Source organism: Bos javanicus, chromosome 2, assembly GCF_032452875.1.
Source record: "Bos javanicus breed banteng chromosome 2, ARS-OSU_banteng_1.0, whole genome shotgun sequence".
Lineage (NCBI taxonomy): Eukaryota > Metazoa > Chordata > Mammalia > Artiodactyla > Bovidae > Bos > Bos javanicus.
In genome coordinates this window covers 132922378-133062811 of record NC_083869.1, presented here as the reverse complement: position 1 = coordinate 133062811, position 140434 = coordinate 132922378, and the positions used below count along the sequence as shown (strand labels likewise).

The window sequence follows — 140434 nt, the reverse complement described above, 5'->3', positions numbered from 1 at the left end:
GCCTGCCCCCGCCTTCTGCCTGCCCCCCGGGGCCGGGCTGGGGGTCGTCCCCCTGGAATTGAGTCAGGGGCAGGGGAGTCGGCGTTCCCGGGGGCTCAGTTTCCTTGAGTTCCACCCCCGCGAGGCGGCCTGGACAACTGGGCCGTGCTGCCGGCCACCTGCCCGCCCCGCTGCCTGGGCGGGGCGGTTCGGATCTTTTACAAGACGCAGCAGAGGGGGCAGCTGGCCGCCTCGGCGTGGCCTGGGGCGCCGGGCGGAGGGCGGAGGGCGGGGTGTGGGGGTGGTGGTGGCCGGTACCCGGGGACAAGGGCACATTTTCAGCGTTTCCGAGGTCCTCACCCAGCTGGAGGACAGCAGCCTGTAACTCCGGGAACCCCAGGAAAACAGAGGTCAGGGCCGGAGGCCAAAGGCTGGGCTGCTGGCCGGGGGAGTGGGGGTGGGGAAGCAATTTGTCAACAAGGAGCCCCTCACCCTTTGTTACTGTGGCAACCACCGGCCTCCTGAAACTCCTCCAGATGCTGGGGCTGCTGCTTGGGTGTGGTTTGCCGGTAGTTGGGGCCAAAGGAAAGGCGAGGCTGGAGCATCGGTGACCCCCCCCCCCCCCGCGGCACCCCCTAAACTGGACCTCCTTCTGCTGGGCCTGTGTGCTGCAGGAGGGGGCCGGGAGGATGTGCGTTTGCCCGCGGAGCTATCTTCATCCTTTTAAAGTGAAATTTCCAAGTGAGTTAGCGCCTTCTCCCCACCCCCAGCCCCTGGGGTCGCAGGCGGTGGGGCGGGCGGGGACGCCGGTACCCGCTGCAGTGGGACTTCTGCCGAGCAGATGTCTAGGCGGGCCCTGCAGCCGCTCATTAGCATCGATTTGTTTTGGAGACAGTTTGTGGCCAGGAGGGTCTGCGGGCAGGAGGGCCGTGGTCTGGGTTGGGGTGGGGGCGTATCCAGGGAGGTGGAGCTGCCCGGCGGCAGGCAGGACTCCTGGGCCTGGGCCTGGCCCTTCGTGCCCCGCTCCTCGCCGGAGGAGGGGTTTCGAATGTGCTCTGCCAGCGCTGACGGTAGGAAGGAAGCCCCGCTGCGCTGCCGGGGGTCATGGAGTCACAGTGGCTCTAAGCAGCGTGCTGGAGCTGGACTCCTCTTGAGACGATCTGCTAAGATAGGCTCTGCCAGGCCCTGCTTCCCATTTCACGGGACCAAATGGGAGGCTGGGGCAGGTGAAACCAGCGACCGTGGTCTGGTCCCTAACCGCGGTCCTGTCCTGCCCCCAGGCACCCACAGTGAGGCAGAGGATGAGCTTGGGCCCGATTCTCTCCAGAGAGGGCCTGCTGAGCAGATCAGGGCGGGGGGGTCTGAGCCCTTCAGTGGCCCCATTCGAGGAAGTCCTGGCAGGCACTCCTTCCAGGACCTGCGGTGGTTACCTCGCCCTTGCTGGTCACCCAGCCTAGGGCCGCGGCCGGGAACGCCACGCCCTCCGCACCCGCAGCGTGCGCGGCCTGGCAGCCGGGCCCCGCCTGTTTTCACCGAGTTGCTGGTCTCTCGGGGACCCCGGCCCTTCAGCCAAGGGCGCAAGGATTAGAGTCTGAGCGGGATCTTGCTCTCAGCTCCCACCCTGGCAAGCAGAAAACCCTCGCCCAGCCGTCGTCTCCTCTGCTTGAGTTTCTTCCCCTAAATTCAGTTCCTTCAAGGCAGACACAGCCCTGGATTTAGATATTCTGGGACCCGCTAGGAATCTACTAGGAGGGACGGGTGGTGGGGAGGGAGGCAGAAGGGCGTGGGCAGGGTTCAGAGAGGGTGAGCAGCCCAGAGTGACTCCAGGCCCGTGCTCCCAGGGACATCTGCTGAGCACCGCCTGTGACGGGCGCCCTCTCCCGAAATTTCCGTGCACTCTGCCGATTAACTCTCACAGCTGCCCTAAGAGGTGCCCCCATCTTGCAGATGAGGAAACTGAGGCACAGAAAGGTCCAAGTGAGGGAATTCCCTGGTGGTCCAGCCGTTAGGGGTTGGTGCTTTGATTGCCAGGGGCCTGGGTTCCATCCCAGTTCAGGGAACCGAGGTCCCACAAGCTGCAGTGACCAAGACAAAAAAATAAAAAAGGTTCAAGTGGGTGAGCCAGGGGTTGAACCAGGGTCTGTCACAGCCTCAGCTGTGAACGGAGGAGACCAGACCCTGTTCGTGTGCGTTGAGGGGGGCACAGGGGGAGGAGGAAACGGGGAGGGGTAGAGAGACTGGGGGCATCCGGTTTGATCCATTGGAGAAACAAGTCCCCACAAACCCCACCTGCCTTCTGTGCGAATCCAGTGTCACCTGAGCCCACAGGGAGGAACTTCCAGCCTTAAGTGGGAGAGATTTCCAGAGGAGGTTCCAGAAAGCAGAAGTTGGAGCTGGGGAAAGGCTTGCCTTCTAAGGAAGGCTTTGCTGGCCCTGCGTGTGTGTGTCTGTCTGGGGGTGAGTGGACCATCGGACCAGTACAGTGTTGGATTACCTGGCCGTAAGGACCCTGAATGTTCAGATTTATCCAAGAGAGGAGACGGAGAGGGTGATGGCTCACTTGTTTTGTGAAGCTGACTCTGCTCTGCACTGGGTGCTCTACATTGAAGGGGCAGGCCAGGGGTCTTCCTTGAAACCTGAGTCCCTCTGGGGAATTTAAGGGTTGATTGCAGGCACCAGCCCAGGCAGGGGGGTGGGTGGCTGCTGTCAGCCGTGCTGTTCTGGGGACCCTTCCCTGGGGAGCTGGGGGCTCCTGACCTGACCGGGCCTCGGCTCCATGTGCGACCGGGCTCATGTGCCTGGTCTGGACTGTGGGGTCAGCGTATCCAGGGCTGGGCCCTGGATGCCTGAGTTGCTGGTAAGCATCTTGGGGAAGATGCTGGGTTCTGGAGGGTGTGAGGACCAGCAGGCCTGACTTGGAAGCCGGCGTCCTTGCTGCCCCAACCCCATCTTCCCCAGGAAGCTGCCAAGGCAGGCGCCGTGTGTCTCTTCACTGCCCTTGTCCCCGAGTGGGAGACACAGGCTGTCACTTCCTTGCTCCGTGCCTCAGTTGCCATGCTCCTGGGGCAGCCTGTGCCCCCTCCCCTCCCCCAGGGAACCTCTCCCTGTGTTTCTGGTAGCCTCAGATGTATCAGAGGTTGGCATGAGGCCTCTGGGGATCCTGAGGGCTTGCATCTGGGAGTGGACGGTGGGGTGGTGAGAGGGGACGCCCTAACTGTGGCCCCCCAACAGCTCCGAGGAAGGCTGGAAGCTCCAGGGAGCCGGGGTCTACCGTGGCCACACGCTCGTCTGCAGGGGGTCCGGAGTGGGATTTGAACTCTGCCCTATGGGGCAGCCCAGCTTCCAGCCCTGGCCGTGGCTGAACCCCAGAGAGCCACTCGGCCTAAGAGACACAGCCTCAGCTGCTGGGGCGGGCGGGGGGCCCTGGCTTCTTGCGTGTTGCAGACCGTTCCTCGTCTTCCTCTTTTGTGAACCTTTCCGGGTTATCCTGCTGTCTGCTTCATACCTCAGCTTTAGTCAACACTGGTTGTGTCAGTCAGCTTGAGCGACTCGTAATCTCCTAGTGCCTGGGTTTCTTCATCTGTAAAATGGGGAAAACACAGTATCTATTTCCTAGAACCGAATAAATGAATATGTGTATATATATGTACATATATATGTGTATATATAAGCCTTAGAGGGCTTCCCTGGTGGCTCAGATGGTAAAGCCTCTGGTTGCAATGCAGGAGACCTGGGTTTGACCCCTGGGTTGGGAAGATCCCCCGGAGAAGGAAATGGTAACCCACTCCAGTACTCTTGTCTGGAAAATTCCATGGATGGAGGAGCCTGGTAGGCTACAGTCCATGGTGTCTCAAAGAGTCGGACACAACTGAGTGGCTTCTCTCACTGTAAGCCTTAGAACAGAGCCTGGCCCACAGTCAGGAGCAGCTCTAACTACAAGAAGGGGTGTGCTGGGCTAATACCCACAAACCCCTCCTGGCCTTACTGTGCTGGTAACTATACTCCCGAGTTCAGTTCAGAATTGAGACTCTCTGTCCCCCCACCCCCCAGCTGTCTGACTGCTGCTCTCAACAGCTGCTTCCTCATCACCCACCTCCCTCAATCTCCCCTCCAGGCTCTGAACCCCTGGGGGCCCCCAACCTCAGTGCCCTCTCTGCCCTCCTAGACGGTGCTTGGGAAACCAGCGTCCAACTGCAGAGAACTGCATGGTCTAGAGGAAGGACACTCCTCGGCCTGACTACTGGGGGCCCTGGGACCACCCCTCTGCAAAGCACGGGGGTCGGCTTGGGGGACCCCCTTCCCACTCTGACATTCTGGGCGACCCATGACTTGTTGTGTGAGCCTCGGGGCAGGAGGAAGGGATGAGACCCTGGGGGAGGTTCTTAAGTCTTCAGGAAGGAAGGTCCGACGGTTGTATCAAAAAAAAAAAAACAAAAAAAACCAAACAACTGAGCTGCTGCTTAAAAAAACAAAACACAAGCCAAGGAAAAAGCTGCTAGCCAAGAGCTGACCCCAGCGCGAAGTGGGGGGGGGGGGCAGCAGGCGTTCTTGGGGGCTGGGTGGGAGGGCAGGCTCCCTGTCTCCTGGCCCAGCCCAGCCCAGCCCAGCCCAGCCTCCTTGTCAGCCCCCGGAGGAAGGGCACTATCCTGAGTGGGGTGCCTGCTGGCTGCTCTCATCGCATCCTGGCCGTGGTTTTCAAGGACCGGGCTCCGCTCCTGTCGTGGGGCTGAGGGCGCTGGGCAGAGAGGTGAACTGTAGCCCTGGACCTGCGCGGCTCCTGGTGGGGGGCCCTGGGGCTGGAGCTTAGGAGGCTCCCGGGCCGGGCTTCTGCTGGAGCTTAGGGCTGCTGGCTCAGGGAGGCCGAGCGTGGCCGGGCCGGGGCTTGGGGAGAGGCCGGGCCGGGTGGACTGGGTTGGAGCGCCCCTTTGTGGGCCCAGCTGTGCCCGAGATGGGGTGGGGAGCTAAGGGAGGCGGCTTCTTCCTCAGCGTTTCTCCTGCCTTCTGGGCATCTGCTCCAACCTGACCCAAGGGACCAGTCCTCACCCTCCAGGGTGGCGGGTCTCCTGAAGCATCGTTATCCCACTTTCGCTGTACCTTGTTATGAACCTCATGCCCATCTCAATCCCTTAGTGGGGTCCTGGCCCCCAGCCCCAGTTCCAGCATCTCCCCATCCCAGCCCCAAACCAGCCCCGTGCTCACCTCCGCACGGCTTCTGTTCTCAGGCTTCACTCCTATCTAAGGGAGCCTACCATCATTCCCTGCCCGCCTGACCTGGCCTTGCTGAGGAGCCCTGCAGGGCTCAGGCATTGGACAAAAGTCCCTGGACCTCTCTGAGGTCTCGCCGGGGAGCCTCAGGGATCCCCTTAGGTAGGCCTCCGCCGGCGTGCTAGGCTCAGGCCCTGACTCAGAGCCTAGGTCCCTGGGGATGGAAAGGGAGTTGGTGGGGGTGACGGAGCCTCCTGGGTGCTAAGCGTGCTGGGAAATTGGGTCACCAGTTAGGAACACGTCCATTCTATTTTCTCAGGTTGTGGTTGCCCTGAAAACACGGGCTTTGCTGTCGGTCTAGGGAGTGAGACCGGAAATGTGTGGGCGAGGGCCTGGGTCAGGACGCAGACTCCCCGGGATGGGGCAGACTGTCTGGACTCGCCTCCCACCGCTCTGCCCGCTGCACCCCTCCCTGCTGGGCTGGGAGCAGGGGTCCCCCGGGCACTGGGATCCAGCGAGATGGGACTTGTCTCTGCTTCCGGGGACCACGTGCAGGGATAGGGGGCAGGATCTGAGCTGAACTTGCTCAGAGCCCTGTGGAGGTGGTCGCAGCCCTGCAGGGGCCCTCCCTGGAAGCTCCGTGGAGCCCGCCCAGAGGGTCAGCCTGCAGGAGCCAGCAAGATCCTCGAGCACCTCTCACTTCCCGGCTTTTCACCAAGTACCTGCCCCTTTCAGCAGAAAGTGGGCCAAGGGTAACGGTGGTTCTGAAGGAGGCGTCTAGCCCTTGGCTAGCCTGACTAGTACCGGGCGTCCATGGGGCCGAAGGGACCGTACTTGGCCCTTGCTCCCAGTTCAGCCCCACCCAGGCCCCTCTGGGGACTGTCCCGAGGCACAGAACCCCAGTTTGACTGAGCCAGACCACTTCTTAAGCCCACCCTGCGTATCAGAACCACCATGGAAGCTTGTTGAAAAAAAAAAAAAAAAGGCACACCCCACCCAGGAACTTCCACTCCACGAGTCCCCAGGGAATTCTGATGCACTACCAGGTTTGAAAATCGGCAGTCCAGAGCACCTCACTCGTTTTACAGGTGGGGACCTTGAGGCTGGAGTGTCCAGGGTCTCACGGCACACGTGCCCTTTCCCCAGTGTCCTGCCCCCCAGAGGACCGCCTTGTAAGCATTGCCCTCATTTCCGAATGTCTCTGAAGCTTCGCTCCTCCACGGTTTTTGCAGTGGGGGTGTGGGTGAAACCTGCAGAAGATGAAGCTGGGGGACACTGGGAAAACCCCCCTGAGCCCGCCCTTCGGACACACGCGCTGCCCTGCAGCGCCCTCTGCTGGCAGATTCTATTATCGCCTTGGTGCCTCGCTCCAGGCAATTCAGAGGGTCAGGCCCTTGGCTTGGATTGTCTCTTGCTTGCCTCAGAGGGTAGAATGATGTGTGTGTCGACTCTGGACTTGGAGCATCCAGAAGAGAAATACAGTCTAGTTCGGGTTTTTTTTTTTTTTTTTTTTTTTTACCCGAGGTTCAGCCAGCCAAAGCGGCCCAAGATTTCACAGTGACGCGGAGACGCTTAGTTTTCCTGATGCCGGAAAGCTGACAGCCACGGTGACAGGAGATGTGGCCCTGGACGACCCACAGCAGCGCAGTGAGGAGGGAGCCAGGCACTGCTCAGGGCTCAGCCAGGGGCTTGCAAGCAGCCGGGTCTCGTACGAGCCACAGTCCACTGTCACACGGCAGCACCACCACCTTTCAGCCCCCTTTTTAGTCGAAGAAAGTGAGGTCCAGAGTTAGAAAGTAACCTGCTCGGGACTTCCCTCACGGCCCAGTGGCTGGGCCTCTGCACTCCTAATGCAGTGGGCAGGGTTAGATCCCACGTGCTGCTGCAATGACCGAAGATCCTGCATGCCCCAACTCAGCCCGGTGCAGCAGATAAATACATGAAGGTGTAAAGTAGCTCTTGAGAGCCCCTTGGACTGCAAGGAGATCCAGCCAGTCCATCCTAAAGGATAGCAGTCCTGGGTGCTCATCGGAAGGACTGACGCTGAAGCTGAAACTTCAATACTTTGGCCTCATGATTGTGAAAATCTGACTGATTTGAAAAGACCCTGATGCTGGGAAAGATTGAGGGCAGGAGGAGAAGGGGACGACAAAGGATGAGATGGTTGGATGGCATCATCGACTCAATGGACACAAGTTTGAGTAAACTCTGGGAGTTGGCGATGGACAGGGAGGCCTGGCGTGCTGTGGTCCATGGGGTTGCAAAGAGTTGGACACGACTGAGCGACTGAACCGAATTGACTGAAAAGTAACTTACTTTAAAGATACAAAGCAAGTTATAAAGATGACTAACACGTATGCAGTGCGTATTATCCGCTGGTCTCTCCGCTCAGAGCTTTCCATAAAATGCCTTATTTAATCTCCACGATACGTATCTGATGCTCGCAGTGTTAGCAGCCCCAGGTCTGAGGTTCCTACAGGAGAAATAACTTGTCCAAGGTCGTGCTTGGCTAGGAAGCGGTAGCGATAGGGCTTGAACCCAGGGAGTCGGGGTCGGCGGGCACACTTGTACCACCACTGCTGCCACCCTCTGCCCAGCCTCCTGGGCCCTGCCGGCCTCACCTGCGGTCTGTGCTCAGTCCTAGGGCTCCAGAGGCCACGGGCATGATGCTGCGGGTCCTGGTGGGGGCTGTCCTGCCCGTCATGGTCCTGGCTGCGCCTCCGCCCATCAATAAGCTGGCCCTGTTCCCAGATAAGAGCGCGTGGTGTGAGGCGAAGAACATCACCCAGATCGTGGGCCACAGCGGCTGTGAGGCGAAGTCCATCCAGAACAGGTGGGATCCTGGGGTGGGGGCAGCGGCTAGGCGGGGTCCACATAGGGGCCCAGAGGGGAGGAAGGGACGGGCTGCCCACGCCTGATGCCGCTGCAGCGACACGGACAGCGGTCTCCTCTCGCAGGGCCTGCCTGGGACAGTGCTTCAGCTACAGCGTCCCCAACACCTTCCCGCAGTCGACCGAGGCCCTGGTGCACTGTGACTCCTGCATGCCGGCCCAGTCCATGTGGGAGATCGTGAGTACAGCCCGGCCGGCCTGGCCTCCCCCAAGCCCGGGCCCCGCGGGTTCGGGGCTCGGGGCTGCTGCTGGGGGCACTCACATGGTCCTTGCCGCCTGGGGGTTCACACGTCTGATGACAGCACCTGCAGGAGAGGAGCTCTTTCTGAAGCTTGCTTCTGACATCAGCCGCTTCTTGACATCCTCTCGGGGGCGTCCTGCTGTTAGAGAATGAGACCCAGATCTCCGCGTGCCCCTAAGGCCCGTCCACAAGCCGTGCTCTGGCTCACCAGTCCTCCAAGCTTCCTCCTGGCTCTCTCGCCTCTGTACCAGCTTGAGCCTGACACCAACCCACCGCCTTCGGTCTCTCATACCTACTTGGCTTGCGGTCGCCGCAGGGCTTTTGCACCTGCCCTTTGCGTCCAGGAAACAGTATCTGGGCTTAGACCAGAGGTTCAGGGGAAGTTAAGTGGGGAAAGTCTGGGGCAGCGGAGAGCAGGGTGGGTGGCTGAGGCCCTCCCAGGCAGAGGGAACGGCATCTGCAAAATCTCAGGCAGATGAGGCAGCAGGGAGCTGGCAGGAGGAGGCAAGGTCCAGGGCGGGGGCGGGAGGTCTGCGGCAGGCGGCCTGTGAGGAGTCAGGGGCTCTGGGCGAGGGCAGTGGGAGCCCTGGGGGCCAGTTTCAGGCAGGGCGGGCCGTTCAGGGGTCTCCTGGCTGCCTGGGGCTGGGGAGGAAGGTGGCAGGATGTGGGAAGACAGGCCAGGAGGCTCCTGCAGGGACTCACCCCCTCGTTTCCCCCGACTGTGCCCAGGTGCCCTGGGGGGCTCAGGCTTCCGGGATCTCGGGTGATTCTCGGTCCTGTGATGCGGGTTGCCCTCGGGGCCTCCCTGCCTGGCCCCGGCCCTTGGAAACGCCGCTCCTCTTCCGTCTGCCCTGCCCAGGTGACCTTGGAGTGCCCCGGCCACGAGGAGGTGCCCCGGGTGGACAAGCTGGTGGAGAAGATTCTGCACTGCAGCTGCCAGGCGTGCGGCAAGGAGCCCAGCCACGAGGGGCTGAGCGTCTATGTGCAGGGCGAGGACGCGCAGGGGGCCCAGCCCGGTGCCCACCCCCACCCCCATCCCGGTGGGCAGACCCCTGAGCCCGAGGACCCCCCTGGGGCCCCCCACGCCGAGGAAGAGGGGGCTGAGGACTGAGGCCCCCGAGTCTTCCTCCCCTCCCGCTCCCTGTGGAATGTGGGGGTCTCGCCCTCCTGGGGAAGAGTTGGGGAGAGAGGCTGAAGCCCCCCTTTGGCACTGGATGGACTTGGATTCAGACTTGGACTTGGAACGCTTCCCGGTTGCCACGGAGATCTGAAGGGGGTGGGGCTGGGGCCAAGCTGCACAATTTAATATATTCCAGAGTTGGGGGCAGGGGCGGAGATCTTCAGGGCTCTTGTTCAGGGCGAGAGGTGCTCTCTTCCTGACTGCCTCTGAGATGTGTGCCCTTGTTTGTGGGGGGGAGAGGGGTCTCTGGCTAGGCTGCTGAGTTGGCGAGGCATTCCAAACTGTGCCAAGGCCCACCGCCCCCCGTCCCCAGAGCAGCATTTCCTGGTGGCACTGAGGTGGCCCTCCCATGGTTGGGAGTCAGGCCTGGGCAGGCCCCTGCTGACTCCTGGCCCTGGAGCGGGGAGCCAGGCTCACTGGTTTCCTCGGCTTCCCTGGGGGTGGTGGGACCTTCTGGGCGGGGGGAGGGGATGACCCTCTCCATCAGACAGCGCCCCTTCCTCCCCACTGCCTCCCTCCCGCCCGCCCAGATCTCAGTGTCCCCCACATGCTCCAGGCCCCTCAAAGTTGATGGAGCCAGCCTCACCCTCTTGGGGAACCCTGTCTACACATCTGATGCTGGGGAGGGGTCTCCCTTACCTAGGGGGTTCCCAGAAGGGATGTGGTGGGGCGTGGACTCGGGGTGAGCCTCAAGAAGCGAGGGAGAGGAGCCACGAGGGCTCATGGGGCGTCCCGTGACCCCGAGGTGCTCCAGCAGCCCGGCCCTGCCCCCACCTCCCAGCTGCACTTTAGCCCCAGAGGGGGCCGGGGTCCCCGGGGGCGGTGCGGGCAGGCGGGAAGGGAGGAGCCCCCCCTCAGCACCCACAGCTGCCTGCATCCGCTCTTCTGTCCCAGGGCCTCTGCCGGCCCCCCAGCCCCCTGCCAGGTGGAGCCCCGGCCCTCACGGCTGACCCGACAAGAGCTTCTGGAGCTTGTAACCAGTAGACTGTCTCCCTGAGGGACCCTGAGTTTTCTCGTGAATAAATTCCTTCAATGCCCGTGTTCTCGTCCTCGCTGGGAGGCTCTGCTGTCTCAGGGTGCCCCGAGGGGCCTCAGGCTGCGCATCGAGCCCTGGGAGGACCCCCAAGGCAAGCGTGGTCTGCAGCACCCCCCACATCCTAGGGGTCCCCACTTCCTTGCAGCCCCTCCCGGCTCCTGGATCCCCACCTCCTTCCTGCGGAGGGTTTCTGGCCTCACATGTAACTTGGGTGGGCCTCAAGAACCCCACTTCTGAATCTAACCTTTGACCCCCTGGGCCCATGACATCTCTCCCTGGAGTGACCCAGTGCAGCCCTTCCTGGCGCCCCAGCCTGGCTTGGCCTCAGGAGAAGGGGAAACAGACGGAAGCAGTGGTTACAGACTGATATGCAAAGTGGGGTGCTTTGCTAAGTACTTTATGTGAATTGACTCACTGCACCCTCGCCACTCCCTAGCGATGCAATAACTGCCGTCATTTCATAGAATAGGCCTCAGAAGTGCAGAGGAATTAAGTAACTTGCCTAGGGGTTGAGAAAAGTCTCCAACAGGACTTGAACCCAGGCAGTCTGTCTGAATCACTCTCGGTATAATCTTAGGAACTGCTGTTGGTTCAGTTCAGTTCAGTTGCTCACTCGTGTCTGACTCTTTGTGACCCCGTGGACTGCAGCACGCCAGGCCTCCCTGTCCATCACCAACGCCCGGAGTTTACTCAAACTCATGTCCATTGAGTCAGTGATGCCATCCAACCATCTCATCCTCTGTCGTCCCCTTCTCCTCCTGCCTTCAGTCTTTCCATTTGTTGATCACCTACTATGTGCCGGGCTGCATGCTGGACAATGCTTGGCGGCCTTTTCCTCTCAAAATGACCCTATGGGCTTGGCATCATTACCTGCCTGTGGCTGAAGTTGGGGCTCCCAGACTCTCCACTGAGACCAGGCAGGCGGTGGGAGAACTCTCCGATCCTTTCTTCCGCACATGCATTGCTGTAACCACCAATACTAGGCAGCCTGTAGACGCCTGCTAAGTTGCTTCAGTCGTGGCCGACTCTTTGTGGCCCTATAGACTGTGGCCCGCCAGACTCCTCCGTCCATGGGCTTCTCTAGGCAAGAACACTGGAGCGGCTTGCCATTTCCTTCTCCAGGGGATCTTCCCAACCCAGGGATCGAATCCCTGGTTCTTATGTCTCCTGCATTGGCAGGCAAATTCTTTACCATTAGCGCCACCCAGGAGGCTATATCATTTCTCATCCGTGGAGGATCTTCATTTTGCAAATGTGAAATGAGCGCCTTTTTGCTCTGGGAGTGCTTTCCCCAGGCTGGCAGACAGTGGCGCCCAGATTCCAATCTAGCGCCTTCTGGCCATGGCAGTTGTGTGTGCACACCCGGTTTCTCCCGGATGCCGAGCTTTCCCTGCATGGCTGCTCATGACTGCTGTGCAGGTTGTGGACTTCCCAACTACAGAACGGCGCTCCTTGCAATTGTGCAGGACACAACGATCCTGGGCGGTCCTTTGTCCCTTGTCATGGAATTGGCTTGGAGAAAAGTATGTATCTGCATGTGCACGCAGCCTCAGTGACCCCAGTCAGGCAGGGACAATCTCTGGCCATATTAGTAAGTCCTTTGCTTCCCTGGTGGCTCAGATGGTAAAGCGTCTGCCTGCAATGTGGGAGATGCGGGTTTGATGCCTGAGTCGGGAAGATCCCCTGGAGAAGGAAATGGCAACCCACTCCAGCGCTCTTCCCTGGAAAATTCCATGGACGGAGGAGCCTGGTAGGCTACAGTCCAGGGGGTCGCAAAGAGTCGGACACGACTGAGGACGTCAGTTTACACAGCTGGAGGTGGGGGTGGGCTGGAGGGCACAGAGGAAGCGCTGAGGGACCGGGCGCAAATGGAGGGCTTCCTGGGGTGGCTTCCTTGGCACTGGGCTCTGAGACTCCAGCATCCTCTTGGCAGAATGAGTCTTGATCAGCGGCCGGCTTCATCCCGTGCTTGAAACAAGGCGGGGCATAAACGGATAGCTACATAAAGAGATTGAGAAGAGGCTGGTTGGAAAGGCGGCAGGAAGCCGGGCTGCGATGCCAAGGAGTGGCCTGCAGGTGGCAGGCCTGGAGCAGCCGCGGGGCTCAGGCTTCGCTCTCTGCAGGAAGAGTGTCTGCACAGAACTGGGTTTCAGCGAGATGAAAAGCAGCCTCGTGGGAGGATGAGGTTTGCTGGGGAGGAGGGTGGTGGGGACCAGCTGGGAACTGCAGGAGTCCAAGCAGGAGGTGGTGGAGGCCAGAACTGAGTGGGGGTGGACGAGGGCTAGGGAAGCGGGGCCACACAGGAGAGGCGCTGCTGACGGGCCCTGCGAGCAGCCAGCGGAGAGAGCCAGACTTCGAGGGCAGAGACACGTCGCTGGCTGTGCCCGTCTGCCGGTGGGAGTGAGATGCGAATTACTACCTGCTGACGTTTTCCTTGGCCAACCTCAAACTGAACCACTAAGAGGACTCAGAAGAAAAATTGCAGGTCCCCCCGCCACCGTTCACCCCCAAACCCCCAAAGGTGGAGGAATTGGAAATCTTGACAAGGGATAAGCCTTAACGCAGCACTGCCACGCTGGCCTTTCTCCAGATGGGCGTGTGATGAGCACCGGCTCCCTGCCTCGGTTTTACCTGTACAGAGCCAGTAACTCCCGTCTAGTTTTCTTCCCTGCTCTGAGCCTCTGGGAAAATCCAGAATTCCCAGATTCAAATCCTGGCTGGGCTGTTTCTTGAGCCACTCACTGAAGATCTGAGTTTTCCCTTAGCAAGTTGGGGAATGTTGATCGCACCCACTTCCCTCCCAGGGTCGTGGTGAGGTTTGTATGAATCACTGTGCCTGTAGAGCTTGGAGCAGTGCCTGACATAGAGTGGGGCCTCCACGAATGTCAGTCATTATAATAATTCTTCTTCATGGGGCTTCCCTGGGGATCCAGTGGTTAGGACTTCACCTTCCAGTTGACGGGGTGCAGGTTTGATCCCTGCTTAGGGAGCCAACACCCCACATGCCTCACAGCCAAAAAAACCAAAACCTAAAACAAGCAGTATTGTCATAAATTCAATAAAGACTTTAAAAAGGGTCCACGTCGAAAATCTTTAAAAAACATAATTATTGAGAATAAGTGACTGCTGATGGTTGGGCTGAGAGTTTTGTTCATTCGTTCACTGAATGTATTTACGGCAATCTAGTACATGCTGAGGACACAGCAGTGAAGCAAAGGCGGCTCCTGGTAAAGAATCCTCCTGCCAGTGCAGGAGGTGCAGGCTTGATGCCTGGGTGGGGAAGATCCCCTGGAGGAGGAAATGGCAACCCACTCCAGTACTCTTGCCTGGGAAATCCCATGGACAAAGGAGCCTGGCGGGCTGCAGTCCATGGGGTTGCAAAGAGTCTGAGCGATTCAACAGGAGCAACAATATGTGCTGAGGATGCAACAGTGAACAAAAGAGACAAATCCCCGCTCTCAGTTAACCAGTTGGTTAATGGCTCCTGTGAGAGCAGCTCTGAGCAGGCCTCCCAGTCCCCCTGGAGCCTGGTTTCTCCATCTCTGCCATGAAATGCTCTTCTTGGAACATTCAGGCATGGAGGCTTGGGACAGAAGACTCCCTAAGACTCGGCCCCATTATGGCACAAGCCTTCTCTCTCGAGGGAGGGAGCACCCTGTGGCTAGAAGTAATCAAGAAAAACAGCGTCCTCGACGGTCCCTCTCTACCCTGAAATGTTAAGGACGCCTAAGATTCCATGACCGAAATGACAAATTTAAGTGCACAAACTTCTGAAAAGGTCCTAAATTCAAGATAACTGTGGCCACAGGGTGGCACCACTACCCAGGCCCAGTCTTGAAAAATTGTTTTTTTGAGTATAGCAAAGTACAGTTTATAATGTGACAAGCATCTGTGAATCTATCACCCAGAACAAACAAATGCTAACATTTTTGGTCATGTTTTCATATTATTTTTTTTCCAGCCACACCATGAGGCTTGCTGGAATCTTAGTTCCCTAAGCAGGGATGGAACTCAGCTGCAGAAGTGAAATCTCAAGTTCTAACCACTGGACAGCCAGGGAATTCCCTAGATTTTAAAAATATTTTATTTTTTAAAAGAAGTACAGTTGATTTACAATGTTGTGCCAATCTCTTCTGTACAGCAAAGCGACTCAATTTATACATGTATACATTCTTTTTTTAAAAAGTATTTTCCATTGTGGCATTACAGAATATTGAAGAGAGTTCCTTGTGCATTAGGACCTGGTTGCTTATCCATTCTAAATGTAATAGTTGGCATCTACCAAACCCAAACTCCCAGTCCATCCCTCCCTTTTCCCCCCAGATTTTCTTAATTTTAATAAAGGAATCAAACTGAAAGAGTTAAAGCAGAGGGTGCCTGCATGCTAAGTCGCTACAGTCGTGTCTGACTCTGCAACCCCATGGACTGTAGCCCACCATGCTCCTCCGTCCATGGGATTCTCCAAGCAAGAATACTGCAGTGAGTTGCCATTTCCTCCTCCAGGGAATCTTCCCCACCCAGGGATCGAACCGGAGGCTCTTATGTCTCCTACACTGGCAGGCAGGTTCTTTACCACTGGCACCACCTGGGAAGGCCAAAGCAGAGGGAATAATAATATTCAATTTCACTATATACTTAAACATCTTAAAATGTATTTAATTGATTTAGTTTTGGCTGCATTGGGTCTTTGTTGCCGCCCGTGGGCTTTCTCTATCGTCTGAGTCTCCTCGTTGATGCAGAGCACGGCCTCGCATTGCGGTGGCTCCTCTTGCCGTGGAGCACGGATTTTAGAGTTTGAGGCTTCAGCAGCTGGCACGTGGGCTCTGGAGCGTGGGCTCTGGAGCATGGGCTCAGTAGTTGCGGTGCACGGGCTCAGTTGCCCCACATGTGGAATCCTCCTGGACAAGGGATCGAACATGTGTCCCCTACACTGGCAGGCAGATTCTTAACCACTGGACCACCGGGGAAGTCTTCACCATATACTTCTAATTTTCTCAAAGCTAAAATGTACCAAGCACATTCTCCATGCCAAATGGTTTCAAGGCTCAACCCAGGTGTATGTCCAGTACCCCAGTTTCATAGCTGCAGAGACACAAAAACGCTTGGCCAAGGTCACAGAGCAAGTAACCGAATCGGGATTATGAACCCAGGAAGCATCAGACTCAGTGGCCATGAACTGGAGCAAACTCCTGGAGACAGTGGAGGACAGGGGATCCTGTCGTGATGCAGCCCATTGGGTCACAAAGGGTCAGGTACGACTGAGTGACTGAACCACACCAACACTTGGCTCCAAAGTGTATTCTACACAGGACTTCTCAGCTTTGCTGTTGCTCACATCAGAAATCCCTGGGCCGGGGAGCTCTGCTCAATGTTATGGGGCAGCCTGGATGGGAGGGGAGTTAGGGGGAGAATGGATACATGTATGTGTATGGCTGAGTCCCTTTGCTGTCCACCTGAAACCATCACAACATTGTTAACTGGCTATATTCCAATATAAAATAAAAAATTAAAAAAAATCCCTGGGCTGAAGAAGTTACTGCAGAGCTGAATGCATTCCCATTTTACAGATGGGAACACTGAGGCTAGTAGCTAACACTGACACAGCACCATAAAGTTTACTGATGATACCAACAACCCTGAGAGGTGGGTGCTGTATTGTTCTGCTAGTTACTGCACAGGAGTAAACAGTGGCCCAAGGACATAGAGTCACTGGTTCTGAGTCCACAGAGCTGGTTAGCAGTGGAGCTGGGATTCCAAGTCTCCTCTTTCTGTCTCTCTGCCCAGAGCTTGGTATCCTGTTCCCTGAGGCAGGACAGAAATTGTCATGATGCTGCAGGTGGTGTTGGGAGGGAAGGCAAGCCTCCCTTGGCCACATGGACCTGGCTGTGGGCAGGGATGGGACTCTGGGTGCCACACAGCAAGTTGGGACAGGGTATGCAGGGTCTTGAAGTTTCTCTGGGTGTTGGGCAGACCTGAGTTTCAGTTCCACTTGATCTCTTGTGGATGGTGACTTGAGAGAGGCCTTTGGCCTTTCCTAGCCCAGTTTAATAGTTACCTCTTAGCATTGGTCTGCGGGTAGGAATAATAAAATAAAGCCCCTGGCACAGCATTATTTTCCTGTTTCTGTGGAAGGAAAAAGACCCCAGCCACCTGAGATTTTCTTTACATTCTTCCCCATTTCCTTTTTTTCTATAGCAATTATCATTCTGGGTTTCCTAGGTGGCTCAGTGGTAAAGAATCCACCTTATACTGTGGGAGATGCAGGAGACATGGGTTTGATCCTAGTTGTGAAGATCCCCTGGAGGAGGACATGGCAACCCAGTCCAATATTCTTCCCTGGAGAATCCCATGGACAGAGGAGCCTGGCGGGCTACAACGCATAGGGTCACAAAGAATCGGACATGACTGACCACACACACAATTATTGCCCTATGACCACTTTAAATGTTTCTTTATGCTTAGTAAACTCTATGAAGTTGGATCTTTGCTTTGGTTTCTGCAGTGTCCCAATTGGATGGAACAGTGTCTGACACCTAGTGGGTGCTCCTTATAAATGTTTGTTGAATCCATGATCAAGACCATCCCCAAGAAAAAGAGATGCAAAAAGGCAAAATGGTTGTTTAAGGAGCCTTACAAATAGCTGAGAAAAGAAGAGAAGCTAAAGGCAAGGGAGAAAGGGAAAGATATACTCATCTGAATGCAGAGTTCCAAAGAATGGCAAGGAGAGATAAGAAAGCCTTCCTCAGTGATCAATGCAAAGAAATAGAGGAAAACAATACAAAACAATAAAAAGCAGAGATGTTACTTTGCCAACAAAGGTCTGTCTAGTCAAGGCTATGGTTTTTCCGGTGGTCATGTATGGATGTGAGCGTTGGACTATAAAGAAGTCTGAGCGCCGAAGAATTGATGCTTTTGAACTGTGGTGTTGGAGAAGACTCTTGAGAGTCCCTTGGACTGCAAGGAGATCCAACCAGTCCGTGCTAAAGGAGATCAGTCCTGGGTGTTCATTGGAAGAAATGATGCTGAAGCTGAAACTCCAACACTTTGGCCACCTGATGCGAAAAGCTGACTCATTGGAAAAGACTCCGATGCTGGGAGGGATTGGGGGCAGGAGGAGAAGGGGACGACAGAGGATGAGATGGCTGGATGGCATCATCAACTCGATGGACAGGAGTTTGAGTGAACTCTGGGAGATGGTGATGGACAGGGAGGCCTGGCGTGCTGCAGTCCATGGGGTCGTAAAGAGTCGGACACGACAGAGCGACTGAACTGACTGACTGAATCCATGATATTAACCTGTGACGTGTCCAGTAGAGACTCTTAGCTCCGGTTGTGAGGGGCGGGAGGAGGCAAGGATACATGGAGCAGCCTTACACAGGGTGTGCCAGCCTATCTACCTGCAGTGACTCCACCCCACCTGGCCTGGGGATTCCCTGTTCCCACTCTTCAGTAGACTGAGAGTGCCGACAGCTTGGTCCTTCACCCTTAGTGCCGGGAAGGACTTCCAGGAGGAGGTTGCCATCTATTTAAATTAAAGGTTTGAAGGAAGCGCAACAAATTATATATTATATAGGGTTCCCCAGGTGGCTCAGTGGTAAAGAATCTGCCTATCAATGCAGGAGATGCAGGTTCCATCCCTGGGTGGGGAAGACCCCTTGGAGAAGGAAATGACAACCCACTCCAGTATTCTTGCCTAGGAAATCCTATGGACAGAGGAGGCTGGCGGGCTAGAGTCCACGCGGTTGCAAGAGTCGGGAAATGACTTAGCGACTAAACAACAACATATTGTAACATATATGTACACATATGTCAAGCGATCTGCCCAATATCTCCCAGCCGGCTCACCCTGGTAGCGGGTGGGCAGCCCCCTATTGGAAGCAGTCCTGGATGAAGGTGGCCCACAACCCCCTTCTCCGAGTTCCTCCTGCGCCAAGTGTGAGTGGGGAGGGGCAGGCCTGGGGGGCGCGGGTAGAGGCCGCTAGAGCTGGGAGGCGACCTGGCACGGCCCGGCTCTCGGATCATCCCTCCGCAGGCCCAGGGGTGCCGGGGACCCCGCCCGCCTGCTGGGCCAGGGCTCGGCTCTGCCCGCCCACCGCGGGGCGGGACGCAGGCTCCGCGGCGCGGGGACCGCGCGCTCCTGGAAGCAGCCACCGCGCCTCCGCGCGCGCCGGGCCCTCGCGGCGTCTCCCGGGTCCCTGGGCGCCGGCCCGGCCCGCGGCCGCCGCTGCCTCTCCCGGGCCCACGGCTCCTGCCGCAGTCGCCGGCCGCGGAGCAGCGCTCCAGGTACCGAGCCCGGGCGGGAGCGGGGCCGGAGACCCGCGGCCGGGTCGGGAGGGGGTCTTTCTCTCCCGGCGGGCCGGCCGGTATCCTCCAGCTCGCCGCGGGGACCGCGTCCGCCCGAGCCCGGGGTGCCTCTGCGCTGGGTCCGAGACCTGCGCTCCCTTCCGGGGGCCCCCACCCTGAGACTCCCAGCACCCCGGGTCCTTCTTGGCACCTCTCTATGTCCAGTCGCCGAGAGGGGCTTGCCCCGGCCTGGAGAGCGCCCAGTGGCCCCGGGCTCTCACCTCCCCGGGTCTCTGCCCTCGACCCATCTTACCGCCCGCCCCTTCCAGGGGCTCTGCGTTCCTGTCCTGACTTGCCACTCGCTCCTGCTAGAGGACCCTGCTCCTCAGGTGCCCCCTCCCAAACTTCCAACCCAGCTGTTTGCTCCAGGTGTTTCTGCATCCCACCCACGGACGCCCCCAGACCCCCTCTCCATCCCCTTCGGGGTGCTTGACCCAGAGGGCCGCCCTCCCCCGCCCATCCCCGCCCATCCCCGCCTTCCCACCAGCCAGCCTCCACGCCCACCCTGCCTCGTCCTCCGGACCCCAGAGCCCCCATGGTCCCAGAGCAAGGCCCCGCCAATCACAGCACCCCGGACTGGGGCTCGGGGCCGCCGTGGGCACCCGGGGGCAGCGGCTGGGTGGCCGCCGCGCTGTGTGTGGTCATCGCGCTGACGGCCGCGGCCAACTCGCTGCTCATCGCGCTCATATGCGCGCAGCCCGCGCTGCGCAACACGTCCAATTTCTTCCTCGTGTCGCTCTTCACGTCGGACCTGATGGTGGGGCTGGTGGTGATGCCGCCGGCCATGCTGAACGTGCTGTACGGCCGCTGGGTGCTGGCGCGGGGCCTCTGCCTGCTCTGGGCCGCCTTCGACGTGATGTGCTGCAGCGCCTCCATCCTCAACCTCTGCCTGATCAGCCTGGACCGCTACCTGCTCATCCTCTCGCCGCTGCGCTACAAGCTGCGCATGACGCCCGCGCGCGCCCTGGCGCTGGTCCTCGGCGCCTGGAGCCTGGCCGCGCTCGCCTCCTTCCTGCCCCTGCTGCTGGGCTGGCACGAGCCGGGCCGCGCGCGGGCACCCGCGCGGGGTCAGTGCCGCTTGCTGGCCAGCCTGCCCTTTGTCCTCGTGGCGTCGGGCCTCACCTTCTTCCTCCCCTCGGGCGCCATCTGCTTCACCTACAGCAGGATCTTGCTGGCTGCCCGCAAGCAGGCCATCCAGGTGGCGTCCCTCACCACCGGCACTGCCGGCCAGGCCTTGGAGACGCTGCAGGTATGGGGCGGGGCGTGCAGGGAGACCCGGGCGTGGGGGACAGAGAGGAATGAGCAGTCATTGGGTGCCCACTGGGCATCCACGGCTCAGTATACAACTGCTGGCACTTCCAAGTGGTCATTCCCAGCACCCATCTCCCTTCTGAACTCCAGACTCACTGCCCAACTGTCCACAGGACCTGCCAGCATGTGGGCAGGTTTCTCAAGGGTAACAAGTGCAACAGGGCATTCAGGGGGTCCCAACTCTCTGCACTTGCTCCTCGCCCGTCTTCCCCATCACGGCCAATGGTGCCATCATGGCATCATGGCCCAGAAGCTTGGGAATAATTTCCCTCTCGTACTCACGGGCTGCATTTGCAAGCCCCCTCTGTGCCTGTGTCATCCCCGAGGACACCTTCCTGATCTCCTGATCCAAGCCACCATTGCTTCTTACTTTGGAGCCTTTTTCTTTCCTTCCCCTGCTGGGTCTTCAGTGAGGTGCTCAGGAGCACTGGGGCTTAGTTGCCCCACAGCACATGAGATCTTCTTTCCCCAACCAGCGACTGAACCTGTGTCCTCTGCATTGGAAGACGGATTCTTAGCCTCCGGACCACCAGGGAAGGCCCTTACCCGGGAGCCTTTGATAGTCTCCCGCTGCCTTCACCCCAGACCCGCCCTGTCCATTTTCTGCACAAAGAGAAACAAAAGGCAGTCCCCTCACTCCTTGGCTCCAAGCCCTTCAGCGGCTCTCTGTGGCTCTCAAGATGCAGAGGAGACCCGGGCCAGGCTCTGGCCTGGGACCTGGTCCTGCCAGCCTCTCCAGCTGCACTCCCTCCCCTCCCCACTCCCCGCTTCTCTGCCCCAGCCCCGTGTGTCCTTCTGACGCTCCCAGAAGGCGCCAGACTGTGTGCCTAGGTCTTTGCGCTGGCTGTGCCCTCTGGAATTTTCTTCCCCTGGGGCTGTCCTTGCCTGAGTCTTTAGTTCACAGGTTACTCCTTCCCAGGGGCCCACCCTGCCCACCCTGTCTGCAGACCGTCCCACCGCCCGCCACCCTGTTATTCTCCATCTCGACTGCCAGTTTGTTGGCTGTTTGTTCATTGTCTGTGTCCCTCACTGGCGTGTAAGCTCCCACGAGGGCTGGGCTCATCTGGGTGGGTTTCGATCTCCACTGCCCCTAGTAGGTGTCCCTGAATCCTTGTGAATGGGGCGGGTGCTCTTAGGTGCAGGCCCTGCGGTGTCTAGAGTGGAGCGGGTAGTAAGTGTCCCTGATTCCTTTGAATGGGGCGGGTGCTCTTAGGTGCAGGCCCTGCGGTGTCTAGAGTGGAGCGGGTTGCGTAGCATCTGAGTCCTAGCACTCTACTGCCCAGGGATGGGTGTTCAGACTGCCGGGCCTGAGCCCCAGAGAATTAGACCACAGGCCCCCAGGAAGGTCCCAGCGGGGCTCTCCAGCGTCCTCTAGGTGTGGCCTCAGGTGTGGGAGGTGTCTGCAGGATGGCAGGTCCCTTGCGGGGTGGGGGTTACTGGATAGACGGAGCTGAGAGGCTGACATCCTGGTTGGCAGCCCCCAAGTGGCTCATCCATGTCACCCCTGCAGTGAGGCCCATCAGCTAGGATGATGGTGTCCTGGGTGGACAGGAGGCCTTGGCTGCAGCCAGCTCTCTCCTGATCTATACTCACTGGAGAAACTTCTCCAGTCTCTGCAGGTGGCTGTGACCCTGACTTGGTTCTCGAACTTCAGGGTGGCTGCCATGGGCTATCCACACCCTCTCCCTGGGTTCTTGTAAAGCAGCGTTTCCCAAACTTCAGGCTTTGGGGAACTGCCTCGTGGCATCTGCCTTGCTACCCTGCCTCCCAGCTTCACACAGTCTGCGAGTCTCTGCAGCCATATGTACTTAGCGATTTCTTGGAGTCATCTCATCTTTTTACTTCCATGAATTTATTTAGCAAGAAAACTTCTTATCTCCTTCAGTAACGGAAGATCAGTATCCTTGCCAGAAATAGAAGGTGATCAGAACCATAACTTCACTGGGGCCGCAGAAGCCCCAGCAGTGTTGCTGAAGTCCAGCTTGGATGGCTGGAGATGCTTGAGCCCAAGGCCTGCTTTCTCCTTGTTAGATGTTGGAGGGACGTTAAAGATACAGTAGCATCAGCATGAGACTTTCTCTTGACATAACCAGAGGAGCTGGGAGGGTGCTCTAAAGGCCTCTGTTCTTACTCTGTGACTCAGTTATTTTGTTGGGTGTTCATTCACCATCCAAGGTCATCTCCTCGTCTCACTCTGCCCTAATGACTAAGGAGGTGTGGAGTTGGCTGGTCTTGGTGGGGTTGGAGTGGAGAGGTCTAGATTCTTGGTTACAGCAGAGCCTGTGACACACAGATTTTCTTTCCGTGAAGCTAACCAGCTGGCACTTGGGTTTTTTAAAAAATGATTTTATTTATTTATTTTTGGCGGTGCTGGGTCTTCCTTGCTGTGCAAGCTTTTCTCTAGTTGTGGCTCACGGGCTTAGTTGCTCCGTGGCTTGTGGGATCTTCCTGGGTCAGGGATCGAACCCGTGTCTTCTGCATTGTCAGGCGGATTCTTTACCACTGAGCTACTGGGGTAGTCCCCGGACACCCAAAGGGGCCAATAATCCCCGTCCCTGTTGGACAGCTGGAGGACTAAGGGTCGATGAGGGGAGGCGACTTGCCCACGGTTGCATGTCTAGTCAGGGAGTTTCAAGCGCAGAGCCCGGGTCTGAGCCTCGTGCTGCCAGCCGGCGGTGACGTGCCCTCGAAACCTGGCTCCAGGGTCACCACCCTGGGTCCCGTGCTCTGCTGCACTGGCTGTGCCTCTCAGTCGCCTCTGCCGGGCCCTCCTGCTCTGCCACCATCCGAGGCACTCCCCGGCCTCGGTCCTTGTACCTTCTTGCTTTTTTCCACGTTCACTTCCTTAGTGAGCTCATCTCATCCTGTGGCCGGAAGTACCACGTACATACTGATGACTTCCAGCCTGGATCACTCACTTACCTCGTCCCCAACAGAATCTGGGATTTTTTTTCCGGGCTCCAGATGTAGTCCTTGACTTGTGTTCCTTACGTTGACTAATTGACGCGAGTGGCTCAGGCCAGGAACCTTGGAGGCAGCCTCTTTCCCTCTTGCTGCACACCCTGCGTGCTTTCTATGTTCAAAGCGCATGTAGGCCCTGACCACGTCTCATATGTAAACTGCTGCCCCCCTCAATGGCTGAGCCCTTCATCTGGTGCCCAGGTTATCGCATTGATCTCCCACTGGCTTCCTGAGCCCATTCTTGCTTCCTTTCGACGTACACTGCAGCCATAGCGATCCCTGGGAATTCCCTGGTGGTCCACTGGCTAGGACTTGGCACTTTCCCTGCTGTGAGCCTGAGTTCGATCCCTGGTCAGGGAATTAAGGTCCCACAAGCCGGGAGGTGTAGCCAAAAAAAAAAGAAAAGTGCAGGCCCTGTCGTGTTATTCCTTGCCTCTTGTCTGGTCTCCTTTGCTCCCTCCATCCCCTCACGCTTTCTGATTCAGCCGCACTGGGCTCCTTGTTGTTCCTTGAGTGCCAGGCACGCTCCTGCCTCAGGACCCTTGCACCTGCTGGTGCCTCTGCCTGGGGAACCTCACGTCACCACACAGACCTGCCCCGAACTTCTGTCCCTTTCCTCTGGCCTTTGCTTGGCTGTCTTACTAACCGCTTGGTTAGTAACGAGGTCACACTTGCGCAGATCCCCTCCAGCCCTCATTTCCTAAGTTGTTCTCAGCAGCAAATGGCACAAATTGCATACTTTCCATTTATCATTGGCGTGTTTGCTTCCTCCTACTAGAATGTAAGTTCTGTGAGGCTGCGGACCCGTCTTGACCGCTGGATTCTCAGCATCTGAAGGAGTGTCGTGAGTGTTCATTGCACAATGATGGAAGGAACGAAATGGACACAGTGCCCCACAGAGCCCAGGATTCAACCCCAGCTCACGCTTCTCCCTTCTCTTCCACTTGTAGAAGCAGTTCTTGTAGCTGACGAATCCTGCGCTTTTCAGTACATTCATTCACTTCCTCGGTGCTGTGTTGAGTACTTCTTTTATTTATTTATTTACTGCTCTGGGTCTTGAAAGTGAAAGTCATTCAGTCGTGTCTGACTCTGCGATCCCATGGACTATACAGTCCATGGAATTCTCCAGGCCAGAATACTGGAGTGGGCAGCCTTTCCCTTCTCCAGGGGATCTTCCCAAACCAAGGATCGAACCCAGGTCTCCCGCATGGCAGGTGGATTCTGTACCAGCTGACCTACCAGGGAAGTCCTGGGCCTTAGTTGCAGCATATGGGATCTCCAGTCTTCATTGTGGCATGTGGGATACAGTTCCCTGACCAGGGATGGAACCTGGGCCCCCTACATTGTGATCACAGGGTCTTAGCCACAGGACCACCAGGGAACTCCGTTGAGGACCTGTCTTGTGCAGGAGCTGTCCTGGGCTGTGAGTGCGGGCATGAGTGGGTCTGATAAGGTCTTGCCCTCTTGAAATCTACGTTCTAGTTGGAGAGAGAGATGGTAGTCACAAAACCCTATCATGATGAGGGTTCTGGAGCTCATAAGAAGGGTGTCTCTTCTAGCAAACGTCAAAAATCTATCACTCCCTGTGCGTATGTTTGCAAAATCAAGGAAGTCACAAAACGGAAGGCTGAGAGGTGTCTTCATGGGTCATTTAGTCTCGGGGCTTCCCAGGTGGAGCTAGCAGTAAAGAATCTGCCTACCAGTGCAGGAGACATAAGAGATGTGGGTTCGATCTCTGGGTTTGGACCATCCCCTGGAGGAGGGCATGGCAACCCACTCCAGTATTCTTGCCTGGAGAATGACATGGACAGAGGAGCCCGGCGGGCTACGGTCCATAGGGTCACAAAGAGTTGGACACGACTGAGCGACTTAGCCCACACATGCACTGCCTCTGAGGCAGAATGACTCTCGGCCTCTCAGGCCTGAAATATGTCTGTGCGAATATCTCCCGCTTTCTGGAATGCCTTTTCTCTTGATTTGAGTAAGGACGTGTCAGACTCCACCATCCAGCAAGTGCCTAGCTTGAAGTCACTCGGCTTGCTTCCCAAACCTCCCAGATCCTAAGCAAGCTTTGTGCTGGCTAGTTTCCGTACCACCTGGAGAAGTGCCTGTGTTTGGGGACGTGGCTTCTGGGAGGCCGCCTTACTCTGGCCTCCTGGGTTGTGACCCTCTTTCATCACCTGAGGTGGCGCATCCGGCCTGGGGGTGGAGGCGTTTTCATTGCCTGGACCCAGCGGAACTGATGAGAAGGAACAGAACTTGGGGGAGTGTTAGGCCCCCTTCCTCCCCGTCCCGGCTCCACTGAACCGTTGGCTGCTCCCTCGATCCAGTCTCTTGCTTTCCCACAGAGGGACAGGGGCTGGTTCCCAGTCCCTGAAGTCCTGGCCTTTCTGGAGTTTTGGACGTGGTTGCCGAGCTGGCTGGAGTGGCTTCCTCTGCCTCTGTCTGCCTGTTGATGTGAATGAGCTCTTAGAAAGCTTCCGGTTGGCTCAGTGGTTTCAGCCCCAGGGGCTCTGGGAAAGGAGTCCTGCCTAGAGGTCAGGCAGGGGCTGTGTCTGGGGGTGCAGGAGGGGTGTGAGAGGTGGTGAGGGTGCCCATGAGATGCAGCCAGGGCAAGTGTGTGCTTGCGTGTGTGTGAAAGGTGGGCGCCCCTGTGGTGATGGTGCTCACCCCTGGGGGTTCCAGAGGGACTCCTGTGGGACCGCTGTGGGCGCTCAGCCTCCTGGGGAGCAGCAGGCAGCCCGGCTGGGCGTCCCTGTGTCCTGCGCCCTTTTTTCTCTCTTGTGTCTCTGGCCACACGCTCTCCCTACCGCCCTCCTCTCCGCCCCATCGTCCCCCTTCCTCCTCCCGCTCGGCTCAGTCTCAGCCCCTCTCCCGTGCACCCTGTATCCTCCTCTTCCTTCCCTCCCTCCGATTCTCCTCCTGGTCCTCCTCCCCCAGCTCTCTTCACCCTCCAGCACCCAGCTATGCATCATTCTGTCCCAGCAATCCATCTTCCCTTCCATCTCTGCCTCCTCCCCCTCAGAGGAGGCTGTGATCCCAGAAATATCTCAGAGGGGGAGGAGGGGGAGAGCAGGAGTGGAGCTGAGCGTGACAGGCTGGGCCGCCGCTCTGAATGAGGCAGCCTGCTGCAGCCAGGACGGGGCGGGGGGCTTGTCCGTCTGTCTGGGCCCAGGTTCAAATCCTGCCTCTCTCTCACTGCAGCGGGATGACTCTGGGTGAGTTGCTCACCTCCCTCTCTCCCAGTTATCATCTGAGGCTGTTTGAAGCATCAGTGAGGTGATTTAAATATGCCTGGTGCACAGCAGTTGCTTGTTGCTTGACAAATGTTAGCTCTGTCCTTTCCTCTTGATGGTGAAATGCATGGTGCTGGGAAGTTCACCCCTTTGAGTCTTCCTAGGGGCAAAAATAACTATGGCTGCTACCAGCAGCCTCATCATCATTATCAAGGAGCTGAGGTGAATACAAATAACAATAAACACCAACCATGATCACTAACTTAGTAACTAACAGTACTCACACAGTACTTTGTACCAGGCACTGTTCAAGTAACTTTCTATTATCCTATTTAATCCTATTTAATCCTTACTACAATCCTACAAGGTGGATGTCATGAGAATTGTCATTTTACAGATGAGAAAGCTGAGGCTCAGAGAGGTAAAGTACATTGCTTAAGGTTGCTCAGCTGGTTAGTAACAGAGTCACAATTTGAGCCGGGCAGTCTGGCTCCAAGGTTTATCTTATCACCCTCACACTGTGATTAGATGGCTGGGCTTCCCAGGGGCACAGTGGTAAAGATTCCTCTTGCCAGTGCAGGAGATGCAAGAGATGTGGGTTGGAACTCTGGGTCAGGAAGATCCCCTGGAGGAGGAAATGGCAATCTGTTCCAGTATTCTTGCCTGGAAAATCCCATGGACAGAGGAGCCTGGTGGGCCACAGTCTGTGGGGTCTCAAAAGAGTTGGACACGAGGTGACTGAGCACACACATGGTTAGCTGGTCATACAAATTTGAAATTACATGAGGGAATATGTAAGTCCACTTTAAAATGAAAATTCATAGGTAGTGATAAAGTAAAAGGCCCCCCTGACCTCATCAGTCACCTCCCACTCCTGTCTCTCCACGTCTTTCCAGCTCCTTTTCTCTGTGTTTGTGAATTTGTTTATGTGCCTAAAGAAGCTTATGCCTTGCATCTTTTTTTAAACAAAGGTAATCATGCGTCTCTCTTGTTTTGAAACTTCTTGTTAGCACTTGATCATGTGTCGTGGAGATCTTTCCGTGTGATTGACTTATCCTTTTAAACATCTGTATAGTATTCTAAGGCTTCCCTGGTGGCTCAGCGGGTAAAGAATCCGCCTGCAATGTGGGAGACCTGGGTTTGATCCTTGGGTTGGGAAGACCCCCTGGAGAAGGGAATGGCAACCCACTCCAGTATTCTGGCCTGGAGAATCCCATGGACTGTGTACAGTCCATGGGGTCACAAAGAGTCAGACACGACTGAGTGACTTTCACTATAGTATTCTAAACCAGGGTTTATTTAACCACTGTCTTCTGATGGACTTGTGAGCTGTTTCCAGTTTTTTTCTGTCATGAATGGAGCTGCAGTATACATCCTTTTTGTGCTGAGTGGACAGGTGTATGGGTGTTTATGGACATCGGGCCCTGCAGGGCCCTGCCAAGTCGTCCCCTCTGACAGTGGCAAATGCCACAGGCGTGTGCTGATATAAGGGACGTGCGGACAACAGAGGTGCCACGAGGGGTCGTGAGCTGGCTTTAGGGCAGAGAGAAGCGAGAAGGATGGCGTCACCCGGACCCCAGGGCGTGGGCTGGTGGTGGCCCTCGGCTTCTGCTCCACGAGGGCCTCTTGGTGAGAGTGGTGGGCTTTTGCTTGGGGCTGTCATCCTCCAGAATGGGAGCAGCATGGTAGAGTGGGAAAGGCTCAGCGTCTGGAGCTGGAGGTGACTCTAATTCCCTGACTCAACTCTTGTCTGCTGTGTGACTCCTGGCTCTCTCAGCCTCATCTGCAAGATGAAGATTATATTACCTTCCTCCCAGAAAGACCAAATGACAGAATGAATATCAGGTGCAGATGTATTGTAAGCACTCAGTAAGCGGGGATAACAATGCAGGGGGTATGTGGTGCTTTGGTTTGAGCACAGTGTGACCTTGGGAAGGTCCCCTACTTTCTCTGAGCCTCAATTTCTTCCCTTTTGTCTGCTTTCTTGAGTCAATTCTTTGGGGAGAAGAAGAGGCAGGAAAATGCAGGTTTCTTCCCAGGAAGACTGGAGAGGGACCCTCATATCATGATTGACCCCTTTGGGTCAGCCTCCCCTGATGACGGCCCCTATCTTATCTCCCTGAATGCTTTGGTTCCCCAGTGCCCAAGAGCCATGGCTGTCTCTTGCCTCTTCACCAGGCTTCCAGGGGTGAGGGGGTACCTGTGTGGCTGGGGCTTGCGGGAGATGGTGTCTCCCTCCTCCCCTTGTCTGTTCCCATTGACGGCAGCAATCCAAAGTCAGAGCAGCTCTTGGGAGATTCTTTTGGGGAATCAGGAGTCTCTCCCTCCAGGCTGACCAATGGGGCCACAGAAGCCATAGAGTCACTCTGGAGAAGAGAAAATGAGAGGGGAGGGAAAAGCAGACCCTCTTTTTCTCCCTGGTTGCCGCACAGTGAGTCAGAGCCTTTGTCCTGAGGTCTGCGCTGCTTTGGAAAGCCTGAGCTGTTGGCAGGAGGACAAGGCTCCCGAGGGCGCTACAACTTCCCCAGCCTCATCCACACACCACTGAACGATATCAGGGCTGCTGTGCTTGCATTAACTCCGTGTCCAGCACAGGGCGTACGTGCATTATCCGCAGCTCCACAGCAACTCCATAAGCTGAGCGTTTTCTCCCATTTGACAAATGTGGAAGTGGATTCTCTCAAGATTACAAGTGAGTGAGTGGTACAGGCATAACTGGAAGCCTGATCACTTGTTTTAAAAGCCCAGCTCTCGCCTCTGTGCCCCACCGAGAAAGTGGGAAGAATCAAGGGCCTCTTTTAGGCTTCCCTGTGTGAGCCTTGATATTTGTCTAACCAGATTTCACCTGGACAAATACATCGAAAAGCAGGAGTTACAGGGTGCCTGTCTCCCCTCTCCTGCCCACTGCCATTCCAGATCCTACAGAAGGACAGCATGCAGTTGGGGTTTCAGCACCTTGGACAGGAACCAAGCCTGGGTACCCTGAAGAGACCAGTGAGAACAAGGCTGGGAGGGGGAGTTCCTGCATGTGGCGGGGGTGGGGGGGGGTTGGGGGTGGTGGTGGTGCGGTGTGTGTGTGGGCGTCTTTAATGCTCCCTGGGGCTCACGCATCTTGGCTTTGCCTTCACCCCTTTCCATCTGTGAAAGTTGCCTGGGAACCTGGCTCCTTCCTTCCTGCCTCCTCCTGACTCTTTCATCCTCCCGTACCCAACCTGTCTCTGGTTGCCTCAAGAGCTAAGCTGGGCTCTTGCACAGTTTAGGAAGTGTTGGGGGGAATCTCTGGCCTTTAAAGCCCAGGTGTATTCCCAGGCAGCACACATACCCTTTCCTAGTCCAGTGAATTATGCTCACCCCAGTATCTACATAAGCTGTCAACATAGGTGGCTTTCACTTTGTCAAGCGGATATATGAAAATCCAAGTTGATTACAACACATGGTTTAGAGGAGGGCTTCACATTGCAGCTTTTGTAGATTCCTAGGGGTTCCAGGGATGGACTTTGCAGTGGTCTCTGAACCCTCTGGCTATGTGGGAAACTTTTTCTTCTGTGTGTGTGTGTGTGTTCGTAAACATTTACAAGCTGTTTTCTGGGGAGTAAGTTGTGTAGATTTCACTTGAATTTCAGTGTGCTCATAAAGTTGAAAAAGTTAAGAGAACTGCTGGGCCAATTGGTCATCTGGTACAGAGAGCCTTTTATGTTTGGGACTCCTGGTCTCCAGTTTATAAAAGTCGCATTCGAGCCCCTCATGCCTTGTCTCCCGTGGAGCCCCTCCTTTTTCCTCTTCTCCCAGCTCCTGCTCATGAAGTCCATGTGTGGGAATGAAGATGTCTGTAAGTCCACAGCGAAATCCAAGTTTAAAATACCAAGGTCACTCCCGTCCCTAGTGACTTATAAGATATTTAATTGCACACATTTGTTTGGGGCACATGTTTTCAAAATAAACTTTATTTTGTGGATCATGAAAACAGTGGTGCAGAACTGTCACTCCAAAATATGAAGAGAATCAATTCACAGGCAGAGAGATTGTCAGGCCTCGGACAGCAGCTGTCCTCTTTCGTCAAGTACTGTTCCATCACAGCTAATCCTTGAAGTGCCCAAGTGCAGTGCAGGACAACACCGTGCCCAGACACAAAGCCAGCAGTTCAGGAGGCCACACTCCCTGCAAAGCACAGCACTCGACACTGTCAACAAGCCCGAACCTGAGCCCCTAGGAAATCTCCCCGCCCTTCCTAGAGCTCCTTGTGCACTGCTAGTCAGGGTCGGGGCTTGGTGCAGGACCAGGACAAAGGCTCAGTCTATTTCTGGGATCAAGGCTCAGTCTGGGGCTAAAGTTGGGCTCAGTCTGGTCCAGGGAGGAGGCTCACTTTGAGACTGTGGTTATGTAGGGCTCAATCTATGGTAGGTATCAGTGGTCAGGGCCATGAGCAGAGCTTAGTTTATTGCTGAAGGGCTCACTCTGAAGCCAGGGTCAAGGTTCAGCCTGGAGTCAGGGTCAGGGCTCAGTCTAGGACTGCAACTGGAGCCCATTCAAGGGTCAAGGCTCAGTGTATTAAGGGCTCGGTCTAGAATTGGGATTAAGGCTCAGTCTGGGGCCAGGACTAGGTTCAGACCAAGTCACGCGGCCTTCCTCTCTGCAGGTGCCCAGGACCCCACGCCCAGGGGTGGAGTCAGCTGACAGCAGGCGTCTAGCCACCAAGCATAGCAGGAAGGCCTTGAAGGCCAGCCTGACGCTGGGCATCCTGCTGGGCATGTTCTTTGTGACCTGGCTGCCTTTCTTTGTGGCCAACATAGTCCAGGTAATGACACTGCTGGAGGTGGGTGAGTCCCCGCCTTGATGGGGAGGCCCCGAATCCCACCACCCCCGACCCCGCACCCCCAGAGCTGGGGAGGGAGGGGGGCGGGCAGCCACTCAGAGCAAACGTGTTTGCGGGTCTGTCCCACCCACGCTGGGCGGGGTGCCCTGCGTCCCGGCTCCAGGATGTCCCCCCACCTCCTCTAGGCCGTGTGCGACTGCATCTCCCTGGGGCTCTTTGACACCCTCACGTGGCTGGGCTACTGCAACAGCACCATGAACCCCATCATCTACCCACTCTTCATGCGGGACTTCAAGCGGGCCCTGGGCAGGCTCCTGCCGTGTCCCCGCGGCCCCCGGGAGCAGCAGCCGGGCCTCGCCTCGCCCTCCGTGCGGACCTCTCACAGCGGCGCGCGGCCCGGCCTGAGCCTGCAGCACGTGCTCCCCCTGCCCCTGCCGCCGGACTCGGACTCGGACTCGGGCTCGGGCTCCGGGGGCTTCTCTGGCCCGCGGCTCACGGCCCAGCTGCTGCTGCCTGGCGAGGCCACCCGGGATCCCCCGCCACCTGCCAGGGCCACTACTACAGTCAACTTCTTCAGCATCGATCGCGCGGCGCCCGAGCTGCGGCCGCGTCCGCCTGGGACCCCCACGAACTGATGCAGGCTTGGAGAGCTGGACTGGATGGGCCCAGGTCCCCCGAGGCCTTGGACAAGCTCTTGGCTAAAACCAGGAGGCTACAGGTCCTCCGGGGAGCCATTCTGAGCTCCAGTGGATGTACTGAGTCAGCACCCTCTGCCCACCACGGGCCTCCAACCTGGACGCCTGGTTGCTGGCTTTAGGACAGTTTTATCCAGGATGCCTCACCACTGAGTGTGACTGGTGGGTGTGTGTAGAGCAGGGTTGGAGGGCTCCCGGGAGTGGGGTAAGGCCCTCTTGGCCCAGCTTAGGATGCAGGAAACCATCTCCCTTGCACATCCCATCAGCCTGCGTGGGAGCCATGCCTCTGTCTGCAAAGGTGGCTCAGCGCTGGGCCAGATCCCTTGCTCTGCGGGCCATGACCATCAGCATCAGCTCCCGGGAGTCTGTTAGAAGTGCACGTCCCCGCCCCACCCTAGACCTGCTGGTCGCCAGGTGAATCGTTGCACATTATGGTTTGAGATGTGCTGGCTCAGGGATCTTTAACCTGAAGATGTCTGGCCAGACAGTTTTCAGACCAGCTAGGCTCTCAGGATACATGTGCTGCATAGTAAATAACTGAGCCTGGGAGTCAGGCAGGCAAAGTTTGAACCTCCGCTTCACTGCTTTCCAGCCCTTGGAAAGTTACTTAACCTCTCTGAGCCTGGTATTCCACATGCAAATGGGGAAATGATGCCTGCCTCCTAGGGCATTAAGGGCACAGAACACCCAGCACTCGGCAGGTGGTTAGTGGGTGGTCCCTGCTGCTGTTATAACTCCTGGCCATCCAATCCCCTGGCTCCTGGTGGAGGGCCAGGAAGGGCCACTGTTCCCACTTTTTCACCCCCGCCTTCCTCCTTCTCCTCAGCCCCGGCCCGCAGCCCGCGATCTGACTCTGTCTCCCTAACTCCTGGCTAGGCTGCTGCCCTGCTCCTCCTGGGGGCATATGGGTAGCTGCTGGGTTCTTGCTCAAGATCAAGGATGGGTGTTCCCTACCGTGGGCTTCCTTGGGCCTAGAAGGGAACCAACTGATGAGGACAGAGCCAGTCCCTCTCTCGCTGCCTTCTGGCCTTCCCTGGGGTCAGTGAGGGAAGCAGGCATGGGCACTGGGTCAGCAGAGTTGTAGAGAACCCATCCCTGGTACGGGCAGGTGCCCTGGGGGAGGCAGGTGGACTCCCGCACAGGACTTGTTTTTGTTTTTCTGATGGGGAACTCTTGGTTCCCAAAGTTTATCTGCTTTAGGTTCCCTTTCAGTCTGAGGTTTTTCTTCCTCCATTGCCCACCTCCCTCCCATCTTCCCACCAAGTTCTACCAAGCCCGATCCCAGGGGCCTCCACAGGCGGCCTGGCGCTCTCCGTGGTACTGAGCAGACTCCATTCTGGCCATGCCACTGACTCTACAGGGGCCACGGTGCTTGTCGGGCTCCCCCTCTACCCCAGGCTTGCCCCAGTGGACTCTCAATAAGCCCTAGCTGAGTGACTGTGGTGTGGACTGAATCTGCTTGAAGGGCCACTTGGGCTGGAGAAGCCGCTGGTGAAGCGGGAAGAGACTCTGGGTGCCGGTGCCCTGTGTTCTGGTCCAGAGTCTGCCCAAGCCTGCTCTGGGACCTCAGCAACGTCCTTTCCTCTCTTGGGGCTCAGTCTTCCATGGGTGACATGAGCGGTTTGGACCAACAGCAGCAGGGGCTCTGTGAGTATCTGCTGAAGGAACAAATACACATCCCCCCGAGGACCGATTCAGCTCCAATACTCTAATTCCCCCGATTCTCTCCAATCCCAGCTGCCTCCTCCCGGGTTTGTCAAAATTTTCTCTGCCTGGGCTTCAGTTTCCCCGAATGCACAGTGCGGGACAGGGATCATCTCTGGCTCTGTCACTCAGAGCCAGTGGGAGGACCGAGGAGGAAGGTTTCAGGGATGCAGCTACAGTGACCAAGAGCTCAGGCTCTGGAGGTTAACTGACTGCGTTTTGAGACTGATCACCTGCGTGACCTCGGGCAGGTTCCGAAACGCTCTGGGCCTGACATGACAATGAAGACAACAGTACCTACCTCATTGGCGTGTTGTGAGGGTCAACTGAGACAATCCATACAAAGCACTCTGCACACGATAAATACTTAATAAACAGTAGCGAGTATTATTATCTACTACTATGATCGTCACACCTCTGTTCCTGCCGTAGGAAATTCTGCCCCCACACACGTCATTCTTGTCCCAGGCCCAGCTCCTGTCCACACTGCCTGTTGATCCAGCGTCCACACGGCCTGCTGATCCGGCGTCTGTGCACCCTGCTCTGTAACAATTATCTTCAGGGCCCCCCTGTGGCTAACTTTGAGGGGGGCCTTCACGTCACATGTTTCTGATGGTCGCCCCTGTGGTTCTGCAGGGCTCAGCCCGGATGGCTGCATGCGGCAAATCTCATCGGATCTCCCAAGGGCAGAGAGGGTAAGCTGTCCGCTCCCCACTGGACCTGCTCTGCAGGTGTTTCCATGGTGCCTGTGGGCTGGAGCACAGCCCTGGAGAGTGGTTGGAGGGGCGGGCGGACACCAGGCTCTTGAGGCTGGAGAGCTTGGCAGGGTGGCTCCAGAGAGCTCTGGACGGGCAATCAGACCCCCAGCGCTGACCCAAAGCACAGGAGATGCCCGGCCGGTTCAGCCCCAGGGATCCATACTGTGCTGGCTTGACTCTGCGGAGCTCTGGCTTCCATTCCTCGGGGAGGGGACAGTGTCTCCTTACAAGCCCCTGTCCTTCCAGTACTGACGTCTTCAATTTAGCAAAGGCAGTAGTAGAGATTCTCCATCTCCAGAGCTCGTGACGGGGGAGCCGGTGAAGCGGAGTAAGAGGGTGCTCCGTGTAGCCGTCTGGGAAGGTGACTCTCCTCGGGTCAGTCCAGCCCTGGGCAGGGCCCCTGTGTCTCACGGGCACAGGCAAGGCAGCCCAGTGGGTTGGCGCCCAGGCCATGGCTGCAGAGAGGGGGGCTCTCAGCAGGCCTGGTAGCAGCAGGAAGGGAGGCCCCTTCAGACTGGTCCAGTCCTGCTGACACCTGGGCTTGGTGGAGATCAGGGGGTATGGCTGCTTTGGGGATGTCTCTGGATGTAGGACCCTGGGTTTGCCCATCCTGGTTGGTGGTCTGATCTGATGAAGAGGTGGCTGCCGCCTGGCGGGATTCCTCTTGGGGCAGGCTGCCTGGGGCCAGCAAGAGTCCCTTCTCGTCCCAGCTGGGCTTGGTGCGGATGCCCACGGCCTTCAGGATGACGTCCATCTGCCTGGCATAGTCCAAATGGCCGCTGACCTGCAGGAGGGTGGAAAGTGAGCACCGCAGAGCCCAGTTCTCCCAGGACCCCTGGGCCTCTCCCTGTGTCGTCAACCAACACCATCACTCCAACCCTCAATGATTCTCCAATCCAGAATGAGTGGGAAGCCTCTGGGTTCAAGGCTGCTCTAGAATTTATTGAATAAAGATAAAGGAAGCTTGAGAAGACTCTAGAGAGTCCCTTGGACAGCAGGGAGATCAAACCAGTCCATCCTAAAGGAAACCAACACTGAATATTCACTGGAAGGACTGATGCTTAAGCTCCAATACTTTGGCCACCTGATGTGAAGAACTGACTTGTTGGAAAAGACCCTGATGCTGGAAAAGACTGAGGGCAGAAGGGGACGACAGAGGATAAGATGGTTGGATGGCATCACTGATTCAATGGACATGAGTTTGAGCAAGCTCCAGGAGTTGGTGATGGACAGGGAGGCCTGGTGTGCTGCAGTCCACAAAGAGAAATGACCGCGCGAATGAACAACAAAAGGAAGCTTCTCTACAGAGTCTGGGTCCTGTGGGGGCAGGAAAGATCCTCCTGACAGAAGCCTGGGGGGCAGTTCCCGTTCTCTGTCTGCAGCTTTAGGTTACAGTGGAAGGGCTCTGTGGCTCACCAGCTGAGGGACCACGGCAAGCCCTGTATCCCCCTGACCTCCACTTGCCTCAGCTGTAAAATGGGGGCAGGAAGAGTGAGTAGCTCAGAGGGTTGCTCTGAAGGTTCCCCCAGGAATAGTTCTGAAATCGAAAACAGAGCTATGGCTAGAACGACTGCAAGGTACTTTCCACAGTTCACTCTCCTCCTTCTCCTTAGTCATAAGAACAAGCGATCACTGGACATACTCTCCAGCCTCCCTGGCCGGTGAGTGTACTATGGGGATGCGCTCGGGCCTATGAGATGAAGCACAGCATTATTCGGTGCTCCTTGGAAGTCTCTTTAAAAGGAGGAATGCTTCTGCTTTCTCCCTATTTTCTCTTTCCTGCTGGCTGGAATGCAGACGGGATGGCCAGGGCTTCAGCAGCCATTGTGAGCCAAGTAAGGATGGCGGAGTGGCAAGACAGAGAATTTTGGCCCCTGAAGGCTGTGGAGCCTCTACACCAGCCCTGAAATGCCTCTTCTGGCCTTTTCCTATGTGGCAGCATCACCTCTTGTGTGTTTAAGCCACTTCATCTGGGCCTCTGTTATGAACAGAATCTTCACTAACACAAGGGTCATGAAGCGCCTGCTCCCTTCCTGAGAGAAAAGAGACTTCTCTATTTTTGTGTTGGGATATATGTCAGTGAGTGAAAAATAGGGGTGTAACTGGAGTGCCGACGCCTAATTGTGATAATGGACAATGCCTGATACACAGCGGGTCCTTAATACATTGGAGGAAATACATTTATTGGCTATACTCCTTTGACAGGTATTGGGTGCTAACTGCAGATGAAGCAATTAAGGCAGAGAGGTAAAGGGACCCGCCCAGGGTCACACAGATGTCAGAGCTGGGCTCTGAATTCAGACCTTCTCTCTTCGTGGAAAGTCAAGTGTGTGGTGGGGAAGACCTTAAAAATCATACTCGTTTTACAGATGAGAAAAGAGAAGCCCAGAGAAGGGTGGTGATTTGCCTAATGACACGCAGCCTGTGAAGGGCGCAGCCATGTGCGGCGTTTCAGAGGTTGACTGTGGAAGCTGCTCCGCGCAAATCTCCTCCCTGAAACGGAGCCTCACGCTCTCCCCAGCCAGCTTAGGGGGCCTGCTTTAGTGCCAAAGGCAAACACAAGACTGGACAGTCCCTCAAGGCTGGAGAGGAAGGTTTTTGTTTAAAAAGAAGACAGGGAACAGAGGGGAGGCTTGCCGGGACCCAAGGAGGTGGCACGAAGGCCCAGCCGGCAGCACCGGCATCCCATTCGGGCCACAAACCACACTGGGCCAGCCCGGCGACCGCGCCAGAACTCAAAAGACAGCTCCCTGCACAGCTCTGTTATTTTCTCATAATAACCAGAACCTGCCTACTTCTCGCTGTTTTCTGTACAACTGCTTTCGAAGACCGTTCAGTGAAACACGCACGTGCATATACACAGAAGAGGCTTTTCAGATCCCTGGGTTCAGGGTGGAGGTCAAGGAAGGGAGGCATCCTTTCCTAGAGGGTGGACATCAGTGGCTGCGTGGTGCTAGAAAGCATCTAAGTTTGAATCAGAGAAATCAGGGTTCTAGACTTGGCTCTGTCTCTTACTAGTAACGAGGTGAGTCTACAATGTCCTGAACACCAGCTCCTCCATACTGCATACCTTGAATATCTGCTAAAAGAGTTCAACAGCCTGGGACTTTGCAGGAACTATTCTGCTCCATATATGACCCAAACCTCTTTTAAAAAAGGGACATTACCCAGTTAGAGTTAGTGATACCCGTCTCACAGGAGTGGTGGGAAGAAATAATACAAACCACAAGGCACAGCTCTTGGTGCACAGTAGGTACGCCATGCATATGAGTTCCTTTACTTTAGTTTTCTTGGAAGGAGAGATAGAAGGTAGGGAGTTACTTGGGCTGATCCATTTGGGAACCCAAAATGGCTGCTGAAGCTCAAGCCATCACATGTGAATTCCAGCCAGCAGAAACCTAGACCCAGAGAGATAAACAAGGATGGCCTCCTTATACTTTTTCAATGTTGGCAAAGGGCTGATACTAGGGCTGGGTGCAGGCAGGCAGGACAGGAAGGAAGGGAGGTATTTGTGGCCACAGCCGATGCCAGATGGAAATTGCACTGTGCAACTGCCCCAGAATGTACAGCTCTGGCCTTTCTTGGCCACAGGTTGGTCCAGGCCTCAGCCAACCCTGGCCCCTGAGCTGCTATTCTGCAAAGATGGAGAGGGAGAAAGAACTGGCTGGCAAAGTTCTAATTTTACAGGGAGCTGGGGGAACAGGAGAGCAGGAGTGAGGTGGGTGGGAAAAGAATCTCTTCTGTGCAGAGAAGCATTCTGCTGTGGCTGACGCTGGATAAAGTTTCCAGGACTTCTGGTAGTCCAGAGGCCGAGACTCCACACTCCCAATGCAGGGGGGCCCGGGTTCAATCCCTGGTCAGAGAAATAGATCCCACACGCCGCAACTGAAACATCCAGCATTCTGCAACCGAGATGGAAGACGCTGAGTGCGCAACTAAGACCCGGAGCAGCAAAAGAAAAGGTTGCAGTCCAGGACCGTCTCCCTGGCCGCCTCGACGGAGGGCTTCCTCCTGCGGGGAGACACGCTGAATCTCCCTGGGGTCGCGAAGCCTCCCTGGCGTTCCCACGCTGGTTAGGGACCCTCTCGGGGGCTCCCCTGTGACAACACTCACAACACGCCACCATTTTCATCTGCTAGCTTCGGTCTGTGTTCTGACAGACTGTGTGGGGGAGGGCAGGACCCGACCCCCCACACCCAGCCCTGAACCTTGCAGATGCTCAGGCTTATCAACGCGGGGTGAGGGGGCCTCAGGGCTTCCTGCTTCCTGCTTTGAAAGACACCTCGACTTCCCAAACCAAAGCTGCTGCCATCTGCCCAACCGTTTCCAAGACTATCAGACCCCTTGGGGGTGCCTTTACCTCTCAGGCCTCGGTTTCCTCTTCTGTAAAATGGGGTTAATAAAGATACGTACACCACGTGGGCTGGTTGTGAGGCTTCAGTGAGATAATACACGTCACAGGCTTAATGGCTGAGGGCCGGATGTCACTGACAAGAAGCCACAGAAATGTGTGGACACAGGCAGCGTGAACGCGGTGGTGAAGAGTCCCAGCTCAGGGAGGTTCCGGGTTTACCCGGCTCTGCCACCCACATGCAGTGTGCCCTGCTGCAGCCCCAGTTTCTATGCCCACCTGGCCCAGCTCAGCTGCTCAGTCGTGGCCGACTCTGTGACCCCATGGACTGCAGCACGCCAGGCCTCCCTGTCCATCACCAACTCCTGGAGCTGGCTCAAACTCACGTCCATCACGTCAGTGATGCCATCCAACCATCTCATCCTCTGTCAACCCCTTCTCCTCCTGCCTTCAATTTTTCCCAGCATCAGGGTCTTTTCCAAGGAGTCAGTTCTTTGCATCAGGTGGCCAAAGTACTGGAGTTTCAGCTTCAGCATCAGTCCTTCCAATGAATATTCAGGACTGATTTCCTTTAGGATGGATGGTTGGATCTCCTTGCAGTCCAAGGGACTCTCAAGAGTCTTCTTTAGCACTACAGTTCAAAACCATCAATTTTTTGGCGCTTAGCTTTCTTTATGGTCTAACTCTCACATCCATACATGACTACTGGAAAAACCATAGCTTTGACTAGATGGACCTTTGTTGGCAAAGTAATGTCTCTGCTTTTTAATATGCTGTCTAGGTTGGTCATAGCTTTTCTTCCAAGGAGCAAGCCTCTTTTAATTTCATGGCTGCAGTCACCACCTGCAGTGATTTTGGAGCCCCCCAGAATAAAGTCGATCACCGTTTCCCTTGTTTCCCCATCTATTTGCCATGAAGTGATGGGACTGGATGCCATGATCTTACTTTTCTGAATATCAAGTTTTAAGCCAGCTTTTTCACTCTCCTCTTTCACGTTCATCAAGAGGCTTTTTAGTTCTTCTTTGCTTTCTGCCATAAGGGTGGTGTTATCTGAGTATCTGAGGTTATTGATATTTCTCCTGGCAATCTTGATTCCAGCTTGTGCTTCATCTAGTCCAGCATTTCGCATGATGTACTCTGCATATAAGTTAAATAAGCAGGGTTACAATATACAGCTTTCATGTACTCCTTCCCTGATTTGAAAACAGTCTCTTGTTCATGTCCGGTTCTAATGGTGGCTTCCTGACCTGCATACAGATTTCTCAGGAGGCAGGTCAGGTGGTCTGGTATTCCCATCTCTTGAAGAATTTTCCACAGTTTCTTGTGATCCACACAGTCAAAGGCTTTGGCATAGTCAATAAAGCAGAAATAGATGTTTTTCTGGAACTCTCTTGTTTTTTCCATGATGCATCGGATGTTGGCAATTTGATCTCTGGTTCCTCTGCCTTTTCTAAAACCAGCTTGAACATCTGGAAGTTCACAGTTCATGTATTGCTGAAGCCTGGATTGGAGAATATTGAGCATTACTTTACTAGCATGTGAGATGAGTGCAATTGTGCGGTAGTTTGAGGATTCTTTGGCATTGCCCTTCTTTGGGATTGTAATGAAAACCGACCTTTTCCAGTCTTGTGGCCACTGCTGCGTTTTCAAATTTGCTGGCATACTGAGTGCAGTTCTTTAACAGCATCATCTTTTAGGATTTGAAATAGCTCAACTGGAATTCCATCACCTCCACTAGCTTTGTTTGTAGTGATGCTTTCTAAGGCCCATTTGACTTCACATTCCAGGATGTCTGGCTCTAGGTGAGTGATCACACCATTGTGATTATCTGGATCATGAAGATCTTTTTTGTACAGTTCTTCTGCATATTCTTGCCACCTCTTCTTAATATCTTCTGCTTCTGTTAGGTCCATACCATTTCTGTCCTTTATCGAGCCCATCTTTGCATGAAATGTTCCTTTGGTAGCTCTAATTTTCTTGAAGAGATTTCTAGTCTTTCCCATTCTGTTGTTTTCCTCTATTTCTTTGCACTGATGCCTGTACAATGGGGTTACCATTCCTGCTTCACGGGACAGCTATGGGGATCAAGTGACATAAGGTCTGTAACCCGTGCAGAGCAGTGTCTGGTGTGTTGGCTACTGTTACTATTATTGAGTGTCTATCTTGTGCCCTGGTGGCTCAGTTGGTAAAGAATCTGCCTGCAAAGCTGGAGACCCGGCTTCGATCCCTGGGTTTGGAAGATCCGCTGGAGAATGAAATGGCAACCCTCTTCAGTATTCTTGCCTGGGAAATGCTATGGACAGAGGAGCCTGGCGGGCTGCAGTCCAGGGGTTGCAAAGAGTCGGACATGACTGAACAACTAAACCACCACCATTGTGTGCCGAGCCCTGGCTAAGTCCTAGAAGTCAGCTGGCATTTCTTCTGGAACACCAAGATTCCAGAGACCCTTGACTGGGTCTCTGCCACCTAAGAAGCCTCAAGAGGTGGTCTCTGGGGAGGCAGAAACCCCATCTGCTGCAAACCAGTCCCCACACAGGAGAGGCTCAAAGAGCGTCAGGCAGCCTGGCCTTTGTCTGCTTCATTCCCTGGAGATGCCCTCTGTCTGTGTCAGAGCTTGACCCCGGCTCACCCCTGCTCAGGCTTGTCCTGAGGTCAGGAGCCTCTGCAGACCAGGTCTGTGTCACGTGACTGCCGCTGGGCTAACGCAGAGGGCTCTGCCCACGTGGGCCCGGCCAGGAGAAGGCGTGTCCTTAGGTCTCAGCCCTGAGCACGGGGCAGGTACTGCTTGCCAACAGCAGTCATGAGGACTTTGTTGCCAGCAACGTCTCCTCCAGCAAGAATTTTCAAGGAAAATAGGAGGGCGGCACGAAGGCAATGCTAATTACCTCTAATTACCCAGAAAAGGAAAGCACTGCTTTCTGTGCTGCATCCTAATGCGATAAAGAGCTATTATTAGGCAGGAGCTGGGAGGCTGCCATGAAGGCATCTGAGCCCGGAGAGGAATCTCTGCAGCTGCTGGTCCCGGGGGCAGAACTGAAGGTGGAGACGGGGGCAGGGGAGGCGGGGCCCAGCGTTAAAGGTGGGCCTCCTGCGCACCAAGCATCACGCATGTGCCCTGGAAGGCAGGTGGTAGCCTTGTTTCTAGGATGCGGTACCCGAGGCACAGAGAGGTTAAGCTGCTGGCCTGAGGTCACACAGCCAGCACAGCGGCAGCAGAGGCGGGTTCCAAGCCAGGCCTCCCTGGCATCAACCGCTGGGCTCTTCCCACTACATCCCATTCAGAGGCTTCCCAGGGCAGAATCGGCATCTTTCAAGGGCTCTGTAGCATTTCAAGGAAATTTTCATTGAAAAGGAAATTTCAGCCACACTTTTTCACATTTGATTCCTGTGGCAGAGGGAGACCCCTGGCATGGTGGGGCATCAAGTCAAACAGGACAGAGACCCCTGGACACGGGCCAGGGGGCATCAGAGGCTGGTGGTCTCCTAGTCTTGTTAGCCAAGCTCTCCTCATTCCCACAGGTAGGCGGACCGCACAGACTCCGGACCTGGTTTCAGAGATCGGATCTACGACTCTGGTTCTGTGAGTCTATCGTCTCAAGCCTCGCTCAGTCATGTTTGACTCTTAGCGTAGCCTGCAGGCTCCTGTGTCCATGGAATTCTTCAGGCAAGAATACTGGAGTGGGTTGTCATTCCTGACTCTGGGGAATATTCCCAATCCAGGAATCGAACCTGGGTCTCCTGCATTGCTGGCAGATTCTTTACTGTCTGAGCCACCAGGGAAACCCATTGTCTCAAGCCTCAGTGTTCTAGTCTATGACTTGGGGATGCCCACAGCCTACTCAACAGGGTTGCTGTGAGGTTGATATCGCATGAAGCAAGTCTCTCAGGGGTAAAGATGATCTAGAGAGATGACTCTAGGGGTTGAAGCTCCCCTTCCTCACTTGCCTTCCTCTGGTGGGTCAGAACTTGTGAGCCAGGGCCCTGGGAGTCTGGGGGAGTACAGATATGAGCCAGGACAAGTTGGCCCCCGCGAGATGGTGGCAGGCCGGGTGAGAGACCCAGGGGTCCTCAGGGCAAGGTCACGGCCCATGAGCTCCGGGGCTGGCAGTGCCTGATAATGTTCCAGTTTTACATTTTTGTGCTAGAACCCCCCCGTGCTCTCTTCAGGCCTCAGTTTAGCAAACATGCAACCGGCGACTTCCCCAGCACGTCCAGTGGTTAGGACGCCACCTTCCAGTGCAGTGGATGTGGGTTCGATCCCTGGTCGGGGAGCCAAGACCCCACATGCCTTGCAGCCAAAAAACCAAAAGCGTAAAACATAAGCAACACTGTCAAAAAAATAAATCTTTAAAAAGCAAATCAGAAAACCCCTAAAACCTCATGCAACCTGGCATTAGCTGTGCTGGTGGGGGTCAGGGTGCCCAGCTTCCCCCACCACGAGTGCAGTGTGTGTGTGTGTGTGTGTGTGTGTGTGTGTGTGTGCGTGTGTTGGGGGGTGTTGCTGGGCCAGGCTGATGCTGAAGCTGAAGGGAGGAGCCAAGGCCGTCCTGGCTACCCACCCCCAGGGGAGTTTTCAGATGCCCAGGGAGGGGCCTGGTCTGCCTGCTTTCAGACAGGACGGCGTGGCTGGCTCAAACCACGCGTATGCAGTACCTGGGGCAACTGGTTTATGCTTGGGAAATGTTTGGCACTTGACACATGGCAGCTGGTAGTGTAGTAACTGGAAACTGAAGCTCCTGTTCCCGGGGGACTTTCATCACAGCGACTTCCCCTGGCGGAGTTTGCTTGAGGATGTAACTGCAGCCCACGACCCATCCCTTCCTGGCAGCTGGTGCCTTTGCCACTGGTTCCCACATCTACCCAACCAGGGGCGATGCCCACTGGCTTCAGACCTGGGCTTGAGTCCTGCTCTGCCATGCTCCCGCTGAGTGACCCTGGGCAAGTCCCTTAGCCTCTCAAAACCTCAGAGGTCGTGGGCTGCAGTTACATCCGTACAGTGGGGATACGGACACTGAAAAAGGCTCAGGGCAGAGCTGGGCATCGCGTTGGTACATGAAGCTATTATTAACTCTCTAGGACACACATGTAGTGGGGGGACGAGGTTCCTGCAAGCCTGGAAAACGGATCTAGAAACCCAAATTAGGTTTGTGTGGCTGCTGGGGTGGGTCCCCCCGATTTCCCAGTAAGAATGCTTTGGACCGTCTGCGCTGATTAGTCTGAGATGTGGAAGAGTCCTTGGGGAGTATGTTTAATATGCAGACGAGCAGGCTCCACTTCTAGAGATTGATGGAGGAGGTCTGGGCAGCGGGGCTCTGGGATCTGCATTTTAAGTAAACTCTCCAGATGCGTCAAAGGTCAGGGACCTTGGAACACGCTTTGCCTTCCGATGCAGGGGGTGTGGGTTCAATATCTGGTGGGAGAGCCAAGATCCCACATGCCCTGCAGCCAAAAAACCAAACACATCAAACAGAAGCAACACTGTCATAAATTAAACACCCTCCTTGCTCCCTATTCCAAGGTTTTGGGCGTGTGTGCTAAATCACCTCAGCTGTGCTGACTCTGTGCAGCACTGTGTAGCCCGCCAGGCTCCTCTGTCCACGGGATTCTCCAGACAGGAATCCTGGGGTGGGCTGCCACGGCCTCCTCCAGAGGATCTTCGCCACCCAGGGATCAAGCCCACACATCTTACTTCTCTCGCACTGGCAGGCGGCTCTTTACCACTACTGCCACCCAGGAAGCCCACTCCGTTTCACAGCCTGGCGGTCAGGTGCTTCTCTTCCGGTCCAGCCTGAACGCTTCCACGTGTATCCTCTGGTTGTTCCGGTTACTCTCCGGAGAAACAGACTGTCCTGACTAGTAATCTGGGCTCGGGGAGTGAGTGAGGGCTGGGGGAGGAGTGGAAAGAGGGCAGTAATGTAGGGGCAAGAACATGGGCTTTGGAGGTTCAAATCCAGGTTATCAGTCGAGCATTGCATGATGGGAACGTTCCTAAGCCTCAGTTTCCTAATCTGCGGAATGGGGATAATGATGCCTGGCCCTGAGACCATGTGCAGGTTAGAGAGGACGTGTGCCAAGGGCCTGGGGGCATTGCCCTGGCACAGGGATGGTGCCTGTGAACAGGACTTACTGGTTCCCCAGTGAGTTCTTACAATCCTCTCGTCTGGGGTGGACCGGGCCGGGGCGCGTCCCTGGCACATGGGTCGCTGGGCTGGAGTAAGACGTGCGCCATCCCCACCCCCCAAAGTCGGCCCCAGGGGGCCCGGGGGCGCTCACCACGGAGGACAGGTCCACGTTCTCCACCCTCCTGTCTTGCAGCAGCACAGGCTGCAGGCCGGCCACGTGGAGCCGCACGGACGACGTGCGGTAGACGAAGCTCAGCAGCCAGTCCGCCCTGCGGGGAGAGGACGCAGTGAGAAGGGGTGGACGCCAGCTCAGGAGGGCCCGGCCCGGCTCCAGCGAGCCTGGCGGGATGGGCGCTTCTGTGGGAAACTGGGGCTCGCTGTGCCCCGGGATGGCGGGGACAGCTGCAGGTGCCGATGCTTTGGGAGCACCGCCGGGCCTGGCAGCTCCGGGGAAGCCGCTTGGTTCCCTGCCGGCTCCCTGGGGCAGAAAACAGTGCTGAGAGCAACAGACAGTCTCTGCTGAGTGGATGACTGAGGGAACCGCATGCCATTCTCCAGAAATCAGCATGAGGCTGGGAGGGACGCTCTCCGCTGGTTGTGGGCTTCCAGTTCCCCGGGGTGTCTGGGCCAGGGCTCCTGGGAGATCAAAGAGAGGCAGCAGGACATCTGTCTCGGGGAGAGGACCACAGGGGTCCAGGACACATCTCTGCAGGCTGGGACTCTGGGTTTGGGGCCCCCCATCTGACTGTGAACGGGAGGGACTGAGACAGGCCCAGCCTGCAGCCTCCTGCCCTCACTAGGAGGCCAGGGTGACCCCCAGGTGGGTCACATCCCTGCAACAGTCCTCCTCCGCTCTCAGGGGTGCTGTGAACCCCATGCTCTGTACCCCGTCACTCCTAGCCAGACATCCGCCCTGCACTCCAGAGAGAGGATAACCCCAGACCCTCTGCAGCCTGATTCTTCAGGTACACCGAGCCGTGTCCACAGAAGGCCTGGTCTACAGGGTCCATGGGGCAGTGTTCCCCCTCGAGCCCCTGCGCCCTGCCCGGGGTGACGCTGGCCCTGTTCTCCAGCAGGTCCGTGTGCATGGACCCTTTTGTTCCCCCTCAGTCTCCAGGACTGGAACTCTACTCGGCACATCAGGCTGTCCTTCGTTTAGGCCGAGTCTGACTCTGGTTTGCAGGGTCCCCTGAGTCCATTATTCTTCTGCGCTTGTTTGAAAGCAGGGCTCTCCCTCCCTGCCGTGTGGGGGGGATCGGCTGAGAGTCAGGGCTCCCTGCCCTGCCTGTCTGACCACAGGCGAGGCCCCCGAGCTGTCTGGGACCCATGGTGTGGTGGGCTCCCTAGGCTTCCTGGTAGCTTTGACCCTTCAGGGTCTCTGACCACATGGGTGTCTGTGTGGTACCACCCCGGACACCCCTGGAAGGACCGGGGTCCAGAGTTGAGGGGCTCTCAACAGACCCTTGGGCTTCCCAGGCGGCGCTAGTGGTAAAGAACCCACCTCCCAGTGCAGGAGACATAAAGAGATGTGGGATCGATCCCTGGGTCAGGAAGATCCCCTGGAGGAGGGCATGGCAACCCACTCTGGTATTAGTGCCTGGAGAACCCCAAGGACAGAGGGGCCTGGTGGGCTGCAGTCCATGGGGTCACAGAGAGTTGGATACAACTGAAGCGACTTAGTACACTCGTACGCAGGCAACAGACCCACCTGCTGTGTCCCCGCCGACTCCACCGTGTGAATCACCCACCAGGTCCCTCAAACAGAAGCCGGCAGGACCATGTCCCAGGTCCCCCTTCCCCCCTTGGAAGGCCACTGATCACTGAATCTGCCTGCCCTGCTCCCCCAGGACCTTCTGCTCCAGCTCTGAAATCAGGCAGCCCCTCCCCCAGCCCCTCCCCTTCCTTAAACTCTCACCCGACCCCTGTCCTCTCAGTAGCTGACCGTGACTCCCCACTGCCCACAAGCGTTCTTTTCTAGAAAATTCCTTAACTCCGTCCAGACAGCAATGCTTGCACACCCCAATGGTTAGCCTCATACTGAAGGCCCAGGAGAGTGTCCCTCAGAATGATGGCTAAGGGGAGAAGGGAGACTGATCCGAGCTGTTCTATCAAGTCATCATGAGACTTGTGCATCAAACACAGGGTGTGAGGGAGGCCCCCGAGATGGTTCTGACACGGAAAGTTGTAAATGAGAGACGTGCCTGCGGTACGGTGGGTGAGAATCCACCGGCCAGTGCGGGGACACGGGTGTGACCGCTGCTTGGGGAGATCCCACATGCTGTGGGGCAACTAAGCCCGAGTACCACAAGTACTGAGTCCGGGCGCCTGGAGCCGTGCTCCCCAACAAGAGAGGCCAGTGCAACCAGAAGCCTGTGCCTCGCAACTCGAGAGTGGTCCACCCGCTCAGCGCAACTGGAGAAAGCCCACGCCTGGCAACAAAGACCCAGAACAACCCAAAAGACAAGACAGGAAGAAGGTCATCAACGGGCAAGGCCAGCGTCGTTCCTGCCCACGGTCCATCTGAACTCTGACCACACTCTACTTAACGACGTTAACTGCACTCGTTTATACACACGTACGGATGAACTTCCAAGGACAGAGGAGCCTGGCGGGCTACAGTCCACGGGGTCGCAGGAGCTGGACGCGACTAGGCGACAGAACGGTGACGACAGACAGGGCAAGATCGCGTGTTAGAAGGTTCCAGAGCCTCGAAACTGCTGAAGGAGCCCAGCGCTTTTGTTTCTTTCCTGCGGGTTTGCAGAGGCTGCCAGACCCCCTCACGGCGGGTGGGCCACAGCCCCCGCCTGAGACCGTCCTGCCCTGTCAGTCGCCGGCTGTGTGACCTCGGGCGAGTTGCTTGACCCCTCTGAGCCTCAGGCTGGTCACTGTGAGCCACCGTGCGGGGAGGGCAGGAGCACGCCCAGAGAGGGCATCCTGTGCGCCCAGCACTCACACCCGCGAGCCCGGGAGGCACTGGTGCCATGACAGCCCTAGCTCGGGGCCTTCACGGGCTCCGTGGCCGCTCTTGCCAGGCCTACTCTTCCCGGCTCTGCCGGGCCCCTATCCCCCGCTTCACTATCAAGCTTGCACGTCCCCCTCCAGGAGTGGCCCTGAGCCCCTCCCCCTGACATTAATAACCCCCGTCCCTCCGGCGCCTGCCGTGTGCTACCCTTTCGGTGTTTGTTACATGTCCTCTGTGGGTCCGTCCCTGGGTATTTTCCTTTCCTGGGCAGAGAGCTCGTTGAGAACCGTGCCCTAGACCTGCATCCTGCCTCCCAAGTGGAGTCGTGAAACCCCTTGGTGGGTGGGGTGCCCAGCAAGCCAGGCCTCAGTGCTCCAGGCCAGGCGGATGCACGAATCAAGCTGGCCCTTGACCAGCACCATGGGACCTGCGGAAGGCTGTGCCCTGGGTCCTCTCAGGCCTGGAGCCGCTTGTGGGCAGGGGTCTGCCCTCCCACCGCCCGCTCCTTCTAACATCAGCCCCTCCCCACACGGCACTGGAGCAGACACCACTCAGGGTCCCCTGGAGCTCAGAATGAAACCCTCTCACTGCAGATGCCCCAGGGGTCAGGAGACAGGCTCACCCGAGTTCACATCCTGGCTCTGCTGTGTGACCTTGGCCTTTGACCCTGTCTGCGCTTCAGTGTCCTTGCAGTACAACAGGGAACAGCTCCACTCAGCCCGGCTGGCTCCCAGGGAGTGTGTGAAAGCAGGCGAAGAGCTTGCAAGTTTTATTAATGCACATTATAAATGTATAAATGGATATAGTTTGGTAGCTTTGGCCTGAAGCTCCCTTACCCCCTCACTCACTCTCCATCTTAAGTAAGTTCACGGCAACCCAAGAGTGTTTGGGGGCCAAGAATGTGAATTCCTGGCTGCTGCTTAATTTAATCAAGAAACGACAGTTACTGTTTTGGTCTGCACATTCCTCCCCTCTTCTCTCCTTCCTCCTTCTCCTCCTTTTTCCTCTCTGGAGAGATGGCTCAGGATCTCACAAAATAATGGAAACCCAAGCTTATTAGCCTCAGGTTCTCAACAGAACAGGTGGCTTTAATCGGATTTTGCTGCTTTGATATTGCACACATGCACCTTTAATTCCTTCCCTTTGCTGTTTATGAAACACACCAAGAACATCCTGTGCTGTGAATATGCCCATGTTGCTTACTGGGCACCCACAAACTGCCATTCCCACCCCACATAATCTCCTTGAATCTTCCCAGAACTCCTGTGCAGGACAGCCTCTTATTCCCATTGCATAGGTAGGAATACTGAGCTTCAGATTTGCTTGTCCAAAGGCATCCGAGAGATAAAGCATGGAGCCAAGATTTTAACCAAGGACTGTTTGATGTCAATGTTGTGTCCATTCTTTTTCTTATTTCTTAAACTGCCCTTACTTAAAAGTCTCTTTTATTAAAAAAGAAGTACATATATACACACATGTAACTAATCACTTTGCTATATACTTGGAACTAATGCAATACTGTACATCAACTATGTATCAATGGGAAAAAAACCCTTCCAAGCCCTCCTTGCAATCCCTATCTACTCTTCATGGGTTTCACTGTTATCCGTGTCTCATGGTCCCTCTGGACTTCCCTGTTCATTTCCAGACACACAGATACATATATGCACACACAGAAACTTCTTCTGTAAACGGGCCCATAGAATGGATTGCTGCCCTTGCTTTTTTAAAAACATGATTCCCCTCTTTGTGGTCATTTAGGTCACTGGGCTGCTTCCAATTTTTATAAACGAAGCTGCAAGGATCCCCTCTGTGCATCCATCTCTGTGCATGTGAGTATCTATTTATGTAGGATCACAGGAGCCACAGTCTGTAGTGTCAGAAGACTGGCACATTAATAATTTGGATAGATATTGCCAATTACCCCCAAAAAGGATTCACTAAATTCAACTACCACCAAGAGTATAACAATGCCCATTTCACCACATCTTCACCGACACTGAATGCTATTCACATTTCAGATGTTCGATGATGTGATGGATGATAAATAGTATTTTACTTAACTTTACTTTGCATCTATTTCATTAATAATGAGGTTGGATATCTTTTCAAAAGTTTATTCACTGCATTTATTCCATGCTTATGTGTAGACATCTTTTGGCCATTTTCTCTTTTATCTCTTAAATTTTTTTAGGCCACACCATGCGGCATGTGGGATTTTAAGTTTCCCAATCAGGGAGTGAACCCACGCCCCCCGCATTGGGAGTGTGCAGTCTTACCACTGGATGGCCAGAGAAGTCTCTGGCCATTTTCTTATTGGATTTTTAAAATTGATTTGATTGAGCTCTTTATATATTATGGCTCTTTATCATTGTTTCTTTGTTCTCTCTACCATATTCTGATTCTAAGAACTCAGAATATGAGGGACAGGGTTTGGGGAGAATGGACACATATACATATCTGGCTGAGTCCCTTCGCTGTTTACCTGAAACCACCACAGCATTGCTCGTCGGCTATACCCCAGTACAAAGTAAAAAGTTTAAAGTTTGAAAAGAAAAAAGAATATGAACGATAAAGCCATACTAATTGGTTGAACTCTGGTGTCCTGGTTAATGCCCTCTATCCATGGCTAAAGATCATCTTTATCTTTAGCTCTGGACGTGGGCTAAGTTATCAAAATGATGAAGACTTTCCAAATCTGTTCTATTCAGGTGCAGGTTCCACTTGGGATGGTTGGGCTTAGATCAAAACTAAAGTTAACCGGCCTTGCGACTCAACTTCTCTGAGCCTCAGCTTTCTCACTTGTGAAATGGGATCAATAATATGAACCCCTTAGGGTTTGGGGGTAGGATCTTCCCTTCCTCCCCTGTGTCTAGGGCGCCACCTTGGCTGAAGCCCCCAAGTCCTTCTCAAATCCCCGGCCAGGATGCCTCCTTTCTAGCCCCACAGCCATCAGCCTCCGTAGCCCTCAGCTCCTGCTGGAGGATCTGTCATATGCTGTGGGTGCTGGGCCCCCCAGGGCTGTCATCCCCACCCCGAGACATTGCTCTGAAAGCCTGGACAATCCCCACTCCCTTCCTACCAAATAATGCACACGAGGGACTTCCCTGGTGGTCTGGTGGGTTAAGAATCCGCCTTTCAATGCAGGGGACATGGGTTCGATCCCTGGTCAGAGAGAAGATCCCACACGCCACGGGGCAACTAAGCCTGCGTGCTCCAACTACTGAGCTCGCACAACGCGCCTAGAGAAGACTGCAGGCCGCAGCAGAGACCCAGCGCAGCCAAAAAACAATAAACGAACACAGCACACCAGGGCTCGTTAGTCATCGCTTAAAGACCTCCCATTTGGGGCTCGCTCTTTGCCTCTGTCTCAGCCACTCACCCATGTCCCTCTTGCCCCAGATCACGGTGACCAGCCTGGCCTCTCGAGTCATCCTATAATCTGGTCTCAGGCCTGACCTAGGAAGTCCTCCCCAGGACCTGTCCCTCTCGTGCATCGTCCCATGGACACGGACGCTGCCCACTTCAGGATCCCTGGCCTGGGCCTTGCTCCTTCCAGGGCCGGTGCCCCACTGCTCCCTGAGATCCTCCGGGACGAGGGCGTGGCCTCAAACATCTGTGTCCCCAGGTGACACCTAGGTCACTAGGACGCTAGGCGCTCAGTTAGGGTTGTCAGCTCCCCAGGAGCACGAGGTCTGGACAGACCTGCAGTAGCCATTGACGATCCTTCCAGAGACCACCTTCCGGAAAGGCTCCCAGTGCTTGGCTTCTCCGTCCACAGGTGCGCCCAGCAGGACGACGTCCTCAATGATCCCTTGGCAATCTGGAGAGAGACCCCAGAAAAGATCGTCAGCGGCCCTGGCCACAGTGGGTCCTGCGAGGGACCGTCCAACAGCCATGGAAGAAATGGATAGGAGACCCACGAGAAGGCACATGTGCACTCACTATTGTTCAGTCGCTCAGTCATGTCTGACAATTACGACTCCACAGGCTGCAGCACGCCAGGCTTCCCTGTCCTTGCAGGTGCAAACACATTCGTGCACACATTCACGCAAACGCACACCATACTGCGGCTTCTGTTCACAGAGGCTCAGGCCCTGGGTCAAGCCCTCTGGTGCCTGATCCATTCCTACAAAGCCGCACACCGAGCCTGTGCCCCACAACTAGAGAAGACGGTCACAGCAAGACCCAGCGCAGTCAAAAAGGAATGAATGAATAATCCAAGCACACATCATCCCCGTTTCAGAGTTTAGGAAAACCAAAGACATTTTTAGGATCACATGGCCAGTGGGTAGCACAGTCCAAGTGGGGACCCACATCTATTTCCACCATCCGTGAAGCTCATGACTGACCGTACACTCAGATGGAGTGTTTCCCTTTAGAAGGGACTCATGGTCCCTGGCATGTTGCATGTGCCAGGCAGGAGATACCACAGCCTTCCTCTGGCAACAGTCCCTGGGGGCCTGTATGGCCTGGCGGTAAGGCGGGAGTGCAGAGGAGAGGGGGGCGAAAGGGCATGGAGTGGACGCATCGGCGCTGACCTAGCGGTTCAGGGTATTTCAGGCAAGGGCTCCTCACACTGCAGCCTGTGGATGAGCGCTGGCCCGTGGGGTGTCCGTCCTCTCAGTATAGATCAGAGCAGCAGTGTCTCTTTGATGTCCCTGCAGACTGGAAACCCACAGCTCACACGCACTTTGAGAAGTGCTGCTCTCAGCCCGCCGGGGTGCACACGCACGCCCCACCCCCAGCCGCTGTCCACCCCCGAGCCAGCTCTGTTTGCTCTGGCCTCGTCTCACTTGTTTACATCTGTCTCCTCCTCTCACCTCTGGGTTCAGGGAGGGCGGGGCTCCGGCTTGCCATGGTCACAGCTGCCTGGTCTATCCTTGGGGTTCAAGAACGGTGTGAATGAATGGGTGAGTAAATACACGGCCATCCCCCGGGACAGCCAGTATCTGCACTTTGTAGCTGCAAAGCTCTGGGTTCAAATCCCAGCTTAGTGACTTCTGAGCTAAGTCACTTCTCTGAGCCTACAAGTGGCTATGGTACTGCCTTGAGGGTCTCTGGACTGCACGGGGATCCAACCAGTCCATCCTAAAGGAAATCTGTCCGGAATATTCACTGGAAGGACTGATGCTGAAGCTGAAACTCCAATACTTTGGCTACTTGATGCGAAGAACTGACTCATTGGAAAAGTCCCTGATGCTGGGAAAGATTGAAGGCAGGAGGAGAAGGGGACAACAGAGGATGAGATGGTTGGATGGCTTCACCCATTTGATGGATATCAGTTTGAGCAAGCTCTGGGAGCTGGCGACGGACAGGGAGGCCTGGCATGCTGCAGTCCATGGGGTTGCAAAGAGTCGGACACGACTGAGTGACTGAACTGAACTGAGGGTCTTTATGGGGATGAAGTCATGGTGGGGAAAAACCCAGGGTGGTGAACGCACAGAGGAAGCTGGCGGACCCCCTGCCTGCCTTGCTCTCCCACCTCCCAGCACGTAGCTCCTTCTTAGAGTCCTGAGCACCCCTACACTTAGGGAGTTACCTGCTCCGTGTTATTCTTGGGGAGTGGGCCCTACAGGGACAACTCAGCCAGCCCTGCCCGTCTCCTGCTGAGAGACACAGGGCAGCTGGCTTCCTCTCCCTGGGCTCCGGTTTCTAACCAGAGCGCATTTGGTTTCCATTTGAGCTGCATGTCAGACTTTGAGTAAAGGGTTCTGGGCTAACGGGAGTCTGAGAACCCCTGTGCTCCTCTGGCTCTGACAGATCAGATTCCCTGGCACAGAATCCTGACGTCACTCCTTGGCTTCCAGGGAGAGGACAATCTGGCAGAAAGATGTGAAGCCTCGGGAAGCTGGTGGTTCGTGTTGAATGGTAAAGATGACCCAGATGCTCTTCCACGTAAGGGCTACTTCAGGTGCTTGTGCTTCCAGCGAGGCTGTAGATTTTATTCTGAACCCTGCTCTTGGCGGATGAGGAAACACGGGGTCTCAGAGGGGAGGGGGCGTGCCTAAGGTCACTTGGGTAGCTGCCAGGTCCTGGGCATCCCTCTAGCAGCAGCAACTCAGAGTGCAGCGATCATGGAGGGGTTATCATCACCCCCACAGTGCCAACGGCTGTGGGCCAAGACCAATCATGGAGCTTTGCGCTCTCTCTGGATGCCGGCCACTCAGGGCACCTGCCGGATGAATCTATCTCAGGAGCTCCGCTGCCCCAGGGGCCATCACCTGGCGGGCTGGGACCCCTTGTGGCCAGCAGTGGGATTGCGGCATTCCCCACCAGGTCGCCTACGGCGACCACCAGGATGCCGTGATTCCCATCAGACAGCTGTGATGAACAGCAAAGAGATAGCTGCCTTTTGCTGAACTGAGACTAGCAGCTGAAACTCATAAAACAGTCCAGAACCGTCAAATCCAGCCAGGGTGGGCAGCGAGCTGGAAACATGTTTACTGAAGCCTGGTTGAAAACTGACTTAACGAGACCTCCTCCCCTTCTGACGGTTACACAGTCGTAGGTGCTCTCCTTACATTTTAAAACATGATTTGTTCTCTGGAACAAAAGGCAAACCTGGAGATAAGCCACGAAGCAGACTGTCTGTGACACACAGGTGTTAGCCAAAAAAACTTGCTGCTGCTACTGCTGCTAAGTCGATTCAGTCGTGTCCGACTCTGTGCGACCCCATAGACGGCAGCCCATCAGGCTCCATTGCCTCTGGGATTTTCCAGGCAAGAACACTGGAGTGGGTTGCCATTTCCATCTCCAATGCATGAAAGTGAAAAGTCAAAGTGAAGTCGGTCAGTCGTGTCCGACTCTTAGCAACCCCATAGACTGCAGCCCACCAGGCTCCTCCGTCCATGGGATTTTCCAGGCAAGAGTACTGGAGTGGGGTGCCATTGCCTCATTTTAGACCTACCCAAGGGAGAACTCTATGTCTTGTTCCCAGAATGATACAGTCCAGGAGGGGAAGTCTGAGTTAAGAAAACTGGCCACTGAATTAGATGCCAGGGGAAAAAAGAAGTCAAAATTCATTGTTTGGTCCAAAACTTTATAATACCAGAAAATTCCAGTCTTCCAGGTGACACACAGAAAATCCTCACTCAGGCACCACTTTTAGAGTCGAGAAGGGCCCTTCCGTGGGCGCATGCAAGTCTTCATGTCACCGTGGAGTTCCCTCGTGGTCCAGTGGCTAAGACTCCCACTCCAAATGCAGGGTGTCTGGGTTCAACCCCTGGTCAGGGGACTAGACCCCACATGCCGCAACTAAGACCCAGCACAGCTGAATAAATGTTTTAAAAAAGAAACTGGGATTTAATATTTTAACAATGATAACGAACATAAGACCACCTTACCGCCGTTTAACTGCAGGGACCATAAATGTTTTCTGAAATGTGTGAGATTTATTCTAGCTGCTACCATCAGCTTTTCTTCCTGTGAATTTTTAAGGTGTGAAGATAGTCCCATAGCTTTATAAACAGTCAGGGGTCCAACAAGCATTGGTCACCTTCGAGTAGAGGACACAGGCATGTCCAGCTTTTAGGCGTGGATTTCTTATTTTTTAAGCAATCCTGTGTATGTTTCCAATACAATGCTTTTACTGCGAAGGTGGAGGCCCTTCACCCTGTTAGGACTTTGGAATTAAGGCAGCGCCATCCCTCCAGCAGTGGAGAAGAAATGCTCTATCTGTCCTGTGTTTTTTTTTTTTTTAACTTTTTAGTTATGTATTTATTTATTTGGCTGCACTGGACTGGAGTCGAGGCACGTGGGATCTTTCGCTGGGGCAGGTGGGATCTAGTCCCCCGAGCAGGGATTGAACCCAGGCCCCCTGCACGGGGAGTGAGGAGTCTTGGCCACTGAAGCGCCAGGAAGTGCTCATCGGTCCTGCCTTCTCCTCTCCAGTTTCGGTGCTTTTGGTCACTCACGTGTGCTATGAGAAACACTACTTTTCCAAACTGTCTTTGACTTCTGTCTCTTATTTTTATTCTTAATACGGGAGCCAAAGTGATCCCTTTAAAAGTCAAGTCATAGGCACGAGGTAGGTACCTTCTGGGGGTGATGGACATTTTCGACAACTGAGTCGTGGAATGCTTTGGACTGTAAGTTTGCTGAAAATCACTGACTTATATACTGAAGACGGGGGGATTGTGTAGTATGTAAATTACACTGGAGGGAGAGTCAGATCATTTCACTCTCATGCTCAAGACCCTCTCATGGGGTCCATCTCTCCTGGGGTAAGTCATCTTCAGCAGCTCCTGAAGCCTGCTGAGACCTCCCCCATGCATCCCCTCATCGCTCTGCCAGACTGGCCTCACTGTTCCAGAACATGCCAGGCCTTTCCCTCACTGACCCCTCCTCCCAATGCCTTTCCCCCTGACATCCACACGCCTTCCCCTGGCACCTCTCTGCTTAACTGTCACCCTCCAAAGGGAGGAGGATTTAACCTCCCACCCCGACCAGGAGTCCCATCTCTCTTCTCTGATTTCCTTTTCTCCACAGCACTTGAGACCATCTGACTCATGACCTAGTTGTCTTTTAAAATCTCTCTTTCAGTCTGCCGGCCACTACATGGGAGCTTCCCGAGGCTGAGACTGTTCTTTCTCAAGTTCCCCAGGGAGGCCTGTCTAGTCAAGGCTGTGGTTTTTCCAGGAGTCATGTATGGATGTGAGAGTTGGACCATAAAGAAGGCTGAGTGCTGAAGAATTGATGCTTTTGAACTGTGGTGTTGGAGAAGACTCTCGAGAGTCTCTTAGACAGCAAGGAGATCAAAACAGCCAATTCTAAAGGAAATCAGTCCTGAATATTCATTGGAAGGACTGATGCTAAAGCTAAAATTCCAATATTTTGGCCCCCTGATGCAGAGCTGACTCACTGGAAAAGACCCTGGTGCTGGGAAAGATTGAAGGCGGGAGGAGAAGGGGACAACAGAGGATGAGATGGTGGGATGGTATTGCTGACTCAATGGACCTGAGTTTGAGCAAGCTCTGGGAGTTGGTGAAGGACAGGGAAGCCTGGTGTGCTGCAGTCCTTGGGGTTGCAAAGAGTTGGACACGACTGAGCAACTGGACAACAACAGGGAATCCCCAGTGCCCTCAGCAAACAGCACCTGGCAGAGGTGCTGTGCTCAGTAAGTACTTGTGGGATGAATGAAAGCAAGCCACGGGACTCGGCAGTATGAACCCTTTGTGGTGAGAATACATGCAAAAAAAAATTTTTTTTTAATTGAGAGGTGCCAGTCGAGGATCTCTGTAGACTGGATAATGAAGAGCAAGTGCTGACTCTGCTGAAAGTAAACGTGAGTATTTAACCACTGCTCTCAGCTTTTCGGGCTTTCCTGGTGGCTCAGTCAGTAAAGAATGCCCCTGCAACACAGGAGACATGAGTTTCATCCCTGGGTGGGAAGATCCCCCAGAGGAGGGCATGGCAACCCACTCCAGTATTGTTGCCTGGAGAATCCCATGGACGGAGGAGCCTGGTGAGCTACAGTCCACAGGGTCGCAAGGAGTTGGACAGGACTGAAGCAACTGAGCACTCAAGCACCCACTCAGCTCTTTAACTGCTGGTTTCCAGGGTTCTGCTCCAGGGCAACGGCTGCTACTGTGGCTAGCTATGGTCTGCAGCGGGCAAGAACATGAACGGTCCTTCTGACCCTGCCCTGGTGGAGCTGGTCCTTCTGACCCTGATCTGACTGAGCCGACCCTCCCCTGGCTTCTGACAGTGTGAGCCAGAGGCTCATGGTGACCCTCCCAAGAAGCACCTAACATCAGCCATATTCACAGAATCCCTTGGGCTTGGCCTACATGATACGGAAGGCTCGGGATCTCCAGACCCTTCAGGAGCTTCGTGGTATAGCTCAAGGTGCTCCATCTCTGGGGGCAAAGATCCGGAGCGAATTTGAGGGCCTGCGTGAGTGCAAACCACCGCCAGCCAATTAAACGCCGCCTGTCTCGCACGGCAGGTGCCATGATTAGAACTATCGGATGGCTGTTGAAACTCACAGAATTTCTGGATTCAGGTAGCTTTTTTTTTGTCATTACATACTTTCTCCACCAGGAGACGCTGAAAGAGTGACAAGTGCCACAGCAGGGCTGGGAAATGTTTGCCAGCAGAAAGGACCCAGGGGCACAGCAACGCTGGGAATCGCCAGTCTGGGAGAAGTTGCTTGACCTTGAGCACAAAAGAAATCTTCAAATGCTGGTTTTGTGTGAATTGAAGTCAGTTATTTAGTAACTTGGAGCCTTAGCTTCCTCGTGTAAAATGGAGATAATACAATAACGTTGATTTCCCAGGGCTGGAGTGAGGTTGTTATATGCTCAGGATGGTGCCTGGCACATGCCCGGTCAGTGGGATCCACTGTTTTTCCCATGCAGACAGTCAAGTTGGCAGCGAGGTAGAAATGGTGGGCAGGACGCACTGTCTTTGGAGATGGCTTCGCCATTACAGTACCACGCCTGTTTCTGCTGCTGCTGCTAAGCCGATTCAGTCGTGTCTGACTCTGCGACCCCATAGACGGCAGCCCACCAGGCTCCCCGTCCCTGGGATTCTCCAGGCAAGGACATTGGAGTGGGTTGCCATTTCCTTCCCCAATGCATGAAAGTGAAAAGTGAAAGCAAAGTTGTTCAGTCGTGTCTGACTCCAGCGACCCCATGGACTGCAGCCCACCAGGCTCCTCTGTCCATGGGATTTTCCAGGCAAGAGTACTGGCGTGGGGTGCCATTGCCTTCTCCGTGCCTGTTCCTAGCCAGCTGCTAACTGCAGGTACTATTTGAGGAGTCAGTGGTGGGGAGTGGTGATACCGGGCACCTGGTCGGAGGACGAAGCCTCCAGAGGGAAGCAGCTGTAGAGCTGTAAACTACGGTTAAACACGTCCTCATTTACTGAAAAACATTTTTTTTTTGGCCCCGCCACTCAGCTTGTGGGATCTCAGTTACCCAACCAAGGATTGAAACCGCACCCCTGGCAGGGAAAGCAGACAGTCCTAACCACTGGACCGCAAGGAAAGTCCCCAAATTAAAAAAAAAAAAAAAATTATAGTAAAATACTCGTAACATGAGTTTTCATCTTAACCATTTAAAACAATGTTTTTGATGTGGACCTTTTAAAAAAGTCTTTATTGAATTTGTTACAATATTGCTTCTGTTTTATTTTTTATTTTTATTTTTTAGCTGTGAGGCTTGTAAGATCTTAGTTTCCTGAGTAGGGGTCCCAGCCCCCCACACTGGAAGGCTCCGATCTTCCCACTGGTCCTCCAGGGAAGTTCCGTAATGTTTTTAAGAGTGCAGTTCAGTGGCATTAAGCACAGTCAAACTGTTGTGCAACCATCTTGCTTTTTATCACTCAGGATTTAGATAAATCAATTTCTATCTTGTCAACTGCTCTTATCATGCCAGATTCCTGATATGACACTTTTACCACTGGGGTGCTCCTGGCAGTCTGGAGATTGTCTTAGCTTTTAAAAACAAAACAAAACAAATCACAAAAAACCCCCCAAGAGCTGAGAATGGCTAGTTCTTCACAACAGCAAGAATTCTTTCACTCTGGACCCTTGGTCTTTAAAATCCTCTATGTTGTGGTTCGGTCACCAAGTCGTGTCTGACCCTTTGCGACCCCCTGGACTGCAGCACACCAGACCTCCCTATCCTTCATTATCTCCCCGAGTTTGCTCAAACTCATGTCCATCGAGTCAGTGATGCCATCCAACCATCTCATCCTCTGTTGTCCCCTTCTCGTCCCGCCTTCAATCTTTCCCAGCATCAGGGTCTTTTCCAATGAGTCAGCTCTTTGCATCAGGTGGCCTAAGTATTGGAGCTTTGGCGTCAGCATCAGTCCTTCCAATGAATATTCAGGGTTGATTTCCTCTAGGATTGACTGGTTTGATCTCCTGGCTGTCCAAGGGACTCCCACGAGTCTTCTCCAGCACCACAGTTTGAAAGATCAGCTCTTTGGCACTCAGCCTTCTTTAAGGTCCAACTCTCACATCTCTACATGACTAGTAGAAAAACCATAGCTTTGACTACATGGACCTTTGTGGGCAAAGTGATGTCTCTGCTTTTTAATGTGCCGTCTAGGTTTCTCATAGCCTTCCTTCCAAGGAGCAAGCGTCTTTCAGTCTCATGGCTGCAGTCGCCATCCGCAGTGATTCTGAGGCCCAAGAAAATACAACCTGCCATTGCTTCCACTTTTCCCCCTTCTATTCGCCATGAAGTGATGAGACCAGATGCCACGATCTTAGTTTTCTGAATGCTGAATTTTAGGCCAGCTTTTTCACTCCCCTCTTTCACCCTCATGAAGACGCTCTTCAGTTCCCCTTCACTTTCTGCCATTAGAGTAGTAGCATCTGCATATCTGAGGTTGTTGATAAATTGTTTCTGTCAAACTAAACATTCTTAAAATGTACCAAGTAGGGCTAGCTCTTTCAGAGTCCCACAGAGCATCCTTTTTGTACAATGAGGGGGGCCCTGTGTCACTGGGAATGGCCACTCCCAGCTTCACCTCTGTCATTCTGTCCTCTCCAGACCACGTGCTTTCGGAACGTGAGGCAGGCCCTGGCGGTGCCTGCCAGGTCTCTCCCACGAGCCTCCTCTAGGAGCTACACAGAAATCTCATCACATGGCAGGAAAGGCCACATCACATGCTCCCACAGGCCTATCGCACTGTCAGTAATGAGATTCTCTCGAGCTGCAAAGACCACAGTTTGAGAAGCGAAAAAGGATGTTCTTCCTCCTGGCAGGGGGTCGTGTGTGCATGGAGCGATAAGGTGGGAAACGAAGGAGGAAGTTATCTCCTGATGGCGGGTCCAGAAAACAGACCTTGAAGAAAATGCTGTGAACTGCATCTAACACAAATGAAATCCATGCCAAAGACACACGTACACACAAGATAAACCCACAGACGCGGCGGAGGGGAGAGGGAGAGGTCCAGGAGCCGGAGGGAAGGGAGATGAAGGCAAGCTTTGACTGTCCCCCTCCTCCCAACCCTTCAGTGGAATGACGTTCACACTAGAAAGAACCGTTTAAGGGAGCCCGTTGATGGATTATAGGGATTTGGGATGATTTTTTCATGGAAGGAGTAAGCCTTCATCTCTCCCTTTTGATTCCCTTCTCTTCCATTCGGCAAAGTGGTAAGGCTGTTACTGGCATCTGGGGGCCCGAAAAATTAATCTGCATGCCTGACCTCTCGTGGCTGTCCACCCGCCTCTCCAGGGGAGGCTAAAGCGGGGTCTGGCTGCAGACAAAGCAACTGGGAGATGCGATTCTGGAGAAGGGTAAGAAATCACATCAAAGGCGATGTCTGCTGGAGATGAAAGAGCCAGTTGACTGAATGACAGTCTGCTTTGCATTTCAACTGGTATCTAGTGACACCCCAGACTTAGGAATTCAAGGTCAGGATGTTTAAGTGTGTCTGAGCTTACTGAGGAACTCTTTGCCTTGGTTTTATCCTTCAAGTATCACAGGCAGTAAAGCTGGTCTAACTTCAGAGGAGCTGGGAGAGAAGCTGGAGAGAGAGACCTTGCTGCAGAGGTCGTTCCTTTGTTGTTTGTTTTTGAACGAAGGTCTGGTATTCTATTTCTTAACCTCCCTTCTTTTCTTTATCATCATCACAGCTTACCTAGGCTAAGTGCTTTATACATATACTGTTTCATTTTCTTCTTGTAACAACCCTAGGAGGTAAGCAGGACTACTCCCATTTTGTGATGGGAAAAACTTGCCTCAGAGACACAAAGTAATTTGCCCAAAGTCACACAATAAGGGGCAGAGTGGAATTCAGTGATCCCTACATTTTCTCTCCTACTCTACTTCCCTAATCTTGAACCAAAACATGTCTTTTGATAACAGTGACATCTTCTAAAATCGAATATTAAAAATAGAATAACACAACTTGCCAAGATAAACAGTTCTTACTCGGTTGAGTCAAGACACACACCAGCAGGCTGGAGTTTGCTGGAAGACTGACATCCTGATGTGGGCACCATGCCAAAGGCACACGACCTTTTGCTTTGCTACTCTTGGGAACACCTGTCAAACCAAGTGGGTGGAAAGATCATGCAAAGAAAGAGGGGTCTGCGTGAGACATGTCACACTGCGCAGTTTCTGATGGGCAGTTACGGCTGTCGGTCCACACCCTGCTGCTGCTGCTGCTGCTGCTGCTGCTGCTGCTGCTGCTAAGTCGATTCAGTCGTGTCCGACTCTGTGCGACCCCATAGACGGCAGCCCACCAGGCTCCCCTGTCCCTGGGATCCTCCAGGCAAGAACACTGGAGTGGGTTGCCATTTCCTTCTCCAATGCATGAAAGCGAAAAGTCAAAGTGAAGTTGCTCAGTTGTGTCCGACTCTTCGTGACCCCATGGACTGCAGCCTACCAGGCTCCTCCATCCATAGGATTTTCCAGGCAAGAGTACTGGAGTGGGGTGCCATCCACCTTAGCATGGGCACTCAATTCCCCACCAGAAAGGTTAAACTGAGCAAGATGACATGAATAGAAGCACAGCTGCTGGTCAGCTTCAGGCTGTGAGCCAGCGTAACACCAGCAGTTTCATTATACGCATATACACAAGTAAAGCGTCTTTCTATTGGGTAGCTACTGCTGTGTGACAAATAACCCCCACACTCAGTGACTTGAGGTAACCATCTGTTATTTCTCATGAGCCTACCAATGGGCTATGCAGTTCTGCTGAGATTATCCCAGCATGCTTGATCCCACTGGGTTCACTCACGTGTCTATGACCAGCTGGTGGGTAGGCTGGGGGCTGGCTGAGATTACGTGGCTTTGCCTCACGTGTCTTCCATCCTCCAGGGGGCTAGTCTTGACTTGTTCTTAAGGCGAGGGTGAAACCCATGTGCAAGGCCTTCTGAAGCTTAAGTTTGAAATGGATACGATGTCATTTCCTTTACTTACTTTTTTTTTAGCGAATACAAGTCACAAGGCCAGCCCAGATTCAAAGCGTGGAGAAACAGACTGCACTTGATGGGAAGAGCTTCAAGGTCATATTGGAAAAGATGTGAAAACAGGGAGGGGTGAAGAAGTAGGGCCATTTTTTTTTTTTTTGCAATCAGTCTACCGCAGATATACGCAATACATCTGAAACACTGCAAAGTAGTGAGAGCTCGTGTGCAGTGAGCAATAGGTTAAAAACCCCTGGTGGTACCAGTACTAGGGAAATGTTTCTTTGAATTCTCACCCAGTGAGAAGAGGAGTGGGAGGAACAGTGCGTGGGAATGTCGCCTGGGCACTGCAGTGGCCCAGCCAGGATGTTGGCAAGTGGCTGTTTTCAGGGATGTGGTTTTGGGACCCTGAATGAAGGCAGGATCCTCCTAGAGAACTGGAAAATAGGCCAAAGCAGAATCCTTTGGGCAAGATCAAGGTGGGGTGTTCAAGCACTGATTTAATCAAGTGCAAGATCAAGCAACCAGGTCCAGAGGGCCAGTGGTCAGAGCTGCAGAGCGGGGTCTGGAGGCTTTTATTCAAGTATGATAAAGGCAGCTAGTGGTTACGAGCATGGTCCTGGATTCCGGGAACAGTGCTAGATGTTCTGTCTATATTATCACAGTAATATTCACTGTTTTTTGAAGTAGAGTTCCTTGAGTAGTTACTGCAGCAAGGGTCTCTTCAAGGTAAACTTGCTCAGTCTTTGAAAATATCTTTTGGCTTCCACCTCAAATGATAGTTTAGCTGGATGGATATACAATTTTAGATTGACAATTTTTTTTTCCTTTTCTGATTTCTATTGTTTTGAGAAGTCTCATCGGTCTAGTCAGAGAAGGCAATGGCACCCCACTCCAGTACTCTTGCCTGGAAAATCCCATGGACGGAGGAGCCTGGTGGGCTGCAGTCCATGGGGTCGCTAAGAGTCGGACACGAATGAGCGACTTCACTTTCACTTTTCACTTTCATGCATTGGAGAAGGAAATGGCGACCCACTCCAGTGTTCTTGCCTGGAGAATCTCAGGGACAGGGGAGCCTGGTGGGCTGCTGTCTCTGGGGTCACACAGAGTCGGACACGACTGAAGTGACTTAGCATAGCATAGCATAGCATCGGTCTAGTTGAGGTTTCTTTGTAAGTATTAAGAATTCATTTAAAAAGTAATTAAATAATTCCTTTTTACCTCTGGAGTTCACTCTGATCTCTGCAGGTGTAACACATTTATTCTGCTCAAGACTCATGTTCCCTGAACCTTAGGAATCACGTCTGTCAGTCAATCTCAGTCAGTAAAGTGTATCTCTTTCCTATTCTCTCCTTTTTGGAGTTGGAATTAGGCAACTGTTGAACATTACTTTCTCTTTCCTATCTTCTATCTCTTTATCTCTCCACAATGCATTGCGAGTAATTTCTTCAAACCAATCTTCCAATTCATTATTTCCCTCTTTAAGTGTAAGCAAGTGTTGGTCACTCAGTCGTGTCCGACTTTTGGCAATCCCATGGCGATCCCAGAGGAGCCCACCAGGCTCCTCAGTCCATGAAATTCTCCAGACAAGAATAATGGAGTGGGTTGCCATTTCCTTCTCCAGGGCTCCTGTAGGGGAAATTAGAATGGTATGTCTCAAGTCCAAGGGAACCCCCCGGTATGTTCATTATCAGAGTGATCCTCTCCTTTGTAAAGTGCTTCTGACTGCCAGATTGTTGAATTGTGAGCCATTCAGGAGCCATTGCTCTTCTGACCTTAACATACCTAATACGTACCCCAAAGATCTTTCCTTTGGGAAAGATTTCTCGCTAGCTTTGTCTCATCTGTTTAACTTTCCCACCAAAGTTTTAATTTCAATGACTATTTTTTTCATTTCTAAAAGTTCCACTGGTTTCATTTAAAAATCTCCCTGTACTTTTTTTTCCCCCAACATTTTACTCTTTCCACTTATCCTTCAATGTTTTATGTCCTTAATTATTGTAATCATGCTTAGTTTTTTGAGGGGGGCACTCCTTTAGGCCATTCTATTAAATTAAGGATCTAATCTTGATGTTTGCTTCTTTGCGCTTTTCCCATATGGTGTTTTTCGTTTTTTTTTTTTTTTTTCAGGTGTTTTTATAAACTTTATGGAATAAGACCTCATCTTTAAAGCTGCTCTTACATGCGAATCTGTGTAGTTTGGACTGAGGACCTGTATGGTAATGCCTGTGGCTGGGAACCTGGCTGAAAGTCCGCAGCGGTTATTCCCATTCTGCTAGTGCTTATAACCTGGGGTCCATAGCACTGCCTACAGTTTAGCAAGTCAGAGTCCACTACACTGAGGTTCTCTGGACTCCAATGTCAGGCTCCCATTCTGACAGCAGTGGTCATGTTTCCACTGGGTAATTTTACTTAAAGTGCCTAGATCTGGGTTCAAAGTAAGATTTCCCCCTGGTTTCTTCCTCTTACCCGCTCTCAAGCTTTATAACTGTTTATTCCATTTCTGAAACAGATGGTACAGTGATTGCCAGTCAGGAACAGTCAGGGCAGAGATCACTGATAAGGCTGCTGGTAGTAATGTCTTTATGACTAACGCTGCCATATCCCTGCATGAACAGCCCTGCCAAACTGGGAGCCTCAGACCCCGGCGTGGGCCCAGTTCTGGCAGCCGCTCGCCTCTTTGAACGACCCAGTGAGCATGAATGCATGTCTATGGGCCTGAGTTCAAGTTCCTGGTGGGGTAACTGGAGGCATATCAGAAACCTGGTCATTGCTCTTCCTCTTCTCTGCCAATGACTTTCTCCACACGGGTCGGCACAGGGCAGGGGCCTCACAGTGACCTCTGCGATGCTGTGGAATCCTCAAAAACAATCCCATCTGAGTTCCCTTCCATCTTTTAAAATAAGTGCCACGGGAACCTGATCTTGTATAGTTTTTGGTCATTAAAGAAAAAGGGGACATCGCTAATGGACTCATGGGATTTGGTTTTTCTTTCTTTTCTTAAGAGAAGTTCTTTTTCAGAACATTTCCTCCTGATTTTCATCTGGGGAGGGGAAAAAGTTCACGGAAATGACAGTACACGTTGGGTAGCTGTTGCCAGGAAAGCCCAGTGACGCTTAGGAGGGCAGACCTTCTGCTTTGATGACATGAGCAGGGGTCCGATAGGGCCACGGGAGCCGGGCCAGGCCACGCCTGTCCATCTCCTCATCCAGAAAGGGCTGGAGAATCGCTGACTTGCAGGGCTGTTGGGAAGATTCTAAGAGATGATGCCAGGAAACACCTTTCCCAGCAGGAGCTCGGTAAATACTAGATCCTCCCCCTCTTTGTATCTCCACCCCACTCTCCCACCCGGTCTTTTATTTTGGCCACACCTTGCAGCTTGTGGGATCTTAGTTCCTCGACCAGGGATCAAATCCAGGCCTCCAGCGGTGAAAGCATGGAGTCCTAACTATTGGACTGCCAGGCAACTACCCCGCTGCTTTGTATCTTTGATGTCTAATAAATACAGACAGGGAGGATGTGGCTGGCTGACACGGAAATCTCTCAGACAGAGGGAGGAGGTACTCAGTTCTGCACAAACCCTCAAGAGAAGGCTGCCGGCGCCTGTTGGAAGCCCGCTCTGAGCTGGGCTCGTGAGGTGTGTGCTCCACAAGTCACCGCCAGATGGTGCTGTGGCAGCCACAGATGCTCCAGGTGTCCCGGGAAACTCGGCCAGGACCTTCCAGGAAAGCCACCTGCAAGCATTGGGCTGATCACACCCCAGAGCACCTGCCACGCCCCAGGGTCCCTGAGACGAGCCCCAGGAAGGCTCCAGACCCGACCCTGCCTTTTACTGGCTGTGCAGCCTGGACAAGCTGGGTAAGCACTCGGTGGCACCATTCAAGAGACAGGTCCAGGGTCCCCGGGCAGTGCAGCGAGCGTTGCCATGGGCCACGGGGCCTAGGCGCACCCGGGTTGGCTGGGACCATCAAAGAGACACTTCATGGGAAGAACCTGGCAGGAACGGTGACTCAGTCAGCTGGCTTCACTGAGTGCGGTTCAGCAAGCCCTCACAGGACTTCCCTTGGGTCCAGCAGCTGAGACTCTGAGCTCCCAATGCAGGGGGCTTACGTTCGATCCCTGATCAGGGAACTAGATCTCATGTGCTGCAACTAAGACCCAGCGTAGCCAAATAGATAAATAATACATATTAAAAAACAAACAAACAAAAAAACCCCACAGCCCTCTTATGGGGTATCTAAGGCTGGGCCAAGGTTGGAGAAGACTCTTGAGAGTCCCTTGGACTGCAAGGAGATCCAACCAGGCCATCCTAAAGGAAATCAGTCCTGAATATTCATTGGAAGGACTGACGCTGACACTGAAGCTCCAACACTTTGGCCACCTGATGCGAAGAACTGACTCATTGGAAAAGACCCTGATGCTGGGAAAGATTGAAGGTGGGAGGAGAAGGGGACGACAGAGGATGAGATGGTTGGATGGCATCGCTGACTCGATGGACATGAGTTTGGGCAAGCTTTGAGAGTTGGTGATGGACAGGGAGGCCTGGCGTGCTGGGGTCCATGGGGTTGCAAAGAGTCAGACACGACTGAGCAACTAAACTGACTAAGCTGTGAGCCATGTTCAACAACAGTCCCCTGAAGCCTCTCCCCCCAGCAACTGCTAAATTACTAAACGTAAAATTACACCAGTGAGAGCCCAACTTGGGACTTGCCGCCTAATTAACATTCTTTCAAGTACCCAGGTGCTCAAAGCTGAAGAAATTATCTCCCGGCCTGAGTTTCTGCAGACACCCCTGCTACCACCCTCCAGACAATTAGGCAGCACCCTGGAGAGGTGCTCACCCAGCCATGGTGAGGTCTTCGTGGTACTGGGTCTGTAAACCTTTCCAGCGAGCAGAAGGCAGAGCTGTTTGAGGCTCTGATGGCTAATTAAACCTGAACCTGAGCACTTAGCTCCTCACAGAAGAGCGTGAAACTCTCAGAGTGAGACAGGTTGAAAAGGAAGGTCTTACTACCAGCAGAGCTGGTATCTCCAAGTCCCCTTATGGAAGTGAGAAATAGGATCAATGCTTTCTGCTTTTGCTCTGATGGCTAGGAAGTGAGTAGCTGAAGCCACAGCTCAGTTATAGCAGCTGGGTGATAACAGGAGAAAGTACAACCATAGCAGTAACAGGGACAAAGATAGCAGTTACTGAACGCCTGTGACTTGCCAGCCATTTTTGCTAAGTGCTTTACATATATTGGGGCTTCCCTGGTGGCTCAGAGGTTAAAGCATCTGCCTGGAATGCAGGAGACCTGGGTTCGATCCCTGGGTCGGGAAGATCCCCTGGAGAAGGAAATGGCAACCCACTCCAGTACTCTTGCCTGGAGAATCAATGGAGGGAGGAGCCTGGTAGGCTACAGTCCATGGGGTTGAAAAGAGTTGGACACGACTGAGGGACGGGACTGAACTGAACTGAACTGAGGTGCTTCCTTCCCCTGCTGGGACCCCCAAACCCCCAGAGGGCTGCTCCTTCACTGCAGAGGTCTGGATTCTTCAGTTATTATCAACCAGACTCATGCAAGGGACTCATTTATACAACATTCTCAGTGAGGGGGAGGCCCAGGAGGGAGGGAAACTGAGAAAGGTCCCTTGGTGGGTGCGTGCTCGTGAGGCTGGGGGGGCACCAGGGCTCACCATGGCCAGGAAAATAATTCCTGGAGGCTACCCCTCCCTCGCCCTGCAGAGAGAAGCTTTGGTAGATAATCTGTTTCCCAGGAGCTCGGACAGAGAGCATGGACATCTGCTCCATTTGCAGGAAATTGACAATTACTGGTGGACCAAAATGAATCAGTGTTCAGTTCCTAATGCTGTCTCTTGTGAATGTGCTTAATAGGGGCTCTGATCAGCTCCGGGTTCAAAATAGGTAAAATCTTGTTTCTGAAAAGCCTGAGAGCAGACCTGGGGGCACGCTGGCCACCCAGGCTCTGAAGCCCTCGGGGCTCTGTTGTGGTGCCAATGCCTCCCTGGAAATACGTGAACACGAGCAGCCTTGACAGACTCTTTGAGCACGGCCTAATGTTCCACAGCCCACAAGCCACCGACTTCCAGGTTAAACTGATCCCTTCCTAAGTTCCCAACCAACCTGGGCAGAGTAGTAAGCTTCCCATCACTGGGAGCAAGTAAGCAGATGCTAGTAGAGACTTCTGATGGATGATGTCAAGGGGATCCTATATGTGAGGGGTCTGAACCAGATGACTCCAAATTGTCTGTTGGAACCCTGAGTATAGGAGTCCATAATTTCTGATGTTTGTGGGATAAAATGAGCACCGAAGAATTGATGCTTTTGAACTGTGGTGTTGGAGAAGACTCTTGAGAGTCCCTTGGACTGCAAGGAGATCAAACCAGTCAGTCCTCAAGGAAATCAACCCTGAATATTCATTGGAAGGACTGATGCTGAAGCTGAAGCTCCAACACTTTGGCCACCTGATGTGAAGAGCTGACTCATTTGGAAAGACCCTGATGCTGGGAAAGATTGAAGGTGGGAGGAGAAGGGGGCGATAGAGGAGATGGTTGGATGGCATCACGGACTCCATGGACATGGGTTTGAGCAAGCTCTGGGAGTTGGTGAAGGACGGGGAGGCCTGGCGTGCTGCGGTCCACGGGGTCACAAAGAGTCGGACACGACTGAGCGGCTGAACAGTGACAGCAAGCGCTGTGTGGTCTCACCCACCGCCCTGAGAGGCTGAGCCGTCAGACTGGGTCCCGGGCCGTCCCCGTGCACACTAGTGTGCCTCTCCCCCGTGCCAAGTCATCCATTTCATTCTTGTCCCCGCCCCCAGCCTCTTCACTGGCAAAAGAGAAGGATCTCTACCCGCATCTTAGGTTTGTTTGCACATTAAGGGAAAACTCACGGGACTTCCCTGGCAGCCCAGTGGTTAAGACTTTGCCTTCCAATGCAGGAGCTGTGGGTTCTATATCTGGTCAGGGAGCTAAGATTCCACAATCCTCCTGGCCAAAAATCCAGAACACAACACAGAAGCGATATTGTAACAAATTCAGTAAAGACTTTAAAAATGGTCCACATTAAAAAAAAAAAAAAGTTAAAAAAATAAAGAAGAGAAAACGCGCAAAGCTCTTAGTGGGGGTCCCTGGTACAGGCCGGGTGGAAGTCGGTCAGCCGTTTCTGACTCTGTGACCCTGTGGACTGTCGCCCGCCAGGTTCCTCTGTCCAGGGGAGTCTCCAGGCCAGAATCCTGGAGTGGGTAGCCTTTCCCTTCTCCAGGGGATCTTCCCGACCCAGGGATCAAACCCGGGTCTCTGCACTGCAGGCGGATTCTTAACTGTCTGAGTCACCAGGGAAGCCTTAGGTACAGAGCTCGTGGTTAAGCCCCGAGCAAGCCCAGGAGGCCCCCGTGTCCCCTTTAACTCCTCAGCCTGAAGCTCAGAGGCAAAGTGGTTTCGCCTAAGGGCACCTGGACAGTGATGAGCAGGGCCTGGCTTTGCGCTCAGGTCACGGTCTCGTGTACCTTGAAGTCTCCAGGAGAAGCAGTTGGACGGAGCCAACTTACAGATGCAGGATGGAAGGGGGAGCCAGGGCTGACGCCATGGACGGGCTCGGGTGCCCAGAGTGTGGCAGGCCCTGCGGGATCTTATTGGCTGAGTGAAAATATGAACAGGCGAGCCAGCATATCCCAGCACATCTTGCCAACAGTGTGGACAGGGCCGCTGGCCAGAGACAATGTGCAGGGTCACTAATGAATTCTCTTCACATCTTTTGAGAATGAAGAGAAGCATCAGTGCATAAACAGCTGAAGCAGAACTGATTTCTCGGTTCACGTGGCCACTTCCTGGCTCCGCTTCCATGAGTCAGTCTGAATTGAGCTCTCTTTCCACTTTTTTGAGGCCTTTGAAAGTGAATGCATAGGAAAAATCCACTGGATCTGGGGCCCAGGGTCTCTCGTGCTTGGATGGTGGCCTTTCTTGGCATCAGGCCCCGCACTCCACCCCTGGCCACCTGCTGGGGCCAGAAATACCCTTGGTCAGAGGATCAGTCACTTCCAAAGCAAATTCCTCCTGTCGGCCGGCAGATGGACCTGGGAATCCTGGCTATGTTCCTCTCCTGCCCGAAGTTTGGCAGACGCACGTTCTGTCCTGGATCTGAGCCGGCGGATCATGCACACGCCGAGCACGTGCTGGCTGACCACGCCTGCCGAGAGGTACAGAAGCGGAGTGGCCTGGGTCACCAGGAGCCGTGGGTGACCCCTGGCCAGGTCTCGGGGCCGGTGGGGTCCACGTGCTCATGTAGCTCCAGCCTTTCACCACCAAAGGCCTTGGCACCGTTCTCTGCAGGTGGCACTCATGGAGAACATGAAACACAGGTTTCACGTTCCTCATCAACCGACAGGTAATCAGCCACTGACAGGTACCGGGTACCTCGTACGTGCCAGGGCCTCTGCCAGGAGCTGGTGACACAAGGTGAGCAACACACACAGGGCCTGACCCAGAGCCCTGAGTGCAGAGCAAGGGGAGAGGGAGGGAGCAGGACGCGGCCGCAGGAGAGGGATCCGGACCGAGGGCCAGGGCCAGGCGTGGGGGGCAGCCTCAGCTCTGCCACCTCCCAGCTCCGACTCTGGGGAAACCCTTCAACTCTCTGAGTCTCAAAGTCCTTGTCCACTCTCTATAGAATATGGTGAGTCAGATGCCGGCCCATGAGGAGGCTGCGAGGATCCGAGTTAACAAAACTGACACCATCAAGCGTTGGCACAGACATCTGTCCCATCTGTGGTGACAGACACCAGAGCCAAGAGCAGGGACTTCCCTGGTGGCCCAGTGGTGAAGAATCCGCCTGCAATGCGGGAGACCTGGGTTCGATCCCTGCGTTGGGAAGATACCCTGGAGAAGGGAAAGGCTACGCACTGTAGTATTCTGGCCTGGAGAATTCCATGGACTGTACAGTTCAGGGGGGTTGCAAAGAGTCAGACACCACTGAGCGACTTTCACCCACTCACTCACTCACTCCGCCGTCAGGGCTTCCCAGGGGGCTCAGTGGTAAAGAACCTGCCGGCCAATGCAGGAGTCGCGGGAGACTCAGGTTCAATCCCTGAATCAGGAAGACCTCCTGGAGAAGGAAACGGCAGCCCACTCTAGTATTCTTGCCTGGGAAATCCCATGGACAGAGGAGCCTGGTGGGCTACAGCCCACAGCCTCGCAAGGAATCGAACACAACTCAGCGACTGAGCACACTCGCTCTACATCTCCAGGGCATTTTTATCAGGTCATGTCTGATTGGCTGGGCCCTGGGCTGGAGCCAGTCACCATCACCACAGCTCAGAGTTTTGTCTGCCTGGAGCCTGCTCCCTGCCGGACTGGACCCAGCTCTACACTGGCCTCATCTCTGGTCCTCTGGTGGGTAACCTTCTGGGGACCATCCCTGCCTCTGTCTGTGTCGGGGGTCCCGTGGCTGGAGCTCCTGGGTACCATCAACCTCTGGCACTCTCATCCCAGCATCCTCAGGACCTGCCACACTCTGGCTTCCCATCAAGGGGTTCTTCTATCCTGCAAGCTATGAGGCAGGGTAAGGGAAGAGAGGAAAGTCCCTATTTTGTAGATAAAGAAACTAATGTTTCAACTGAGAATTAGAGGCTAGAATCCAAGTAAAGTCTTCCAGCTGGAGCCCATGGTGGGAGTGCTCACTGGCCTTTCCCGGATGTTAGAAACGTCGATTTGCCTTGCTCTAGCTGACGAAACATGAGTGAAAGTCACGTGTTAGTTCCAGGTGAAACTGAAGAGCTAGTGTGTAATTCACCACAATCTCGACCTCCTACTGAGGGAGCTGCCGCTGGCCTGGATGGCTGAGTGACTACAGAGATCAGAGCCCCGCCTACCCACAGTGGATCGGAAGCACAGTGAAGCCCTCTGCTGGGCTACACCTCTAAGGATGCGGGGGTGTCTGTCACTGCAGCGTAACCTCACCTGTCCTGACTGATACAGCGTGACTGTTTATGTTAGACACGTCACTTACAGGGCGTAAACTCTCTGTTGGCTTCATCCCAGATGCACGAGGCACAGAGGCTGCTCACACGCAATTCCTGCCCTCAAGGGGTTCGTGGTCCAGACACCTATTTGAAAGTAGGCTGCCCACCCTGAGCTGGAGGGAGGAGCAGGACCAGGCGAGGGGTACCTTGGGGATGGCTGCATATCCCCTAAGCAGTAACCCCCTGCTGTGTGCAACATCACTCAGGACGGAAATGAAGCTGTGAGGTGGTTAATGCCATAGGCAGCTTTTCCTGGGGGAGGGGAAAAAGGATGGGCTGTGGCTGGGTGGGAGCAGAGGGCCAGGGGAGGCTGGGTGGGACCAGAGGGCCAGGGAGGCTGGCTGAAGGGTGCTGTGCTCTGGGCAACTCATTTATCGCTACATCGCATTACTCGGTCTCCAGGGAATCCAGAAGACAATTAGTACATTCAATTGTATTAGAGTAATTCCTTTTTCACATTTCCCCCAACTCAGATAATGACAGCTTTCCTGCAATTAGGAGAGGGTCTTCTCTGTGTAAAGATTAATTGGGTGTTAAATGAGCAGGGCTGCCTGAAACCAGACAGCTGAGCTGGAATGAATTAGATGTGAAACAGCAGCTCCGGGCAAAGGGTGAATAATTCATTCATGACCACAGTCAGCTGCAGACTTGAAGGTGCCCCACCAGTAACCCAGGCCAGCGCTTGGGAGGGGTTGTCAAGAAAGACAGGGTGGTGGGGGAAGGCGAGTGCAGGAACAGAGAGGAACAGAACCTGGGGGCCCCCACTCTGATGGGAGGCCGATTTTTCCCAACTGGGGCCTCGGTTAAGGTCACCTGTGTGTGTGGTGTGTTCTAATCCTATGAGCCCCCCGTTGCCTTTTTTTTTTTTTTTTGGCCTCACTGTGCAGCCTGTGGGCTCTTTGTTTCTGACCGGGGCTCGAACCTGAGTCCTCGGCAGTGAAAGCGTACAGACCTAACCACAGGACCTTCAGGGAATTTCAAGCCAGGTCCCTCTTATACAGCTTAAGACAGATCTTAGCATAAAATAAGTGCTCAATAAGAATCCTCAGGCTCTCACACACCAGCATCTGTGTGCACTATTGCATGTAACACTTACAGCCTTGACGACAATACTATTATTACTCAGGGTGTTGCCCCAGTCCCCTGGAGCTCAGAAAGGTGAGGCTTGCCTCGTAGTGGGTGTAGGATTCAAAGGGGATGCCCAGACTCCAGAGCCTGCATATCTGCAGCAGCTGAGCTGGGTCTCTCGGTGGGGAAGAGTCTGTGGCCCCGTCTGAGGCCTGCATCTGTGCAGTCCTTCCGGCTCTGTCCGCCTCTCATCTGATGGGTGGGGACTGGGTGAAAGTGAAGGGCGCTCAGTCATGTCCGACCCTGCGACCCCACGGACTGTGTAGTCCATGGAATTCTCCAGGCAAGAACACTGGAGTGGGCAGCCTTTTCCCTTCTCCAGGGGACCTTCCCGACCCAGGGATGGAACCTGGGAGTGGGTGGTAAGCGGTGAAGTCCTGCAGACCAGAGGCTCAGTGGATGGCTGGAGAGAGAACGTGGGCAGTAAGGGGGAAAGAGGACACAGGAAGAAGAGGGCTCCGCTCAACACGCAGGCGCCTGAGCCTATTTTTGTGAATGTCTGTCCACGTTTTCATTCAAGTTACTCCGTGGCCCCGCTGGCCTTGGGCCCAGGCCCCCAGGGAGGCTGCGCAGCAGCAACTGGCTCTCGGGTTCAGGACCCTCTGCACCGCTCTGCAGGCGGGCATGTGTTGTTTCTGACTTCCTATTTCTATGAACCATCAGGAGTTCCCTTCTTGCTCTCTGGAAAGGCAGAGAGAAACGGGGCAAATACAGGACTCTGAGGCCTGGTATCAGGGGCTCACCGTCTACCTGGAGGCGCCGAGGGGGCCGGCAGGGTGGATGGGGTCAAAGGGCATGGCTTGCCCCCCCACCACCCCGCCAACGTGTCCCACCTCTCACCACGGGAGCGCAGCCCACGTCTGGAATAAGCCTCTGCCACCACGGGCAGACCCCTTCTCGGAGAGCTCTTAACCAAGGGCGAGGCAAAGGGCGACTGGGGTGCTCTCTCGCCTCCCGTCCGGACACGCTGGGATGGGATGTTGCCAGAGGGAAAACCCCCAGGCTGACGGAGACGATTCTCCATTCTCGTTCAGAGCATTCTGGCTTCAAGTTTTTCCTTTAGGAGGTGATCGGGTGGGGACAAAACCAGCTGTGCTTTTGAGCACAGGGCTTCTATTCAGATTCGATCAAACTCTTGTTATTTGGGAAGCTTCCCATCCTAGTTCCTTCTATTTTTAAAATCCTCCCTGGATAGAGAACAATGGGGGCGGCAGAGGTCCTTGGGGCTGGCTGAGTTGCTGCTCTGTGTGTTAATGTGTGTGAGCACATGGGAATGTGTGCATGGGAGTGTGTGGGTGTGAACCTCGGGCTGTCCGGGGCTGACCCCCTGCCCTGCCCCCAGTGCCTCCCTCTGCAGGACCTACTCAGCTCTTCATTCGCCCCACAGTTCAGAGGCCGAGTGCCTAAGCATCAGTTCCAACGCCTCAGCCTGTGCGGGGCTCCTGTCCTAACCATGACCCGCCTCCAGCTCAGTGCCCCTCTCACAGGCTGCAAGAACACCGGACTCAACGTTTCCAGACACGCTGAGAGCCCTTCCTTTGTCCTGCCGGCCTGGGCCTCTGGAATGCCCTCCCCCCTTGGGCCTCTGGAGGACTCCCACCCATACTCCCCTGGCAAAGTACAGCAGTGTTAGGACTAAAGCCCGGCGCCCTGGGGTCAGATCCTGGCTCCAGCTCTCAGCACCCAAGTGGCTCCTCTGTGTGGCCTCATGCAGTTTTCCCCCAGGGGCTATGGGGAGACTGAGCCCCTGGCGCAGGGGGAGTCTGCACCTGGCTCTTGAGTACATCAGCCCACGCTTGATTCCCTCACTGAGAGTCAAGTTCCCCGCCCTTCCCTGAGCTCTCAAACGTGCTGGGTGCCAGGGAGATGGTGGGGCACAGGCAGACCTTGTCCACCTGGAGTTCAGGATCTAATACGTGTGCCAGAAAGTAGATGTAAAATGACAAGCACCGTGGGCTCCCCTGGTGGCTCAGCTGGTAAAGAATCCGCACGCGGTGCGGGAGACCTGGGTTCGATCCCTGGGTTGGGAAGATCCCGTGGAGAAGGGAAAGGCTACCCACTCCAGTATTCTGGCCTGGAGAATTTCATGGACTGTATAGTCCATGGGGTTGCAAAGAGTCTGACACGACTGAGCGACTTTCACTTTCACTTTCTACCTACTCAATGCTCACCATAGCTCCCCATGTGTGGTAGGCCCTCACGTTAGAGTTTAGAGGAACAGGTGTTTACTAATGGAACCTAAACTGCAGACAACAAAGGTCCATCTAGTCAAGGCCATGGTTTTTCCAGTGGTCACGTATGGATGTGAGAGTTGGACCATATAGAAAGCTGAGCACCGAAGAGTTGATGCTTTTGAACTGTGGTGTTGGAGAAGACTCTTGAGAGTCCCTTGGACTGCAAGGAGATCCAACCACTCCATCCAAAAGGAAATCAGTCCTGAATGTTCATTGGAAGGACTGATGCTGAAGCTGAAACTCCCATACTTTGGCCACCTGATGCGAAGAACTGACTCATCTGAAAAGACCCTGATGCTGGGAAAGATTGAGGGCAGGAGGAGCAGGGGACGACAGAGGATGAGATGGCTGGATGGCATCACTGACTTGATGCACATGAGTTCTGAGTAAACTCCAGGAGTTGGTGATGGACAGGGAAGCCTGGTGTGCTGCAGTCCATGGGGTTGCAAAGAGTCAGACACGACCGAGTGACTGAACTGAACTGAACCTGTGGAAGGTACTTCCACATTCACGGTCTCGTTTTAATCTCTCCAGGAGCCTCCAAGATGAGTGTACCAAACCCCACGTCAGATGAGGAAGCTGAGGCTCAGAGGAGTTGAGTGATTTTCCCGAGGTCCCACAGCTCGTCGGTGACAGACCTGGGATCCGGATCCAGGTCCGCCTGATACCAGAGCCCCAGTTCTTATCGGTCGGCAGCAAAGGTTCAGGGGGGAAGCAGTGACCAGAAAGGGGCCGGAAGGAAGCTGCTCTGAGAACCAGTCCTGCAAAGGTGGAGAGGCAGGACATCATCCTCGCCCCAGTCTCCAGCCTCACTTGCCAAAGGCTGCTGACGATCGATCTCACTTCTGATGGCCTCAGCCAAGTGGTCAATGGAAATGAATCCAATTTGTTCAGCAGGGGAATTGAAGAGTTGGCTTGTATTAATGTTCTGAAGCTAACAATTAATTTATGCTCACTGGAGCCAAAGGTATGCCTTTCTCCTCTGAATTGAGAATCGGTCCTGTTAATAAGACCGTGTCGTCCAGGTGGCCTTGTTCTTTGACCACCTGATGCAAAGAGTCGACTCACTGGAAAAGACCCTGATGCTGGGAAAGATTAAGGGCAGGAGGAGAAGGGGGTGGCAGAGGATAAGATGGTTAGGTAGTATCACAGGCTCAATGGACATGGATTTGAGCAAACTCCAGGAAACAGCGGAGCACATAGGAGCCTGGCGTGCGGCAGTCCACGGGGGCGCAGAGTCCGACACGAGTGAGTGACTCAACAACTGTTGAGTACTGAGGTACTCAGTACTGAGGAGTACTGAGTACACCCAGGTACTGAGGAGCCTGGCAGGTGGTCTGCTGCATGGGTTGGGGATGGATGACCAGGAAAGGAGCAAGATGATGATGGCACAGAGGAGGATAACCTCCTGGGGTGGGGGTAGCAACTACAGAGAGCAGGGGTGGGTGCAAGGTCCCCCTGTGCCGGCAGGGACACCTCAGCCTGAAGGCCAGGGGAGGATCAGGAGCCAGCACTTTGCCGGTGGCCTGACTGCCATGGTCTCTCTGCCCTTTGCCGCTGCCCAGAGGTGACGTGAACCTCCTGTTGCAAATGGAGGGATGGACGCATAGGGAGGCTGCATCCTTACCCAACCCAGGTTCCTCAGCTGGGAAGAGGCTGGTCTTTGCAGACCCAGGTCTCAGGCTGGCAAAGCCCATGCCCTCCAAACCCCAGAGTCAGAGTCCACCATTTGGCTCCCTTCCCCCTTCACTGTGGACAGAATGCACTGCTCCACCTTGCTGATCTGAGCTTCCCCAGTGGCTCAAAGGGTAAAGAATCCTCCTGCAATGGGGGAGACCCAAGTTCTATTCCTGGGTTGGGAAGAACCCCCAGAGAAGGGAATGCTCAGGCCACTCCAGTATTCTTGCCTGGAGAATCCCATGGACAGAGTGGTCAATGGAAATGAATCCAATTTGTTTTGGGATCGCAAAGACTCAAACAGGACTGAGCAACTAACACTCAAGTCCTGCTTGTATGGTTTGACCGTCACTTGCTCTGACCAACAGAGTGCGTGTGAGATTAAAGATCGTTGACAGTTCTCTGTCACTCGCCCCATCCAGAGAAGGAATCCTTTCTGCAGAGCAGCGGACCACCCCAAGTGCCCCGAGCTCTGCACCTCACCCTCCGTAACCACCCCCAGGGCGGCAGCCCCGGCTGACAGATCTGTCACAAGCCAGCATTCAGTCCTGGAGGCCTCACCCACCCGAGGCTGGGGCAGAGGCATCCAGGCTTTCCACTGCCTCCATGCTGAAAGCACATCACTGAACGGCATGCCACGCTCCCACAGGTGTCTGTAGTGGGTGGAACAGCGCCCCCTCCCCCAACGAGATACGCGCTTAGAACCTGTGAGCGGGACCTGACTTGGACAAAGTGTCTTTGCAGAAGAAATTAAATCACACATGGGTAATTGGTACCAGGTGGCTCAGTGGTAAAGAATGTACCCGCCAATGCAGGAGATGCAGGCGATGTGGGTTCAATCCCTGGGTCAAGAAAACCCCCTGGAGGAGGAAAGGGCAACCCACTCCAGTATTCTTGCCTGGAGAATCCCAAGGACAGAAGAGCCTGGCGGGCTGCAGTCCATGGGGTTGCAAAGAGTCAGACACGCCTGAGCACACACGTGCCTGCACGAGAGACGAGGTCATCCTGGATTTGAGCGGGTAGCCCTGAAGGCACCAAAACTGTCCTTAGGGCAGAAGAGGAGACGTAAAGCAGAAGGTGACGAGGATGAGGCATGAGTGCAACGTCGCGTCTACGAGCCGGGGAGTACGAACAGCACTGGAAGCCGGAAGAGGGGAGGTTCCCCCAGAGCCTTCCGAGGGAACGCGGCCCTGCCAACACCCCAACTTCAGAGCCCTCCCACCCCCTCCTCTCCCACTCTAGAACCCACATCAGGATTTCCCAGGCGGTCCAGGGGTTAGCAATCTGCCTGCCAACACAGAGGACACGGGTTGGATTCCTGTTCTGGGAAGACCCCACATGCCTCGGGGCACCTAAGCCCGTCGCCACAACTACTGAGCCTATGTTGTAGAGGCCGTGCTCTGCAACAGGAGAAGCCGCCCAGGGAGAAGCCCACGCCCGTCAGTGAAGCCACAACCAGAGAAAGCCCGCGTGCAGTAACGAGGGCCAGCGTGGCCAAAATCAATAAGTCAGTAAATTAAAAAAAAAACCACATCAGAAAACTAAGGCCATTATTGTAGGACTATCTCACATCCACTCTAATTTACACATGGAAGAAATATACGATTTTCCAAGTAACTATTTTTTCTTTTTCAAACTATTTTAAGCTTTTAACTAAGATCTGGGAACACAGTCACAAGACTTGAGGTCCCCTGTGTGGAGCCTCCGGTCTGGGGACGGACTCAGGAAGGGTTTTCACTTGTAACAAGCCAGCCTTACCTTTCTCCTGAGCCATTTCCTGCAGACAGAAGTAGATGACTCTGGCTCCCAGGCTGAAGCCGATCAGGGTGACAGGCCGCCGGCCCTGCAGAAGAAGGGACACAGGTGTGCACAGCAGCTCCAGAAAGGCTGCCCTGATGACGGCGGCCCTTGCACACCTGTCAGCGGCTGCCTTGCACTTCATGCATGGTGGCTGTCCCGTTCCTGACCCCGGGCTCTGATGTCTCCATTAGGAGAGGTGTTTAAGCAGGAGGGCACCTGCTCGGGAACCGGCTTCCTCTGAGGCTGACAGGCAGTGTTTCACTGGGTTAATTCCCTTTTATCTCACACCATTGCCCAGCAGCCATCTCTCCTTCCCCGTCTACCTGTGTGCGGCAAATGACTGCAGTGAAGGGGGCCCTTCTGGAGCTGGAAGAGGGGGCGGGAGGTACCCCCAGATGCGATGGAGAAGAGGGACTGCTCTGTCCCTAGAGAGGAAAGCGGGGTATGAAATGCTGGCCTTAGACTAGAAGAGGAGACAGTACGTTAGACTGCTGTGTCTGGAATGGAAGGCTGATGAGGGGACCTACTGTATAGCACGGGGTTGGGGGGAGGTACCGTCTGTTGTAGGACGTGTATTCAGTTAACCTTAACAATGCATTGAGAGTCCTTGGACTGCAAGGAGATCCAACCAGGCCATCCTGAAGGAGATCAGTCCTGGGTGTTCACTGGAAGGACTGATGTTGAAGCTGAAGCTCCAATACTTTGGCCACCTCATGCGAAGAGCTGACTCATTTGAAAAGACCCTGATGCTGGGAAAGATTGAAGGTGGGAGGAGAAGGGGACAACAGAGGATGAGCTGGTTGGATGGCATCACCTACTCGATGGACATGGGTTTGAGTAAACTCCGGGAGTTGTTGGTGGACAGGGAGGCCTGGCGTGCCGTGGTTCATGGGGTCGCAAAGAGTTGGGCACAACTGAGTGACTGAGCTGAACTGAACGATGCATTCCAATGTACAGGAGGTGCAGACAAGTGCTGTTTGAGTCTCCTTATACAAGGGGCCTGGAAGAGTCAGATCCATAGAGTCAGAAAGGACCCCGGTAGATCCAGGGGCCGTGGGGGGCGGGGGCGGGGGACGGGACTCAGTGTTTCATGGGGTCAGAGTTTCGGTCTAGGAAGGTGAAAGATTCAGGAGATGGATGATGGTGAGAGTTACACAAGAATGTGAATGTACTAGCGCCTCCGAACTGGACAGTTAAATACGGTTAAAGCAGTATGTTCTACGTTATGTGACTTTCACCACAATAATAATAATAATAAAAACATAAAAAGGGATTCCCCTGGTAAGGCTTCCCTGGTGGCTCAGATGGTACAACATCTGCCTGCAATGGGGGGAGACCCGGTTTTGATCCCCGGGTCGGGAAGATCCCCTGGAGGAAGGAAATGGCAACCCACTCCAGTATTCTTGCCTGGAAAATCCCATGGACAGAGGAGCCTGGTAGGTTATGGTCCATGGGGTCCCCTGGTGGTCCAGTGGTTAAGAATCCTTTCCAATGCAGCGAGCATAGCTTTGATCCCTGGTTGGAGAACTAAGATCCCACATGTCTCAGAGCAACTAAGCCTGTGCAACGCAACTGCTGAGCCTGCGCACCGCAACGAGAGTCTGCGTGCCTCGATGAGGGATCCCACATGATGCAGTGAAGACCCGAGGCAGCCAAATAACAAAAAACACATAAAGAGAGAAATGGGGGGTTCCAAGTTAGATGCACAGAGGAACTTTCTGACTAAAGAACTTGCAGAAGGGCAACCTGGAAAAGAAGGTCAGGAGAGGGGTCTGAGTACAGGGTCTACAGACACGGAAGCAGACGGCAGGGCAGGCGAGTTTCGTTGGACCAGCCGGGCTCAGCACTCTACGCTTTTCCCTTGCTTTTTGGGCCAACACTTGCATCCGCTCCTTGCTGTTCCACCTCCATTTACTTCCACAGAAGTCCCTCCACTGAATCATATTCCAATTCCACAGGAACTTTGCAGTCAAGGCTGCCAGTCACTGCCCAACAGCTACTCTCCCTTCATCCTTGGTAGCAAAACTCCTGAGCTTTTCTGTCCCCAACCCCACCCCCTACAGCTACCCAGCCAAAAACTAAGTTTCTCCAACTTCTCTGTAGCCAGGGACGGCCTCAGGACTGAGTCCTGGCCAAGGGATGCGACGGGCTCAGCCACCCCAGGGCATGTGGGATCTTCCTGGGCTTTCACTTGTACCTTCTTGCCTCTGACTGTCTGGAATGTGGACGGAACCCTGATGGTTTTATGTGGTATCTGGACCGCTGGAGACGTGCTCAGAGTGTAGCTCTGTAGACATCTGCGAAGGAAGAGCTGACCCTGACCACACCTGCAGAGGCCTCTGACACTCAGTCCTCACTTGATTACTTGCTAGGGAGGCACAGTCAGTAATTCTTACTGGTCCATCCTAGGATATATTTTTGCAGGGCGTGGGCCCACCACACATCATTTGGGACCTTAGCTGCCCAACCAGGGATGGAACCTGGGCCCCCTGCAGAGAAGTGCAGTCTTAAGCCAGACAAGTTCTCCTAGGACACTTTTGTGACTTGAGCTGGTGGAGCAGTGCGGACCCTTTAAAGCCACCGGGCTACCCCGACGTGGGCTCGTCTGAGGTATGACATCCGCCCACCAGTCAGCTCCCCTGCTCCCTCCCACCTCCGCTCCAGCCAGTCCTGGGTACCTGCTGCCGGGAGAGCAGAATGTGGGCCAGGTGCTTGCCAACCTCCGCCGATCGATGGAGGCACACGCCCCAGGGGTTGTCAATGACGTTGGCGACACTGAGGAGTGAGGCTGGCCAGGTGAGGGCAGCCACGAGGCCTGGGGAGGAGGGGTACAGGTGATGAAGGCAGTGGGGGTGAGGGTGGGGGGTCCTCCTAGGGAAGTGACTGGCTGGCTACTGGATGCTGAGTGAGTGCCCGCAGTCTCTAACTTGGGGTCTGTAAGTTTCCCAAGTGCTGCCAAACCGCTCACTAGCCCGGAAGAAAAGGGAAGCTCACACACTTCTGATACGTGGACTAGATCTCAGGTTCAAGCATCTGCCACAGGTGGGATTCCAGAGCTGGCCCAATCGATCACGCCACCCCGTATCCCGCCCACTTTGCCCATAACCCTCAGCGCCCCCGGCCCCGCCCCCTGCCCGTCCATGCTAGGCTCCATCACCCGACCCGCTTTGGCCAATGAGATGCTGCTGGATGAGAGGCGTGAAATGGACTTGTGCCTTTGACGCACTTCTCCCGGGGGTGTGGGCTAGCCTGCGACTCCAGGAGCGGAGGAGAGACGAATGGAGCAGAGCCCGGTCACCCTGGTCACCCCAGACAAAGCTGGCTGACACCTGGCTGGCCAGCTGACACACAGATGCATGAGCAGGCCCAGCAAAAGTCAGCCAAAGGAAGCCAACGCTCCTGAGCTACTGTGATAAATGACTGCTATTTTAAGTCACTGGGTTGTGGGGTGGCTTGTTACACAGCACTTACTAACTGATACACTAGGTGATAACGTGATGGGCTGTTTGTCTATTTCCTCCCCATGAAGACCATAATAACCATGTCACAGACAGGGGCACCGAGGGAACAGTACAGTGCCTGACTCCCTGGGGGCCTCAGGCAGGCAAAGGCACAGAACCTGGGAGTGGTGGGCATGCCACTGGTCGGGGGAGGGGAGGCTCACCAGACAACACCGTGTACTTCAGGGCCTCCTGGGCCACCATGTTGGCAAGACCGCTGAGGATGGTCTCCAGGGCGTTGCCGAGCTCCATCAGGTACTTGGCCTCCCAGGCCAGGCAGTACTGCTCACGGCTGCGGGCCAGGGCAGCCCACGGGGCGCTGAACGTGCCTGGGGAGAGCACGGGCGGGTGGGGTCTCTCCTGTCTGGGCTGGAGGGGGCCCCCACTGTCCCTGACAGGCAGGGACAGAGGCCCACTCACCCTCGCGGGGGAGACGGGAGGACCAGCCCTGCCCACGGGCAGCAGCGGGCAGCGGGACCGAGGCCCACTCCCCCTCGTGGGGGAGACAGGAGGACCAGCCTGCCCACGGGCAGCAGCGGGCAGCGGAACCGAGGCCCACTCCCCCTCGTGGGGGAGGCGGGAGGACCAGCCTGCCCACGGGCAGCATGGGCAGCGGAGCAGGCGTGCTCCCACATGGAGCACGAGGCTGCCTGAGTGGGCGGGCTGGGCTTCAGGACCCAGCTCCTGCGTTCCTTAGCAAGGTCGTTAGTGACCTGGAGCACCGGGGGCCACTATCCCCTGCTGAGCTCACTCTGCCCAGCTGTCCAGTGGGGAGATTACTACTCATCTCCTGTCACCGAGTAGCCGTAAGAATTAAGCATTCCAATGACCACGTATGTAAAGGGCTCTTGCCTCGCCCTCTGCAGTAGTTCTGGCATCAAGCCGCTGAGGGCCCACGAGAGGAAAACACGGGCTCGCTCCCTGAACCAGCTGCATCTCATTCACACCACCTGGGGGACAGTGTGCAAACTGGGGGCGGAGGGCTTTGAGGCCAGCTCTGCCGTGAGCTCGCTGGCTCCCCCGACTTTTCTGAGCCTAAATTTTCTCACCGAGGGACTGGAAATGGGAGGGTGATGCCAGTAGTGCCATGTGCCCAGCGCCAAGCAGGAGAAGAGAACCACGACGCTGGCCCCGTCCTCCCTCCCGGTCCGCCCTCAGACGTGAGGGTAGTGGCCCCTCTCCAGCAGGACACTCAGGACCCCCCGTGACCTGGCCCTTGCCTTCCTTACAGCCTCATTGTTCATCATGTTGCCCTTTGGAAACACATGCTTTTGATTCCATCTCTTTGTTCACTGTTTCATTCCTATACAGATGTTAACCGGGGACCTAGACCACACCAGGCCCGGAGCCTGACCCTGAAGATGCAGACCCTGGTCACTGCAGGAATGTGCAGTGAGCAGGTACCAAGCACTGGGCAGCTCTGCACTGAGGGTTTTCTCATGGACTCTCTGATTTAACCCTCGACATAGATTCGGAAATGGAGCCCCAGATAATGTTATATCATTTTACAATGCAGGAGGCTGAGCCACCCAGATAAGAAGCCCTCAGCCCAGGGAGGGAGAGGACCGTGCAAACCTCATGGAGTCGCTGCTTTGCGGACCATGGGAGCACAGAGAAGCCCTGTGCATCTCTGCCTGTGGCCCAAGCGACCTTCCATCCTTACCTTTCTATGAGCTTCCAGCCTGCTTGCCTTATCTCCAGGGAATCCCCTCTGGCCCTCTGATGGGTCTCACACATCCTGCGCTTTCCTGCCCTGAGTTCTCATCACGGCCCATGACTGTCCATTTATTTTTGCTTCGTCTGATGCCCATCTCTCCCGCAGCCTGTCTGCCAAGCGCTCGATTTGCAAAGCCTCATGAAAGCAGGATGAGTGAAGGGAGGGAGGAGACAGTTTCCCACTGCCTCTGGGTTCCGGCTCAGCCAGGTGCCTCGACGGGAGTTTTGCTGACAAAGACCCCTGAGGGGCTGCTCCCCCTCTCTGCAGGGACCCAGGCAGAGCTCTGCAGCAGCTCAGGGGTTAACTGTCTCTAGTTATGGAGGAGAAGACAGCCAGCTCTGAGAGAGGATGTGGGCAGATTGTGTGTGTGTGTGTGTGCACACACACACACGTGCGCACGTATGTAAGGCTGCATGTGTATGTACTGTACACATATGCGTGCATGTGCATGTGTGTAAACAAGTATGTGAATGTTCACGCATGCGTGTGTACACGCGTGTACATGTGTGTATGTGTGCGCATGTGAGTGTATGTACATGCATGTGTGTGTGTGTGTGTGTGTATGTGTGTGCGTGGTGGGCTGTGATGCTGGCCCAGGCTCTGCACCCAGCCGGGCAGCTTCCTGGTCCCAAGGCTCGCAGCAGGGCACACTGCCCTCTGAGCCTCGGTTTCTGCAGGTGTCAGAATGGAAAGAGGGCATCTGACTCACCGGGGTCACGGGGACCGCCTGATAGGCTGCGTGAAAAGCATTACGTAAACTATAAGCGCTCTCCTGCCTTCTATCACCCCGCGGCCAAGAACGTGGGCCATGGAGCCAGACAGAAAGCGGGTGAGCCGTGCCCTGTTCCCTGACTAGAAGGTGACTCTGGGCAGCCCTTATCAGCCTCGGTTTCCTCATCTGTAAAATGGGGGTGATAACGATGCCCGTCTTTGTGGCTCGACGTGGGGCCTAAGTGAGCCAGTGCATGCAGGATGCCTGGCTCAGCAGCGAGCTACTAGGCCGCTCTCACGATTATGTGCAATGCTACTTAATAAAGGGACAGATCCAAGAAAGTCCATCTGTCCCGTCACAGGCGGAAGCAGGCCTGTGAGGATAAGAGACTTTCCTGGCGTCGAGGAGGCAGGTGATACTTCCCTCCAGAACTTCGTCTAGCTCGGCTGCATTTCTTATAACCGCCCCCCTCTGCCTGGGGCGCATACTGCACTAGGCTGCTGGAGGAGAGCGCTGAAGACAATCTCCTCCTCCCCACCCCCCAGACGAACTTGACTTTGATCTGGAGCCAACTCAGCCAGGGGGTAGAACAACCATAAAGGATTCTCTTTCCACACTGGTCAAAGCTGCCAACTGCTTCACTCGAGACCCTTCGTCCTTACTTCCTATCTTGGTCCTTCCGTGGCACAAACCGTGCCATGAGACAAATGAAGAGGAACCCGTGACCCCTGGCTCAGGAGACCTGGGGTGGAATCCTGCTGTGCCGCCTGTCTGCCATGGGACCCCTCTAGCTTTCCTCTTCATCCAGATCAGGGAAAGAACAGCTCTACTTCAAAGGGTCACGTGAGGTCATGTACATCAGGCCCCTAGCGTGTGGGTGAAATGCCTGACTCAGGGTGCTAGGTGCTCAGTCAATGCCAGAGACTGCTGTGCAGGGACTGGCCGGGGTGAGCCTCACCAGTAATACTCTGGGGCCCAGTAAAGCCTCTCAACAGAGCCTGGGCATTTTCTCGCCTGCTTCCTGCTATGTCACTCAGAAGAACTGTGGCTTCCCCCCGGGAACCCCCCAGGCTCTGAGCGTGGGTATCTGGTTGGGATGCTCCAGCGTCCCGGGCTCACCCTGCTCTCTCCCTGGGCTGATGACCTGGCTCATCCTGTCTGTTGAGCCTCACGTGGGCACTTGCAACAGTGAGCCAGCAGGAAGCGGACCTTGACTTTTATTCCTCAGGGCCACCCTGGCTGGAAGTCCCCCAACTCACACATGTTCAAATTACAGCAGCAAAGGAAACTAAGTAATGCTTGTGGAATGTCACTAAAAATCTTCTACAGGTCACCTTGTTTAACCTTTGTGAGTGCCCTAAAAGGCAAGGATAATCTGCTTTGCCTTGCAAATGAAACGGCCAAGGCACAGAGAGGTTAAGGAAATGGCCTGAGGTCACACAGCCAGTGCACCGATTTCTCACTTTCGTGCTAAAAAGTCCCCTGCTAACCTCCATTTGTTCTGAGAAGTCCAAACCCCTGGCCACAGCTCACACGCTCCTACATGATGTGGCCCCCCCAAACTCCTGTCTCCCAGCCCCCTGCTCCAGCCATCCTGTGCTTCTTTGGCACCACAGGCCTTTCGACACGCTGCCCTTTAACTTGGTATTCGTTGCTTTCTCTTCTTTACCTGGCTAATCCCTAGCTAGTCCTTAGCCTAAAAAGTTTCCTCTAGTGACTTTTCCCTCACTCCCCAGAACACTGTGCTTCCCCTTTTGTGCTGCGCATACAGCGTCCCTGTGATTCTCTGCTCAGTGATCTGTCTCCTGCCTTGGACCATATGTTCCACGGGAGCAGAGGCCATGACTGTGCTGCTCACCACTGGATTCCTAGGGCCTGGCTCAGTGTCTGGCAGAGTGTGCTCAGTGCTCTGTAAAGCCTGCTGAAAGGATGGACTGATGGGTGGATGTGTGGGTGGACGGACGGATAAATGAACGGATGGATGGATATATGGATGATGGATGGATAGATGGATGGATGGATGGATGGTTATATGCATGATGGATGGGTAGATGGATGGATGGTTAGATGGACAGATGGATATGGGTGGGTGGGTAGATGGATGGGTAGACAAACAGATGATGGATGGATGATGGATGGATGGATGGATGGATGGTTATATGGATGGTGGATGGATGGACAGATAGACAAACGGATGGATGGATGATGGATGTGTAGATGGACAGATGGATGATGGATGGATAGACGGATGGTTAGATGGACAGATGGATGTGGGTGGGTGGGTAGATGGATGGGTAGACAAACAGATGATGGATGGATGATGGATGGATGGATGGGAAGACTATGGGATGAAGTTATCTCACCACTCTGAGCCTCAGTCTCCTCTGAAAAATGGGGCTCTCCTACCCCACCCCTACAGACATACACTGGCCAAAAGCCTAGGCAGCGTCTGGCCCACAGCAGCAGACCCAGCTCAGCCAACGCCCGCCCGCTCCGCATCCTTTTCTGCCCCCGGTCCTCACGGTATTTTCCGGATGCCAGCCATCCTGTGATGGCGATGGTGATGTGCAGCTGCCTGCCTTCCGTCAGGGGCAGAAATGTGAACTCCTCAATGGCCCCAACACGCTTCTTCATCTTGTATCCTAAAGACCAGATACAAAAATGAGGATGGGGGTGCCTGGGGCCCCTGGGGAATGTTGTCAGCGTGGCTCTGTGTACTCACACACTCTGTGCCCTGTTCCTCAACAAACGTCTCAGTTTTGAACTCATTAATGTTGGTGCCACGATTGTCCCTAATTACAGATGGGTGTGGCTCTGTGTACTCACACACTCTGTGCCCTGTTCCTCAACAAACGTCTCATTTTTGAACTCATTAATGTTGGTGCCATGATTGTCCCTAATTACAGATGAGAGTAAGAAGATTCCAAAGTCCAGTGAGCCCCGTGAGTGGCAGAGCTGGGGTTGAAACTCAGAATCCAAGTTTATAAACCACTGCTCTGTCCTGATTCAGTGGGTACTATATCGTTTTCCTGCCCACGAACCTCAGGAGCGTAACACACCCATCTTAGTAGACCAAGATTTTTAAAAATGTGGACCATCTTTATTGAATTTGTTACAATACTGCTTCTGTTTTATTTTGGTGTTTTTGGCCGCAAGGAACGTGGGATCTCTGCTCCTGGATCAGGCATCAAGCCCTTACCCCCTGCACTGGAAGGCAAAGTTCTTAACCACCGGAGCAGCGGGGAAGTTCCCATGAGCAAGACTCTTAATGTGGGAAGCTACAGGCCACCTGGAGAGAGGAACAGGAAACTGTGTGATGAAGGGCCTATGACACAGGTGGCTTGGGAAGACTCCCTCCCACCCCCACCCAGGGGATGCTGGTGAATGAAAAGTAGCTCTTTTCTCTTGTAACGTGTAAGTGTAAGTTTCTCGTGTAAGTGTCTCTTACACGGGGAAGCTCAAGCGTCTCTGAGGCATCCCGCCTGGAAACTTCCCGGGTGGCGACAACAAGTCCAGTAAGACCCTCCCTGAAGCGTCTACACTGGGGCAGTTTCACAGCCTTGGCCCTTCCCCAGACCCATGCTGAAGCCTGCCGCAGGTTCTGGAACTCAGAGAAGAGGAAAGCCACGTCCTCCTCCTCCTCCATCTCCCGGGGAGTTCCCCTGGTGAGAATCTGGGCATGACCCTTACGGGACTGGGCCACCCGGGGCCGCAGACCCCTCACGACCGCCGCTGCTCTGGAGCCTTACCTGTCAGGCCGGCTCCAGCGGCGCCGAACAGCGAGGTCATGATGGCGATGCCGGCCGCTGAGCCCAGAGCTGCGGCCCCGGCGCTGCCGATGACGGTGGCGGCCCCGGCAGCGACGAGAGGAGCGGCCAGGCCCCCAGTGACGCCTGCAAGGACAGCCGCCCGTGCGGGGGACAGAAGGGCATGAGCACGTGGCCCCCCGACATACATGCGAACACACTGCCTCTGCACGCGGAGGGAGGCAGCCCCCCAGCTGATCCCCCTGCAGTGGACACCAAGCGGGGGGACACGGGGGAAGGCCTAGCGGTGCCAGCACGGGGTGGCTCGAGCAGGGAGCTGGCAGACAGTGTTCAGGGGGGTGGCAGACCGCACAGGAGCACGCGAGCTGCGGCAAGCAGTCTGAATTTCTCCCCAGAGCAAGAGGGAGAGAGCAAAGCACCTTCAACATGCAAGTGAGCAAGCAGTCCATCGTGACTGTGCCCTGAAGCCAGTCCCTGGGGTCATCCCACCCGGCCTGGCCACGTGTCCCGTCTCATCTTACCGATCACCGTCCCGCCTCCCATGGTCGCCAGGCCTATCAGCAGATAGCGCTTCCACTTCCTCCTGTTCTCCTTCTTCTTCCGGGATGCCTCGGCAGACCTGCGGGAGAAGACGTTGCCCTCTAGGGCCGGCGGTGCCTGGGCAACCTTGATGCCACCCCTCCTCCCCAACCCCCAAACTAGCTTCCGTGCCACAGGCTCTATCATGCAGAGCGAGGTACCAAGGTTACCCCGGGCCCATCCATCATCGATGGTCTTAAAAAGCTGAAAACGTTCTAAAGACCCAGTATGTGGGATATGCTACTTACCCAGTTGATCCATCCTAACAGGGTTGCAATTTGAATAATGAAAAGACAAAGAAGTAATAACAGTAACAGCAAAAGAAGCACAAAGGTATCTTTACACAGACGGACTTGGAACGAGCACTCGACAGTTACAGACTCCATCACCTCACTCTCTCCTTCCCCAGCCCGTGCTCTGCCATCTGCTTTTGGAAACCAATTTCCCTTGAGAATAACCCTTTCAGACATGGGTTAGAGAAATGTCTGTGCTGGAGACCTTGGCTTTGGGGCAACAACTAGAACCGTCCGGACTTGAGATCTGAGCCTGACCGAACGTAGGAAAAGGGAACCAGTGTTGGAAACTCGGGTCAGGAGAATCCTGAGAATCCCTCCCGTCACTAAGGCCAACTGTCCTGTCTGACACTCGGCCCGCGGTGCTTCGGGGCAATAAGGTGCAGGACGGGAGACGGGGGAGGGTGCAGTCATTACCAGCGTGAACTCTGCACTGAACCTGGAGTTTGGACAACAACTCAGTGCTGGAGCGATGGCAGATGACGGCAATAATGAAAGAAGGGTTAATATTTATTGAGGACTTTTAACACGACTGCCACTGTGCTTTGCACTTCGAATGGTTTATCTTATCCCAGAAGCAGTTTTCCTTTTTATTGTCCGCATATCACAGCTGCGTTCGGGGATGAGCGTACCCAGCTTCTGAGCGGCAGTGGGGAGCAGTGCAGGGAATCTCGGACACAGAGCCCGACAGCCGGCCCTGCACGTGGGGCCCCAGATGGAGGCCGTACCCATGAAGCTCCATCTCCCTGAAATTTAGTCCCCCCTTTTGTAAAAAGGGGGATAGGAACGTCTCCCTCCTGAGGCTGTTGGTTTGTAAGGATTCAATTCATTAAGGAATTTAAATCTCCTGCTGCGCCTCCTCCTGCTCTGCCCCGAGACCAGCAACACTGTTGACCAAGATCACTCTAGTCATCCTGGGACCCAGAACCAAGACAGTGTGGACTTAATTTAATTCACGCCTTCGATCGACAGACTTTCATGGAGCATGGACAGCGGGCGGGCACTTTTGTGTGCTGGCAAACAGGACCACGCGGTCCTCAATCAGAACTGTTCCCTTCCCATCTCTCGCCTCCTGAACCACATGTGATAGTGAGAAACCGTTCATTCTCCAGTCATCGAGGAGGAGTGGGATTTGAGATGGGCACTCAGAGACCTGCTAAGCATTTTGGTTGTCGGCCCGCTCACCTCAACCGTCTTCAATTCCTTGATGGATTCCTTAACAAATCTAATCTTTAAAACCAACAGCCTCAGGAGGGAGACGTTCTTATCCTCCTGGGGGTACAGCCCAGGAGCAACTTCTTGGTTGCTTCACTACTGAGAGGAAACCAGCTCTCCGTGATCACAGGTGCTGGTTTCCCGTGATTGAAACGCACGCCCTCAGACGTGCGGGAAGAGGTTGAACCACACGCATCGATCGTCACACGATGGTGATGAAGGGCGTGGGTTGTGCAGTCAGGTTTCAAACCCTGTAAACTAGGCTTGGATCCTGCCTCTGCTGTGGTGGGCCACCAGCGTTCTCCAGGTGTCCAGTTATGCCCTGAGCTGGTCCCCCTAAGGAAAAATGATCCTTCTCTGCCCTGCTGAGCTGAGTGGCCCCATGACCCGCTTTGGCCAGGAGGGGGAAGGGATCTGTGTCACCTCCTGCTAAGACCCCTTCTGCTCTGACCCGAGACCAGCAACACTGTTGACCAAGATCACTCTGTCACCCTGGGACCAAGACAGAGTGGACTAAAGCCACAGCCAACCTGAAAGAAACGCACCTTTTTCTTGCTGTAAGCCGTTGAGACACGGAGGTCATTTGTTACTGCAGCAAAACCTAGCCTATCCTGGTGGACAGAGCCACTTACTAACCTCGGGATTAGGTACAAATAACTTGTCCTGTCTGAGTCTCCTCATTCATGAAGAGGGGATGATAATAGCCCTGAATTCCCAGGGGTACTGGGAGGGCGAAACGAGAGTGCACACAGGTGACTAGCACGCTGTAATCATTCCGTGTGTTTATTGCTCCCATCATTCTTTCCATGGTTGTGATAACTTCCTCAACACAGGCTGCAGATATACTTTGGCCCTGAACTGCTAGCACCATTTGGGGCAAAAGGGAAGGCTGGAAATGAGCTGCTTTCAGCAGAGTTCAAGGCCTGAGGAGGAATTCCAGCTGCTGGGGGAACATATGTGAGGAACACCCAGGGGCCACGAGCAACTGGCTCTGCGGACCAACCAGTAGTATCTGATTCAACAAACGCTGCAGAGTGTGGAAACACTCTGCAAACTGGGGGCAGAAAGGTCTCAGCCCAGCTCTGCCACAAGCTCACTGGCTCACCCGATTGTTCTGACCTTCAGTTTTCTCACTTCAGGACTGGAAATGATGATGGAGCCCCAGAAGGTGACCAACGCCAAGCAGGAGAATAAGAACCGTGACGGTCTGCCCCTGTTTCTCCCTCCCTCCCAGTTCCTCCTCTGCCTTGAGGATGGGGTGACCTCTCCAGCAGGACACTCAGGCCCCCTGTGACCTGGCCCCTGCCTTCTTCACAGCCTCATGGTTCATTAATTCCGAACTTACACTTTACCCTCCAGAAACACTAAAGTGCCTGCAGGCACGCCTCCTAAGCCTCAGTCCTGTGTTCCTGCTGCCCCTTGGCTGCCAAGGACCTTCTCACCTTCCTCTGTCTGGCTAAACATCACTGTCCGTTCCAGAGTCGTCTCCTCCAGGAAGCACACCCTGAGCCTCAAGGTTGCCTGACTGCCCCTACCCCAGACCTTCCTAACCCTCTGTGCTGTATTAGCCTGGAATTCTGGACCGTTGATTTTCAAAGGCTAGGCTCTGGATGAACCACATCAGGAGCCCCAGCGGGGAGGTGTTAAAAGCATGACTTCCTGGGTGAGAAAACTACTTGTAACAAGCTCTCTGGTTATGTCAAGTTTGAGAACCGCCGGGGTGAGCCTTTAGGACATAGATCAAACCTTTCCTGCCTCCACCCTCAGTAGCTGGCTCTGGGACTGGCACCTGGATGCGGCTCAGAAGATGTTCCTCAGAAAGAAAGATTTGGAGGTGAACATCTCAGTGCAGTGATCTATTCTCCCGCTCACTGTCCACGTCTATGAAAACCAGAGGGCACGTACATTTTGGCTAAAGAAAATATTTAGCCAGAGTTCAGGCCACTCACCATCAAGAATGAAGCTTCCGGGATATTAGAACAAATCCCAGGGAGGTCCCTGCCGGACTGAATTTAAACAAGAGGAGACACTGGCTGTGAGTTATATCTGCGATGCTTCCTATACTGGGAAGTGAGAATTCAGAGCACGACACTAAATCCATACGAAGCCTTGCTCCTCTTCCTGACTTTGCCTGCTGCTGAGGCACCATGGCCACCTCTGCCATCACAGAGCCCCTGGCCACACTCACGACCTGGGATGCTGGAAGTCACCTTGAGCTGGACTGCAGGTCAGCCTCCCAGAGACAGAAGCGAAAGTTGCTCAGTCGTGTCTGACTCTTTGCAACCCCATGCGCTATCAGTCCATGGGATACTCCAGGCCAGAATACAGGAGTGGGGAGCCCTTCCCTTCGCCAGGGGATCCCAGCTCTCCCGCACTGCCAGCGGATTCTTTACCAGCTGAGCTATCAGAGGCTGAAGCCAAACGCAGATTAGGGCTAAATCCCAGGCTGAAGTCACGGCTACCTTGTGAGGAGCAGACAACCACACTGCTCATCTCACGGCTCCACAGAGAAATCTCCCTCACGGCCGCTTTATCTCCCGTGAGAGGGGGTGCCTTCCCCTCTTCTGTCCTCATCGTCACCCTTCTCGTTTTTCCCAGAATTATTCATGACTGTGCTGGGTCTTTGTTGCTGCGAGCGGGCTTTCTCTAGTTTTGGAGAGTCGGGGGCTACTCTCCAGATGCGGGGCACAGCTTCTCACTGCAGTGGTTTCCCCTGCTGCGGACCCCAGGTGCGAGGTTCTAGGGGGCACTGGCTTCAGTAGCTCCAGCCCGTGGGCTCAGTGCTTGTAGCTCTCGGGCCCTGGAGGGGGCTCAGTGAGGCACACGGGCTTAGCTGCTCCGCTGCACGTGGGGTCTTCCCACACCGAGGACAGAACCCGTGTCCCCTGTGGTGGCACATGGATTCTTATCCACCGGACGACGAGGGAAGTCCACCCTTTTCTTTCTTTTTTTTTAAATCACTTTCTCCAGTCAATAGAGAGGGGGTGCTTATCTCTGGGGAGTCTGGAGACACATTCCGAGTAAAAGCTCAGACAACCCATAGAAGAATGATCTTTGCTGCCTTCTTCAGAACTAAGGAGGAAACTGGGGGTTCCCAGCCACGCCCGAAGGGGATGCAGTGAGTGACGTTCAGACTGGATAAGGAAGCTGAATCCGATCACCTGGGCACCCCTGGGCGAGTGACGTCACCCTCTGACCTTCTGTTTCTTCCTCTGCCAAAGCCTCAGGGGACTGCGGTGAAAATCCAATGAGATGGTATCTTGTACCGGCATCTAGAGAGCACTCAGTAAAGGTTAGATGTTGACCATGTTATTATGATGGGCTCAGTATCAACCTCCAGCCTGGCATTCGCTGTTTACTATGTGCCAGGGACTGTTCCAAGCTTTTGATAAGAATGAATGAATTTAATCCTCTGGACAGTCCTATGATGGAGATACGATCACTATCCCTGTGCTAGAGACAAGGAAGCTAAGGCATAGGGAAGTGAAGTCACCCAACCAGGAGGGGAAGCTCGGATGGCCACAGGGCTCAAAGAGGCCCCAAGAACAGAGGTGGGACATTGCACCCTGAACCCCGGCTGCAAAGGATCACCCCGGGGTGCCAGGAAGCTCACCTTACAGAAACACAAAACCTCAGGGTTAGAAGACACCTACACGCAATTCGATCCTCTTCTTGGACAGGTGAGAACATGGGTGCTGATGCCAGAGAGGGAAAGCCAGGGCCCAGGGCCACACAGACTTAGCAGCAGAGTCAGGGGACCAGGCTGCTTGGCTGACCAGTCCCTAGGCTTTCCCTGGGTCCCAGATTCTTCCACAGACCACAGATGGAACCCAGAGGTCACCAAAGTCCCTAAGATTTAGTTTCAAAAATGACACCTATGGAGTATTTTCCCAAGGAAATGGCCCCACAATGAAATAACAGCAATGTTGCTGCTTGGTCTCTAAGTTGAGTCCCTGTCTTTCACTATCTCCCAGAGCTTGCTCAAACTCATGTCCATTGAGTTGGTGATGCCATCCAATGAGATGAGATGCCATCTCATGCTCTGTTGTCCCCTTCTCCTCCTGCCTTCAATTTTTCCCAGCATCAGGGTCTTTTCCAATGAGTCAGCTCTTCACATCAGGTGGACAAAATATTGGAGCTTCAGCTTCAGCATCTGTCCTTCCAATGAATATTCAGGGTTGATTTCCTTTAGGATTGACTGGTTTGATCTCCTTACAGTCCAAGGGACTCCCAAGAGTCTTCTCCAACACCACAGTTCAAAAGCATCAATCTTTTGGTACGATAGCAAATGCTGATATTTATCACCTAGTAAGTCTGTGCAGAGCTTCCCAGGTGGTGCCAGTGGTAAAGAACCTGCCTGCCAGTGCAGGAGACGTAGGAGACATGGGTTCAGTCCCTGGGTCATGAAGATCCCCTGGAGGAGGAGGGCATGGCAACCTACTCTAATATTCTTGCCAGAAGAACCCCTATGGACAGAGGAGCCTGGCGGGCTACAGTCCATGGGGTCACAAAGAGTCAGACATGACTTGGCAACTGAACACAGACACACACAGCTCTGCAAGACCTGCTCGAAGCACCTTAGGTATAGAAACTTCATTTAAGCCCCACATGAACCTTTGAAGAGGGTGCTATTATTATCCCCATTTGCATGTGAGGAAACTGAGGCTCAGAGAAGTTAAGTAACTTGGCCAGGATCACACGGCTGATAAGTGGCAGAGATGGGCTCTGTTTCACTGTCCCTGATCTGGCATGACTGGTATTCTGGGAACAGAACCTCTGGGTAATATGTTTCTTTCTGACAACAGATTTCCAAACAATACTCAAGAGTTTCTTTCACTTCAAGGCATACTTGAAGTGGTACAAACGCCCAATATACCCAAAGGTGCTGGGCAGCCCTTGTGACTGTGGTCGCTGGGCTTGGTCCAGGTCTTTCTGTACTGACACAGCTCTGGGAGTCAAAACAAGGCTATTTGGGGTTATTTTGACAGATTAACTTTCCTTCTTTCTCAAGGAAACAACGCCCTCCCTTTGCCCTACAAACTTGGGTGGGGGGAGGGTGGATGCAGTTCTGAGCTTGGCTTCAAAGCTAAATTCTCAGTTTGGTTGAACTGGCACAGTCTGGCTGCTCAAAGAAACTCTTCGTGGCTGAACAAAACTCAAGGCTGGGAGATGTGCCTGGCTGCAAGGAGCATGCAGTTAGGCTGTGACTGGGACTGATCTATTACTCTGGGATTAGATCCTCTGTAGGGTGTTCGACAAAGAGCTGAGCTCTGGCCAAGTTTGCCAGGAAAATTTCCCTCGACATACACCTGACCATACAGAGAGAGCAAAGCCCATCAGCCTTGGCAGGCATGGGGACATGTGGGGAAGGTAAGGACTCCTGGGTATGGAACCGTTGCTGTGTGCCAGCCCTGGGCCAAGCACTTGATAATACAGTTGCATCTGTTTCCCACAACAACCTTAAGATGTTATTCTCATTCCTATACTACAGATAAGAATACTATGGCTTAGAGAAAGGGGGGCCGACCTGCCCAAGGTCAAAAGTAAACAGGGGTCAGAACCCAGGCCACTCTGACCCACGGACAAGGTGCCATATGAACTGAAGTGCAGGGGGGTGTCAAGACCACAGGCTGTTAAAGTCACAAACTCAGGGCTTCGAGCAATCATCCACTCAATCCCTGTCTCCTATAAATGAGGGTGGAGGCCAGAGAGGGAAAGTGACTTGCTAAAGTGTAACACAGCCAGTCAGGGCTGCACCGGGATTCTCCATTCAGGGTCTCCTAGGGTGGAAGTGGTAGACATCTCAGAAATCCACTGGAGTGGAAATACCAGATTCCAGGTAGGCGGGAGGAGGGGCAGACCGGACTGTGTTATCTGAGAAGTGGGAGGCCTCTATTCCCGATAGGCGGGGCCAGGGCCAGGGGTCCCTTACTCAGAGTCCTCCTCTTTGCTTTCCTTCAGGCTCTCGAGGAAGGTCTCTTCCAGGAGGTCAAGCTCCTCCAAGGGCGCTCGGAGGAGGGAGGCCATGTGGCAGATGAGGACGCGGGCCCGAGCATCGTAGCGGCCTCGAGAGAGAGAGAAAGAGGAGGGGTCAGTTCAGCTCCCAAGCACAGAGATGCTCACCGCAGTGCGATGCATGAGACCCGAACCCGAGACACGTCCCAGACTCAAGGCCCCCAGCCGGTGCATTTAACAGGAGCACAGCTTCCGGGGCAGAGCAGTGGGTAACTCACGACCCTGAATCAGAAGCAAGGTGGCGTTTTTCAGCAGTCAAATTAGCAAAGATTCCAATTTTCACATCCCAAAGCTGTTTAAGGAGGTTTTCGTGATGAAAACCAAATCCCATCCCACACTGACTACAAGGCCCCTGGCCCACTCCACGACCTCACCTTCTAGAATGTTCCTGCTACAGGGCCTTTGCTCTTGGGCTGTTTCCACCACTTGGGAGGCTCGTTCCCCTGATCTTATGGGGTGCCTCCTCCTCCTTCAAGTCTCTGTTCCAATGCCTCCTGTCCAGAGTGGCCCCCCTGACCCTGACACACATCCCTCGACCCTTCTGCCTTGTATTTCATTCCACATGGAGCTTGCCCAAGTCTGACATCATGGACACTTACTTTTGTTTTTCTCTCCCCAAGAAGTATAGAGCCTATATGTATAAACTCTGTGTGTTTGCTAGTCCCTAGGAGAGCACCCGGCATAAAGAATAAATGTTCGATTAATGACGCAGGTAGGGGTCATTTGCCTTCACTCAGGTAGAAGTTGTGAGAGTCATCTCACAAAGTTTCAAGCAGAGGACTCCGGGCCCACGAGGAGCCCTCTATGAACACTGCAGAACCGGCCTCCTCTGCTGGGCGTCTGCAATGCTGCATGGTAATTCTGCAGTCCTCCCTGGAGCGAGGGGCCTCGGAGCGAGCTGTGGTCTGGCAGCACGTGTCCCACCGCCCTCAGCTGCCTCCCTGCATGCGGATCTGGCTGCGTGCTGGGAGACGGACGCCGGCAGATCATGTCTTGGGGTTATTGATCCGCTGATGTTCCAAGAATAAGGGAGCTCCCTGCTCCCTCCTAGGGTCACAGACCATTGAACGTAGGTCATAATCGAGCTGTGGGAATTAATAAGCCTTGGCCATGGTGATTAATTGCTGGCGATGATAATCAGCTACTAATTCATACTCCATTTGTCAAGGTTGCCATGATTTAGTTCTGGAATATAGAGTGCCAGGTGCCAGGTGATTAAAACCTTCCAAGGTATTCCTGGGCAAGGGATTCTGGAATGTCAGCCTCGTGGAAGGGTCATTTCAAGGACCTTGACAGCCAGACTGTTGGGCTTGGAGCTGAGGCTCTACTTCACGCAGGTGGTGAGTGGTGGAGGAGGTGCGGAGGAATCCTGGGCTACCCAGGACAACTTGCCAGGCAACTAACTGACTCCTCAAGGGCCAATCCATCCCATCTCAATAAAGAGCCCGACCTGGGGCTCAGGCCAAAAGCCTGGGCAATGTTCTTGATTTTTCCTGTTGCCCTTCCCCTGACACCCAATCTACCAGCTAATACTGACAGCTGCCCCTCCAAAGCATATCCTGAGTCTGAGCACAGCTCCCCATCTCTGTTGTCATGGCCACTACGACAGCCACAGTGCTTCACCAGCCATCTCCCCGCTTTCTCATCTTTCACCCTTGCCCCCACACTTTGCTTGCCACAGAGCAGCTTGAAAGATAAAGTCACAAATGTGGGAGCTTCTCTTCCCCAGCTTGAAACTCCACAATGCACTTGGAATAAAACCCACGTTTTCCCCCACGGTCTGCACGGCTGTACACCATCTGACCACTTCCCACCACCCTCTCCCACCTCACTTTCTAGTGATCCCTATTTCACGCACCAGGGTTTGTCCCACCAAGAAGCCAAGCTCATTCCTGCCCCAGGGCCTCTGCACTTGTTCTAACTAGCAAACCCCCGATCTCAGAAGGTCTGGGGCACTCATGCCTAGAAGCAGCCACATGATGAAGACTCCTCCTGTGACCTCTGCAGGGGAGGAAACCAGCATCCACGGCGCTCCTAAAAAGGCCGGGAGCCACCGGACAGGCTTGCAATCGGGGCTGCTAATCCTCCCAGTTATGGAATTAAGAGACACCTGCTCCTTGGAAGGAAAGCTACGACAAACGTAGACAGCATATTAAAAAGCAGAGACACAACTGTACCGACAAAGGTCCGTCTAGTCAAGGCAAGGGTTTTTACGTAGTCATGTGTGGATGTGAGAGTTGGACCACAATGAAAGCTATAAGCACTGAAGAACTGATGCTTTTGAACTGCGGTGTTGGAGAAGACTCTTGAGAGTCCCTTGGACTGCAAGGACATCAAACCAGTCCATCCTAAAGGAAATCAGTCCTGAATATTCATTAGAAGGACTGAGGCTGAAGCTGAAGCTCCAGTACTTTGTCCACCTGATGCGAAGAACTGACTCTTTGGAAAAGACCCTGATGCTGGGTAAAGTCTGAAGGCAAAAGGGGAAGGGGGTGGTAGAGGAAGAGATGGCTGGATGGCATCACCGACTCGATGGACATGAATCTGAGTAAACTTCAGGAGATAGTGAAGGACAGGGAAGCCTGGCGTGTTGCAGTCCATGGGGCTGCAGAGTCAGACGTGACTTAGCGACTGAGTAACAACCACCACACCATCCCACACGTAGCCCTAGGCTATGGGCCACAGGCACACATACAAATGACCCAACACCCAGGCAGTCTATTCTTTGGAAAATCTTGGAGGGGAACACGAACTCTGCCCTGAGTGGAGCCGGAGTTAACACCAGCCTTCAACTGCTGGCAGCCCCAGTACCCACCCCAGTCTCCACCCTTGGAGTCCAACGGGTCCCTCTGGCCTAGATAGAGCAAGGGACAAGTCCAAAGTCACCCAGTGTGTTTGGACAGACCCAGGGTTAGAACTCACACCCCTGGGCTCCTTCTCTCACCTTTATCTCAACAGAGCAGCTACTGCACTTTGAACTTCACCGTCTAACACTGTGCTGTGCATTAAAGGATGAACAGCACCCATGAAGCCTGGCACTACATGCCAGGTGCACCCCAGGCACCATGATAAGCCCCACCTTCCCTACACAGCCACATGCACCTCCTTGGGGGTACAACCTCAGCAGTACAACCTCCATTGCCAGGCACTGAACCAGCCTCTGCACTCAATATGGCTCTGAGTTCGGGAGCTGGGGTGACCAGCCTGGGGTTGACCTCGCCTCTCCATGGAGAGCAGCAGCATCCCAGACATTTGGGAAGAGATCACTGCCAAGCCCTTCCCTTGGGGGCGGGGGGCTGCCCTCAAGACTAAAGGAAAGGAACTCAGGCAGTTGCCACACAGACTGGTGTTTGAATTTTCATCTGATTATCTTTATAGCTGAACGGCTTCGGACAAGTTTCTTGATCTGTCTAAGCCTCAGTTTCCTCGTCTGTACAATGGGGACAAGAATATCTTTTTAACCTGGCTTTTGTTGAGATGCAATGAGAAGACACATGTGATGGACCTGGCCAGCACCTAGGATGCAGGAAGTGGTCAAGTGTGAAAGTGTCAGTCGCTCAGTCGTGTCTGACTCTGCGACCCCATAGATTTTAACCCGCCAGGCTCCTCTGTCCATGGGATTCTTCAGGCAAGAGTACTGGGGTGGGTTGCCCTTCCCTTCTCCAGGGGATTTTTCCAATCCAGGGATCAAACATGGGTCTCCTGCACTGCAGGTGGATTCTTCACCATCTGAGCCACAGCATGACTCTACAAATTAGTCCTCAGATAAAGGTGGCTGGAAAGTGAAAGTGTTAGTCACTTAAGTCTTGTTCAACTCTTTGCCACCCCATGGACTGTGGTTGAGAAAGGGTGGCTGATAGTACCCTTTTTATGATAAATTGTCATGTTTCCTAGATGCTTAGATGCTAGGAAGCAAGGACTGCTGGGGTGAGGCTGTGAGCTGCTGAGTCAGCCTGGGGACCTGTCTCACCGCTCCCTTAGGGTCCGAGGGCACTCTCAGGCCACGTTCATACAACCACTTACCCAGCCCACTGCGCTGCCATCCCTCAATGGGCCAATTTTTCTTTTTTCTTTTGGGTTGTGCCATGTGGCTCGAGGGATCTTAGTTCTCCAACCAGGGATTGAACCTGGGTCCCAGCAATGAAAGTGCTGAGTCCTAACCACTGAACTGCCAGGGAATTCCCCCAACTCTTCTCTTCTTCTTTTCTATTTATTTATTTACTTGGCTGGGCTGAGTCTTAGCTGTGGCATCCGGCATATAGGAGTTTCCTTGATCAGGGATCGAACCCGGTCCCCCTACATTGGGAGTGTGGAGTCCTAGCCACTGGACGACCAGGGAAGGCCTCCCCCTAACTTTTCTAATTGTACATGTTATATAGCATTTGAAATATTAATACCCAGTTTCACCCTCAGTGAATTCTTTTTCATACAAAGAAAGCACACCTACCTCCAGTCCCATGCCCCCCGGGGCCCCCACACTGGGTGCTGGACTGACTTACAAGTCAGGGTGTTCACATTGGTGGGGAGAGCATGGCTGGAGGGGTGGGGCTTCTAGATGCACCCCGACTCAGGGCAGGACTTGACCTCAGATGGTTCCGGGTATGACTCCTGCCTTTTGCGGCTTGTTCTGGGGGGACAATGAAGGACACTCAGGTGGTAACAAGCGTAGTTCAAGGCCAGTGGTCATGGGAGCCAAGGGGCCTCTTCCGAAACCCTCCTCCAGCTCCGCCTTCTTAGGTGCCGCCCTGTCTGGCCGCTCCTCAGGACCCTGCCTCTCGGGGTGCTCGCTCTTGGTTCTGGCCTCATCAAATCCCCTTAAAGGCAGCTGTAACGATGAGGGTTCTATCATTTCATCTCCTCGTTGGAAGGAGAACACCAGTCAAGAGTGCATGGTGGGGAACTTCCCTGGCGGGTCCAGTGGTTAAGACTCCAAGGTTCCACTGCTGGGGGCATGGGTTTGATCCTGGGTTGGGGAACTAAGATCCCACATGCGCATGGCCGAAGATAAGAGTAGACTCTGGCCTGCCCTCCTTCTCCCCAGTGGTGTGACCTCAGGCAGCTGATTTCCCTTGCTGGGCCACCGTGGCCTCGTCAGCACAACGAGGGGACAGGGGACAGCATCAACCTCCCAGTGCTGTTGAGGGGCTGAAACAAATCATAAAAGCACTCTGCTCAGGGCTGGCACACAGTAGGCACTCCATGAGCATCTGCCCCAGGGAGGATTCCTCCCAGAGCCCAGCAGAGGGCCTGGCACACGCAGTGGGGCTCAGTTCTTACTGGCTGAATGCGTCAATCAGTTCAATACCGATAACAAGCTTGCCGAGTCTTAAGGATCCTGATGGAGACTCAGGCCACCAGGTGACAATGTGTGCGTTCCACCACGATCGAAGACGACCTCTCAGGCTTTTCTGATTCATCGGCGAGGTAGGCTTTGCAATTTAGTCATAAAGACCGGGTCAGAAAGCAGAGCCGGGCTTGCGGTGAAGGTGGTTCTGTCTCCTGCAGCTGCACCTCCTTGGGTCCCATCGCCCGGAGCCAAAGCTATCTTTGGATTCAGGGTACAGAGGGCGAGAACCATGATTCAGCTACGTCTCTGGCTCATAATTCACCATGAGACTCACTGCCTTAAATGGAATTTGAAACTTATTTTGAAATTTCACCTCTGGTTACCTAACCTCCTGAGCCTAATTTCCTCCCAGTGGAGATAACAGTTATCTATTCTAGCAGTTGATCTAAGGATTATATATTATTACACAGTCATTCACCATCTGTGCTACATGACCCAGAGCAACTGGGTAACTTTTATCTATTTATTTGTGTAGGCTGCGTCTCACCTTAGTTGTGGCAATCAGGGTCTCTGAGGCATCACGTGGTCTCTCCAGTTGCGGTGTGTGGGCTCGGTCGCCCTGCAGCATGCGGGATCTTAGTTCCCAGACTAGGGATTGGACCCACGTGTCCTCCATTGCAAGGCAGGTTCTTCACCACTGGACCACCAGGGCAGTTCCTAGGTCACTTATGAAGACCACCAACTGCTAGTAACCCAGCCCCACCTGGCCACACTGTGGGTCCTGGACCAATGGTTCTCCACTGGGGACGTTTTTGTGCCCTGCAGCCCCATCCCAAGAACATCTGGTAAAGTATGGAAGCATTTCTGGTTGTCCCAAGTCAGGGAGGGCTACTGGCATCTGGTGAAAAGAGGCCAGGCAGGTGGCTAAATCTCCCAGAAGGCACCGCGGGGCCCCACCACAAAGAATTATCCCGTCCCCAATGTCTGCACTGTGAAAACACGGTTTAGGGAGCTCAGGTTCAGTTTAACCGTCAACATATGAAAGGCTTATTTTTCCAGCTAGGCAGGCCAGAGGCTTCGTGGGTTGTTAATGGGTGAGGAGAAGAAAATGGTTGGTGTGCAAAGAAATTCCACCCTACTGCTGCCAAGACGGCCATCGTTCCGTGACTAAGATCCCAACATCGTCAGTAAAAGGTCAACCTTCCAGGAAGTTCTGAGACCTGCAGCTCTTCATGTTGATTTCCTGGGCTGATTCCAGGACTAACCACCGTGCCTCACACCCAGAGAAACGCAGCCACACAGACAGACAGCTTTCTTCTGTGCTGTGCGACCTACCCGCTCAGTCTCCGCAGAAAACGATGGCTTAACCCTACCGTCCAGACAAACCGCCTTGCTAGTGCCTACGCTTGCGCTCTAGGGAAAGACCATCCATTCTTCCTTCTGTCCATCCATTCAACCATCCCTCCATCCATCCAACAAACACTAAATGCCCACCATCTGTCCTCCAGCGTTGCAGACCCTGGGAAACAACAGTGAAGAAGCCAGACAGGAGCCCTGCCCTCACGGAGCTTATGAGATAGGCCTCGAACCACTGGCCCAGCTATGACACCGACCTTCTCCTTACAAGACCCTTGACTGTGTTCTTAGGACCAAAGACAGCTTTGTTTTGCTTTGAAGTAGCATTGAGCTCTTGCCTCTTCGTACTTGAAACTGAAGTTCAGAGAAGTGACTGGACATCACAAGTGTCTCGGAGACAGGATGAGAGTACAGGTTTCCTAGTTCCCAGGAGTTTCCCATTTCCCCGCGGCCACCGCGGCCCTGCAGCACTCAGGGGCTGCGTCCTGAGCGCCAGCTCTGTTCTCAGCACTTGACCTGGGTTATTCCACTCAGTCCTCACCACCGCCCTTCGAGGTAAAGAGTACTGTGGCTCCCATTTGATGCCCAAGGAAACGGAGGCAGAGACGTTCAGCAACTTGCGATGAATTTTAACACCAGGCAGGCAGATCCCCCAGTGCTCCCAGTTCTTGGTCCTTCGGTTCAGTTCAGTCGCTCAGTCATGTCCAACCCTTTGCAACCCCATGGACTGCAGCACGCCAGGCCTCCCTGTCCATCACCACCTCCCGGAGCTTACTCAAACTCATGTCCATTGAGTCGTGATGCCATCCAGCCATCTCATCCTCTGCCGTCTTGGTCCTTGGTTCTTCATTAATAAGGACAGAGTTGGACGTGACAACAGTAGCCGCTCCCACTCTGGGTATCATCTTCTCAACTACAGGCTTCCGCTGTACCCTGATGGCACTTTGCAGACAATGTGTTGTTTCGTTTGTTTGTTTTTCACACACTGAAGGTCCATGGCAACCCTGCATCCCGCGTCTATCAGTGCCATTTTTTTCCAACAGCATTTTAAAATTAAAGTTTGTCCCCTGGATTTTTCAGTTCAGTTCAGTCGCTCAGTCGTGTCCGGTTCTTTGTGACCCCCTTTTAGACATGGTGTTATTATACACATAACGGGCTACAGCGTAGTGTAAATATAACTTTAGATGCACTGAAAAACCACACATGGTCACGTGACTTGCTTTACTGTGGGGGCTGGAACGGAACCTGCCATCTCTCCGGGGCCCACCGGTGTCCGACGAGGGCCATCTGGATGGTTTGAGGGGCTACCTACCTCTGCCTTCTGGGGAACTTTCAAGCCCTTCCACCAGCTCCCACTGGGGGTCCTGGTGTGTCACTGACCGTGCTCCTATTTGTAGATGCCAGCATCTGGAGGGGCTTTGAGACAAACCAAGGGGACCCCTCAGATGCTGCCAGAGACTGGTATTCTTTAGACATGCATGCTCAGTCACGGAATCGTGTCTGACTCTTTGTGACCCCACGGACCTCTCTGTCCATGGGATTTTCCAGGTAAGAATACTGGAGTGGGTTGCCATTTCCTCCTCCAGGGGACCTTCCTGACCCAGGGATTGAATCTGCATCTCCTGAGTCTCCTGCCTTCGCAGGCAGATTCTCTACTGCTGCGCCACCTGGGAAGCCGGCTTAGACATGAGGGATTATTATATTCCTGTGGGGATGCCTCTGCATCCCTCCAACTCCCACGGGTAAAATCTGAGAAGGTTTTTGTTAACAGCACTTATTTTAGAATGTTGGCTCTGCCACTTAACAGCTTAGACCTGTTCCTTTACCTCTCTGAGCCTCAGTTTGCTGATCTGTGAAGTGGGACTGTCTACATGAAAGGATGGAGATAAGGATGCTGTGTTTGACAAGGGCCAGGGGCAGTCACCAGCATGAGCAGGTGCTTAGCAAGTGGGGGGATTCTCCAGAGAAATTTAACAGGCAATGCCAGTCTGAAACTCCAATACTTTGGCCACCTGATGCAAAGAAATGACTCATTTGAAAAGACCTTGATGCTGGGAAAGATTGAAGGCAGGAGGAGAAGGGGACAACAGAGAATGAGATGGCTAGATGGCATCACCGACTCAATGGACATGAGTCTGAGTAAACTCTGGGAGTTGGTGATGGACAGGGAGGCCTGGCATGCTGCAGTCCATGAGGTCACAAAGAGTTGGACACGACTGAGCGACTGAACTGAACTGAATGCCAGTTTAGAGGCTGCCTACGAGAACGCCCCCGGGAGGACATGAAGTACCAGACGGTGATATTACACACAGGCCATTTCAAACCCACTCTAACTATTGTGTGAGAGCCAGGCCAAGGGCACCCACACCCACACCCACCACAGCAAAGGGTGGTAAGTTAAGGTGTCCTGGGGTGCTCATGGGCGCTCAGAAGGGTTGTGATTGGCAGGTGCGGGCAGGTGGCGGGCTAGGATACACATGGCTCTGGGAGACGGAAGGGAGAGTCTGGCACACACAGGAGCTGCTTCCCCCGTGATAAGGCCATGGGACAGAGGGCTGGCCCAGGAGGCTGGAGACCTGGTTCCTACCAGAAGGCCACCTGCCACCGTGTGCTGCCGGGAAAGCCCCTTCCCGTCTCTGGGCCCCAGTCGCTCCTCCTGGAAATATGAGTCTCACCCAAGAGGACCCTGACCTGCAAGATGGGAACAAAGCCCGCCAGGACCCCTCAGGGGGCAGGGAGGACTCCAAGTCTGCACAGCCCCCGGCAGCCGTCTGGCCTCCCAGCAAGTGCCCGGACCCAGCGCTTTGTCATTACCATGATGATCACGTGAGAGTGTGTGTGTGTGTGCTGACCGGCTACCCTGCTCTCCCGAAACCCGTGCCCCAGACCTCTGGGCAAACCACCTCTCATTCTAAGACCATCCAGGACGATTGAATATTCCCTCATTTCAGTTTGCAGAAATAAAAGGGATTCTGCTGAGGATTCTCAGACCAGCTCCACCACATCCTCAGACCACAGCTTAGCCACGTGGCCTCATCGGCTAAACCTGCACTCCCAACACAGGGGGCCCACGTTCCATCCTTGGTTGGGGAACTAGATCCTGTATGCTGCAACTAAGAAGCCCTCGTGCAGCAAAGATCCTGAGAGCCCCAAGTAAGACCCAGTGCTGTGCTGTGCTCAGTCGTGTCTGACTCTTTGCGACCGCCAGGCTCCTCTGTTCCTGGGGATTCTCCAGGCAGGGATACTGGAGTGGGTTGTCATACCCTCCTCTAGGGGATCTTCGCGACCCAAGAATTGAACCCACGTCTCCCAGTGCAGCCAAAATAAATAAACAATCTTTTTTTTTTTTTTTTAAAGGAAGACGTGTTACTTCAGGCTGTGCCCGCCTAAAAGCAGGGGCTGGGCCAGATCACCCTTGCGTGATCCGCATTCAGCTCTGAGATACAGAATTAAAATTTATGCGTGGCTGGAAAAGGGCCACGCTGGGGTTTGAGCCTCAGAGCTGCGCTTCTCAGACTGTAAACTCCACGGGAACCGCCTGGGACCCTGTGAACGTGCAGAGCTCACTGGGCTCCGGCCCCCGTGACCCTCCTCTGAGCGCTCTCTCCTGCCAACGCTCCTGCGTGTGCTATGCCTACTCGTGAAATCCTGTTCTTCTTCCTCCTCTTCTTACCCCTCCAATCCCCCACGAGCCAGAGGTTCGGTGGAGACTCGGGGAAACTTCTGTTTATAAAAAGTGTTTATTTATTTGGCTGAGTTGGTTTTAGCTGTGGTACGTGGGATCTTTCCTTGTGGTGTGCAGGCTTGCTAGCTATGGCGAGTGGGCTTAGCTGCCCTGTGGCATGTGGGATCTTAGTTCCCTGACGGGGGATTGAACACGTGTCCCCTGCATTGCAAGGCCGATTCTTAACCCCTGGACCACCAGGGAAGTCCCTAAAACTTCCCTTTATTACACGGTACAGAGGCTGTTGGAATGTCATTTTCAATTCTGTGTTCCTTCTCCCTGATGTCAGCAGAACAGACCTTGGAGGGCAAGAGCCAGGCTCCAGAGCTACTGAGAAGGTTAGACTGGGGGTGCGGTAAGGAATCAGTAAAACCGCAAGGAGCATCACGCTGCTGGCGCTTGGTGTGAATGGAGAGCTCCCCGGCCCCCCAGCGCTACTGGCTTCCCTTCCCTTTCTCGCTCTGAAAAGGCCACGAGCATGGGACCACAGAGGCAACACCTAACCCTGGCTTCCCTGGCTGAGGGGGAGACACGTGCCCACAATTTACAGAACTTAGGAACTATCAACTCACCATCCTTGAGTGAGAAGCTCAGAAGATCCTGAGGGAAAAGTAACAGGAATTAGCGATAGGTTGATATGTAACCAGCCTGCTCACTGGACATACATTTACTGACTCTTAACAATAAGTGGGAAAACAAGGCAGACAAAATACCTTTGCCCTGCATTTGAGTGGCAAGGCAGACCAACAAGCCAGCACATAACCAAACAAATGCATGAGAACTTCAGGGAGTCAGATGAAGGAGGGCAAGGGCTGTTTTAAATCTGCTCTGCTGGCACCGAGAGCCCGGGTCAAGCGTCTGCCTGCTTCAAATGCACACGGAGCAGGTGAGTGACACACCCAAGGGCACACAGCAAAGCTGATGCTTCTGAAAAGAGGCACCGCAGCTTAACGGCTAGGAACATGGGCTTCTGAGTCAGATGGCAAGCTTCAAATCCGCTGTGTGACCTCGAACAAGTTACTAAACGTCTCTGTGCCTCAGTGTTCTCATCTATAAAATGGGGATGATCACTTTACCTACCTCATAAAATTGCTCTGAGAATTAAATCAGTTCATATGAGTAAAGATGCTAGCATATAAGAAGCAATGTTTAAGTAATAAATCAATAGTAAATATTCGATAATGATAATTCAACACTAGCTACAATCATCGTATCATCAGATATTATGATGCAATATTTAACCTTTCAACTCCCCCCACACAGCTAGAAGTGATATTCAGGCTGACTTTGAGAGGAAGCTGTCTGCTTTCCCCAGCAGCTGCTACCTGGGCAGTGGGTGTACCTGAGTGATCACCAGTGGGTCATCCTTCAAGACGGGGTCCTTCAACAAAACCTCAGCAAACACGTCTGCTCCTTCGCCTCCCAGACCACTGGCAAAAGCAGTCATGGTAGGCAAGACGGCTTCAGACAGGTCCAGCCACTTCACCAGGCCAGCCACAAAGTCTGTGCAGAAGGATCTGAAAGACAAACACAGCTGAGACCCTGGACCATGCAACTCACAAGACGAGACATGTTAAGGGATGTGAAGAGCTGGCATCTACAAAAAACCATGGCAACTGTGGCCCATGGAATATAGCGAGAGAGCCAAACCTGATTTCAGGAGAGCGGATCTGAGCTTACTCCACCAAAACTTTAACCACAAGGAGCTGATAAACCATAGGAATGAGGGCCATGAGCAGTTAGTTACTGACAAACACCCTGAGCCCAGCCTGCCCTGAGGGCTGTGAAATAAAAAATGAGCAAGACGGATCTTGGATAAGAAGCTCATCGAGGGGTAGAGACCCAGACGGAACTAACTAGTCTAGCGCCATGGGACACACTAGGACAGAGGCAGGAATCCAGCCCTGATGAGTCCAGAGAGGGGGCCCCGAATCCACCTGGGAGGCGAGGGGTGGCGACCAGAAAAGGCTTCCTGCAGATGTGGTGACCTCCTGCTATTGGAAACAGCCACAGACATGCTTTCTAGAAACACGCTGGCCGCCGCAGAAGTTGACAAAGTATGGAGGAAGTTATGCAACCATTACCGTGGGGTCTCTGTCCATAGTGAGTATCTGAGCTGAGTCCCACAGGGGTCCCTGGGTGGGGGATGGATGGGGTACTCCAGGGCAGAAGGGACCCCAGGAGATGCAGGAAGCCCATGGCATCTTGGGGGGACTTCTCTGGTGACTCAGATGGTAAAGAATCTGCTTGCAATGCAGGAGACCCAGGTTTGATCCCTGGGTGGGGAAGATTCCCTGGAGAAGAGAATGGCAATCCATTCCAGTATTCTTGCCTGGAGAATTCCACGGACAGAGGAGCCTGGCAGGCTACAGTCCGTGGGGTCACAAAGAGTCAGACACAACTGAGTGACTGACACTTTTTCACTTTCGTGGCATCTTGGGGACCCTGGCAGAGCCCACATCAGGCTTTGATTCAAAGCTACCACTGGGATGTGGAGCAGGAGAGTCAGCCAGGAGGTGATTAGGCAAGTTCCGAGAAAAGGTTTCCCAGAAACAAGGTGAGCTTCCTGGTCATGGGGGTGACCTTAGGAGGCTCTCCGCTGGCATCGCTTGGCTCTGGTCTCCACGGATCCCAGGCAGCGCACCCAACCCATTCCTCAGAGCCGCTGCTGCCAAAGCCCAAGCAGAGAGATCTCTGCAGGCTGGGCCCGTGCCGTGGGTGCAGGACTCGGGTTCAAATCCTGGGAACACCACCGTTTTGGTCCAGGTCTCCAGGAAGTAGCTCTGAAATGATTACTGGGAGTCCCTCGGGGTCAACACCTGTGGATGGGCAGGGAGGATGAAGAACTTGGTGGGCGGGAGGGAGCTGAGATCCAGTCTCAACAGAAGTCTCAGCTGATCCTGTGGGGAGATCTGAAGATGGGGTGACCCCTGAGAGATGTCCCCCAGTGGGGCGAGAGGGCTGGGCCTTCATACCCTCACATTAGAGAGTCATCGGACAACAGATGCCCCAGGAAGGGGGCAGAACCCTGGGCAGGGTGGCTCTCTGCAGCTAAGGCAGGCCCAGCCCACGTGGGTGGCCCCCTCCGCGGTCGGTGGAAACGTCCTTCACTGCTGAGCGAGGCTGTGAAAGTACCTTGACCTCTCTGTGCCTCGGTTTCCTTACCTGAAAACGGGTGTAAGAGACTGACTTCATAGAACTGCTTGAGGATTAAATGAGAAGCTACATATGAAGCACCCCAAGCAAGGCTTGGCACGCGGTAGACAATTAATGTTGGTTAGCATCACTATTTACATTTTTTTAAACATATTTATTCATTTGGCTGCACTGGGTCTTAGCTGCAGCGTGTGGGATCTAGCTCCCTGACCAGGGGTTGAACCTGAGCCCCCTGCATTGGGAGCGCCGAGTCTTAGCCCTGGACCACCAGGGAAGTCCCAGCATCACCATTTTATTTACAAGGTGACCAAGGGAGGTAGTGAAGAGGGCTGAGCTGGGCTCTGAAACCTGACCCCTGGGAGAGTGCTGGCCCCTCGGTGCCTGGCTTCACAGCCTCCCTCACTTCTCTCAGCTTCATTTTCCTCTGTTGTAAAGTGAAGATGATAACAGGGCTGCTTCAGAGATTGGCCAGAAAGATTAAATCACAAGATAAAAGCACCCGGCACACGATAACCCTCCATAAATGTTAGCTACCGCTGTTACAGTTACTATGATTTGCCCCGCTGGAATTACTGGAATTACCCTGGGGTGACGTGTGGGTGTGAGTGGGGGGCAGGGATGACTAAGTGGATCCAGTGTCATTTCTGTGTCAACATGTATGCAGAAAGGGCTCGGGGCTGAGGGCAGCGGCGTGGCTGGGCCCTACGTCCACGGATGCAGAGAAGCGCTGCATCTCACGCGTGGAAGGGTGAAGAGCATGAACTCTGATCAAATCCAGCTTTGCCGTGAGCTGTGTGATCTTGGGCAAGTTACTCAGCCTCTCTGTGCCTTGGAAACACCGGCGAGAAGGATGAAACCTACTTCATAGGGTTGTCGAAAGGATTAGCCAAGTTAACAGGTGTAACGTGCTCAGAACAAAACTGGCAGGTGTAAAGCCTTATACAGGTGTTTCTTTGGATAAACGAATGAGAACATATACAATGGGCCAGTGTGGCAATCTATTAAACGAGGAAACAGCACTGCAGAATGGCGGGGTCTTGGTAATGCTTCTGATGTGGTTGGTGAAGAATACTGGGGTGGGTAGTCATTCCCTTCTCCAGAGGATCTTTCTGACCCAGGGACTGAACTCGGGTCTCCTGCATTGCAGGCAGACTCTTTACCATCTGAGCCACCAGGGAAGCCCCAGTCAAAACATATGACAGTCAATGGCAATGAGAATCCATGGCGACCACAGAGCAACTAGCCACCAGCCCCTGTGCTAGCTGCTCCATACCCATGGGCTCGCTGACTTCTGGATACAGCCCCACAAGGGCGGGAAGCACTATTTTTACCTTCATTCGAGAAACAAGGATGATACTCAGACCCACAGAGGTGACAGCTCCAGGGTCCAAGCCGCCAAGTCTCGGATTCCAGAGGCCATGCTGAACCACTACAGAGACCGCCCCCTTCCCAAGTATGTTTTGGGTCTTAAGACGACCGAGATCAACCACGTGGAAAGGGCTGCTCATGCTGCGCTGCAGCACAGAAGCCCACTCCAGTGTTCCTGCCTGGAGAACCCAGGGACAGAGGAGCCTGGCGGGCTACGCAGGATCACAAAGAGCTGGACAGGACCCAAGTGACTTAACACGCACACACACTCAACTTTCAGGAAGGAAACACCCCCAAGGCAAATGCTTCGGGCTCAGCCACAGCCACGGGCGCTCACGACCAGATGTGGATTTGGGGGGGGGCACACAGAACAATGGCTTCTCCCTGCGCCCCGCCAGGTGGAGGTGGTGCCCAGCACAGGCCTGGCACACAGTTCAGGTTCATAAACATTTCTTTATGTGGACAAAGTGAGCAAAGCTCTTCCCCTGCATATCTACCGGCTTATCAGGTAGGGATTTACCAGATTGGGGCAGCTTCTGGAAAGATAAGAGCTTCCTAAGTATGGAATCAAGATTGCTGGGAGAAATATCAATAACCTCAGATATGCAGATGACACCACCCTTACGGCAGAAAGTGAAAAGGAACTAAAAAGCCTCTTGATGAAAGTGAAAGAGGAGAGTGAAAAAGTTGGCTTAAAGCTCAACATTCAGAAAACGAAGATCATGGCATCCGGTCCCACCACTTCATGGGAAATAGATGGGGAAACAGTGGAAACAGTGTCAGACTTTATTTTGGGGGGCTCCAAAATCACTGCAGATGGTGATTGCGGCCATGAAATTAAAAGACGCTTACTCCTTGGAAGGAAAGTTATGACCAACCTAGATAGCATATTGAAAAGCAGAGACATTACTTTGCCAACAAAGGTCCGTCTAGTCAAGGTGATAGTTTGTCCAGTGGTCATGTATGGATGTGAGAGTTGGACTGTGAAGAAAGCTGAGCGCTGAAGAATTGATGCTTTTGAACTGTGGTGTTGGAGAAGACTCTTGAGAGTCCCTTGGACTGCAAGGAGATCCAACCAGTCCATTCTAAAGGAGATCAGTCCTGAGTGTTCTTTGGAAGGAATGATGCTAAAGCTGAAACTCCAGTCCTTTGGCCACCTCATGCGAAGAGTTGACTCATTGGAAAAGACTCTGATGCTGGGAGGGATTGGGGGCAGGAGGAGAAGGGGACGACAGAGGATGAGATGGCTGGATGGCATCACTGACTCGATGGACGTGGGTTTGGGTGGACTCCGGGAGTTGGTGATGGACAGGGAGGCCTGGCGTGCTGCGATTCATGGGGTCGCAAAGAGTCGGACACGACTGAGCGACTGAACGGAACGGAACTGAAGTATGGCACAGGTATGGGTTGGAGCAGGCAGAGAGCGGGACCCTTGCAGGAGTTGGACCCTCGCTTGCTCAGGAACAGAACACCCAACGAGATAAATTCTAATCTCCAGAAAGAAGGAAAGAAAGGAAGAAACCAGGACTTCCCTGGTGGCTCAGACAGTAAAGGTCTGCTTACAATGCGGGAGACCAGAGTTCAATCCTGGGTTGGGAAGATCTCCTGAAGAAGGAAATGGCAACGCACTCCAGTACTCTGGCCTAGAAAATCCCATGGATGGAGGAACCTGGCAGGCTACAGTCCATGGGGCTGCAAAGAGCTGGACACGACTGAGCAACTTCACTTTCTTTACTTTCTGTGCCAGGCTCTGCAGCGGCCATCCACACATTCCTTCCCCAGGACCACCCTCTCTGATGGATGGCTGCTTTTCAGCAGCAGTGATTCCCCAGCCCCTTCTTCTGGGCCAGTAGAAGCCCCCTCCCATGATGGAGACAGAGAATGACAAGTGTCTTTAGTTTTTCCATGCCTCCCTTCCAGGCAAGGCTAGTGCATCTGACTGGCTCTAACCAATGACATAAAAGGGGAAGCCTTTGCAGGGTATCCTGGGAAAGAGTTCCTCCCTAATGAGAGAGACTTGCAGAGCATCCTCGTCCTCCCCTTCTCGCCTCGAGTCTTATTCTGTGAGGGTGTGATGTACGGCACTGCAGCAGCCATTCTGTGATCAGGAGAGGAAGGTCAGGAGAGCTACAGAGAAGCCAACCCAAAGGCTTTTTGAGGCACTCTATCAACCCTGGAACTCTCTTCCTTTTGATTTCTTATCAAGTGAGAAAAACCTCTTATTATTTAAATCTCTTTTGGTACAGTGTCCTGTTACTTACAGCCCAAAGCTCCCTGACTGGTAGGGGTCAGTTCCAGTTCATTTTATAGATAAGGAAACTGAACAAATGAAGCAAGTCACAGAGTTAGTAAGCATTAACATTTATCGAGTGCCTACTGTGGGCCAAACACTGTGCTACATGCTTTACCTACATTATCTCATCTGACTCTGGGAACTACCCTGCAGGGTGGGCATCACTAGCCCCACTTTACAGCTGAAGACACAGATGCTTAGGGAAGCCAAATAACCTGCCAGGGGTCACATGTCATCGCAAAGTGGCAGGGGTAGGATTTGAACCCAGATCTGAGTCCAAATCCCGTGGTTTGTCTCCTGTGCTAACAGAGTCAGTATGTATCCACTCCTTCCTTTCACAAATCTTTACTGTCTTCGCTACACCAAGCTGTGTGCAAGGCACTGGGCGCTCAAGCGATGAGCAGGGCAGTTCCTGCCCTCCAGGGACAGAAGTGGGGCGGCAGGTATGGGAAGAGCTGCAGTGCAGTGTGCCGGGGGTCATGGGGGCAGGTCACTGGACAGACAGGTGGAGATGCATCCTGTCCGGGAGGTGAGGAGGGTCTGGGAAGGCTTCCTGGAGGTGACCCCCAAGGAGATGAATACGCGCAAGTGTTTGGTCCAGTGAGGATGACAAAGATAAAAAAAAAAAAAAGCCCAGCTAAGACTCAAGGCACAGAGGAGTTTACTCAAGGGGCCCATGCTGGGACTGAGGGGGCGCGGCTCCTGGAAATAATGCAGAAGCAAAACCTTCTTCTACTTCCTGTCCCCAAAACCCACCACTTCCGGCCTCAGCAACACTATCTGTGTGCTCCGACGCCCTCCGTCCCAGTCTGGGGGCTCCGCCTGCCCCTGCACAGCACCCAAGCTGTCCCCAGCCCCATCTGCTCCTCCACAGCACCCAAGCTGTCCCCAGCCCAGAGAAAGGCTGCCTCATCTTTGTTCCTCCACCTCCGGATCACTGTCCTGGTTTCTCCAAACAGCTTCACCAGCTTTCCAACAACCCCCTCCGGCCCTCCAAACTTTCCCCTGCACATCCCTGAAGGCCAAGCCCACGCTCCTAGCCACTCTACTATTCTGATCCTAACACTCACTGAACCTACCCCCATCGCAGCACTTAGCCCATCCATCCACTCTTAAACCAGTCAACCGGGGACTTCCCTGGTGGTTCTAGTGGTTAAGAATCCGCCTTCCAATGCAGGGGACACAGTTTGACCCCTAGTCCTGGAATATTCCACATGCCAGGGCTTCCCTTATAGCTCAGTTGGTAAAGAATCCGCTTGCAATGCAGGAGACCCTGGTTCGATTCCTGGGTTGGGAAGATCCCCTGGAGAAGGGATAGGCTACCCACTCCAGTATTCTGGCCTGGCGGATTCCATGGACTGTATAGTCCATGGGGTCACAAAGAGTCAGACATGACTGAGCGACTTTCCCTTTCACTTTGGGGAATGGAGCCCACACACTGCAACTGCTGAAGACGGCACGCCCTAGAGCCCGCGCCCAGCAATAGGAGAAGTGAGGCAATGCGCACCGCAGTCAGGGAGAAGCCCTGCTCGCTGCAACTAGAGCAAGCCCAAGCGCAGTAACGGAGACCCGGCACGGTCATAAATACATAAATAAGTGAATAAAAATGAAAACAAAACAAAACACACAAACCCAGACACCTGGTTTAGCCCCCTGATTGTAAGCACCAGGAGAACAGGAGCCAGGCCTTGCTTTTCTTTGCGTTCTCCACAGGGCCTTTCACAATCCTCAGTATACAATAGGTGCTCACTGAATGCAGAGACATCTTGTCCTGCATTAGGGGGTGTCCTCCTTGAGTGTAGGGGCAGAGGTGGCCCTGTTGATCTTATTCACGAACACTTTTCATGTGCTTCAAGCGGTGCCTGGTCAAACAGCAGGTGCTCCTTAAATGCCTTGTGAAGGTATCAAGGAGTGGGTACCGAATGAGGGATCGCTGTCCCCCTACGATGTGAGTTCCCTAAAGGCGAGGACAACGGCTTTGTCCCCTTTGTACCGTCTGGTAGCACCTGGAAGGCTGCCTGGCTGCCAGAAATCATCTCCTTGAAATAGCACGACTTGAAATATCTCTCTCTGTGAGATAGAAGCACTCACCTTTGCTCGGGCTCTGGAAAGAGCTGGGACAAGGAGATGCCGCAGAGGGCGGCGTAGGTGAAGCGGTTGGCCTCGGTCAGCTCCCGGCCCGTGGGCAGACGCGGCTCCCCCTCCACACCTGGCTCAGCCACCCGGGGCAGCCTCGGGCCCGACCCGTCCCTTGCGGCCATTTCCAGTCCTGCAGGGAAAAATCCCAGTGAAAGGCTGCTTTCAGCAGGTTGGCAAAGCCTCCTTCAACAGGACACAAACTACCCATCATAAAAGAGAAAATGGATGGATCAGCCCTCATTCAAATGAAAAACTTCTAGTTATCATCTTTAAGAGACTGGGCGGTGGGGGAGGGGGAGATATTTTCAAATGTGTTTATCACAAAGGCTGAATATCCCCAGAAGGATAACAACTCTTACAAGTCACTGAGAAAAAGAAACAAAGCAAATTTTTTTTTCTTTTTTTTTTTTTAATTTTATTTAATTTTTAAACTTTACATAATTGTATTAGTTTTGCCAGCAAAAGACCTGAATAGGTACTTCACAAAAGATATCATGTATCTTTACAAAAGTGGTCTATAACAGCACGTGCAGAGATGTTCAACATCATCATGAATCAGAGAAACAAAAATAAAAACCCCAGTAAGACATGGCTACTCACCCATCAGAATGGCTAAACTTGAAAACCTGACAACACCAAGTGCTGACGAAGAAAAAAGACAGAACTTGCAAACATACTGGCGGAGTGTGAATCACCCACTGAGGACATGGAAATGAAAACCTCCAGTGAGGGATGTCCCTGGTGGTCAGCGGCTCGGACTCCACTCCCCTAGTGCAGGGGGCCTGGGTTCAATCCCTGGTTGGGGAACTAGATCCCACATGCTGCAACCAAGGGCTCGAATGCCGAAGACTAAAGATCTTGCAACTAACACCTGACCCAGCAAACAAATTTTAAAAGGAAAAAAGCCCAAGTCCATTCGCCTATCAGAATGGTTAAAACTAAAAAAGACCTATAATACTAACAGAACAAGCAGCAAATAGAACTTTCATATGCAGCTGGGGAAAATGTAACTTGGTATAACCATAGGCAAAATGGTCTCACTTTATCCAGTAAAGTTAAACAAATGTCTTCCCTGCTGCTGCTGCTGCTAAGTCGCTTCAGTCGTGTCTGACTCTGAGTGACCCCACAGACGGCAGCCCACCAGGCTCCCCCGTCCCTGGGATCCTCCAGGCAAGAACACTGGAGTGGGTTGCCATTTCCTTCTCCGATGCATGAAAGTGAAAAGTGAAAGTGAAGTTGCTTAGTTGTGTCCAACTCTTAGCAACCCCATGGACTGCAGCCTACCAGGCTCCTCCATCCATGGGACTTTCCAGGCAAGAGTACTGGAGTGGGATGCCATTGCCTTCTCCAAATGTCTTCCCTACACCCCAGCAATTCCACTCCTGAGAAATGAGGGCTTATGTCCCCCAAAAGACATGTACATGAATGCTCAGAGAAACTTCATTCGTAACAGTCCTAAATGAAACCACCCACACGTTCACCCACGGGTGGATCGGACGTCCTATGTCTAGTCATGCCATGGAATGTACACAGCAATGAAAAAGAACAAAGCCTGACGCACAGGCTTCAACACGAGTGAATCTTAATGATAAGCAGACAGTCATTCGCTAGAGCGTATACTGTAGAATTATGTTTATATGAACTTGAAGAATAGGTCAAACCAATCTATAGCGAGAAGGGTCAGAAGAGGGGTTGCCATTGGAGGAATACTGGCCCAGAAGGGATACAGAAAGGCTTCTAGGTGAAGAAAACGTTCTGTTTCTTGACCCAGGTGGTGATTTTAAAATCCACTGAACTGTATACTTAAGATTTGTGTATTTGGGGGACTTCCCTGGTGGTCCAGTGGTTAAGAATCTGCTTTCCGATGCAGGAGACGTGAGTTCGACCCCTGATTGGGAAACCAAGATCCCACATTCTGAGGGGCAACTAAGCCCCACCGCAACAACTGAGCCCGAGCTCTCTGGAGTCCATGCGGCACACGAGAGAAGCCGGCATGGCATGCCGCAGAGAAGCCCAGCGCAGCCACAGAAGAGGGGCAGGGAGAGAGTAAGGCCTCCCTGCCCTCCCTCTGCCCCTCCCTCTACTCTGTTCTTCTTTGCCGGCGGCTGAAGTGGACGGAGGGAAGGCAGGCATAGGGACAAACCCCGCCAAGCCAGGCCTCCAAGGGCCCTGGGAGGGGGGACCAGGAAGGGTAGCCAGACCACAGGCACTGCAGATACAAATGCAGGCTCAGGACCAGGCAGACAGTGTGATGGGAAGAAGGTGTGGGACTTGGGGAAGCTCAACCTCTCTGCACTGAGATTCCTTCACCTACAAATGAACTATAATAGTATGTGTCTGGAAGATCTGTGCAAGCAACGAGGAACACCGCCGTGCAAGTCAGTATTTATAAAGCACTGAAAAGACAGAACTTGGCACTGGGCTCACACTACATTAATGTTAAAGAAATAAATTAATAAAATTATCAACAAACAAGTGCTCAGCACTGTGCCTGGCATGCAGCAAAGGGGCATAAATAAGAGTAAGAGGCAACCAAAGGGACCCGTCGCTGGATGCCAGGCCCCCAGGCTGCGTTTTAACACACACTGTCTCAGCTGGCTCTACGAGCCAGGTACTAACACACTAACACTTTCTCCCTGTTCCTGGGGGAACAGGCTCAGAGGAGGAGGATCTGGGCCCGGGTCATATGCCAGAGAACAGCACAATAGAACCCAAAGCTAGACCTCTTAGCCAGACATCTCACCCACCATCTCTTGTTTTTTTTGTTTGTTTGTTTTGCACCATCTCCGTTTTAAACATTCGTCTTATTGCCCAGAGATTTCTAGTTTAATACCCATATGCCACACTGACTTTGGCTCACAATTCATTCTCATCCAGCTGAGCAATAAAATCTTTTGTTCTCAAAATATTTCATCTATGGAGGGATTATTTAAAAGTTTGTTGGCAGCTAACATGGCATCTGTTTTTCAAAATAACTCTGAGCTAGTTAAAGCCACAAGCCAACATCTGGACAGCAGGCTAACAGCTCACAAAGCACTGTAAATCCATTTAATTCTTACAATTGCCAGGTAAGGTTAAGTAGCATGTGAGGCATTATGACTCTCTCCTGTAACTACAAGCTCAGAGAGGTCAAGTGATTTCCCCAAGGTCACACAATAAGTACGTGATGAAAATCAAACCAGACTTTGGTTCCAAACCCCATGTTCTCTCCTCTGCATCAGGCACAGGGATTCTCCTCCCTTCATTTCAGATGGAGAAACTGAGGGCCAGACAGGTTAAGACCTTGCCCAATGTCACCCAGCAAGACTGGCCTCCAACGGTTGCTCCAGGAACCCAGGTTCAAGATCTTTTGGAGTGGATTTCCCTAGCTCCTTGCTGTCCAAGGGATTCTCAAGAGTCTTCTCCAATATCACAGTTCAAAAGCATCAATTCTTCGGCGCTCAGCTTTCTTCACAGTCCAACTCTCACATCCATACATGACCAATGGAAAAACTATAGCCTTGACTAGACGGACCTTTGTCGGCAAAGTAACGTCTCTGCTTTTCAATATGCTCTCTAGGTTGGTCATAGCTTTTCAAGGAGATCAAATCAGTCCATCCTAAAGGAAATCAATTCTGAATATTCACTGGCTGGACTGATGCTGAAGCTTAAATTCCAATACTTTGGCCACCTGATGCGAAGAACTGACTCACTGGCAAAGACCCTGATGCTGGGAAAAATTGAAGGCGGGAGGAAAAGCGGATGACAGAGGATGAGATGGTTGGATGGCATCACCGATTTGCTGGACATGAGTTTGAGCAAGATCCGGGAGCTGGTGATGGACAGGGAGGCCTGGTGTGCTGCAGTCCATGGGGTCACAAAGAGTCAGACATGACTGAGCAACTGAACTGAACTCCCTGGCTCAGATAATCAGCACAGACCATGGCCGTGAACAAAGGGCACAGCAACAAACCATGAACTAAGATGATGACCGGGGACAGTGCATGGCCTTGATGTCAGCAGACTCGGCGATTCCTACTACCTTTAATCAACACCACCACATGCCACTTGGAGACTGGAGTAACTGCTGCTCCTACCCAGAGGAGCCCACGGTGGTATTTTATTGACCCTATGTTAGGTCTCAGCTCGAGAAGACACAGCCTTCTAATCAGAGAATCCTAAGCTGGCCTGCCTCTAACCACAGCGGGGAAGAGGGTGTGCTGAGTGCCCGAAGAACTCAGCTCAGGCCAAATTCATCCATTCATCCGTTCGTTCATCCATTCAACAAAACACACTCGTGACGCCCCTATAAATCCATTCTCTGCACAGCAGCCCGAGCGGCCTTGTTGTCACACATAGCGGTCATGTCACTCCGCTGCTTAAAGTCCTCCAGAGGCCTCCCATCGCCCCAGGATGAAGACCAGTCCTTTCATGGTGGTCTACACAGTCCTGGTCTGGCCTCTGCCTGCCTCTAAATCCCAGCCTGTACACCCCCTGCCCACCGCGCTCGCTGCACTAGAGCCACACTGACTGTCTTTCTGCTCTTCAAATACGCAAGCTGGTCCTCCCCCTGGGCCTCTGCACCTGCTGTCCTCCCAGCCCGGGACACTTTGCATTCGTCCTTCACATCATTCTGGCTTCAGCCCGAATGTCACCTCCTCTAGGCCAAGCTACTCTGCTTCTCTAACCCAGTACCCTGTTCTATTTTTGTAATACTTACTTCCGTCTTAAGTAATATATTTTTAGAGTATTTGTTTACTTGTGTGCATAAGGAGAATGCTAACTCCCCGAGGCAGGCCCTGGGTGTTTTTTCACTGCTGTACCCAGAGCTTTCTGAGCCAGCCGTGGAATACGGTTGCTGTTCAAACACTACTTGCTGGATGAATGAAGGATATATGATGCAGGATGCCCTGTTCTGGGCAGGCTTGGGGCAGATCATGGGACAAAACTGACAAATTTCCTGCCCTCAAGGGGCTCACATTCAGGAGGGAGACAGGCATTACTATACTGATATGTCATAATCATAGTAATTTAAGTAACTTGCCCATAATCACACAGCTACTAAGAGGTGGAACTGAGATTATTTTCACTCAGAGGAACTGAATGCATGATCCATGCTCTGAACAGTCACTAAATAAATAAGTAATAAGTGAAAGTGTTAGTCGCTCAGTCGTGCCCGACTCTTTGCAACCCTATGGACTGTAGCCCGCCAGGCTCCCCTGTCCATGGGATTCTCCAGGCAGGAATACTGGAGTGGGCGGCCATGCCCTCCTCCAGGGGCTCTTCCCCACCTGAAGACTGCACCTGCACTGAGAGCCTGGGGTCTCCTGCACGGCAGGTGGATTCTTTACCATCTGAGTCACCAGGAGGCAAGTGATGAGGAAGTAAGCAGATAAACAGGTAAATATTCAGTCAAGTACTCGGTGACGGCCAGGGAAGAGCAACCAGGGAGAGCGGAGTACGCAGTGATGAGGAAGGAGGGGGTGGCAGTGGCATCAGGCGAAAGGGGCCGTTCCAGCAGACGCCTGCAGGAGCTAAGACGGGCTGGAGAAGGCGATCTAGGAGGAGAAACAGCACAGTGGCAGACACAGACAGGTACCAGACGACGGCAAAGCAGTGGGGCAAGTGCTGCTGCAGAGGAAACCCAGACAGCCAGACACGCAGAGGAGAGCCCGGCACTGGCTTCCCGGAGAAGGCGACCTCAGATGGAGCGGGGTCAGTGGGAAGAGAGTGTTCCGGCAGAGGAGACAACGTGTCAGTCCCAAACGGAGAAGACAGAAGATGCTTTTGAAGAACCAAAAGGATGCTCAGTGTAGCCAGGGCTTGGGCAATGGGTGGGTGTAGAGGCGGGGAGGGAAGAAATGAGGTTGGAGGGGAAGCTGCCAGGGGCTACACCCTGAGGGGACCAAGCGCGCCTAGCTGAGGAGTCCAACCCGACAGTGCAGGCCAGGGCCGCGTGCAGAGCTGAGGGAGGGTGCACTGGGCCTCTCAGCGCTATTTCTGCAACTGCCCGTGAGTCCATAATCAATTCAAAAGAAACAAGCAGTGCGGCATTGCTATAGAATTTGAGAACCTCAACTTAAAATAAACCCAAATTAAATGTTCACCTCCACTTCAAATCAATCAGTTAATTTACCAAACACGTACCAGATGAGTACAATAAATATTACAGGTGCTGTCTTACATGCTGGGGAGCCAGCAGTGACTAAGACACACGGACAAGCACCTTCCAGCATGCAGATACACTGTAGCAGGGAGACAGACGGCAGGTAAACTCAAAACATTTAAAGGAAGATCATTCTATTCCACACCAGGACTTGGAAAGAAAATAGAAAGAGAACACTGAAAAAGAAAGATCATTTTAAACAATGACGAAAGTTCTGAAGAGAAAGAAACCTTATATAATGCTTATCCAGATTTCAAGAAACAACCTTGGCCTCCCTTCTCTCTAAGTCTGAAAACAGGCTGTTCAGCTTCTTGGAAGTTCCTGGAGAAATACGCAAATTGCCTTGGAGGAACAAACCAGAAAAACCAGCCCGCAGGTCCATAGGGTGTGGGACTGGGAGGAGGCCTGTGGGAAAGAGGGAGGTTAGCCCCAGGGCCCAGGGGAGCCCTGACCCTACTTCTGACCTTTGTCCCCCAGGTCTGTAGGCATCGATCATTCATCGAGAGCAGCCTGGCTCTTGGCATGAATTTTCGGTTCCAAGTCTTCATACCCTGAGCCATGGGTGCTGCACCCGCTGCTTGGCTAGCCTGGCGGCAGAGGGCTGGCACTGGATCTCCTCCACACCAGTATTCCGGGGCCCAGCCATTTGCGTGCCATGCAGTGAGTGCTCAGAAATCGCCTGTGACGTGAGCAAGTGAATGAACGAGTTTTGAGGTGTCAACAAAAGCTAGATTTTCCTGGTTATTCTCTTTGGAAAGGCACTCCTCACCCTTCCCTCGAGCATCAGATGAGGAAGGCAGATGGAACAAGGGCCCAGCACCTGAATTACCCAGAGACGCCCCAGAGCCCAGCGGGAGCGGAGAGAAGGTGTTTCTGAAGAACCAAAAAGATGCTCAGCGACCCAATAACGCTCAGCCCAAGGACGCCCAAAGATGCTCAGCGACCCAAACTTCAAATAATCTGAGCTTCATCCTAACAGGCCATTTTCTATGTTCAAGGAGCCAGAATACTTTCTGCCTCTTCAGGTCTCTTTTTGGCCATGCCGTGTGGCCTGTAGAACCTTAGTTCCCAGACCAGGAATCGAACCCAAGGCCCCTGCAGTGGAAGTGCAGACTCTTAACCCTCCAAAGGGTTTTTAATCAATTACCATCGGTAACATCCTTCCCCTGGATGTTACCTTCCTACGAGGCACGAGCATGTAGTATGACTGTAAACCAGGAGATTCAAGCCACAAGTCCAGCCATATTAAAAAGATAGACAAGTAAAACGCCTGGAAGAACAGTCATCACGGGGATCTCTGGATGGTGGGATACCAGAGACTCTTCTGGATTTCCCCAGTGCCACAGAGCTGTATTGCTTTTAAACTCTTAAGACAGTTATTTCATGTCTCGACCTGCATGGAGGGGATGGTTGGACTTACAGCAGGGTGGCTGACACTGACTGTCTGTACGCTGGGGTGGAGTGGGGCGGGTGGGGGTTGGTGGCTACAGATTCTGTATGATTTTAATCTTTTCTATGTTTAAATTTTATGAATTTTCAATAATGACTGTGTATTGACTATAAGATCAGAATGAAGAGATTTTTTTTAAATTTTTTTTTTGATGGGGACCATTTTAAAGTCTATGAATTTGTTACAATACTGCTTCTGTTTTATGTTATGGTTTTTTGGCCTGGAGGCATGTGGAATCTTAGCTCCCCAGCCAGGGATCGAACCCACACCCCCTGCATGGGAAGTAGAGGTCTTAACCACTGGACTGCCAGGGAAGTCCCTGATGGATTATGATTTTAAATCATAATATGGTGTGCTGATGTCAGCTCAGACTGGCACCTCTCCCAGATCTGCATTCAGTGATGCTGGGAGCCTGAAACGGGCCACAGAGGGGTTATTTCCATCACAGAAACTGGCAAGTGCCACGGACGAAGGGAATCTCTTTTCCAGGGAGGTGGTTAACAGTACATCGCGGGATACACAATACGATGCAGCTGTGTTTCTAAAAAACGCCTCACAGAGCACAGAGCACACAGACCACAAGGCGATCGCAGAGCATAAGGACCACAAGGCGATCACAGAGCATACGGACCACAAGGCAATCACAGAGCATAAGGACCACAAGGCGATCACAGAGCATAAGGACCACAAGGCAATCACAGAGCGTACGGACCACAAGGCGATCACAGAGCACACAGACCACAAGGCGATGCATCAAACGCTAACGGTCCTGACGCACACACTACCGTGTGCAAGTGAAAGTCGCTGAGTCGAGTTCAGCTCTGAACTGTCCATGGCATTCTCCAGGCCAGAATCCTGGAGTGGGCAGCCTATCTCTTCTCCAGGGGATCTTCCCAACCCAGGGATCAAACCCAGGTCTCCCACCTTGCAAGCACATTCTTTACCATCTGAGCCATAAGGGAAGCTCAAGAATGCAGGAGTGGGTGGCCTATCCCTTCTCCAGTGGATCTTCCTGACCCAGGAATCGAACCGGGGTCTCCTGCATTGCAGGCAGATTCTTTACCAACATTAGTTCAGTTCAGTTCAGTTGCTCAGTCATGTCCAACTCTGCGACCCCATGAACTGCAGTACACCAGGCCTCTATGTCCATCAACAACTCCCAGAGTCTACCCAAACCCATGTCCATCAAGTCAGTGATGCCATCCAGCCATCTCTTCCTCTGCCGTCCCCTTCTCCTCCTGCCCCCAATCCCTCCCAGCATCAGAGTCTTTTCCAATGAGTCAACTCTTTGCATGAGGTGACCAAAGGATTGGAGTTTCAGCTTCAACATCAGTCCTCCCAATAAACACCCAGGACTGATCTCCTTTAGGATGGAGTGGTTGGATCTTCTTGCAGTCCAAGGGACTCTCAAGAGTCTTCTCTAACACCACAGTTCAAAAGCATCAATTCTTCGGCGCTCAGCTTTCTTCACCGTCCAACTCTCACATCCATACATGACCACTGGGAAAACCATCACCTTGACTAGATGGACCTTTGTTGGCAAAGTAATGTCTCTGCTTTTAAATATGCTATCTAGGTTGGTCATAACTTTCCTTCTAAGCAGAAAACATCTTTTAATTTCATGGCTGCAATCACCATCTGCAGTGATTTTGGAGCCCCCCAAAATAAAGTCAGCCACTGTTTCCCCATCTATTTCCCATGAAGTGATGGGACCAGATGCCATGATCTTAGTTTTCTGAATGTTGAGGTTTAAGCCAACTTTTTCACTCTCCTCCTTCACTTTCATCAAGAGGCTTCTTAGTTCCTCTTCACTTTCTGCCATAAGGGTGGTGTCATCTGCATATCTGAGTTTATTGCTATTTCTCCCAGCAATCTTGATTCCAGCTTGTGCTTCTTCCAGCCCAGTGTTTCTCGTGATGCACTCTGCATATAAGGTAAATAAACAGGGTGACAATATACAGCCTTGACGTACTCCTTTTCCTATTTGAAACCAGTCTGTTGTTCCATGTCCAGTTCTAACTGTTGCTTCCTGACCTGCATACAGGTTTATCAAGAGACATGTCAGATGGTCTGATATTCCCATCTCTTTAAGAATTTTCCACAGTTGATTGTGATCCACACAGTCAAAGGCTTTGACATAGTCAATAAAGCAGAAATAGATGTTTTTCTATAACTCACTTGCTTTTTTGATGATCCAGCAGATGTTGGCAATTTGATCTCTGGTTCCTCTGTCTTTTCTAAATCCAGCTTGAACATCTGGAAGTTCACGGTTCACATGTTGCTGAAGCCTGGCTTGGAGAATTTTGAGCATTACTTTACTAGCGTGTGAGATGAGTGCAATTGTGTGGTAGTTTGAGCATTCTTTGGCATTGCCTTTCTTTGGGATTGGAATGAAAACTGACCTTTCCCAGTCCTGTGGCCACTGCTGAGTTTTCCAAGCTTGCTGGCATATTGAGTGCAGCACTCTCACAGCATCATCTTTCAGGATTTGAAATAGCTCAACTGGAATTCCATCATCTCCACTAGCTTTGTTCGTAGTGATGCTTTCTAAGGCCCACTTGACTTCACATTTCAGGATGTCTGGCTCTAGGTCAGTGATCACACCATCGTGATTATCTGGGTCATGAAGATCTTTTTTGTACAGTTCTTCTGTGTATTCTTGCCACCTCTTCTTAGTAGCTTCTGCTTCTCTTAGGTCCATACCATTTCTGTCCTTTATCGAGCCCATCTTTGCATGAAATGTTCCCTTGGTATCTCTAATTTTCTTGAAGAGATGTCTAGTCTTTCCCATTCTGCTGTTTCCCTCTATTTCTTTGCATTGATCGCTGCAGGAGGCTTTCTTATCTCTTCTTGCTATTCTTTGGAACCCTGCATTCAAATGAGAATATCTTTCCTTTTCTCCTTTGTTTTTCGCTTCTCTTCTTTTCACAGCTATTTGTAAGGCCTCCTCAGACAGCCATTTTGTTTTTTTGCATTTCTTTTCCATGCGGATGGTCTTGATCCCTGTCTCCTGTACAATGTCACAAACCTCCGTCCATAGTTCATCAGGCACTCTGTCTATCAGATCTAGTCCCTTAAATCTATTTCTCACTTCCATTGTATAATCATAAGGGATTTGATTTATGTCATACCTGAATGGTCTAGTGGTTTTCCCTACTTTCTTCAATTTAAGTCTTAATTTGGCAATAAGGAGTTCATGATCTGAGCCACAGTCAGCTCCTGGTCTTGTTTTTGCTGACTGTATAGAGCGTCTCCATCTTTGGCTGCAAAGAATATAATCAATCTGATTTCGGTGTTGACCATCTGGTGATGTCCATGTGTAGAGTCTTCTCTTGTGTTGTTGGAAGAGGGTGTTTGCTATGATCAGTGCGTTTTCTTGGCAAAACTCTATTAGCCTTTGCCCTGCTTCATTCCATACTCCAAGGCCAAATTTGCCTGTTACTCCAGGTGTTTCTGGACTTCCTACTTTTGCATTCCAGTCCCCTATAATGAAAAGGACATCTTTTTTGGGTGTTAATTCTAAAAGGTCTTGTAGATCTTCATAGAACCGTTCAACTTCAGCTTCTTCAGCATTACTGGTTGGGGCATAGGCCTGGATCACCGTAATGCTGAATGGTTTGCCTTGGAAATGAACAGAGATCATTCTGTCATTTTTGAGACTGCATCCAAGTACTGCATTTCGGACGCTTTTGTTTACCATGATGGCTACTCCATTTCTTCTAAGGGATTCCTGCCCACAGTAGAAGATATAATGGTCATCTGAGTTAAATTCACCCATTCCAGTCCATTTTAGTTTGCTGATTCCTAGAATGTCGACGTTCACTCTTGCCACCTCCTGTTTGACCACTTCCAATTTGCCTTGATTCATGGACCTGATATTCCAGGTTCCTGTGCAATATTGCTTTTTACAGCATCAGACCTTGGTTCTTTACCAACATACACACTACCATATGTGAAACAGACAGCCAATGGGAAGCTGCTATGTAACACAGGGAGCCCAGCCTGGCCCTCTCTGATGACCTAGAAGGGTGGGAGGGAGGCTTGAGAGGGAGGGGATATATATACACACACACATACTTATGGCTGATTCGAGTTGTTGTATGGCAGAAGCCAACATAGCATTGTAAAGCAACTATCCTCCAGTTTTAAAAAAAAGTTAATGATCCTTTTCATTCGGTGGCAGGGCTGTGGGCCTAGAAGTAATCGGTTTTTATTCTTTTTTTTCTGGATTTCTAACATTTTTCTGTCGCAAGCTTATTAGAGCTTTTTTAAAAGAACATTTACCCATTTATCTGGCTGAGTCAGGTCTTAGCCACGGCACACAGGATCTTCCGCTGTGGCGTGTGGACTCTCTGCTTGTGGGGCAGAGGTGCCAGAGCACATGGGCTGTGGCAGGTGGGCCTACTCGCTCTGTGGCTTGTGGGATGCTAGGTCGTCCTGACCGGGGACTGAATCCAAGTCCTTTGCATCCAAGGTAGATTCTTTACCACTGGGCCATCAGGGAAGTCTTTATTAGAGCTTTAATAATTAAAACAAATCTTTTTAATTAAAATTTGTTGTGTTTTTGATCACTAGAAGGGGAGTGCTTTATCTCACAAAGCCCTGGCCTCATGTGGCCCAGCTGAGCCAGTGTGGTGAAGTGGGTGAAGTCACGATTAAGCCGCATTCCTTTGACCAGCAGGTCTTGTAATCAACAAGATGGACAAGGGCAACTCTCAGCCATCCGTGATGGTGGGATGGAGGAGCCCAGGGTTCCAACTCCACAGACTGGCCCGTCGGATGGGGTGGGCCCTAAACTCTTTCAATCGCGGGAGTGTGGTGGCGGCTGAGGTTGGAGGCGGGGGGCGCCACCTGGACCGTGTACACTGGCCCTCAGTGGCCTCCACTCCTTGGTCTGGATAGGGATCAGGATCCAGTCCAAAGCTGAACCGAGAGTCTCAAGTATGTCTGATTCTGAGAGAGAGGGCGAAAGGGTGCTGGATTCCTGCGGTGAGAAAAAGACCCTGCTGGTCAGGGCTGGAGGTGCCTCTGTGCCCAGGGTCACCTCACGTGCACAGGGCCGTCCAGCACATCACTGATGCGGGGAGTAGTCCCGACTCCCTGGGAATCTTGTCCCTGCCCAGGTGACAAGAAGATCCCAAGGAACGCTGAGAAAGGTCCACCTCTGCCCCAGGAGAGCCCCGCCGCTCAGGGAAACGACACGCACACGGGAGGTGCGTGGGGGGACACCGGTCCACGGCTGGACTCATGGCCCAGAGGCGGGATGCAGGCGGCCAGTCTGAAACGGGAACATGACTTTTGTCTTACAGGTCATATTCTCAGTCACCAAAGAAAACACAGGCTGGGTTATTTTTGTCAGTAGCAGGGGGCGTTGGTCATTCCCAAACATCTGTCCTGGGTTCTACAGGCACCCACAGAGGTGCTCGACCCACAGTTCTTGATGGATGCCATAAACAATGCAGTGGGATTCCTTCTTGTAGCGGCAAAAATCCCAAAGTCAGCACCGAGGAGAAACTCAGATGTGGTCAACATCATCCCTGAAAGTCCTCTGTTGTTGTCATTTAGTCGCTAAGTCGTGTCTGACTCTTTGCGACCCCACGGACTGTATCCCGCCAGGCTCCTCTGTCCATGGGATTCTCCAGGGAAGAATACTGGAGTGGGTTGCCATTTCCTTCTCCAGGGGATCTTTCTGACCCAGGGATCAAACCTGAATCTCGGGCACTGGCGGGTGGATTCCTTACCACTGAGCCACCAGGGAAGCCCTGAAAGTCCTTTAAATCATCATTAAAACTCCAAGGCCTTTCGACTTCCTGGTGGTCCACTGGTTAAGACTGCACTTCCACAGCTGGGGGCGCAAGTTCAATCCCTGGTTGGGGAAGTTCTGCAGGACCTAGTCTTTAAAAGATGTCACGCAAGAATGAACTTCTTTTGTTTTTCTTAAAAGCGAGCCAACTGTGGCCTTTTTTTTTTTTTTTTTAAATTTTGGTGTGTGTGTGTGTGTTGGCGAGGGGATTGCGGGGTAGGGGAGCCCGGTGCATCTGGGGCGTGATGTTCTTTTTCTCTCTCTCTTCCTCTTTTTCAGAGTTAAGTGGCCACAGGTGAATTTTTAAATGAGTCTGCAGTACTTCAGTGAAATAACCATCAGTAGGGTTTCCCCGGTGGCCCAGTGGCTGAAACTCCATACTTCCAATGCAGGGGGGCCAGGTTCCATCCTGGACTGGGGAACTAAGAGCCAGTGTTCTATGCCACAGCTAAGAATTTGCATGCTGCAACAAAAGATCCTGCATGCTGCAACTAAAACCCCATGCAGCCAAATTAAAAATAAATGAATAATATATACATCTGTTTTAAAAACAACCATTACTACAGAGATAACTACAGTGTCAGAGGAAGGCTGACGACCCAAGGAGAAGGAAAAGCATTGGGCCAAAGAAATCTTTTTGTAATAAACAGAGCTACAGCCCTGCTGTTAAGCCAGAAATTCTGAAGACTGTAGTTTAACGCGGACACACACACACACACACACACACACACACACACACACACACACCAAGACAATCCTGACATGGTCCTAGAAGCGGGGCTCCTAGGCAGGCCCAGCTTACTCCCCACTCTCAGCATTTTAGGAGACAAACCCATTCATTTTATACCTCTATGGGGAAGTTAAGCTGGAGGTCGGTGGTAACTGCACCATCTCAGGAGGTGTCCCGGCAGCAGTTTCAACACAGAAGAACCCGGAGGGTTTTGGACAATCCCAGCACAGACTGGAAAGAAAAAGAGGGAGTTGGCATGGAGGGCAAGCTCCCAGCCCACCCTGGCTTCGGGAGCCTGGAGGAGGGGCGGGGTGCTGGGGCAGGGCGGGAAGGCAACAGTGTGCTCAAAGGTGGACGCCCAGGTTCTCGGGTGTTTTGTCCTCATTTATCATCACGCCCTTCTTCCCTGACTCCCAGCAGAGTACAAGCTGCCATCATCTCTCTGGCAGGAGCCTCCTCTCCCACCTCTTTCCGCCCTTACCCCTAGCTATCCACCCCACAGCATCTAGAAAGCTCCACTCAAACGAGAGTCAGATCACGTCCCTTCCCTGCTCCAAACCTCCAGCCACTGCCTTCTCACCCAGAGCCTCCTCACAGTGGCCGCCGGGCCACGTGCACCCTGCCCTTCTCCTGCCGGGTCCTCCACTCATTTGGCTCCAGACACGCCCTCCTTTTGGATGCCAGAGGGTCCCACCAGGCGTGCTCCCGCCTTTGCACGGGCTGTTCCCTTTGCCGGAAATGCTCTTCCCCTAGGTAACCACGTGGTCAACTCCTTTCTCTCCTTCTGGTCTTTGCTTAAATCTCACAGCTCAGGGAAACCATGGCACCCCCAGCGTCTCCTCCCAATCCCTGTCAACTGGCTCCTCCACCTGGGCCAAAGCAGGCCTCACTCTGACACACCATACCCTTTCCTTGTTTATGTTTACTGCTTACTGTCTATCTCCTTCTGCCCACACGGAACATGGTAGGAACCGATAAACATTTGCTGAACAAAGGGCGGTTTCCACTAGGGATAACTAAAGTATAATTTAAGCGGCAAATCTGCCTGGCAAGGAAGGGGGAGAAATGGCAAAGTCTGCAATGGTTCATTTGACTGACTGGTTTTCAAATCGGTCCACAGGGTCCCAGGGACCTCTCCTACTCTGACGGGCAAGAGAAGACACGGGGGCAAGCCATCCATGCCCACCTTCAAATTGTAACAGTAAATGATCTAACAATGCCGCTTCTGCTTACATACCCAAAAGCACCAAAAGCACAGTCTCAAAAAGGTATTTGCACACCCATATTCACAGCAGCATTTTTCACAACAGCTAAAAGGTGGAGCAGAGAACATCCGGCAAAATGCCAGGCTGGATGAAGCACAAGCTGGATGGAATCAAGACTGCCAGGAGAAAGAGCAACCTTAGATATGCAGATGATACCACTCTAATGGCAGAAAGCAAAGAAGAACTAAAGAGGCTTTAGAGGAACTAAAGAGGAGAGTGAAAAAGCTGGTTTGAAACTCAAGATTAAAAAACCTAAGATCACAGCATCTGGTCCCATTATTTCATCATAAATAGAAGGGGAAAAAGTGGAAGCAGTGACAGATTTTATTTTCCTGAGCTCCAGAATCACTATGGACGGCGATTGCAGCCATGATATTAAAAGACTCCTGTTCCTTGGAAAGAAAGCTTTGACAAACCTAGACAATGTATTAGAAAGCAGAGACATCACTTTGCTGACAAAAATCAGTATAGTCAGAGCCGTGGTTTTTCCACTCATGGATGTGACAGTTGGACCATAAAGAAGGCTGAGCACAAAGAATTGCTGCTTTCAAACTGTGGTGCTGGAGAAGACTCTTGAGAGTCTCTTGGACTGCAAGGAGATCAGACCAGCCAATCCTAAAGAAATCAACCCTGAATATTCATTGGAAGGACTGATGCTGAAGCTAAAATTCCAATACTCTGGCCACCTGATGCAAAGAGCTAACTCACTGGAGAAGACCCTGATGCTGGGAAAGATTAAAGGCAGGAGGAGAAGGGGGCAACGGAGGGTGAGATGGTTGGATGGCATCACCAACTCAATGGACAAGAATTTGAGCAAACTCCTGGAGATACTGAAGGACAGAGGTACCTGGCATGATACAGTCCATGGGGTCTCAAAGAGTCAGACATGACTCAGTGACTGAACAACAACAAAAAAAGGGGGAGGCAAGCCAAGTGGCCATTGGTGGATGAAAGGATAAACAAAATGTGTTATATACATACAATGGAACATTTTTCAGCCTTAAAAGAAGGAAGTTCTAACACGCTGCAACATGGATAACCCTTGCAAGGACATTATGCTGAATGAAATCGACTAGTCCCAGAAAGACAAACACTGTATAGCTCCATTTATATGAGCTATTTAGAGTAACCAACATTGTAGAGATAGAATGTAAAGTAGGGGTCGCCAGGGGTTGGGGAGGGGGTGGGGAAGTTGTTGTTTAGTGGGTACAGAGTTTCAGATTAGCAAATTGAAATGGTCTGGAGATTGACTGCAGAAGAACGTGATTATACGTAATGGTACTGAACTGCACAGCTAAAAATGGTTAGGATGGTGAATTTTATGTTCTGTGTATTCCATCACAATTAATTTTTTAAATTAAAAAATTATAAATATTAGTACTTCATAAATATTAGCCATATGCCACTCTTTTCCAATTCATTTCCTCCCAACAATTCTGTAAGGTCGGTGCTATTATCTCTGTTTCATGGATGGAGAAAGAGGCCCTGACAAATAAACGGAAAGGCCACTACATAAGTGATGTGGGATTTCAATGAGCACCTGGGTCTTAGCTCAAGGAGGGCCTACACTGCTCCTCTTTGGTCTACTTTATACACTGAGGTGGCCCAAAAGACTTCAAACACAATCTGAAAACTGCCAAATTAGAATCTCACTAGCTCCATCTTGAACCGAGCAGGACCTAGGGGGCCTTTATGTGACAGACCCTCTCCCCCATGTCCTCTGCCTGCCAATTGTTTATGGAAAAGCTATAGTCTTCCAGGCCTCCCCGGAGCCAAGAATTAATGATTGAAAGGACTGCGTCATGACAAAAGCAGCAGTTTGGCCAGGAGAACCGGTAACAATTTAAACAGTCATATGGCAGTCAAAGAATCTTTAGTTCTTCCCTGAAGTCCTTAGATAACAGTGTCTGATACACAGTCCCTGAGTTGTTTTACAGATGATAAAACCACTATCAAATGGAAGGATGCAATTACTCCATGACCACGAGAACACAGCCCCCAGACCTCCTGGAGCCTGAGGATTGCTAATGCTAACTCCTGTGATACCACCCTGTTACCTCACCATCAACCAGTCAGAGACTTGTGCACAAGCTGATCACGCACCCTGTGACTCCCCACCCCCCCGTCAGCTGGTCTTTAAAACTGCTTCCCTGAAAAAGAAAACGCTTCCCTGTAAACCGACGCGGCCATTATGGAAAACCGTATGGAGGTTCCTTAAAGCCACAAATAGAGTTGCCATATGATCCAGCAATCTCATTCACAGGTGTGTATCCAGAATAAGCTATGATTTCAAAAGATACATGCATCCCAATGCTATATCAGCACTGTTTACAATAGCCTAGACAAGGAAGCAACCTAAATGCCCCACAACAGATGAATCGATAAAGAAGCTGCGTTAAATATACACAATGGAATGCTACTGAGCCATAAAAAAGAATGAAATAATGCCATTCACAGCAACAGGGAAGGCCTAGAGACTGCCATACGAGGTGAAGCCAGTCAGCCAGAGAAAGACAAATACTATCTGACATCACTCGTATGTAGAATCTGAAATATGACACAAGTGAAATTCTCTATGAAACAGAAAGACTCACAGACATAGATAAACAAGGTCCGACTGTATAAAACAGGGAACTACATTCAATATCCTGCAGCAAGCCATAATGGAAAGGAATGTGAAAAAGAATTATGTATATAAACGTATGACTGAATCACTTTACTATACACCAGCAACTAACAACACTGTCGATCAACTATGCATCGAAACAAAAACAAACGCTTCCCTGAAACCCATCAGGGAGTTTGGGTTTTTTTGGGAACGGCTGCCCTGACCTCCTGATCTGCCCTGTATAATAAATGCTGCACTTTTTCCTTCACCACAACAGGTCTCAGTAGCTGGACAGTAGATTGGTCTGGGCGAGTGAACAGACACAAGTTTGGTTCAGTAACGACCCCACTTTTCAACTTTATTTTCCCCACTCCCCTTCTAGCCAGCTTTCCCCCAAGCTGAGCCGCTGCTCCTTTCAGCCTACACTGGGTTTCCCACCTCGGGACGCAGCTCAAGCTGTTTTTTTTTCCTTGGCGCGGATCCTCATCTCCAAATAATGCCCTTCTTCAAAGTGAAAGTGAAAACCTTAGTCGCTCACTCGTGTCTGACTCTTTGTGACCCCATGGACTGTAGCCTACCAGGCTCCCCTGTCCACGGAATTCTTCAGGCAGGAATACAGGAGTGGGTTGCCATGCCCTCTTCCAGGGGATATTCCCCACCCAGGGGTCAAACCTGGGTCTCCAGCATTGCACGCAGATTCTTTACCATCTGAGCTATCAGAGGAGCCCCCTTCTTCAAAAGCACAGCTTACAAATAAAATCAGGGACTTCCCTGGTGGTCTGGTGGTTGAGAGTCCACCTGCCCACGCAGGAGACACAGGTTTGACCCTTGTCCAGGAAGACCCCACACGCTGAGGAGCAACTGAGCCTGTGTGCCACAGCTATTGAGCCTGCACACAAGTACTGAAGCCCGTGTACTTGGAGCCTGTGCTCCGCAACCAGAGAAGCCACCGCAACGAGAAGCCCACACACCACAAGCGGAGAGCAGCCCCTGCACGCTGCAACCGGGGAGAGCCCGCCGGCGGCGATGAAGACCCGGTGCAAGCATAAATTAAAATGAAAAGTCAGTGAAGAGCTCCGGCAGACTTACTCTCCTGATCCCAGCTCAGCCTCACCACTACCTTGCGAGGAAGAGACTAACACTGTCCCCATCTTACAGACGAGAAAACCGAGGCTCATAGAGGGGAGGGCCACGCCGGTGGCAAATGGGGGGACCAGGATACCCACCTCCCCAGGTGCACGTGACTTGAGACCCCAATCCAGCTCCGTTTTACTAAGGGGCCTCAGGGGCCGCCGTGAGACTTCTTGGATTTGTTCAGCCTGCCACCTCTGAAGCGCTGCGTATGCCTTCTCTGGGGGACCTCACCTCCTCTTGGGCATGAAGGCTGGTTGCCTACGTGCCTGTCTCCCCAAGCAGGATGGGCAGGGGGCAGTGGGTGATGCCCAGGACACCTGTGCTTTCCCACCTCCTCAGCAGAGCGCCTCCTTACGCAGGTGTAAGATATCAGGTGCCACCACTGCCCAGTGTGGCTTTTCGTAATCCAGTGTGCCACCACCTGGCAGTGAGGATAGGTTTGTCTATCTGTGGTCTATCTCCCTCATTAGAGAAAGCTCCATGAGGGCAGTGGCTACTGTGTCACGTTCCCTGATGTCTCCTAGAACAGTGCCTGGCAGAGCAGGTGAAAGAAGGAATGAACACCTACCCTCACAGCTAAGAAGTGACGTGTGCAATTTTTCTTTTTTGATGAAGGACAATAGAATTTTAGATAAAGCAAGTCCACAGGTGCACTCAAGAGCTGCTCCCAAAGAGATTTCATTACTGAGCATCTCAGAGCAAACTCCGAGCAGTCCCAGAAATTGTGAGGGTTACAGTTGGAGGTGGGGGTGTGTGACCGGGTGGAAGCTGAGATTAATCCCAGTGATATCTTACACAATTATACACAAGTATAATTACACTTTGACATAAACCTCCCACATACCTGGTGAAGTCCTGTGGCCTGGGGAACTTGGAATGCCGGTCGAGGTTGGGATCAGATCTGACAGATGAGTTGTTACCCTGGAAAAAGGGAGCTGAGGGAGGAGAAGCAGTCTAGAAGAGCCCGTGCAAAGGCCCTGAGGCAGCAGGCAGCAGCCTGCTTGAGTACAGAGGGCTACTGATAAAGTGGTCTGAGACACAGCTGGAGGAGGAGGCCAGGTGTAGGTGGGGCCCGGGTAGCAGGACTTTAAGGGCCATGCTGAGGTTTTTGTTCTTTACCCTAAGAAAGTAGGAAGCCACAGAAGGGTTTTGAGCAGAGGGTGGTACAATCGGATGGGTCTGGCCATCAAGAGGAGGGTGGCAAAGTGGCAAGTGGGTTCGATACCCTTTCTAGCCCCTTCTGCTCGTTGTAACATATTCAAGGCAGCGAGGGCCCCCCTCCCCCATTTCATCTGCTGCCGCAGTTTAAAATGTACAGCAATGGTCACAAAACCATCAGGTCATAAAGGACAGAGTGAGGATAAACCACCTAATGACATTTCTCAGGTCCCACGTGAGGGCCCGGGAGGCTGATCCAGCCACTTGCAGCCTCGTGGTACTAGTGCAGGGAAAGATGATCTCAGGCTCATGAGAAACTCTCCAGGCTGTGACGTTGATGAACTTCCCTCCCCACCACCCCAACCAGGGCAGCATGCGTCTTGTTGACCGCTGTACCCCAGTGTCTAAACGGTGCCATTCTGGTACATGCTCGGCCACGGCAACCAAGGCAGCCAACTGTGCCATCCAACCACTCCCAGGCCTTGGAAAGGCTCCGAGGGTGGCAGCTCTACACAGGGCCCTTTGTGGCTTTGGCCTCTTTCGTCCCCGTGACAACCCTGGGGACAGGTATTTTACAGGTGAGGCAACCGAGGCACAGACAGGTCACTTAGCTTGTTCAGGATGACTCCGGGAGCTGTGGACTGACGGCCTGAGCCACCTCTGTGTGATGCAGTACATGTGACCGCAAGGGTTCTGAGAGTTGAAACGCGGACTGCGACACACGCTCTATTTTCTGAGACAGCAGAGCAGGGAAGCTCAGGCTCCCAGCCTTCAGCCTCCCTCTGCCTCTTATATTTCTTTATGGAGAGCACTCACGGGTTATCCACAGGGTCACTGCTGCTAAGTCGCTTCAGTCGTGTCTGACTCTGTGCGACCCCATAGACGGCAGCCCACCAGGCTCCCCTGTCCCTGGGATTCTCCAGGCAAGAACACTGGAGTGGGTTGCCATTTCCTTCTCCAATGCATGAAAGTGAAAAGTGAAAGTGAAGCCGCTCAGTCGTGTCCAACTCTTCGAGACCTCGTGGACTGCAGCCTACCAGGCTCCTCCGTCCATGGGATTTGCCAGGCAAGAGTACTGGAGTGGGGTGCCATTGCCTTCTCTGACAGGGTCACTAGAGCCTCTAAATAAACACTACACCCTGGCTCACGCCTGAGTCGGCAAGGCCTCTGATGTGAGCCACAGCCTGGACCCTGCTTCCGATTTCCGAAGCCTTTCAGCACAGCACCACCAACGCTGTGAAGTATCGTGACTCCCACCTTATGACGAGAAAAGAGGCCAAGAGAGGTAGAATGACGCACCCGAGATTACACAGCTAGCTTTCCAGACTCTGAGGTCAGTTCAGGGACGCCCTCTACCCACCCAGCCCCTCCTCCCCAAATCCCTGGGGGTGGGGTTGGGGGAGCTCAGGCTGGCAAAGCATCCCAAACAAGGCCCGGTAGGACTTGGAGCTGTGAGCTTTCATCCCTTCCTGCCCTCTTCTCCGACTTCAGGGGGAGAAGATTCCAATGCTCCTCCTCATCCCTCCTCCCGCTCAGGCTGAAGGGCAGGGTTTACTCCACTCTCTGCAATTGCAATGTACCCCACCCAGCTACTGCTCACCCGCACCGCCCCCCCCCGGCCCCCCCCCCGCTCCCCCACCCCCTCCCCCCGCTCCCCCGTCCCCCCCCACCCCCCGCAGCTCTTGTCTCGATGACTTCTGTATTCTCAGTGCCTAAACCGCACACAGTAGGCGTTCAATAAGTATTTGGTAGACGCCCCCAAAGCTTAAAGGGCTTCATGTTTCTGCCCTGAAACGAACGCTGAGTTAGTGAACAGAGAACTCACTGTGACTCCTACGCCGCGTTAGGCAGTGGTGTCCAGACCAAGGCCTGGAGTCTAGCCCCGCTGTGGTCCTGCCTTCCTGCGCCACCCTGAGCAGGGCAGAGAGGAGACTGGAGGGGTGTGTGTGTGTGTGTGTCTGTGTTTCTGTGTGTGTCTGTGTGTGTGTGTGTAGCCCTCCTCTGTGCCAGGTGCTGGGTCAGGCTCTGGAGTCGGAGAATCCAGGTTCTTATTCTGACCTCCTTCCCAGCCGAGTGGTCTTGGGGAAGTTCCCTCCTCTCTCTGAGCCTCAGCTTACCCAGGTGTAAAATCCCCCCCCAAAGTTAGTAAATCGGTAGCAGAAATTCATCCTTCCTCTAACAATAGGAGTCAGGAGGCGGCCACCTGGGCTCCCTGTGACCCTGGGGCCTTTTCTCCAGAGGTTATTCCCAACACCTTCTCCTCCCTCCCAGTTTAAGTGTCTCCTGAGAGCTCAGAGGGCTACAGGGGCCAAAGAAGGCGGGGTGAGGAGCGCCCGAGGGGCCCCGTGAGCCACGGGGAAGCCCGGCGACCCCGGGTAACCTTGGGTTGGGCAAGCACCGTCCCCTCCCTGGCCCGGACCAGAGTCCTCATTTACCAGGGGAGGCCCGGCCTCAGTTTCCCCATCTGCGGCCAGGGCGTGTGGCTCTAAGCGCACTTCCGGCTCGGACGGAAAGCAAGAAGCCGCCCGGCGGCCTCGACTCCGGGCCGGTCGGCGCCGGGCCGCCGCCGCGCACTTGGCACCCGGGGTCGGGGGAGGGGGCAACGGGCCCGCGGGCCGGGCGGCGCGGGGCGGGGGCTCCCGCGGCGGGGCGCGCGCCCCTTACCTGACGGTGGCGGCGCGCCGGAGGCCAGGGCGCCGGGCTGCTCCGGCCCCGCCCCGCGCGCGGGTCCGGCGGGGCCCGCCGCCCAGCGCCCCGCCCCGCGCGCTCCCGGTGCTTCCGGGCTCCGGGCCCCGGAGCGTGTCCCGGGGTGCCCGGCTCAGGCAGGGGCCCGGCAGCCCCGCGCGAAACTCGCTCCGTGGGCCCGTGCGCCCTCGGGGACGCCGCGCGGCGCCCTCGCGGGTTCGGCTCTGCGGAAAGTGCTCGCCGGACTCGGTCCCCCAACGCCGAGAGCCGCGCGACCATCCGGGGGAAATCGTCAAAAGCAAATGATGTGAAATCAAAGAGCAGGCCACAGACACAGCCTTCCCGCCTAGGTAGACAGCCCCGTGAAGTTCACAGAGCGTTGAGATCTATCCATGCCGTCAAGTTTCCCTTCCGTTTCTTTGCCTTTGAGGTTTCCCCTGCCTGGCGCTGCAAAGACTGCAGGCGGGAGGAGAAGGGGACGACAGAGAATGAGATGGTTGGATGGCATCACCGACTCGATGGACATGAGTTTGAGCAAGCTCCGGGAGTTGGTGATGGACAGGGAGGCCTGGCGTGCTGCAGTCCATGGGGTCGCAAAGAGTTGGACATGACTGAGCGACTGAACTGAACTGCCTGGTGCTGCAACCCTGGCTCTCCCTGCCGGTGCCCCACCTCGCCCACCCCTCCCCCCCACCCCTTCCCGCCACCACCCTAGGGTGGCATCTGTGAGTCTTCCCCATCCACCCAGCATGTCCAGTCAGAGAAAAAATAGTTCTGAACACCTACGGTGTGCCAGGTACTGTTTAAGTGCCTGGGGAGT

The 140434-nt window shown here is 53.5% G+C and overlaps 3 protein-coding genes across 14 annotated transcripts in view; 2 read left to right on the top strand and 1 right to left on the bottom strand.

Annotated features, from left to right (window-relative positions):
• The window catches only part of NBL1 (NBL1, DAN family BMP antagonist), a 12148-nt gene extending 1615 nt beyond the window's left edge, over positions 1–10533 (top strand). For 2 of the 4 annotated variants that reach the window (XM_061394892.1, XM_061394884.1), the window contains exons 2-4: positions 7823–8017; positions 8142–8253; positions 9176–10533. In XM_061394892.1, the coding sequence (XP_061250876.1) occupies positions 7848–8017; positions 8142–8253; positions 9176–9427 (534 nt within the window). In that variant the 5' untranslated portion in view covers positions 7823–7847 and the 3' untranslated portion in view covers positions 9428–10533. Of the gene's footprint in view, positions 1–288; positions 390–768; positions 918–7822; positions 8018–8141; positions 8254–9175 lie in introns of those variants that run through there. The other 2 variants (XM_061394901.1, XM_061394908.1) reach the window with 2 other exon arrangements.
• An 8342-nt stretch (positions 10534–18875) lies between these two features.
• On the top strand, positions 18876–32613 carry HTR6 (5-hydroxytryptamine receptor 6). The gene is made up of 3 exons (XM_061394872.1): positions 18876–20124; positions 31020–31178; positions 31382–32613. Exons 1-3 carry the CDS (start codon positions 19411–19413, stop codon positions 31829–31831), a joined length of 1323 nt encoding a protein of 440 aa, XP_061250856.1. The 5' UTR covers positions 18876–19410; the 3' UTR covers positions 31832–32613.
• A 1346-nt stretch (positions 32614–33959) lies between these two features.
• Positions 33960–139650, bottom strand: TMCO4 (transmembrane and coiled-coil domains 4). Of its 9 annotated transcripts, XM_061394830.1 has the most exons (16): positions 136616–136703; positions 130882–130995; positions 116589–116766; positions 109023–109197; positions 108253–108280; positions 97231–97363; positions 89733–89830; positions 89194–89337; positions 87967–88086; positions 83180–83344; positions 82194–82330; positions 79474–79558; positions 51494–51611; positions 44978–45095; positions 37578–37642; positions 35049–35137 (listed from the first exon to the last, which is right to left on the bottom strand). In XM_061394830.1, exons 3-16 carry the CDS (start codon positions 116756–116758, stop codon positions 35092–35094), a joined length of 1602 nt encoding a protein of 533 aa, XP_061250814.1. In that variant the 5' UTR covers positions 116759–116766; positions 130882–130995; positions 136616–136703; the 3' UTR covers positions 35049–35091. The 9 variants fall into 9 exon arrangements, with proteins under 9 accessions (XP_061250769.1, XP_061250790.1, XP_061250778.1 ...); XM_061394785.1 differs by lacking the exons at positions 37578–37642; positions 136616–136703 and adding an exon at positions 139594–139650 and having other exon boundaries at positions 33960–35137; XM_061394806.1 differs by lacking the exons at positions 37578–37642; positions 136616–136703 and adding an exon at positions 139365–139497 and having other exon boundaries at positions 33960–35137.
• Between the last annotated feature and the right edge of the window lie 784 nt (positions 139651–140434).

Coding starts and splice junctions, on each gene's coding strand:
- HTR6 (XM_061394872.1), top strand. CDS start 19,411: ATGGTCCCAGAGCAAGGCCCCGCCAATCACAGCACCCCGGACTGGGGC. Junction 20,125..31,019: donor AGGCCTTGGAGACGCTGCAG/GTATGGGGCGGG, acceptor TCCTCTCTGCAG/GTGCCCAGGACCCCACGCCC. Junction 31,179..31,381: donor TTGTGGCCAACATAGTCCAG/GTAATGACACTG, acceptor CACCTCCTCTAG/GCCGTGTGCGACTGCATCTC.
- TMCO4 (XM_061394785.1), bottom strand. CDS start 116,758: ATGGCCGCAAGGGACGGGTCGGGCCCGAGGCTGCCCCGGGTGGCTGAG. Junction 83,345..87,966: donor GCTGGCATCCGGAAAATACC/GTGAGGACCGGG, acceptor TGCTCTCCCCAG/GCACGTTCAGCGCCCCGTGG. Junction 79,559..82,193: donor TTCTGCTCTCCCGGCAGCAG/GTACCCAGGACT, acceptor CTTCTTCTGCAG/GGCCGGCGGCCTGTCACCCT.